General features: G+C 44.8%; 5 protein-coding genes, 2 long non-coding RNA genes and 3 pseudogenes across 19 annotated transcripts; 4 read left to right on the top strand and 6 right to left on the bottom strand.

Moving 5' to 3' along the window:
- The first annotated feature begins 3822 nt into the window (after nucleotides 1-3822).
- Nucleotides 3823-7092, top strand: LOC118720723 (annotated as a pseudogene).
- A 16406-nt stretch (nucleotides 7093-23498) lies between these two features.
- Nucleotides 23499-44876, top strand: LOC123652464. Its single transcript, XR_006741817.1, has 2 exons — nucleotides 23499-23552; nucleotides 44739-44876. It is a non-coding gene; the product is annotated as an uncharacterized LOC123652464 (long non-coding RNA).
- UPK1A (uroplakin 1A) lies at nucleotides 26603-35214 on the bottom strand. 2 transcript variants are annotated; one of them, XM_036440417.2, is made up of 8 exons: nucleotides 35166-35210; nucleotides 34785-34873; nucleotides 32399-32599; nucleotides 30061-30135; nucleotides 29820-29927; nucleotides 28276-28455; nucleotides 27183-27266; nucleotides 26603-27100 (listed from the first exon to the last, which is right to left on the bottom strand). In XM_036440417.2, the coding sequence occupies exons 2-8, from the start codon at nucleotides 34863-34865 to the stop codon at nucleotides 27056-27058; spliced, it is 774 nt and encodes a 257-aa protein (XP_036296310.1). In that variant the 5' UTR covers nucleotides 34866-34873; nucleotides 35166-35210; the 3' UTR covers nucleotides 26603-27055. The 2 variants fall into 2 exon arrangements, with proteins under 2 accessions (XP_036296310.1, XP_036296311.1); XM_036440418.2 differs by lacking the exon at nucleotides 30061-30135 and having other exon boundaries at nucleotides 35166-35214.
- Nucleotides 44877-49513: 4637 nt separating the features above from the next.
- On the bottom strand, nucleotides 49514-56992 carry LOC118720480 (cytochrome c oxidase subunit 6B1). 2 transcript variants are annotated; one of them, XM_036440419.2, is made up of 4 exons: nucleotides 56848-56992; nucleotides 55084-55200; nucleotides 51871-51971; nucleotides 49514-49678 (listed from the first exon to the last, which is right to left on the bottom strand). In XM_036440419.2, the coding sequence occupies exons 2-4, from the start codon at nucleotides 55187-55189 to the stop codon at nucleotides 49625-49627; spliced, it is 261 nt and encodes an 86-aa protein (XP_036296312.1). In that variant the 5' UTR covers nucleotides 55190-55200; nucleotides 56848-56992; the 3' UTR covers nucleotides 49514-49624. The 2 variants fall into 2 exon arrangements, with proteins under 2 accessions (XP_036296312.1, XP_036296313.1); XM_036440420.2 differs by having other exon boundaries at nucleotides 56769-56916.
- Nucleotides 56993-62038: 5046 nt separating this feature from the next.
- ETV2 (ETS variant transcription factor 2) lies at nucleotides 62039-67073 on the bottom strand. Of its 3 annotated transcripts, none has more exons than XR_006741818.1 (7): nucleotides 66912-67073; nucleotides 64268-65347; nucleotides 64079-64156; nucleotides 63599-63799; nucleotides 63041-63563; nucleotides 62500-62612; nucleotides 62039-62264 (listed from the first exon to the last, which is right to left on the bottom strand). XR_006741818.1 is itself a non-coding variant. In XM_036440416.2 (7 exons), exons 2-7 carry the CDS (start codon nucleotides 64335-64337, stop codon nucleotides 62058-62060), a joined length of 984 nt encoding a protein of 327 aa, XP_036296309.1. In that variant the 5' UTR covers nucleotides 64338-65347; nucleotides 66912-67073; the 3' UTR covers nucleotides 62039-62057. The 3 variants fall into 3 exon arrangements, 2 of the variants coding, with proteins under 2 accessions (XP_036296309.1, XP_045438483.1); XM_036440416.2 differs by having other exon boundaries at nucleotides 63041-63496; nucleotides 63740-63799; XM_045582527.1 differs by having other exon boundaries at nucleotides 62039-62612.
- Nucleotides 67074-67209: 136 nt separating this feature from the next.
- Nucleotides 67210-76719, bottom strand: RBM42 (RNA binding motif protein 42). 3 transcript variants are annotated; one of them, XM_036440412.2, is made up of 10 exons: nucleotides 76496-76719; nucleotides 76118-76262; nucleotides 74797-74881; nucleotides 74616-74690; nucleotides 73069-73134; nucleotides 72812-72987; nucleotides 72015-72347; nucleotides 71370-71487; nucleotides 67535-67729; nucleotides 67210-67454 (listed from the first exon to the last, which is right to left on the bottom strand). In XM_036440412.2, exons 1-10 carry the CDS (start codon nucleotides 76621-76623, stop codon nucleotides 67342-67344), a joined length of 1434 nt encoding a protein of 477 aa, XP_036296305.1. In that variant the 5' UTR covers nucleotides 76624-76719; the 3' UTR covers nucleotides 67210-67341. The 3 variants fall into 3 exon arrangements, with proteins under 3 accessions (XP_036296305.1, XP_036296306.1, XP_036296308.1); XM_036440413.2 differs by having other exon boundaries at nucleotides 72812-72966; nucleotides 76496-76713; XM_036440415.2 differs by lacking the exon at nucleotides 73069-73134 and having other exon boundaries at nucleotides 72812-72966.
- A 455-nt stretch (nucleotides 76720-77174) lies between these two features.
- Nucleotides 77175-83279, top strand: LOC118720852 (annotated as a pseudogene).
- A 710-nt stretch (nucleotides 83280-83989) lies between these two features.
- Nucleotides 83990-93093, bottom strand: HAUS5 (HAUS augmin like complex subunit 5). 7 transcript variants are annotated; one of them, XM_036440409.2, is made up of 19 exons: nucleotides 92929-93093; nucleotides 92297-92359; nucleotides 92179-92211; nucleotides 92036-92060; nucleotides 91101-91206; nucleotides 90863-91022; nucleotides 89434-89503; nucleotides 89270-89352; nucleotides 88709-88766; nucleotides 88432-88556; nucleotides 88170-88233; nucleotides 87930-88060; nucleotides 87591-87753; nucleotides 87327-87407; nucleotides 87062-87207; nucleotides 86700-86811; nucleotides 86489-86621; nucleotides 84382-84514; nucleotides 83990-84195 (listed from the first exon to the last, which is right to left on the bottom strand). In XM_036440409.2, the coding sequence occupies exons 1-19, from the start codon at nucleotides 93024-93026 to the stop codon at nucleotides 84078-84080; spliced, it is 1902 nt and encodes a 633-aa protein (XP_036296302.1). In that variant the 5' UTR covers nucleotides 93027-93093; the 3' UTR covers nucleotides 83990-84077. The 7 variants fall into 7 exon arrangements, with proteins under 7 accessions (XP_036296302.1, XP_036296300.1, XP_045438481.1 ...); XM_036440407.2 differs by having other exon boundaries at nucleotides 92297-92386; nucleotides 92929-93074; XM_045582525.1 differs by lacking the exon at nucleotides 92929-93093 and adding an exon at nucleotides 92625-92643.
- Nucleotides 93094-100348: 7255 nt separating this feature from the next.
- LOC118720853 lies at nucleotides 100349-104222 on the bottom strand (annotated as a pseudogene).
- A 126-nt stretch (nucleotides 104223-104348) lies between these two features.
- LOC123652465 lies at nucleotides 104349-106411 on the top strand. The gene is made up of 2 exons (XR_006741819.1): nucleotides 104349-104652; nucleotides 105702-106411. It is a non-coding gene; the product is annotated as an uncharacterized LOC123652465 (long non-coding RNA).
- The last annotated feature ends 34399 nt before the right edge of the window (nucleotides 106412-140810 follow it).

Consider the following 140810-nt stretch of genomic DNA (forward strand, 5'->3'; position numbering starts at 1 on the left):
GGCAAGTTACTTAACTTCTCTTGGCCTCAATTTTCTTATCTGTAAAATGGGGATAATGTAAATACCTACCAAGGCTATTGAGAAGTTTATGAACCAATAGAAGTGTTGCATCTCTGCCCTGAAACTGAGTTGCTTCCTCACAGTCACCATCACCTGATTTGACTCTGGTGAAGACACTGAAAATTAAGGCCATGTATTTGCCATAGAAAAGTCTGGAGGAAGTGTGCTCCTAGAAGAGGTAGCAAGTTCAAAGGCCCTGAGACAGGTGTGAACTAAGTATATTTGAAGTACAGCAAGAAGACTGATTGGAGCCAGGCTCAGGAGTTCAGCTCAACTGCACAAGTATTCCTAACAGACACAAAAATGACCCTGTACTTTTTGAAATATAAGGAAAGCTTTGATTTCCTGATAAACCCACGGTCATAATTACTTTTGAGGCTCATAAAGCTTAGAACTCAAGTCTTCTTACTCCCTACCCAGCAGCGCTCATGTGTAAGGGTCAGCAGACTTGCATTCACTCAAATATTAAACTCTGTCAGCATTTGCCATCTATGCTGAGCCCTGGAGAAGACTAGCCCAGTGGTCGGCAAACTGCAGCTTGCGGGCCGAGCCGTGGTTTGACGCTCTGTTGACTAATGAGTTTGCAGACCACTGATAGGGACTTAATCACAAGGAACAACAGCCTGTAATTATTGGAATTAGAGTCTAAGTCAGTGGTCAGCAAACTCATTAGTCAACAGAGCCACAATTTGCTGACCACTGGATTTGAAATCTTTAAATTCAAAGATATAACCTTTTAAAAAACATATGTTTTTACTGATGAGAGAGAGAGAGAGGGAGAGATTGAGAGTGAGATTGAGGAAAGGAAGGGAAGGAAGAGATAGAAATATCAATGAGAGAAAAACATGGTTGGCTTGGTTGGCTGCCTCCTGCATGCCCTCAACCTGGGCATATGCTCTAGCTGGGAATTGAACTGGTGACCTCCTCATTCATGAGTCAATGCTCAACCACTAAATCACACCAGCTGGGCTACCTAAACTTTTTAAAAATTCTTATTGATTTTAGAGAGAGAGGAAGGGAGAGAGGGAGAGAGTGAAAAAAATCAATTTGTTGTTCCACTTATTTATGCATTCATTGGCTGACTACTGTAATACCCTGACTAGGGATTGAACCTGCAACCTTGGCATATAGGAATGATGCTCTAACCAAATGAGGTACCTGGCCAGGGCCAAAGATTACCTTTTAAAGAGAAATTATCCTTCCAGAACCAAATGAAAAATATGGCACCTGAAACCCAGAAGGGGCACTTAAGCCAGGGAAGGAGTGGGAGAAGGGTGAGGGAAGACTTTTCAGAAAAAGTGGTGACACCGAAGTATATATTTTTGGAGTACTTACTATATGTTAGACATGGTGCTTAGAACAAAATATATAATGGCAAGCAAAAAGAGGCAATGTATTAGTCTGCTATGGCTGACCTAACAAAAATACCACAGACGGTGTGGCTTAAACAATAGAAATTAATTAACAACAGTTCTGGAAGCTGGAAGTCCAAGATCAAGGTGCTGGCAGGGTTGTTTTTTCTTGAGGCTTCTTTCCTTGGCTTGCAGATGGCTGCCTTCTCATTTTGTCCTCACATGGCCTTTCCTCTGTGCATGCACACTCCTGATATCTCTTCCTCTTCCTATAAGGTGCTAGCCCCCCTGCCTACCCCCCCCCCCCAATTATATGTTAAAATCCTCATGCCCAATGTGCTGGTATTAGGAAATGGAACCTTTGGGAGGTGATTAGATCACAAGGGTGGAGTCTTCATGAATGGATTAGTACCCTGATAAAAGAAGACAGCCTTATGCCATGTGTTACAGTGAGAAGACAACTTTGTATGAACCAGAAAGCAGATCCTCATCAGATCCCAAATCTGCTAGAGATTTTATCATGGACTTCTCCGTTTCCAGAACTGTGTGCAATAAAATTCTGTTGTTTATAAGTATTCAGCATGTGGCATTCTATATAGCACCCCAAAAGGGCTAAGATGTAAGGACACCAATTCTATTGGATTAGGGTCTTACCCTTACAACTTCACTTCAATCTTAATTTCCTTCTTAAAGGCTCTATCTCCAAATGCATTCACAGTGAAGGTTAGAACTTCAACATCTGATTTGGTGGTGGAGGGGGTCACAATTCAGTTCATAACAGTAAATATCTGCCATTGAGAGGATCATATCCTGGTAGGGGAAATTCATATTATTACTTCAGAGGTAGGGAGAAGAGAAAGAATGGGTAAGATGTCAGCTCTAATAGGGTTTGGGTCCGACCTGTACCACTTACCAGCTGTGTAACCTTGAGCAACGTTCATTTTCTGTGCCTTGAGAAAAATCAAATGAGTAGACACCCATGAAGTACTTAGAACAGCTCCAGCACAGAGTACGTGCTAATTAAATGTTGGCTATTTTTATTAATTGCAAGTAATTCTGCACTAAGTGCTGCTTGGAAATAAACCACAAGATAGATCTGGTCAGGGATTTTAAGGATGACTTCCTGGAGGAAGCAATGCTGGCATTGAGATCTGAAAGATGAATATTCACTAATTAGACAAGTAATTAGAGTCTTCCAGGCAGTAGAAAAGTAGGTTCTAGAGCTCTGGGGCAGAAGGAAGCATGGCCTGGAAGTTTAATGTTGAGTAAAGCAAGGGGAAGCAGGGGAGAGTGAGGCTGAGGTAGCTGGCAGGATGTGGCCTAGTAGGCCATGCTCAGGATTGTTGGTATTCTTCTAAGAGCCATGCAAAGTCACTGAAGGTGTTTATTTATTCAGAGGATGGTTAAATGAATCCCTGGGTAACTATCACACAGTTGCTACAGTTGCCAACATTTTTTCTTTTTTTATTTCATCAATAGTCCCTCAATTTTAGAAAAAAATTATTTTTCTCCTTGAACACATTCTAGTAATGAAAGCTATTAGGATGAAATTTTCTTGAGAAGAATAAATAATAAATATACATGACTTCATTATTAGGCAGTGATATGATCAATAGATACAACACTTGAACTTGTCATTTGATCTGTTGTATATTAACCTTCTATCCAACCTTGCTATAATTGCTTATTAGTTTCAAAAGGTTTTTTAAAATGATTTTTTGGATTTTCTAAATAAACAATCATGTTACCTATGAGCAAAGAGAGTTTTATTTATTCCTTTTATATCTGTATACCTTTTTTATTTTCTTCTTTTATTGCATAGCTAAGACTTCCAGTATGGTATTGAAAATGAGTGGTGAGATGGAACATCCTTGGCAATTTGATCTTAAGTATTCTTTTTGTACAGCAAGAAGCACTTGAACATTAAGGACCTTCCTTTAACTATGTGTCCAACAATACTAAAGTAGAACTCCAAAGAGACCATTTTATTAACTATTAACCTTTTCTATTTTATTTATTTCCATTCCACTGCCCATGGCATTTGAGAAGGCATCTAAGAGACATATCAGGGATTCTTCACGTCTTTAATGTCTCTTACTTGGGTTTTGAAATATGAATTTAGTTAAAGCACTGTCTCCTTAATTTTCTGTGATTATGAAATTTGGAAAAAGGCACCTATTCATAGGACAACTTTTTAGTTACTGGAGGAACGGCCCAAGGTCTAGAACGCTGTTAGCATTAACTATCTCCAATCTGGCTTCATGCTGGAAACAAAGGCCATTTGAGAAGATCACAACTGTAGAACACTCTCAAATAGAGGCATTTTACTACTTCTCTTGGGGACTGCTGGCATCTTTGTATTATCCTGGATCCCATGTTTGGTAGATTGCTTGTTAAAATGGCCTCCATAGGAGAAGTACCAGCCAAGCCCAGGTTGGAGGAAACACCTGACCATGTGGAATCCCAGTGCCTGGCAGCCAGGGCCAAATCTATATCCCTCTAATGTTGGGTACTCTGGAGGTTCCAATCTTGCCCATACACCGCCTGTCAATCCTGCCTTTCCTCCGGCCCCCTTTCCTCCTCCCCCAGGAGCTCCCCAGGGGAATCCAGCTTCCCCCCCCCCCCCCCAGTTGGGCCTCCTTATCCTGTGCCACCACCAGGCCCTTATCCCCCTCCATATTCACCACCTGACCCTGGCATGCCTCCTATCAATCCCTTGGCTCCTGGCATGGTAGCACCAGGAATGGTGAGTGAGAAGAAGATGCAGCAAAAAAATGAAGAAAGCTCAAAAAAAATCTCAGGTGCACCATGAGCATGGCAAACACTCCTCCTCCTCCTCCTCTTCCAGCAGTGACTCTGAATACAGGGTCTGGACCCTAACATCAAGTCTCTCCAGTTCTGCTCTCCCATCAAGTTTCAATGCAATCTTGCACTGGGAAAAATTAGCCATTGTGTCCCTCGACTCCTGTACCCAAATCTGAGCCTCACTCTTGCTGGTTAGCCTTACTGCTTAGGGGAAATGGGAAAAGAATTGCCATGAGCTGAAACTGGTTTGGCTCAGTGGATAGAGCATCAGCCTGTGGTCAAGGGCATGTACCTTGGTTGTGGACACATCTCCAGTAGGGGGTGTGCAGGAGGCAACTGATCGATGTTTCTCTCTCATCGATGTTTCTAATTCTCTATCCCTCTCCCTTTCTCTCTGTAAAAAAAAAAAAAAATCAATAAAACATATTTTTAAAAAATTAAAAGCTTGAGATCCAAGATGGCTGTGCCCATGTGAACACCTAGCTGCAACCGCACACAACAGTTTCAATAAAATACAACTAAAATATAAAACGGACATTGCCCAGAACTACAGGAAGGTTGACTGACTGGAAATTCTACAGCGAGAAGCAAGGAGAAAACCAGAAGGAGGCGCGGAGGAGCTGGAAAAGCCCAAGGTATGGAGACGCGGCGCGGAGAGGACGGAGCCGGAGAGGAGGGGGAGGCGGAATGCCTGGTGGACGTTCCCTAGCGGAAAGGAGGTAAAACTCCGACTGTGCTGGGCCCCCGACTGCTCTGAACCCCAATTCTAGGCCAGACCCCAAGGACTCAGGCTCAGCCATAGGGAGCCGGGCTGTAAGGCGGAACCCCGGGGAGAGGCGAAAGGAGGTCCCGGAGGCGCGCACACTGCACGCAGAGAAGGGACGGTCGGCTGTGCCGCGGGATTGCCCTGACGGGAAGGAGACTGGGGCTCCAGACTGCTCTGAACGCCACCTCCAACTCCACTTCCAACTGAACTGAACCCCAATACCGGGCTCATTGGGGGAGAGCATAGACTGTTTGGCAGCAGGCGAAAATCAAGGGCACCTTTCTCTCAGAGGCGCAGGCAGAGAGCACTGAAGGACCCGTATAGGGCGGGGCTGATGGAAGCCAAAGCTGCAGGCTCCACCCTGAAACCCCGCCCCATCTGTAACTGCGAAATGCGACAACAAAATAGATCACAAACGAAAGAAATGGAGGACAAAAAGCGACTGGATATAGAGTTCAAATCTACGCTTATAAGGTTTTTCAAGAATTTCCTAGAAAAGATGGCCTATGAGGATATGAAAAGAGATCAACTAGAATTAATAAGGAGTCAACAAGAAATGATAAGGGATCAACAAGAAATAAAGAATACATTGTCAGAAATAAAAAATATTTTACAGAGTCCTAAAAACAGAAGGGAAGATCGCAAGAATCAAGTCAAAGATTTGGAACATAAAGAGCCAGAAGACACTCCTCCACAGAAGCTAGAAGGCATGAGAATCCAGAAAATTGAAGATAATGTAAGAAACCTCTGGGACAACTTCAAGCGAACCAACATCAGAATTATGGGGGTCCCAGAAGATGAGAGAGAGCAAGATATCGAAAACATACTGAAAGAAATAGTGACAGAAAACTTCCCCCACCTGGTGAAAGAATTGGACTTACAAGTCCAGGAAGCGCACAGAACCACAAACAAAAGGAATCCAAAGAGGACCACACCGAGACACATCATTATTAAAATTCCAAGAGCAAAAGACAAAGAGAGAATATTAAAAGAAGCAAGAGCAAAGAAGGTAGTAACCTATAAAGGAGCACCTATACGATTGTCAGCTGACTTCTCAACAGAAACCATGCAGGCCAGAAGGGAATGGCAAGAAATATTCAAGGTGATGAATAGCAAGAACCTACAGCCAAAAATAATCTACCCAGCAAAGCTATCACTCAGAATCGAAGGCCAGATAAAGAGCTTCACTAATAAAAAAAAGCTAAAGGAGTTCATCACCACCAAACCAGAATTATATGAATTGCTGAAGGGGGTTCTTTCAGAAGAAAAAGTAAACAAAGATAAAAATTATGAACAACAAATACATAACTATCAACAAGTGAATCTAAAAACCAAGGAAATTAAAAAAATCTGATGAACAATATTAACTGTTGAATATAATAGAATCAGAGGTATGGAAGGGGAGTGAACTGACGATTCTTGGGGAAAAGGGGAGAGGGGGGCGTGGGAAGAGACTGAACATAAACTGTGCACCTATGGATGAGGACAATGGGGAGAGGGGAAAGGACAGAGAGTGGGGTGGGAACCTGGTGGAGGAGAGCAATGGTGGGGGGGGGGGGAAAGGAACATTTGTAATAATATGAACAATAAAAACTTATTAAAAAAAATTAAAAGCTTTTTTTTTTAAAAAAAGAATTGCCATGGGTTAGCAAAGGCCGTCTTCAGTGCTTGGATAGAGCTTTTAGCTGATGAGTTTTAAGGAGAACTATTTTTTGAAGTCAGTGAAACATTTGAGCTAAATGCTGACGATAAGTCTAAGATCTAGAAAATGTCTAGAAAATGTGGTTTTTAACTTTCTTTTGTAATATTTGTAGTTGGGGAGGTGTTGTGGAAACTTAATTGTGGGAGAAAAACAAACTACCTTTTTTTTTATTTTTTTATTTATTTATTTTTTTTTATTATGGCATGCTTGGCCAATTTAATGGCAAATACATTTCCCCGAAGACCTTTAATTGATTGCACTAACTGCAAGACTGATGGGAAGTGGAGTCCATTTGTTGATGAGTCCTGACGGCCATTTTGGAATCTAATCTTTATTCTTCAGTATGCTATTTCAGATCCTCCCCACATTCTCCAACTCTCAGTCCAAATAAAGCTGCTTGTCCTGGTTTAAAAAAAAAAAAAAAAAAAAGCCTCCATAATCCTCCTCTTGTTTGCTCACCTTACATATTAGTCCTAGCCATTGACTTGTTTTGACAAATTGGACAATAGCAAGTGTGATTAAAAGCAGAGACCTAAAATTGTTTGTTCATTTTGATACTTGTCTTCTCTTATGGGTCTTGAGAACTCCAAGCACCACCATGTGAATAAGCTTGGGCTGGCCTTCTGTCAACATGTGGTCCAATCAAAACCATCATCCCAGCCATCTATACCAATTGCCATCCACCCATAAATGTGAGGTTGGCACCCTTGACCAACCATCCCCCAGGCACCCCACTATGTGACTGCACTTGCATCCTTCATGGGAGTGAGTCCAGATGAGACTAAGAGAAGAACTGCCCGGCTCACCTCAGTCCAAATGATCCCAGAGAATCAGGAGCTTAAAAAAATCAGTATTTTGCCGAAACCGGTTTGGCTCAATGGATAGAGCGTTGGCTTGGGGACTGAAGAGTCCCGGGTTCAATTCCGGTCAAGGGTATGTACCTTGGTTGCGGGCATATCCCCAGTTGGGGGCATGCAAGAGGCAGCTGATCGATGACTCTCTCTCATCGATGTTTCTAACTCTCTATCTCTCTCCCTTCTTCTTTGTACAAAATCAATAAGATATATTATTAAAAAAAAAAAAAAAGAATCAGTATTTTAATGCCCTGGTCAGTGTGGCTCAGTTGGTTGGGTATAGTTTGGTGCACCAAAAGATTGCTGGTTCATGAACAGACAGATGAATTTCAGAGGGAAGGTGGAGGTGAGAGGGGTGTGGGAAAAGATAAATTAGTGAATTTATATGCATACTAGAGGCCTGGTATGATGAATTCATGCACTAGTGGGGTCCCTCAGCCTGGTCTGTGGGATCAGGCCAAAATCAGCTCTCTGACACCCCCTAAGATGTCTCAGATTGCGAGAGGGCGCAGGTCAGACTGAGAGACCCCACCAGTGCATGATTGATTGGGGCTAGGGAGAGACAGGGGAGGTTGGCCATCGAGGAGGAACAGTGGGAGGGTTCCAAGGCATTTCCAGCCCATCTTGCTCAGTCCTGCTCAGCCAGACCCCAGCAGCAAGCTAACCTGCCTGTCAGAGGGCCTGTCCCCTGGTGGTCAGTGCACATGATAGCGAACCTTTGAGTGGCCTTAGCATATCATTAGTGTATTATGCTTTGATTGGTTGAATGGCTGACCAGACAATTGGACACTTAGCATATTAGGCTTCTATTATATAGGATATACATAGCCTGTGGATACAGACAATAGTGTGGCAAAGGCTTGGGAGGGGCAAGAGAGGGGAGGAGGGGGTAAATGGGGAAAATAACATACACAAAAACCCACAAAGGGGACAAGAAACAAAATGGCAGTGTAGGTAAATGTCTGTGCTCGCTGTCTCCCACAAACACATCAAACTTACAACTAAAATTCAGAACAACCATCACTCAGAACTGCCTGAACGCTGGATGAATGGAAGTGCTACACTTAGAGAAGTGAAAAAGAAAGCACACTGAGACTGGTAGGAGGGGTGGAGGTGCAGAATGGTCTGGTCTGACACCCATGTGTGCCATTTTCTTTAATCAGGAGAGAGATGTCTCTTTGGAGGTCACCCATGTGGAGCAAAGGGACCCAGCTCCACACCAGACATCTAGCCCAGGGTTCCAGAGCTGAAAAGAGAAGTCTCCTCAACTAAGGGTTGTAAAAACAAGTGGAAATTGTGGCTGGGCGACACGAGGATGCTGGGGACCCAGATGTTTTATTTAAAGGGCTCGTGCATTATGTGATACCTTAATCAATAAAGAAATTAAAAAAATAAAAAATAAAGGGCTCTTGCTAAAACAAACAAACAAACAAATAAATAAAAATTAAAAAAATAAAATAAAGGGCTCATGCATGAACTTGCTCAGACTTCCAAGGACTGGGCTTTGGGGGACCCAGACACATATGGGGAGGAACTGTCTGGCATTGGGGCAGGAACTTGGGAGCAGCTTTCTCTAAGAGAGAGGTGCTGGCAGGGGTCATTGTTCCTATGCTGGGACCTTCCCTATTGCAGGGCTGACTGGAAGCCATATATGAGTCTCCATCAACCTGGAGCACACTATTCTCTCTGCACTGGGACTCCATCCCATCCAATTTACAGCCCCACCCATGTTATTGGCAGCAGTTTTTCATATGAATGGCCTGTCCTGGCTTAAGCTTCAGACTTTGGTAAATCTCTCAAATAAGCTGCAGTTGGTGACAATGTGTCACAAACCTATCAATAAAAGGCCTAAGACCTGACAATAGCACCAGCCTGCCTTGCTTCACAGCTGGGCCTCACTTGGGCACCTCTAAGCCCAATACAAATAGCAAATAGCTGTCTGCAGTTCCCTCTGTAGCTCCTGCCAGTTGGCCCCAAGCAGTGGCTGACTTTGCACCTCCCAGGAGGTCCTATAGCCAGTGCACCCAATGAATAGCTTCAAGCCATACCAGATTACAACTCTACACATCCACTAGTGACACACTCAAGAGGCACTCATGAACACCAAAGCCCCACTAAAGCAAGTCCTGCTCCATAGGGTGCTTCCTGCTCAGCAGCTCTTCCACTGTAGTTGTAGCTGGTCCTCACAGCCAATTGTCCTGGAGGTCAACTCCTCCTACTGATTCCAATAGCAATCAAGGATAAACTATCAGACTGTGTACATAGTCACACAGGGGCACACCTAGAATGCCTAGCTCAGGTGACCAGGGAGGCTGAGCCACTGGGCCCTATAGGACACCTACTATATTAGGCCACTCTACCAATTCCAAAAGACATAGCAGCTCTATCTAATACATAGAAACAAACACAGGGAAGCAGCCAAAATATGAAGATAAAGAAACATGTCACAAATTAAAGAAATGGAAGCAAGCAAACTACTGGATACAGAGTTCAAACCATGGTTATAAGATTACTCAAAGATCTTGATGAAACTTTCAAGGATCTTAATGAGAATGTCAAAGACCTGAAAAAGGACCAGTCAGAAATTAAGCATATACTAACAACTGAAATAAAGAATAATTTACAGGGATTCAACAGTAGAGTAGAAGATTCTGAGAATCAAGTCAACAATTTGACTTTTTACAAAGAGGAAGGGAGAGGAATAAAGAGTTAGAAACATCGATGAGAGAGAATCATCAATCAGCTTCCTCCTGCACAACCCCTACTGGGCATGTGCCCGCAACCAAGGTACATGCCCTTGACCAGAATCGAACCCAGGGCCCTTCAGTCTGCAGGCTGACGCTCTATCCACCGAGCCAAACAGGTCAAGGCTCAAGTCAACAATTTGAAATATGAGGAAGCAAAAATCAGAAAAGAAAAAAAGAATCCAAAAATATGAAGATAGTGTAAGGAGCCTCTGGGACAACTTCAAGCATACCAGTATTTGCATTATAGGGGTGCCTGAAGGAGGAGAGAGAGAGAGAGAGAGAGAGAGAGAGAGAGAGAGAGAGAGAGAGAGAGAGAGAGAGAGAGATATTGAAAACCTATTTGAAGAAATAATGACAAAAAACTTCCCCTACCTGATGAAAGAAATAGATATACAAATCCAGGAAGCACAGAGAATCCCAAATAAGAGGAACTCAAAGAGGCCCACACAAAGACATATCATGATTAAAATGCCAAGACAAAGAGAATCTTAAAAGCAGCAAGAGAAAAGCAGTTAACTGCCTATAAGGGAGTGCCCATAATACTGTCAGTTGATTTCTCAACAGAAACTTTGCAGGCCAGAAGGGAGTGGCAAGAAATATTCAAAGTGATGAATAGCAAGAACTTACAACCAAGATTATTCTACCCAACAAAGCTATCATTTAGAATTGAAGGTCAAAAAAAGTTTAACAAATGAGAAAAAAACAAAAGGAGTTAATCACCACTGAACCAGTATTACATGGAAGGTTGAACGGTATTCTTTAAGAAGAGGAAGAGGAAGAGGAAGAACAAGAAGAAAAGAAGAAAAAGAGAACATTAAAATGGCAATAAATACATACCTATTAACAATTGAATCTATAAATCAAAATAAATGAATAAGAAATCTAATGAATAAACTAAACTGGTGAATAAAATATAATTAGACAAATGGAAGCAAAGAACAAACTGACTAATCTCAGAGGGAAGCAGGGGAGGGGGAGGTGGGAAGAGATTAACCAAAGATCTTACCTACAGACACAGACAGTAGGGTGATGAAGGTATGGGGCAAGGTAGGAACCATATGGAGACAAGCAATGAGGGGAAAAGGGGGAAATATGTAATACTCCAACAATAAAGATTTAAAAAATAATAAATAATAAAAGGATTTGTTCTCAGGGAAAAAATTACAACAGAAACAAAGGGGACATCTGTAATACTTTCAACAGTAAAGATTAAAAAAAAAAAAAAAAAAAAGAATGTTGGTTTGATTCCGGTCAGGGCACATTCTGGGTTGTGGGCTTGATTCCAGGCCAGGGGCATGCAGGAAGCAGCTTATCAATGTCTGGCTCTCTTATAGATGTTTCTCTTTCTCCCTCTTCCTTTCTCATTAAAAAATACATTAAAAAAATCAGTATTTTTAGCCATTGTGTTTTGGGAATGGTTAGCAAAAGCTAACTAAGATGCCCCAGACCAGAGTAGTTTCTAGGCAACAAATATCACTTGCCTTGACTCTGAGTATAGATCTTTTTAAAAAATATATATATTTTATCAATTTTTTACAGAGAGGAAAGGAGAGGGATAGAGTTAGAAACATCGATGAGAGAGAATCATCAATCAGCTTCCTCCTGCACATCCCCTCCTGGAGATGTGCCCGCAACCAAGGTACATGCCTTTGACCAGAATCGAACCTGAGACCCTTCAGTTCGCAGGCTGATGCTCTACCACGGGGCCAAATCAGTTAGGACTGAGTATAGATCTTGAAAGTTAAAAAATTCCTTCAATTTCTAGATTTGTTTCCTTAATTTTCTTGATGAATTTTTATGAGATGAGCTTTAATAACATGGATCTTTTTTTTTCTTTAAAATTTTTCCCAGCAGGGCTGAAAATGACTATTTGAAAAGATCCTTGTCTTTGTTTTGCATCTTTCTATTTCCATTTGCAGAACATCCAAAAAGACGGTCAGTTCAATGAGAAATCATGATTCTATTGCATGTTTTCAATAGATGTCTTACTTGGGTTAAGTGCTGTGTCCCTAGCTGAGCTAAAAAGGTGATGAACTACAATGTGGAGGAGAATAGCAGCCACCTGGTCACAGCTGAGGAACAAGAACAAAGCATTGGAATCTGGAGAGAAGCCCCTAACTTCCGCAATGTTCTTCTAGCGCCCTCTACTGACAAGGCCTAACCTGTGTCATCTGATAAATTTTTGGAATTATGAGGCAATAAATTGGTAACTGGTACAGGTGAGAGATGGGGCCCCCTGATATTAACAAAAATGACAGTAGTGCCCTGACCAGTTTGGCTCAGTTTTTGCTTTCTCCCTTGCCCCTCCTAACCCCCACTTTGCTCTTAGTAACCAACTCCTCCCTGCTTCCCGCTGGACCATTGGATAAGGCTGATTCCATCCCAAGGCAGGCATACGCTCCAGGAGTGGCCCATCAGAGCTCCCTGCCACATGACAACAGGACAGCACAGCATCCAACTAGAACAATGGGAAACAATCCAGAGGGGGGTGCATGCCACTGCTGGAGGCTCACACATCCAGTTGGGATGAGAATGTGGTGATGAAAATCCCTGCCTTCCTTCCCCACTGGCTTTAAAAATTCTTTTATTTTTACATTTTATTTTTCTCTTTAGCACTTACTACTCTAACATGTACATTTCCCTTACTGGTTTTCTCTATCTCCCACTCCAGAAGGTAAGCTTTATATAAGGAGAGCGGGAGCTTTTGATTTGTTTCCTGCAAGATCCCCAGAACCTAGAACAATGCCGAAGGCACATGATAGGCTACTAATATTAGAATGCATAAATGAGTGATGGTATTCACAATTTTATTGGAAAGATAGTCACAATTTTACCACCTGGGACAGGGGCAGAAGCAACCTATCTCAACAAGACTTCCTGGGCCTCCTGGAACATGGGTATCCTGCATAAGGAACTGGAAAGTTGGTTCTTGTAATACTACAGCCTTTGAATCCCCAGTACTTACATCACCATTCAGAAAACCTTACATAACAATGGAAGCGTTTCCATATAAGGTAGGTTAACCCACCCTGCACTCCTGGTTTTCATCCATAACTCAGGGTCAGCCATGCCACATTGGGAGCCAGCAAAGTCAGTGGCCAGATTTCCTGAAGACTATTTCTATCTTCAGGTTCTCACCCTTCTGAGAAGTCCATTTCCTACTGTCTGCTCTGCCTTTGACCCAGGACACTTTTAGCTCCCTTGCTCTGAGGGGACCTAAGTAAAGAAAATTCCATTTCCCTACAATCTGTTAACCATTTTGGATAACACTGTTAAAGGCATTTTTGTTCAATTCAGTGAGTTGGGCATTTGGTGATATGAACATTTTGTGAGTTGGTTTCTAGTGAATTACCCTGTATCTTTACTTTCACTCCATTCTTCAGCCATGTGTAATTTCTAACTGCTATCCAAAACTAAGACATTGGATTAAAAATAATCCCATCAGATTAAAAATTTCAAAGAATGACATTGGCACTCTGAAAAAATCATGGTGCAAGTGTGTGTGTGTGTAAATTATTTTTAAAATATTCATCAATTATCAAACTGGATAATCATTCCAGAATTAAGAAAAATTAATCATCATAAGAAAGGATGTATTCTGTGAATACACAAACTTATTATTTTTTCCTCCTCTTTAGAGATCTACAAATATAGAAACAGTCAATTTTTTTTCCAAATGAACTTTTATGTTGCAAGAATTTTAGATTTACAAAATAGATGCAAAGATAGTACTTGTATACCCTTCTCCCAGTTCCCCCTATTACATACCTATTGTAATGTCTTGGTCAAAACCAAGAAATTAACATTGTTACATTACCATTAATTAAACTCCAGATTTTTTTTTTCAGATTGTACTAGTTTTTTCACTAATGCCTATGGGTGTTTTTTGTTGTTGTTGTTGTTGTTTTGTTTTGTTTGTTTTGTTTTTTTGTTAATCCTTACCTGAGAATTTTTTTTATTTTTTATTGAATTTTTAGAGAGAGAGGGAGGGAGGGAGAGGGAGAAGGAGGGAAGGAGGGAAGGAAAGAAAGAACGAGAGAAACAGACAGAAAGAAATATTGATGCGAGAGATACATCGATTAATTGCCTCCCATTTGTGCTCAGACTGGGGCCAGGGATCAAACTTGCAACTCAGGTATGTGCCCTCGACTGGGAATTAAACCCAAGACTCTTTGGTGCACAAGCTGACACTCTAACCACAGAGCAATACTGGTCAGAACACTCTAATGTCTTTTTTATTCTCTTCCAGGATCCAATCTAAGGTTGCATTTAGCATAGATTTAGTTGTTTGTTTGCTTTTAATATTTTATTGATTTCAGAGAGAGGAAGGGAGAGGGAGAGAGAGGTAGAAATATCAGTGATGAGATCATTGAATGGCTGCCCCCCTCATGCCGCCCCACACTAGAGATCAAGCCTGCAGCCCGGCATGTGCCCTGACCAGGAATGCCTTTAACCTGAACTGCATGGTAGTACATTATGCGAGCAAATGAATTATATAACTAGTTCACTTTTGACATGATTTAGGATGTTTCTTAGTTATTACTTTTCAGTTACTTCTGTACATAGGTCTTTGTACAAACTTGTACGTGTATATGTAGGATAGAGTCTCAGTGGTAGAATCAGTTGAATCAAAGGAATGTGAGTTTCACATTTTAGTGAGTAAGCCAAATTACCCTTATAGAAGGTACAGTGGTTATAGCTTGATTGCTATATAACATCGTGGTTTATTCTTTCCATTCTATGATCTCAGATGGTGAGAGGAAGATTGGGTCAGTGAGGCAGGAGAAAGAGATCAGACGTGCCATAAGGGACCTTCAGGGCCAGACTGAGGAGTCAGACTCTGTGTTGAGGGCACTGGGAGCCATGGAAGGCTAGAGGCTTGACTGGGTCATGGACAGATGTGACCATGTAGCAACAGTCATTAAATGACTGCTTTTCTCCTAGGTGTCCTGACACTCATGTATTTGCTCCCCTCTCACCCACAGGAGTGGGCCCCTGAGTTGTCAGACCAGAGCAGGCTAACCTGTCCTACCAGCTGAGGCCCACCTTAGACAGGTCACACTGCTGCCACACTGTGACAGTATGGAGCCAGAAAGGTCGTGGCAAACATGTGACAGAGGTGGAATGGTCTGCCTAATTGCTGCACAGAGGTTAATTTGATCCTAAGGCCTGACCTGTCTTGACTGCTCAGTTAAAGTTGGGAAATATTTAGTGGGTAACTTTTCTTAATGCGCATCTCATGTTCAGCAGTGACGTTTTTATAAACATTTATTTCTTGATTTTGTTGGAGGACAAATATTCCAAATAATATTTGGAAAACACCAAATGCTCAAGGAATGAAATAAAAATCCCCTGCAAGTATCTCCTCTTTCTTAAGGATTAATATTAACCTTTGGGAGACTTTGTTAACAATTTTAATGCAAATGTGCACATATATGTTAATTCTCACCCTCCCCCCCTCATTGATTTTTAGAGAGAGTGGAAGGGAGGTGGAGACACACAGAGAAACATCATGTCAGAAAGACATCGACTGGTTGCCTCCTGCATGCACCCTGAGTGTTGGGGGTTGGAGGTGGGTAGGGATCCAGCCTGCAACCAGATAGGTGCCCTTGACTGGAATCAAACCTGAAACTCCTCAGCCTGAGGGCCAACACTCTAACCACTAGGCAAAAATAGCCAGGGCCACATATCTATATTTTTTATCAGAAAAGCAATCATGCCTAGCATGCTATTTTGTAATCTTTTCCCCCCTCATAATTTTATAAGTATTTTCCCATGAAAGTTTAAATATTTCCTCAATAGACAGTTTAAATATTATTTTGCAGTGTGGTTTTTTAAGGCAAAAACTGATTTTATGCATATTAATCTCCATTAATTCCACATTCTTCAAAGACCCTCAGGCAAAGAAAGAAAAACAAAACATTAACTTGAACATATGCTGAGCCCTTCCCTCAGAGAAATCACCAGCCATTTTCAAGTATGACTTCACTTTTATAAGTACAAATATCTGAGTCACTTCAAAGAAACAGCTTCTATATGAACATAGGAGAGCCTCAAACATTTGAAATTGGGGTTTACCAGAGAAAGGCGTAGCCTCAGCAGTCAGGTTATTTCTGCAGGCTAGATTACGCAAGGTTGAGAAAATTCCTGTTTCATAACAAAAAGGTCTACTGGTTCCTGAGCTTTGAGAATGATTGGGCTGTTGCTATGAGGTAGGGACTGTTGGAAGACCCATTTCACAAAAGGGCACATTGAGGCCCAGAGTGTGGTGGGGCTGGTGAGGACACAGTGGTGCCTCTTTTCCTCTCTCAGAATCCGGTCACAGGCTTGGACACTGTAAACGTTCATGAGGACATACCTGAATTTAAAGGTAAATACATTAGGCCGGAACTGACACATTTACAAGTTAGCCAAATATGTACCCAAGATGGAGGAGAAGTCTTATTCCAGGCCCTGAAGAAAAGCCAGTTAGGCAGGTTAACCTGGAGGGGCTCTTGTGTGTTAAAATAGATGCATATCACATCTAAGTGGTGTTTTAAATTCTGGCTTCATAAGTAAAGTGTATATTGTTTAGTATTTTAGAAACCCTCTTACTAGTCTTTTGTTTTTGAAAAGTAACAAATAATCTTTACAAAAGTATTTTTAAACATAAAAATATATATGATGTGAAAATTCTTCCTCTTTAACCTACTCTCCCTCTCAAAGGAGTCTTTCATGGGAAATATGTACACATAATTTAAAAAAATATATATTTTATTGATTTTAGAGAGGAAGGGAGAGAGAGATAGAAACATCAATGATGAGAGAGAATCATTGATTGGCTGTCTCCTGCACACCCCTGTATCAAGCCCACAACCCAGGCATGTGCCCTTGACTGGAATTGAACCTGGGACCCCTCATTTCATAGGCTGATGCTCTGTCCATTGAGCAAAACCATCTAGGGCTGTACACATAATTTTTATATAAATGAAATAATTTATGCATATTATTCTTCTCCTTGTATTAGTTGCTTAACAATAGATCATGATGGCATAGGTAAACACCTGAAATTGCTGCCTTGCACAACCACTTTAAAATTACAACTAAAAGACAAAACAGACATCATCCAGAACCACAGGAAGGCTGTCTGAGTGGAAATTCTACAACTAGAAGGAAAGAAAAAAGCACACTGAGACTCAGAGGAGGTGTGGAAGTAAAGTGCAGAGGTACAGAGGCGCCCACAGAAGAGGCTGGCAACTGAGTACGCAGTTGTCTTTTTTAATTGGGAGGGAGACACAAGCTTCTGACTGCTCTGAACTCCAGTTCCAGGCGAGACTCTGGGGACTCAGACTCACTGGGAGAAACTGGACTGTCTGGCTTCGGGTGGAACTTGACAGTGGCTTTCTCTTAGAGGTGCTTGCAGTGATTACCGAGGGACATTGAGACCCAGGGGCCTCTTAGGGGAGGGCTGAGGATCAGCCATAGCTGTTTGCTCTACCTTGTTGATTCCCTGAAACCCCACCCCACCCAAGCAGTGCACAGAGGCTTTTGCATATGAATGGCCTGGGCCTTTGCAGTCTAAAATCACCTAACAACAACAATAATAATTACCTAACAAACTGCAGCTGGGTCAGAGAATCCCAGAAATTCCAAAAGAAGGCCCAAGGCCCCACAGCAGCTTGCATTGCTTCACGGCTAGGCCTCATTTGGGCACCTCCAAACCTTGAATAAAGAAGAGGAATCTGCATATCTCCCTGTAGCTCCTGCTGGATGTCCTCAGGCAGAGGCTAAATTTGCACCTCCTTGGAGATCCAAGAGCCAGTGTACCCCGTGGTCAGAGTGGGGCCATCTAGATTACAACTCAGATCCATAAGGGACACACTCAGGGGGCAGACTCAGTGAGCACCAAAGCCCCATTGAAGCAAGTCTTGCCCATAAGGGTGTCTCTAGCACAGAAGTTCTCCCATCGTAGACATAGCTGATCCTCACAGCCAATTGGCCTGGAGGTCAATTCCTCACAGTGATACCAACAACAATCAAGGCTTAACTACAACAAGACTGTACACACAGCCCACAAAGAGGTACACCAAGAGTGTCCACCTCAGGTAACTGGGGAGGCTGAGCCACTGGGCCCTATAGGACACAAAGCCACTCTATCAACACAGGGAAGCAGCCAAAATGCAGAGACAAAGAAACAGGTCACAAATGACAGAAATGAAGGAAAGCATACTACTGGATATAGAGTTCAAAACCACGGTTATAAGGTTTTTCAGGAATTTTCTAGAAACCGCCTGGACCAGTTTGGCTCAGTGGATAGAGCATCGGCTTGCAGACTGAAGGGTCCAGGGTTCGATTCCGGGCAAGGGCATGTACCTTGGTTGCGGGCACATCCTCAGTGGGAGGTGTGCAAGAGGCAGCTGATCGATGATTCTCTCTCATCGATGTTTCTAGCTCTCTATCCCTGTCTCTTCCTCTCTGTGAAAAATCAATAAAATACTGTATATTAAAAAAAAAAGAATTTTCTAGAAACCACTGATAAATTTAGTGACACCTTCGAGGATATGAAAAAGGACCAACTAGAAATTAAGTTTACACTGACTGAAATAAAAATAATAAGCAGAGATCCAGCAGCAGACTAGGGGATTGCAAGAATCAAGTCAAAGATTTAAAATACAAAGAAGCAAAAAACACCCAACCAGAAAAGCAAAAAGCAAAAAGAATCCAAAAATATGAAGATAGTGTAAGGAGCTTCTGGGACAACTTCAAGCGTACCAACATCAGAATTATGGGGATGCCAGAAGAAGAGGGAGAGCAAGATATTGAAAACCTATTTGAAGAAATAATGACAGAAAATGTCCCCTACCTGGTGAAAGAAATAGACTTACAAGCCCAGGAAGCACAGAGAACCCTGAACAAAAGGAATCCAAAGAGTCCCACACCAAGACACAGCATAATTAAAATGCCAAGGGCAAAAGACAAAGAGAGTATATTAAAAGCAACAAGAGAAAAACAGTTACCTACAAGGGAGTACCTATACAAATGTCAGCTAATTTCTCAACAGAAATTATGTAGGCCAGAAGGGAGTGGCAAGAAATATTCAAAGTAATGAATAGCAAGAACCTACAACCAAGATTACTCTACCTCAGAAATGGAGGTCAGATAAAGAGCTTCACAGATAAGAAAAAGCTAAAGGAGTTCATCACTGCCAAATCAGCATTATATGAGATGCTGAAAGGTATTCTTTAAGAATAGGAAGAAGAAGAAAAGGGTAAAGATAAAAATTATGAACAACAAATACATATCTATCAATAAGCAAATCTAAAAATCAAGTGAATAAAAAATCTGATGAACAGAATAAACTGGTGAATATAATAGAATCAGGGGCATAGAAAGGGAGTGGACTGACAATTCTCTGGGGGGAAAAGGGTGTGGGGTGTATGGGAAGATCCTGGACAAAAATCGTACACTTATGGACGAGAACAGTGGAGAGGGGGGTATGGGCATGGGGTGGGGTGGGAACCGGGTGGAAGGGAGATATAGGGGTATGGGGGGAGGAACAACTGTAATAATCTGAACAATAAAGTTTTATTTTAAAAAATAGATCATGACGATCTATAACACATATATACTCAGAAATACATTTAATCATAAGAAAAAAAGAAGCGAACTCATATATACTGACAAGAAAAGATGGCTATAATATATATAGGTAAGTGAAGAAACCAAATTGCAAAGCAATATTTAAAGCATGTTCTATTAAACATATGTGTGTACTTTTATAAGTAAATATAGATCTGTCTAAATAAACTTTTGAAAAGTTGAAAAGGAATTTTACTAAGTGTTAATAGCAATTATCTAGGTAGGAAGTTGAACCAGATTTGGGTGGGGGGAATTTACTATGGAGTGAAACATGGGATGCTTCTAAAGCAGGATAGTAAAAAGCTAGGAAAATTCCTGGGCAAGTGGAATGGGGAAACAGACAAAATAATTAAACAAGACCAAACAATTTGAACAACTTACAGCCAGCCAGAGAATCACAGAACCTTCCCTTCCCTAACCAAGAACACTTGAGAGCAAATGGTTTATACCTTCCTCCCTAACCAGAGAATAAACAGCTTAAGTCACCTTTGTTGGGGAGATAGGTAACAGAGACACAATTAGTACCATTTGTGCCAGCAAAACCCAAGGACAGATGAAGTTTGGGGAACAACAAACAAAAAACCTGATTAGCCCTAGTTGGTTTGGCTCAGAGGATAGAGCATCAACCTGTGGACTGAGGAATCCCAAGTTTAATTCCAGCCAAGGGCACATGCCCGGGTTGTGAGCTCGATCGCCAGTCGGGGGCATGCAGGAGGCATCATTGATGTTTCTATCTCTCTATTCTTTTCCCTTCCTCTCTGAAATCAATAAAGATACACACCAGTATATATATCCTGATTAGCACCAGACAAACCCAAGATGAAAGTAAAACAGTGAAGCTGACCAAAGAATAATCCCATACTCCCCTATACGGTCACTTTATTGAATCAGCATATTTTAAATGTACCTGGAAAGCTAATGAATATTCTACTGAAATCCTCACCTAAGATTCTTGTCCACAGAAGGAAGATAAAAAACCCCAAGATTAAGACCTGGTGCAGGCTCATTCTAGAGCGTGCCCGTGCCCCTTCTTAGGGATGAACTTTTTTCTTCCTCCTAAACTCTAAGGGTCCCCACAAGTCTTGCAACCAAGGGAGCAGTAGCCAGAGGCAATCTATCCCAGGATCACTCCCTGATCCTGTCTAAGGCCCTCTTTGACTTCCCAGTGAGCTGAAAGCAGCCCTGCCCTGGTTTGCTTCTTTCCTGGAACATTCTAGGGAGCAAAAGCAGAGCACTGACTAGGCTTTCTCCTGTGGCTTCTTCCACCCTCAGTCCTTCTTTTGTGGCACTGTCCCAGCTTAATAAATGAGCTCTCAAAACCACCTGAACTTGTGTTTGTGAAATCTTTCCTGCATGAAATGAAGAACCCACACACTATAGGCTGTCCCGAGGCAGACCTGCTCTGGGCCCGAGGCCCCGTCCGGTAACACTTCCATTTCTAAATTTTTATATACTTTTAAGTGAAAGGATTACACATGATTTAACTTTTTTTTAAATATGTTTTTATTGACTTCCGAGAGAGAGAGAGAGAGAGAGAGAGAGAGAGAGAGAGAGAGAGAGAGAAATATCAATCATTGACTGGCTTCCTCTTGCATGCCCCACATTGGGGATCAGGCCTGCAACCTGGGCATGTGTCCTGACCAGAAATCGAACAGTGACCTCCTGGTTCATAGGTTGGTGCTCAACCACTGAGCCATGCTGGCCGGGCTGATTTACTTTTTAAAAAGTATTTTCCTCGCCGAAACAGGTTTGGCTCAATGGATAGAGCATCGGCTTGGGGACTGAAAGATCCTGGGTTCGATTCCGGTCAAGGGCATGTACCTTGGTTGTGGGCATATCCCCGGTAGGGGGTGTGCAGGAGGCAGCTGATCAGTGACTCTCATCGATGTTTCTAACTCTCTATCTCTCTCCCTTCCTCTCTGTACAAAATCAATAAAATATATTTAAAAAAAAAAGTATTTTCCTGCCCTACCTGGTTTGGCTCAATGGACAGAGCATCAACCTGGTGGATGAAGGGTCGCAGGTTCCATTCCAGTCAAGGGCACATGCCCGGGTCGTGGGCTTGATCCCCATAGGGGGCATGCAGGAGGCAGCTGATCAATGATGTTTCTCTCTCTCCTCTTCCTTTTTCTCTAAAATCAGTAAAAATATGTTTTGTTTTGTTTTTTAAAAGGGATTTCCCTATTATTTTAAACTTTAAAAAAAATATCTTGACCATTTTTTAAAAATCCAACCCTAATCTACAGAAATAAAAGTACTGTATGCAGTCAGCAAGTTTTTCAACTTTGCATTTCTTAGAAGTTTTCCATGTTAAAAAATTATTTTTTTTATTACTCTGTGGTGTTGTAAAGATATACCCTGTTTCCCTGAAAATAAGACAGTGTCTTATATTAATTTTTACTCCCAAAGATGCGCTATGTCTTATTTTCAGGGGATGTCTTATTTTTCCATGAAGAAGAATACAGTACACATTTATTGTTAAATGAAAATAAAGGAAATTTATTACCTGTATACGGTACGGTAGTATGGTAGTTGTCAACACAAACCAGACAAACTGAATCCTACAGTATCAAGAATTTACTCATTTATTCAATGACAATCATGTCATCATCTTCTGGAACATCATCATAACAATCCAATTCCTGAATTTCCTGGTGAATTTCTTGTGACTCCATTTCTTTCAGAATCAGTGGAGCAAATCTCTCATGTTTAGCCTGGGGGGGGGCTTATTTTCGGGGGATACTTTATATTTCATTCAGAAGGAAACCTGTAGGTAGGTCTTATTTTCGGAGGATATCTTATTTTCAGGGAAACACGGTAGCATAGATTCCCTAGCCAGTGTTGCTTAGTGGATAGAGTGTTCGGCCTGTGGATCAAAGGGTCCCAGGTTTGGTTCTGATCAAGGGTACATACCTTGTTTGGAAGCTCCTACCTGGCCTGGGCTCTGGTCAGAGTACTAATTAGAACTAATCTACGGATGTTCATTTAGGTTACTAAAATGAACATCCTTATACAGCAGGTCCTCGGGTTACATCAGAGATCTGTTCCTACAGTGCTGGCGTTATGTAACGCGATTTTTGCCATAAGCACCTACATCACTCACGTGGAGCACATACACAGCAGTAATGAAGTGGAACAGTAAAAAAAATTAAAAGAACGGTAACAATTTCTGACTTTTACTTGTGGTAAATCCTCTCTAATAAAAGAGAAACATGCTGCCCTAACCGGTTTGGCTCAGTGGTTAGAGCAATTGGCCTGCAGACTGAAGGGTCCCAGGTTTGATTCCAGTCAGGGGCATGTACCTTGGTTGCAGGCACATCCCCAGTAGGAGGTGTGCAGGAGGCAGCTGATTCATGTTTCTCTCCCATCAATGTTTTTAACTCTCTATTCCTCTCCCTTCCTCTCGGTGAAAAATCAATAAAATATATTTAAAAAGAGCCCAGTGATACCAACAACAAGCAAGGCTTAACAACAAGACTGCACACACAGCCCATAAAGGACTACACTAAGTCTGTCCACCTCAGGTAACTGGGAGGCTGAACCATATAGGACACCTTAGCACACAAAGCCACCCTACCAACTCAGGGAAGCTGTGAAAATGCCAAAACAAGGAAACAGTTCACAAACAAAAGAAATGGAGGAAAAGAAGTGACTGGATATAGAGTTCAAAACCATGCTTATAAGGTTCTTCAAGAATTTCCTAGAAAAGGTCAATAAGACCTATGAGGATATGAAAAGGGATCAACTAGAAATAATAAGAGATCAACAAGAAATAATAAGGGATCAACAAGAAATAATGAGGGATCAACAAGAAATAAAGAATACATTGTCTGAAATAAAAAAGATTATACAGAGTCCTAAAAACAGAATGGAAGATCACAAGAATCAAGTCAAAGATTTGGAACATAAAGAGCCAGAAGACACTCCTCCGCAGAAGCAAGAAGACAAGAGAATCCAGAAAGTTGAAGATAATGTAAGAAACCTCTGGGACAACTTCAAACAAACCAACATCAGAATTATGGGGGTGTAAGAAGAGAGAGAGCAAGATATTGAAAATATACTGAAAGAAATAGTGACAGAAAACTTCCCTCACCTGGTGAAAAAATTAGACTTACAAGTCCAGGAAGCACACAGAACTCCAAACAAAAGGAATCCAAAGAAGACCACACCAAGACAAATCATAATTAAAATTCCAAGAGCAAAAGACAAAGAGAGAATATTAAAAGCAGCAAGAGAAAAGCAGGTAGTTACCTATAAAGGAGCACCCATACGATTGTCAGCTGATTTCTCAACAGAAACCATGCAGGCCAGACTGGAATGGCAAAAAATATTCAAGGTGATGAATAGCAAGAACCTACAGCCCAAAATAATCTGCCCAGCAAAGCTATCACTCAGAATTGAAGGCCAGATAAAGAGCTTCACAAATAAAAAAAAGCTAAAGGAGTTCATCACCGCCAAACTAGAATTATATGAATTGTTGAAGGGGGTTCTTTTGGAAGAGAAAGTAAATAAAGATAAAAACTATGAACAACAAATACATAACTATCAACAAGTGAATCTAAAAACCAAGGGAATTAAAAAAAAATCTGATGAACAATATTAACTGTTGAATATAATAGAATCAGAGGTATGCAAGGGGAGTGAACTGACGATTCTCGGGGAAAACGGGAGAGGGGGGTGTGGAAAGAGACTGAACATAAACTGTGCACCTATGGATGAGGACAATGGGAGGTGGGGAAAGGGCAGAAGGTGGGGTGGGAACCTGGTGGAGGGGAGTAATGGAGAAGGGGGGGAAATGAGGAACATTTGTAATAATATGAACAATAAAGATTTTTTAAAATATATTTTATTGATTTTGTACAGAGAGGAAGGGAGAGAGATAGAGAGTTAGAAACATCGATGAGAGAGAGTCATCGATCAGCTGCCTCTTGCACACCCCCTACTGGGGATATGCCCGCAACCAAGGTACATGCCCTTGACCAGAATCGAACCTGGGACCCTTCAGTCCCCAAACCGACGCTCTATCCATTGAGCCAAACTGGTCTCAGCTGAACAATAAAGATTTATTAAAAAAAAAAAAAGACATTTGCCTTTGAAATAAAATATAAATATTATATATATATATATATATATATATATATATATATATATATATATATTTTTTTTTTTTTTAAAGAAAAAAAGAGAGAAACATGCAAATTGTCTGTACCTTTGCTACACCTACAAGCCACACCCACCAGCCAATCAGGGCAAGCATGCAAATTAACCCAACAAATATGGCGGTTAATTTGCATATCCAGGCCAGAGTGAAGATTGAAGATAGCATAGAAAGAAGCCAAGCCCTCCTTAAGGGAGCAAAGCTGTGGTGCAGCAAGCAAGTGGGACAGCGGAGAAGGCAGGGAAGCAGGCGGGGCTGGGAGAAGGGAGAGAAGCAGGTGGGGCAGCGGAGACTGCAGCAGGAAGCCCTATTGCAGGAATCTTCTTGCGAGGGGCAACTAGTAAATTATAAAAAAGCATAAAGCACATATGTACACACATCAAAACAATGGTACTTTTTTTTATATAAATAAATGAAAGATGGCAACATAACCACAAAACAACATACATCAAGTCTGATGTAACCGGAATACTGCCTGTAAATGCTTTCTGGTTATTTATATCATTGTGACACCTTTTGATATAAGCTCACATAGATCTATCTTATTTTTAAAAAGCCCATACAGATTTTTATTCATTTTAGAGATGGGAGGGAGAGGGAAACATCGACTTGCTGTTCCACTTATCCATGCATTCATTGTATGTGCCCTGACCCAGAATCAAACCTGCAACCCTCGCATATAGGGACAATGCTCCATCCAACTGAGCTACCCAGCCAAGGCAGGTCTATCTTCTTTTTAACAGCCACTGAGAATTCCAGTCCAAGGATATAATATGCGCTGTGCAACCTATCCCTTGCTGATGGATATGAGGTTGTTTCCAATTTTTCATCCTAGTGGACTTCTTTGACCAATACAGATTTTTTAAAGCTAATATCTGAATTTAGCACCTGCAGACCATCAGTAGACCAATGGACCCCAAAAAACTCCATTTGATGGGCTTTCCTGGCAGGGCCCAATTGCTGTAAAATGGCCAGAGGATGAGCTTGCATCAAAGAGGACAAAAAAGCAGTGAGGAGAGTCTTAAAGTTTGCTGTCTGTCACGTTAAAATATTGTTTTTATTACTTAGAGAACTTGCTGGAAGCTCTAGTTCCTAATAGGAGGGTGTCTATCACCTCTACTGGTGCCTCAGCCCTGGGCTCTGGTTTTCCTTTGATAACCCCTTCTCAACACCATCCCTGGATGCATTCTTAGCAGGGTCATTAGTTCCATGTTTTCCTTTCCCTAACCAAAAGGTGGGCCTAGAACCTAAACCAAGATAGTGAGATTTAATCCTTGACCTTGGGATAGAGGCCCTTCCTCAGTGCTGTGTTGCTTAGCTATCCAGATGTGCATCTAGTGTTGCAGAGAAATTCTGCCTCAGAGAGAAGCCGGTTTTCTAGAAACCTAGTCTGAACTCTTGGATCCAGCCCTATTGAGTCGGTTATATGAGCCAGTAAATTTCATTTTATATTTCAGTCAGTGCCAGTTGGGTTTCTGCCATTTCCATTGGAAGAGCCCTTGTTCATTCACCTTTGTCTCAGAAGAAAACAAATTGACTCATGCAAACAGTGTTTATTGAATATCTATGCTTAACCCAGTGCTGGGCGATGCTGGGGATAATAAATGGCTATGACAGAACATGTCCCTCCCCTCAGAGCAATCCTAGTCTACCAGAGCTTCAATAGTCTATCACAACCCACTCAGTAATAAAGGCCATATCCCCCATGAAGGGGTGGTGAGATCTAAGGATAGGAATTTAAGTTGCCACTGATAGATGGCCAGGAATCAACCAAATGAAATGAGGTTAAGGACTAAGGGCCCATGCATGCATGCCCAGGGGTGTTCAGAATCCTAGCAGAACTCAGAAACCTGGTAAAAGATCTTGGGAGGAGGAGGGAAGGTGAAGAGCTGGAAAGGGAAAGGTGAGGCAGCCAGCCAAGCTTCAGCTGAAGGAAGCAGGAGCAGGTGGAGAAGGTGGCCAAGATGTGCACATGGCCATCCCTTCTCGTTCCTCACAATGTGGTATAGAAATACATGGCTATCAGCATCACAGGGAGCTGGAGGAGAAGGCAGTCGAGTTAGGGGTGCTCCAGCCCCACACCCACATCCCACCCAACCAATAGGCTCCCTGCCTCTCACCGTCCACATCAGGATGGCAAACCCAAACCACGAGATTCCCCACGTGTAGCTGTCGATGGCATGGCCAATGTGTTCGAAGCAGCCCTGGGCAGGGGGAAAATGAGGGTTTGAGTAAATTCTCTCAGGAGGTTGGCTGCTGAAAGCAAGGGTCACTGTATGTCCTCAGGAAAGTCACTTCCTTCCTTGAGCCTTGGTTTTTTACTTGTGCAATGGGGATTATGGCAGTGTCTACCTCCCAGCGTGGATTCAGGGCGCAGGAATGTGACCTTGAGTCCGGGACCTGTAAAAGTAGGTGCTAAAATTATGGCATCTGAGGGCGATGTTATTTAGAGCAGGATTTCCCTGCTGCCCACAGGTGCCAAGGGTTGGAAATGTGCCTTTAGGATCAGCCCACTTTTGACATCTCCTCATGGGGATGCATGTAAGCACTCTGCCCAGAGTCTGGGCTGGAAGCATGGCTGTCTGATTCTGCGAGTGGTGATGGTTTGCACATCTGCTCTAAGATATGCTGCTGAAGGGCCCCAGGCAGCCAAGAGCAACCAAAGGAACACTGGGTCCAGTTCTCCTAATCTAATCTCTTCTGGTTTCTTTTTCTGACTCTGCACTCCCCTCACAATAGTTAAAGCATCTGGTTGGGGCCTAACTGCCTGAAATCAAACCCCAGCTCCATCCTTCACTAGCGAGTGACCCCTCAGTTTCATCATCTGTAAAGTGAGATAATTATAATTTTAACCTCAGGCTGTGGTGAGAAATAAGATAAAAACTTAGAAGGATGCCTCATACAAAATATAAGCTCAATAAATGTGGGTTGATATTGGTGTTGTGCTCCTGCTATTATTATTGTTGCTCATATTCCCAGCAACCTGAGAAAAATTGCAGGTGCCAGGTCTAAACCAGATAGATCTTGTGTGCATCCCGATAACTTTGAGAGAGAAAGAGAGAGAGAGAGAGAGAGAGAGAGAGAGAGAGAGAGAGAGAGAGAGAGAGAGAGAAAGCCAGAGAGGGGAGAAGGAAATAATAGACAGTAAAAAGGGGGAAGAGATAGAAGAATCAGAGAGGCCAGAGAGACTACAGCAGGAGGGAGGGGACATACCTTGGTGAACAGGTAGTCCATGTGGCCCAGGCGGCAGCCTTCTTCATTGAGGGGAATGAAGTTACCAGTCCGCCGACAGCACAGTGGGGGCCAGGGAAACACCACCTCTGGGGTGGCCTCCCGGAAGGTTGATGTAAAATTCACCCAGTCCATGGGACCAGATGTGCCACAGCACTCTTGCTGGAGAGAAAAGCAAGGAGTCTGGCTCCAGCTCAGAGCAGACCACTGCTTACCTGAGATCAGACAGTGAGAAAGGGCAAGGTTGTTCTGTGCCCCTGCTGGGCCCAACTTACCCATGTCCTGGGCCTCAAGGAGGAGGGCAGTGTCTGTGTATGTGAGCGATAACCAGAAGACATTTGTTCCAGAACCAATAGGCTGATGGGGGATTTGGATCAAGCCCACAGTCATGATTTATTTAAAAACTAGAGGCCCAGTGCATGAAATTTGTGCACTGGAGGGAGGGGGGTCCTCAGCCCAACCTGTGCCTTCTCACAGTCTGGACCCCTTCGGGGATGTCCGCCTGCTGGCTTAGGCCCAACCCCTAAGCCGGCAGTCAGACATCCCTCTTGCAGTATGGGGCTCTCGCAGTCCAGGACCCCTTGCTTCTTACCTCTGGCCTGCAGCAGAGGTGGGAGAAGCTTCTGCCACCACCACTGCACTCACCAGCCATGAGCCTGGCTTCTGACTGAGTGCACTGACCACCAGGGGGCAGCTCCTGTGTTGAGCATCTGCCCCCTGGTGGTCAGTGGGTGTCATAGTGACTGGTCTGTCTGCTGTTCAGTCGATTTGCATATTAGGGTTTTATTGTATAGGATTCTTTTGAGTTCACAGTCAACAAAACCTGAGCTAAATGACAACAAAGTTGGATTCTGTGTTGTTTTTTTCTAGTCCCTATGGGTGTTTATCTTGTGGTCCCTGAAAGATGAAAATATAGGCCCTTTCATACATGGTTCCAATCCTGGCTAGCTATATGACTTAAGCTAAGCTGGGATCTCAATTTTTCTTGAATACTTAGTATTCTTCAATGTGCTGCCATGTCAGGTTGGGTTTAGCTAAGAATGTGGCTTCTGGAATGCAGCAACCTTGGTTTGAATCCTTCTGGTTCTGTGACCTACCAGTTGTGTGACCTTGTTCAAGCTCCTCAACCTCTTGCCTCGGTTTCCTCATCACTAAAAAGCTGATCTTCCTTTGCAGGTATGAGAATTAAATAAACTTTCAAAGTGCATTGAACAGTGCTAAATAGAAGTTAGTGCTCATTAAATGTTTGCTGTTAATATAATATATGCCATGATTAAGAGCAGGGATTCTGGATTTAGGCTGCCGGGTTTGGATTCCAGCTCAGTCACTTACACTGGGCAAGTGACTTTCCCTGTTTTGGGGCCAGTTTAGTCAACTGAAAAGTGACAATAACTGAATGCTTCCCTCCTAAGAACCAAATAAGTGTATATTATATACCCTGGGCATAATGGGAGCCCTATTTGCCTCTGTAGTCAGAGCTTCAGGTCCTCCAGGCCTCCCTGCCATCATTGCCCATCCTCGCTCACCTCAATCATGATACGGTCCCAGAGGCGAGTCAGTTCTTGGCCCTGGTCTGTGTCTGCACTGTAGAATGTCAGCATCTGCTTGGTAATCAGGGATGGATTGGACACCATCTGTGGAGGGCCAGGAAGAGTAGGGTCCAGTGGGATTGAGTGGGAAGAAAAGTCTACCTCCACCCTTAGCCTGAGACCCTCAACACACTCCCCCTGGAAGTCATGCCCCTCCCCTGGCCTCTGCCCGGCTCACATAGTCTCGGTGGGTGTAGGATGTGATACAGGAGGCGCACTCGAAGATGTAGACGATGAGCATGAGCACCAGGTACTGGGGAGAGATAGAGACAGGAACAAACAAACAGCCCAGTCAGAGCAAAACCTGTGGAATGACACCTCAAGGAAAATGAAAAATTCTTAAAAATGTATAGAACAATGTGAATGGTAGCATCTATGTGATAGATATACAGGTGATCGCTGTACAAGTCTTTCTCCTTTTTTGTACGTTTGAAATTTTCCATAATAGAAATCCAACTTTGATGTCAAGTATGTTAACAAATATGCTTGGATACCATAAAATAAATGTCTACTCTAGAAAGGAAAGAGAGAGAGAGAGTAAGGAGTAGGAGGAGAGAGAGAGAGAGAGAGAGAGAGAGAGAGAGAGAGAGAGAGACTTTCTTGAGGTAACCAGGGACATTTGAACACAGACTGAGTATTGGAAGATAGATTTGAAGGAACTAGGGTGAATTTTGCAGGTGTGCCAGCAGAATGAAGGTTGCACACAAAAAAATTATTTACTGGTATATAATGTAAATGGTATTCCTTTCCTCACCTCTTCCCTTCACCCTTAAATCAACAGGGTGTGGGGCGTGGATTTGCTAACTCTACTGCTGAGAGATGAGATGCTGTGGCATTAACTTGCCTGACTGCTTTAAAACAATGTCCTTATCACTCAGAGAAATGTGCACTCAAGTATTTGTAATGACTTGGTGTCTGGAATGTGCTTCAAAATACCCCAGGAAATAAAAATGTGGGCAGGCAGAAAGTGGAGCAGAGGAGACAAACTTGGCCGTCTGTGACTGACTGTGTTGAAATCAGGTGACAGGTACACAGGGTTCATCAGGCCATTCTCTCTACTCTCCTCTATGTTTCAAATTTCCCATAATGTATGTGTTTTGTTTTTTAACTTCTATGTCTTATTTAATGACAAACTAATAGACAGACACAAACTTTTTTTCACTAGTTGGGTGAACTTTCAGGGCTTTGGTTAAATTGTATGCCAGAGAATTAAATGCAGGAAAGAGATTTTAAAAGAAGGGAAACAGGAAAGAAAAGAAAAAGAGCCTTTCAGTGGCCCCATTTCATGGTGAAGCCGAAGTCTTTACCAAGGCCCATAAGGCCCACCTTCCCTTTCTTCCCTCATCCTCCATGCCATCGCCCACTATTCTCTCCCCCACCTCATCTGCCCTCACCTCGGCTCCTCTCTCAACCCACCCCCACTTGGCTCCAGCCACGCTGGCCTCTGGCCTTCTCTGGCTTCAGAGCCTTTGCTTTTGATGTTCCTTCAACCTGGAATGTTCTTCCTGCAGATACACACACAGCTCATTCTTCCCTCCCCAGGCCTTTACTTCCTCAGGCTGCCTTCTGCAGTTTCAGCTCACCCTTCCCTAGTCACTGTCTTCTTCTCGGAGCGTTCTCTCTATGACACAGGCTTTAGGTTCTGCTCACTAGATAGCTCCAATGCCTAACATAGGGTTTGGCACATGGTTCTTGCTCAATTAGCATTTGTTGATAGAATAAGTAGGTGCTCCTAAGAATTTAAAGGGCCTTAACTGTAAAGGAAGCACGGTGTTGGAAACTGAGCCTCAGTTTCCTTATCTAGTAACTTCAAAGGGTGACTGGGAGTATTGAGAGAGTTCATTTTTTAAGTTGCTTAGCCTAGCATCAGGCACATGAGAGGCCCTTGGGGAGTGTGGAGACTGTTGATGTAATTATTATTATTATTTTTTTATGTAATTATTATTGGCAGAGACTGAGAGTACAGGCTCAAGTTTAAATCCTGGCTCTGTCACTCACTTGCTGTGTGACTTTGGATAAGTGACTTCACTTCTCTGAGCCTCAATTTCAACTGTCAAGTGGGCTTATGATGATGATGATGATGATGGTGATGGTGATGATGGTATCTCATATGGAGTTGTGAGGAATAAATGAATGAATCCATGTAAAGCATTTAGAAAGTAAAGAGCACTCATTAAATGCTGGTTGTGCTATTATTATTGTCATTATCAACAGCACCACTTATGAGCACAAACTATGGATATCAATTTACTGAGGTTCAAATCCCAGTCCTGCTACTCAAGAGTTGTCCTCCTGTGTAGAGAGCTTTATGCCCTTTCTCCCCTGTGTCCAAGTTTTCTTTTTGAAATCACGGTGACAGCCAAGCCTACGTTTTTGGGTTATGGGAAGGTGAAACAAAATGATTACCATGGCAAAGATGGACACACAATAGTGGCTGCAGTGGTGGTTGTTATTATGAATTTATGAGGATGATCTTTGTGCCTACATGTCCCCATTCCCTCCTCCTGGGGCCTCACCGTGAGGATCATGGACCGCCGGCGGCAGAGCGCTGCACCCACACCAAAGCTGGCCACAACGAAGAAGGAGAAGCCACAGAAGATGGCGATCCAGGCACCAGCGAAGACATCATCCTTGCCTGAGACACCCATTAGTGGGTACACACGGTACTGGTCAGCTGTCACCCATACTGTCTCAGCAAACAGGGCCAGGCCTGACAGCTAGAAAGAGGATAGAAAGACCAACTCAAGGACAACAGCCCCAGCTGTCTGAGTCTCCATGAGCAAGTCCTTTCCTCATTCTGAACCTCTACTGCCTGCTCAGTAAAGTGTGCATGTGATAAGAGAGGCAAAGACATAACCTTTCATGGATAGGGATGGGGCTAGGCTGAGGCCAGAAAGGAAGGAGGCCCAGTCAGAAGTGTCCCTCTCCCCTTACTGCCTGTTGCTTTAAGGGCAAAAAAAGATGCCACATGCAGGCCTAGAGGAGATGCTTGGCCAACCTGCACTTCCTTACTAGTATTATTCTCTGAATAGGGGAATCTGACCATTCCCAGAACAATTACAAATATACCAACTCTTAGGTTCAGCAATTCCACCTGCAGAAATCAACCCCCCACACATGTGCCCATGCAGGAAAATCACAAACCACCTGCAGGTAAAGGAACCAGGATGCCACACAATGGAGTATTATGCAGTTCTGGAAAAGGACAGAGGGGCTCTCTTGAGGACTCCTGTGGAGTGGCCTATAGGCTATGTGAGCAAGAGAAGATGGGAGGCATGAAAAAGGATATGGATTGAGTGACATTTGGGGCAAAAGGAGGAAATAGGTGCATACACTGAGTGGCCAGATTATTATGATCTCTGAACACATAATAATCTGGCCACTTACCCTAATCGGTTTGGCTCAGTGGATAGAGTGCTGGCCTGCAGACTGAACGGTCCCAGGTTCAATTCTGGTCAAGGACATGTACCTTGGTTGTGGGCACATCGCCAGTAGGGAGTGTGCAGAAGGCAGCTGATTGATGTTTCTAACTCTCTATCCCTCTCTCTTCTTCCCTGTAAAAAGTCAATAAAATATAGTTTTAAAAAATAATCTGGCTATTCAGTGTATATCCTATATAATAAAAGGCTAATATGCAAATTGTCCCCTCGACCAGGAGTTCGACCAACAGGTAGGGCAGCCAACCACCCATTACCCCTCCCCCTGGCCAGGCTGGCCGGGCCACACCTATGCATGAATTCATGCACCAGGCCTCTAATATATACATACTGAGTAACCAGATTATTATGCATTCAGAGGTCATAATAATCTGGCCACTCAGTGTATGCTCCTATGCTTGCATTTTTTACATGTTGGAAAAACTAAACATCTAGTTACCTGCAGAATAAGGAATGGGGAACAAAAGAGAGGAAATTTCTTGGTGGATTTGTTTGATGATAATCAAACTAACACTCCTAGAGCACTTCCTGTGTGCCAGGCATTGGACCTCGTAATTGGTTTCTGTGTGATGATTATTATTGTTACTAACTGTAATGTACATTGTTGTTATGACTAATACAAAGAGTAACGACATGGCCCAAACTGGTCTAAGTACATTAATCCATTTTATCCTCTCAGCATTACTATTTTATCTCCATCTTACAGCTAAGAAAATTGAGGCTCAGAGAGGTGACCCCTGGCCCCACAATAGAAAATGGCAGTGCTGGGATTTGAACCCAGGCTGCTTGGTCCAGAGCCATGTACAGGCATCACATATTTTTCAAAAAAACATTAAATGCTAAGGAAAAGACATTGTTATTATTTTATCATGGGCTTCCTGTGTGCCAATCAGGCACTTTATATCTGTAATCATATTAATGTTGATAGCGAGCATTTCTTTTTTAAATATATATTTTTATTGATTTCAGAGAGAAAGGGAGAGGGAGGAAGAGGGAGAAACATCAATGATGAGAGAATCATTTATCTGCTGCCTCCTACACGTCCCCCACTGGAGATCAAGCCTGCAACTCGGTGATGTGTCCTTGACTGGAATTGAACCTGGGACCCTTTAGTCCACAGGCCAATGCTCTATCCACTGAGCAAAACTGGCTAGGGCGATAGTTAGTACTTCTTAATCACTTTTTCTGAGCTGAAGGTCATACATGGATTATTCCACACAAATAACCCCATAATGAGGACATAATCTATAGTTGGGGAAACAGGCACAAAGAATTAAAGTCACTTGCTCAAGATCACACAGATGGAAGAGGCAGAGCTGATATTCGAATGCAGCCTGCTCTGACTTGAGAGCCTGCAGCACTGGCCTGCTGGGGAGTCTTGGGCCCTCAGCCTCCACCCTCAGGCTCAGGACTGCCCCTTTCTCCCCACCTCCCACTCAGCTCCCAGCTCTGGGGGATGTCTCACCAGAATAATGATGTTGCCCAGGACCAGCAGTCCCACCACAATCGGAGATCCCTTCTCCGCCTCTGCTCCTGCAGAAGCCATAGTTGTGCCTGGGACACATGAGCAGGGATGAGGCCAGGCAAAGGTCAAGAGAGGAGAGAAGGTCCAGCTGGAACTACTGCCCCCCAACTGCCATGGGCTGCTCCTTGATATCTGCTGGGCCTAGGCTGGTAATGAGTGTGCGCAGCTTCCCAGAACCCTGGTTGATGGGCCATTTTACAAAAGAGGATAGTGAGGACCAAGCAGGGCACTCCCTGTCCAGAGCTCTCAGCACTGGCCCTCCTTGCGCCTCAGACCACCCGTTTCCTCTACCCGTCCAGACCCCCAGAGTCTCCTCCTCACCTTCTCTGCCTGCAGTTCCTCTGGCCAGCCCCTCCCACAGTGGCTCCCTATATATGCCCAGGCCCCTCCTTAGGAAAGGAGGAGAGTGTCTGAAAAAAGGGACGAGAGGTCAAGCAGGCAGACCAGCATGAGAGAACAGCTTTATGGGCCCCACCCGAGTGATTTATAGACCTGATATTCCAGATTGTGCTAGTATCTGGCCACATGGGCAGGGTGATGTGGTCCTGATAAGGCTGCTGTAGAAGGGGAGGGGGGAGTGAGTGAAACACCTGATATCTCTCCTTAAAACATAGGCCTTCCTGGGGCAGAAGAGAGATCCAAGTTGGACCAGTGTGTGAATCCTGAATCCCAGAACTGTCTCTTTTGCTGATGGTTATACCTTTCCAAGTTTAGGAACCCAGGGGGTACACCCAGCAGAGACTTGGCAGGTGAGGACAGGGCTAGACCAAGACAGGGAGGTGGGGAGGAGAGTAGGGGGCAGGTGGCTCAGAGGCTGATTGCATGGGCTGTGGGCTGAGGGGAGAAGATGGCAGGAGATGGGTGTGTAAGAGGAGTTTGAGATGAGCGTACAACAAGGGCAGAATAGAGGTATGCTAAAAAGGGGAGGGGCACACTGAGTGGGCTTGGTGGGAGCAGAATTGCTGGATCATGAATATGTATATGCCAGGTTGCTTTTCACAATGGCTGTCCCTAGTGCCCTCCATCCAAAAATTCATGAGGGTTCCTGTATCCTTCAATCACCTCCTACATTTGGCTTTTTGACAGAGTAATTCAGTGTAAAGTGATACCTGCCATTATTTCAATTCTCACTTATTACTAATGATTTTAAGCACCTTTTCATGCTTGTTAGCATTTTGAGTTTTTACTCCCATACACATTTTCATTTTTAACATATATGTATATATCCATCAACGAAGTATAGAATGGTTTTAGATGTTTTAATAAACTTTATGCATATAATTTGTACATATCCTCATGAAATGGATTTTTTTCACTTCAACATTATGCTTTTGAGATTTATTCATCACATCTGTGGCTCTAGCTCAGCTGTTTTTCTTTGCAAGAATACTTCATAGGTTAAACTTTCCTTTCCAAATGAATTCATTTTAGCAAAGATGTCATCAATGGCAGCACAGAGGTATGCAAACATAGCAACACTCTGAAACCCCACGTTTGAGCCAGCAGGTAAAAGGCAAGAAAGAACATTTCTGACTGAGGGCATGAGGAATATGTAAAGGCTGGAATCTCAGATGCTCCTTTGGGTCAGCTGAGCAAAGGAGGGTCTGAAATTCATGGGTAGGCATGGGAAATTCATGGGTAGGCTGAGTATTGTGCCCAAGAAAGGGAAACTTTGGAGCTAAGTACCCGTGTGAAGTGTGAGATGAGTAGGGAAGAGGAAAAAGGGGAAGGGAAAGAATGATCTGGGGAGACAAGTATGTGGTGTGTGGTGGTGAAGCAAAGAGGAAAGCACTGCCTGACTGGCATGGCTCAGTGGTTAAGCATTGACCCAGGATTCCTCCTCCAGCCGACCACAGGCACCAGGGATACGGGCTTCCCTCCCTCTGGTCAGCCATAGGCGCCCAGGCTGGCTGCAGACTCAGAGGATGGTGGGCAGATGGCTTTGCCTATGCTGCAGCTGCAAGTGCTGGCACCTGAGACTGCAGGGTGGGCAGCTTCTCTGACTCCCAGGCCACGGCCAGCCGCAGGTGCTGGTGCCCAGGACTGCGGGGTGGGTGGCTTCTCTGTGTACCAGCTGTAGCCACCTGCAGGTGCTGGTGCCTGACTTCTCCGACTCCCACAGGTCCATAACGGCTGGGGTGTGTTGCTGCTGCCATGTTTTCAGTTTAATTTGCATACTCACTCTGATTAGCTGTTGGGCATAGTGGAGTGATGGTAATTTGCATGTTTCTCTTTTATTAGTGTAGACTAGAGGCCCGATGCATGAAATTAGTGCAAGAATAGGCCTAGCAGCTGTGGCTGCCTGGATTCCTCCCTCGTACCCTCTATACTGCAGCAGCTCTGGCTTCATCCTAAAAGGGCATTGGTCTAATTAGCATATTATGCTTTTATTATTGTATTATAGATAAAGACAAGGTTCAGAACACCAGGAACAGCAGGCTACTATGGGGGGCAGGTAGGTAGGAGGAAAGCTCTGCTTGCAAATGTAGAAACTATCTTTGAAAGGACACACAAGAAACCAGTAATGTAGTCATCTCCTTGTGGCTAGAGGAGAAGGTGAGGGAGGACTGGTTTTCCTGATTTTTTTTTTTTTTGTGTGTGTGTGTGTGTGTGTGTGTGTGTGTGTGCCTTTGAAAGGGTTGAGGTGCGCTCTCTCAGGAGTGCACCCTCACTTTTCTTTCCCCACAGGCACACATCTCCTAAACTCTTAGAGTCCCCACAAGATCTACAACCAGGGGAACAATGAACAGTGGTGTCTTGTACTGGACTAAACCCCTGGACCTGTCTCCAAGGCCCCTTTTTTAAAAATTTAAATTTAATTATGATTCTCTGACATATTACATGTGTCTCCTCTTTCCCCCATTGGCCTCTCCCCAGCTGCTATCCAAGGCCCCTTTTTTCAGGCTTCTCAGTGAGCCAAGCAGCCTCGCCCAGCCTCTCCTGGTGCTTCTCCCATCCTAAGCCTTCCTGGTTCCACTGACCCCAGCTTTAATAAATGTATTCTCAGTTTTAAAAAGGGGTTGAGAAATTGATGTTATCAAAATGGCTAAATGGGAACTTTTCTACCATATTCCCCTTAAAGAACATTGATTTTAAAAATCACCCATGGATGAGAAATCCAGGAGTCCAGCAGAGAAGTTCCAGCATACCACTGAAGGAAAAACATTGAGATTAAATGCATTGATGAGGAATACTGAGAGTTCTGTACACTTCGGGGAGCTGTGGGAATAGCAGCCAGGGATCTCAGAAACCATTAGAGAGACTCAGATCCTACTAACCATATCACACACATCAGGAAGATAGTGCATGCACCACTGGGAATGGAATGCCTTGCCTGTGGACTGGTCCATAGACACCCCCAGCACTGTGCATCTCACCGCACCTGCCCCCACCCCATGGCTGGCTCCCTGTGCACATTGCTGAGGGTGTGAGAGTGCGCCTTTGGAGATGGTTAATGAGCAGGTACAGAAAGTCAGCCAACTTTGCAGGATTGGGAGGAAGCATACAAACTTGAGCATTCAGCACAACACTAGGGAAAGCAAATGGGAGGCTGTCAGCATTTGCTCTGGCTTTGCAGAATTGAGAGAAGGCATTCAATCTTAAGAATTCCCCCTCCCTAAGAGGGAACTAGATATGTGGAGCAAGTATACATAGAAGGGTTCTGAGAAAGCCTTAGAATCCCTACTAGTGCTGATGAAAAGTATTTCTCACCCAAAGGCAGTCAGTAAGACTGGAGGAGACTGACTCTTCAAATGTGAAGGCAGCATTGCTAGAATCAAGTAATATGAAAAATAAGGAAACATACCACCACCAAAGGAACACAATACTTTTCTAATAACCAACCCCAAAGAAATGGAAATCTGTGATTTTTTTGAGGAAGAGATGTCATATGGGAAGTGACTTGGTTGTAAATGTTGGCTACTTTGTGCAGTTTGGCCATTTAGTTCCTGTTTCTTTGTACATTGTTTTTTGTTAAATAAAACAGGTGTGTTTTTCAAAAAAAAAAAAAAAAAAAAAAAGTTGCCGAAACCGGTTTGGCTCAGTGGATAGAGCATCCGCCTGTGGACTGAAAGGTCCCAGGTTGATTCTGGTCAAGGGCATGTACCTTGGTTGTGGGCACATCCCTACTAGGAGGTATGCAAGAGGCAGCTGATCGATGATTCTCTCATCGATGTTTCTAACTCTCTATCCCTTTCTCTTCCTCTCTATAAAAAAATCAATAATATATATATATATATTTAAAAAGAATACTACACTGCTATAAAAAAGAGAAAACTTAAAAAAAAAAAAAGTAAATTAAGCCTGTTTAAATAAATTATGACATCAAAAATATAAAATAGTCCTGGCTGGTTTGGCTCAGTGGATGATTCTCTCTCATCATTGATGTTTCTATCTCTCTCTCCCTCTCCCTTTCTCTCTGAAATCAATAAAAATATATTATATATAAATATAAATATAAATATAAATAAATATATATATATATATATATATATATATATATATATATATATATATATATAATAGGGAGAGTAAAATGGTAGAGTTTTTGTATGTAAAGTTAAGTTGTTAAGGCAACTTTACTGAATTTGTGAATTAGTTCTAACACTTTTTTAGCGGAGTCCTTAGGACTTCTTATACTCAAGATCATCATCTTCAAACAGAGACCATTTTACTTCTCCCAAAGACATAATCAGTCTTTGAATATAACTTCGCTGCTTCTGCAAAACAAAATAATTGACCAGGACAGGCATCAAACTATGAACCAGGAGGTTCACGATTCAATTCCCAGTCAGGATACATGCCTGGGTTGAGGGCTTGATATCCAGTAGGGGGCATGCAGGTGACAGCCGATAAATGATTCTCTGCCATCACTAATGTTTCTAAATCTCTCTCTCTCTCCCCCTTCCTCTCTCTGAAATCAATAAAAATAAGACATTCTTAAAAAAAAAAAAAGTATAAGCCACTGTGCAGAACAGTATAGAGTTTCCTCAAAAAACTAAAAATGGCCAGCACCGGTTTGGCTCAGTGGATAGAGCATTGGCCTGCAGACTGAAGGGTCCCAGGTTCGATTCCGGTCAAGGGCATGTATCTTGGTTGTGGGCACATCTCCAATAGGGGGTGTGCAAGAGGCAGCTGGTCGAAGATTCTCTCTCATCGACGTTTCTCACTCTCTATCCCTCTCTCTTCCTCTCTGTGAAAAATCAATAAAATATATTTTAAAAAAACAAAACAAAATAACACCTAAAAATGGAACTCGCATTTGACCCAGTGATTCCACTTCTAGAAATACTAGCGTATCCCAAGAAACTAGAAACACTAATCAGAAAGTATGTATGCACCCCTATGTTCATAACAGCTCAATTTACAAGGAGGACAAGGAGTGGATCCCTGTCACTAAGCTCAGCTGCCTGTGGTCAGTGTGCTCCCATAGGGGAGTGCCACTCAGCCAGAAGCCGGCTCACGACTGGCAAGCACGTGATTTGAAAACAGCCTAAGTGCCCATCAGCAGATGAGTGGATTAAAAAACTGTGGTACATCTACACAGGGAATACTGTGCTGAGGTAAAAAGGAAGGAACTCCTACCATTCACAATAGCATGGATGGGCCTAGAGAGCATTATGCTAAGTGAAATAAGCCAGTCAGAGAAAGAAAAGCACCACATGATCTCACTCATTTGTGTAATATAATGAACAACACAAACTGATGAACAAAAACAGATCCAGCCGGGACCGGTTTGGCTCAGCGGATAGAGCGTCGGCCTACAGACTGAGGGGTCCCAGGTTCGATTCCGGTCAGGGGCATGTACCTTGGTTGCGGGCACATCCCCAATGGGGGGCGTGCAGGAGGCAGCTGATCAATGTTTCTCTCTCATTGACGTTTCTGACTCTCTGTCCCTCTCAATTCCTTTGTGTAAAATCAATAAAATATATTAAATAAAAATAAAACAACAACAACAACAAAAAACAGATCCAGCGACAGAGAAGCATCAATCAGACCATCAAATCTCAGAGGAAAGGTAGGGAAGGTTGGGGGTAAGAGGGAGAGATCAAACAAAGGACTTGTATGCATGCATGTAAGCATAACCAATGGACACAGACACCAGGGGGGTGAGGGGATGGGTGTGGGGGAAGGGGTGTGGAGGGGAAGCAAAGGGAGGATAAGGACACACATGTAATCAATTAAGAAAAAAAAAATACAGGCAAGTGAGTCCTGGCCAGTCTGGAGCAGAAGCTGAACGAGTGTAGGGTGGAGGAGAGCAGGTATGTGGACCTCAAACTCACTGTGGAGATGAAGGATAACTTGAAAAGGCTAAGGTCACGCCATAGCACTGGGTGCCACTTGGAGAACATGGACACTGTTCCAAACTGTATCCCAGTCAACTCTGCAACACTCAAGAACAGCACTCAAGAACAGACCTCTTTGGCTCAGCTGCTTGGTTGGGCATTGTCCTGTGCACCATAAGGATGCTGGTTTAATTCCTAGTGAGGGCACATGCCTGGGGTAGGTTGTGTGCTCGATCCCTGATAGGGGGTATGCAGGAGGCAGGTGATTGATTTTTTTTTTTTAAGATAGACTCTATTTAATATATTTTATTGATTTTCTTTACAAAGAAGAAGGGAGAGGGACAGAGAGTTAGAAATATCGATCAGCTGCCTCTTGCACCACCCCACCCACTGGGGATGTGCCCGCAACCAAGGTACATGCCTTTTTTAAAATTTTTATTTATTTATTTATTTATTTATTTATTTTTTATAAGCCAGTTAAGTTTAGCAGTGGGGGGTTAGTGACACTAACTTTAGTTAAGTTCTGATAACCTACTACTGTCGGACCAGCCCAAGGTACATGCCTTTGACTAGAATCGAACCTGGGACCCTTCAGTCTGCAGGCTGACGTTCTATCCACTGAGTCAAACTGGTCAGGGCAGGTGATTGATGCTTTGCTTTCACACTGATGTTTCCCCCTTTCTCCCTCTCCTTCTCAATAAAAATAAATCTTCAAAAAAGAAAAATAACAAACCACTTTCTGTCACAGTCACAGGCAAAGGCACTGTCCTCCAGAAAGCCAAGGAATAGGAGAAGGAAGGAAAAGTTGGGAAACAAGTTTCATCTAAAGACTAAGAGTCTCCTGCCAACATGGGCCTGGAGACAGTCCTGTTTTGTTCAAGTCTTTGTTAAAGCAGCAACTCTGTGAGAGGGAAGGAAGGTCTCATCTCTGGTGAAAATAACACCTGGAGCTGAAGACATGCATTTCCTATGCAGCTTCCCACCTCCCACGTCTCCAGAGAAGAAATCAGGCAACTCAGTAAGGATGTTTCAGTTACATGTACCGGTAAGCTGGAGAGGGGGCTAAAGTGGGAGTGGGTGGAGACGGAACAATGTTCTCCAGCTCCCCACAGTGGTGTGTCACAAAATCAACTTCATGGGTGTGAAACAATGAAAAACACCAGGACATATTTCCTTAGAAAAGGCAACCATTGCTTCATGCAAGTTTGGTTCAGTTATGTGCTGTGCATGCGTGTAATGGAATGTGTGTTTCTGTGGGCTGCCATCAGAGAGTGGAAAGCTGCTCTTCTAGAGCATGCTTAGATTACAAGCTCCTTGTTAACAATAACAATAGATAATGATTAATAATAAATACCAACACTTACAAAATGTATTTATAAACACTTTTAGATGAGCCATCTCTAAAGCAGTGATCCTCAACCTTTCTAATGTGACCCACAGGTTGAGAACCGCTAGCAGGGTGGCCTAAGACCATTGGAAAACACAGATATTTACATTACGTTTCATAACAATAGCAAAATTAGTTATGAAGTAGCAACGAAAATAATTTTATGGTTGAGGGTCACCACAACATGAGGAACTGTATTAAAGGGTCAGGGCATTAGAGAGGTTGAGAACCACTGCTCTAGAGGAATGCATGGGAAACTGCTATTGGTGGCAGCATCTGGACAGAATTAGGCGATTGGGATCAGGGAAATCCTACATCTTGACTTTTCATTGGATGTCATATTTCATTTGAAATTTTCACCATGTTTCTATTATTTATTTTTTAATAATATGTTTTTTATTTCAGAGAGAGAGAGAAACATTGATGAGAATCATTTATCTGCTGCCTCCTGCACACCCCCTACTGGGGGTCAAGCCTGCAACCCAGACATATGCCCTGACTGGGAATTAAACCATGTCCTCCTGGTTCATAGATTGATACTCAACCACTGAGCCACACCAGCCAGGCTATCACCACCATGTTCCTTTTAAGTTCTTTGTTCTTTCCAAGGCATGTCAAAGCTCTACAGCAAGCATGTCCAACTCTTGGCCCACGGGCTGCATGCAGCCCACAATGAATATTTTTGTAGCCCAGCCAATATGTAAGAATCATTTTAATAAGAATTGCATAATTTTTACAAGATCCTGTTATACATAATGCATAATCTCTCTCTAGATATAAAGAGGTAATATGCAAATTAGCCAGGACACCATAACAGTCACAACCACTCAGAAGGAGGCTGTGTGCGCATTTGGACAGGAGGGGACTGCTGTGCAGTGAGCCAAGCCACAAATGGTGCAGACCTGCAGAGAGCAGAGTGGGGAGCAGGGCGGAGCAGGCACAGAGAAAGCGGGGAGCAGAGCCTGCCAGCTGGGGCATGCCAGCAGTCCCGCTTCTGTGCATGAGCTGCAGAGGAAACACCTTTTCTGACCGTTCATTGGTTAAGCTCCCCATACGCCACTCAGTGTTCTTGGTAACTTAAGTAATAAGAATCCAAGAAGGTTATCTGGGGTTTTTCCACCTCACTCCTGGAGGAAAAAACGAAGGTCCACTGCTGGAGGGCTAAGAAATGTCATATCCTACCCTAGCTGGTTTGGTTCAGTGGATAAAGCCGTGGCCTTCTGATAACAGGGGCCGGGTTTGATTCTAATCAAGTGTATGTACCTAGGTTGCAGGCTCCTCCCTGGCCGGGGCCCATTTCAGGGCTCATGCAGGAGGCAACCAATTGAAGTGTTCCTCTCACATTGATGTTTCTCTCTGTCTTTCCCTCTTCCACACTCTAAAAATCAATGGAAAAATATCCTCAGGTGAGGATGAAAAAAAGGAAAGAAAGGTCATATCCTATGAAAGAGACATCTTGGAGAAACCAAGATGGTGGCATAAGGTAAACACCTAAATGTAGCCTACCACAACAATTTTAAAATTACAACTGGGAAACAGAGTGGATATCATCCAGAACCACCAGAAAGCTGGCTGAGTGGAAGCTCTACCAACTAGAAAAAAAGAGAAAAGGACGCCAAGCCTCAGGAGCTGTGGAGGTGCGGAGATCTGTGAGAGCGGAAAGGAGAGACGGCTGAATACACTGCTGGCTTACTCGTGGCACGCAGAGAGGGTAGGCAGCTAACGTGCGGCTAGCTTTCTTGTTAAGGAGGAAAACAAAACCTCCTGATTGCACTGATATCCAGAAACTGGATTGTCAGGCAGCAGGCAAAACTCGAGAGCAACTTTCTCTCTGAGGTACACAAGGCCAGCAGTCATTGCCTCAGGACTCTGAGAACAAGGCCCTCTTAGGGCAAGGCTGATGGGAAACCAAAGCTTGTCTGCGCCATTCTGAGACTCTGCTCCATCCAAGCTGAGCACAGAAGCCCTCCTAGCGGAGACACTGCTGATCATCACAGCCATTTGGCTTGGCGATCAGCTCTCTCCAGTGATACCAACAACAAGCAAGGCTTAACTACAGCCCACAAAGGACTGCACCCAGAGGGTCCACCACAGGTAACTGGGGAGGCTGAGCTACTGAGCCCTGTTAGGACACCTAGCATACAAAGCCACTCCATCAACTCAGGGAAGCAGCTAAAATGCAGAGACAAAGAGGCAGGCCTCAATTGAGGACATGGGGGAAAGTAAAAGACTGGATATAGAGTTCAAAACCACAGTTATAAGGTTTTTCAATAATTTCCTATAAAAGGCCGATAAATTAAACGAGATCCTTGAGGATATGAAAAGGGATCAACTAGAAATTACGTACACACTGACTGAAATAAGAAATATTATACAGAGACCTAAAAGCAGACTAAAGGATCGCAAGAATCAAGTCAAAGATTTGGAATACCAAGAAGCAAAAAAACACTCCTCAGGAAAAGCAAAAAGCAAATAGAATACAAAAAGTTGAAGATAGTGTAAGAAGCCTTTGGAACAACTTCAAGCGAACCAACATCAGAATTATGGGGGTCCCAGAAGAAGAGAGTGTGCAAGATACTGAAAACCTATTTAAAGAAAGTGACAGAAAACTTCCCCCACCTGGTGAAAGAAATAGACTTACAAGTCCAGGAAGCGCACAGAACCCCAAACAAAAGGAATCCAAAGAGGACCACACCAAGACACACCATAATTAAAATGCCAAGAGCAAAAGACAAAGAGAGAATATTAAAAGCAGCAAGAGAAAAGCAGTTAGTTACCTATAAGGGAGCACCTGTATGATTGACAGCTGATTTCTCAACAAAAACTAGGGAGGCCAGATGGGAATAGCAAGAAATATTTAAAGTGATGAATAGCAAAAACCTACAACAAGATTACTCTACCCAGCAAAGCTATCATTCAGAATTGAAGGTCAGATAAAGAGCTTCACAAATAAAAAAAAGCTAAAGGAGTTCATCACCACCAAACCAGAATTATATGAAATGCTGAAAGGTATACTTTAAGAAGAGGAAGAAGAATATAAAGATAAAAATTATGAACAACAAATACTTAACTATCAACAAGTGAATCTAAAAACCAAGGGAATAAAAATCTGATGTACATTAATGGTGAATATAATAGAATCAGGGGTATAGAAAGGGAGTGGACTGACAATTCTCGGGGAAAAGGGGAGTGGGGGATATGGGAAGAGACTGAACAAAAATTGTACACATATGTGCCGAAACCAGTTTGGCTCAGTGGTAGAGCATTGGTCTGCGGACTGAAAGGTCCCAGGTTCGATTCCGGCCAAGGGCATGTACATTGGTTGCGGGCACATCCCTGGTGGGGGGTGTGCAGGAGGCAGTTGATCAATGTTTCTCATCAACGTTTCTAGCTCTCTATCTCTCTCCCTTCCTCTCTGTAATAAATAAATAAATAAATAAATAAATAAATAAATAAATAAATAAAATTGTACACATATGGATGAGGACAGTGGGGGAGGGGGGGTAAAGGCAGAGGGTGGGGTGGGAACCTGGTGGAGGGGAGCTATGGAGGGAAAAAAGAGGAACAATTGTAATAATCTGAACAATATTTATTAAATTTTTTTAAAAAAGGAAACATCTTGAAAATGCTTAAAAAAAAAAAAAGTAATTTTTAGCCCTATCTGGTTTGGCTCAGTGGATAGAGCATCGGCCTGCAAACTGAAAGGTCTCAGGTTTGATTCTGGTCAAGGGCACATGCCCAGTTTGTGGGCTGGATCCCCAGTGGGGGACTTGTAGGAGGTAGTCAATCGATGATTCATCATGGATTTTTTTTTTTTCTTCTTTTAAATATATTTCATTGATTTTTTACAGAGAGGGAGAGGGAGAGTTGAAAACATCGATGAGAGAGAAACATTAATTAGCTGCCTCTCCTGCACACTCCCTACTGGGGATGTGCCCGCAACCAAGGTCCCTTGGCCAGAATCGAACCTGGGACCCATGAGTCCACAGGCTGATGCTCTATCCACTGAGCCAATTTGGTTAGGGTTTATCATGGATATTTCTCTCTCTCTCTCCCCCTTCCTCTCTGAAATCAATAAAAACATATTTTTTTTAAAAAGTTGTCATTTTTTTGTGAAGAGACTAGAGTCCATGTTGATGAAAACACCTTGGTGGCTGTGATGGCCAGCAGTAGCAGAAGCTGTGCGATGATGGGGGTGACGCCTTCCCCTGATCAGCCTGGTCGCCTCCTGCCGAGGGAGGCCAGACTGTGGCTTAGGTCCGCTCTCTGAGGTCTTAAGCTATCAGTAGGACATCCCCCGAGGGCTCCCAGATTGGAGAGGGTGCAGGTGGGCCCCCCACCCCGTGCACAAATTTTATGCACCGGACCTCTACTTATTAATAAAGAACTACAACATTCGCTAATGACTGATTACTATAATTGTGTTGCATTCATTTCCCTTATGTGCCTTACGTGTAGGTTAGGGGTGTCAAACTCAATCAGAGAAGGGACCAAAATCTAAAATCCAGCCTAAATCGCAGGCCGAATGGTTTACTGAACAGTCATAAACTGTCATTGTGATGGTAACGCAGCGGAGTGCAGTGATGACAGCGCGGTGCGGGCCACATTGCAAGGCCTGGTGGGATGGATTTGGCCCGCGGGCCTTGTGTTTGACACATGTGGTGTAGGTGTACCATTTCTCTCCATTAATCCTAGCAGCGAAGATTTTAGCAGCCAAGATTGTCACATCATTAGTCGTGGACTGACTTATTTGGTGTGTGGAACAGAAAATATTTCACTTTCAGAGCACAAGGAAAACAGGTTTAGGGAGAGATCAACCAAAGGACTTGTATGCATGCATATAGGCCTAACCAATAGACAAAGACAACAGGGGGGTGAGGACATGAGTGGGGTAATAGTGGGATAAGGACACATATGTAACACCTTAATCAATAAATTTAAAAGAAGGTAACGTGAAATAAAAGAAAAAAGGTTTATTACACTTTTTAATTTGTGCAGTTATTCAGTGTCTGGGAAGTTAATTTTATTAAAATGTTCTATTATTTTATGTTGGTTACTCATTTATTTCAGCCCTTTGTATTCAACATACCTCTATTGAAATAAACCTACATTTCTATGAAAATTGGAGCTTGTTTTTTTGCAGCCCCCGTAAACTTAACCTTGTTTATTTGGCCCATGTTAGCCTTTGAGTTTGACATGCTTGCTCTACAGCCTCTAGAAGTCCCTATTCATGGGTAAGTGTCCTGTTTAAAGGAATCTCCTCCTCCTCATAGGAAGCCATTGCAGATCCCGCCCTAAGGCCATTTTTCTCAATACAAGAATCATCTGCCCTAACTGGTTTGGCTCAGTGAATAGAGTGTCAGCCTGCGGATTCAAGGGTCCCAGGTTCAATTCCAGTCAAGGGCACTGTATTTTCGTTTTGGGCACATATCCAGTAGGGAGAGTGCAAGAGGCAACTGATTGATGTTTCTCACTCTCTCTCCTTCTACTTTCCTCTCTCTCTAAAAAAAAAATCATCTTTCTGCATATCTGAATACCCTTCAGGTAAGTCTATTGCACAACCATTTGAGTGGCCTTAAAAAACACACACAACATAGTGTTTTTGTCCACAACATAGTGTGCTAGCTAATAATACTCTCTTAGGAGTTCCCTGTTGACAAGTTTAATGGATGGTATTTTGGGCTGTTTTTGTATGGCAATTCTTTTGAGGGCATTGAGAAATAACATTTCTTAATTCAGACCAATTAAATGACATTTAATCACCACAATCAACATGAAAGAGGAGGCCCAGAGCACAGAAATTTCACATTGTATAGAAGACTACTTATCAGATGACATTAAGTATTATGATTTTCTTAGCTGTAATAATAGTGTGATTATGTTAGATATATATACTTATTTCTAAATAAACTATGACCTCTAAGATTTACTTTAAAATTACCTAGTAGCTGAAACCGGTTTGGCTCAGTGGATAGAATGTCTGCCTGAGGACTGAAAGGTCCCAGGTTCGATTCCAGTCAAGGGCATGTACCTTGGTTGAGGGCACATCCCCAGCAGGGGGTGTGCAAGAGGCAGTTGATCAATGTTTCTCTCTAACTCTCTCTCTTCCTTTCTGTAAAAAAACCCCAATAAAATATATTAAAAATAACAATAATAAAATTATCTAGTAAAAAAAATAAAATTACCTATTAATTAAAGATGAAGCTGGTCATTTGTTTTTAACTGTTGAAGCTAGGTGAGGTACATATGTGTGTGTGTGTGTGTGTTTTAATACTTTTTATTTTTTTATTGATTTCAGAAAGAAAGAAACATCAATGCTTAAAGAGAATCATTGATCAGCTGTCTCCTGCAGGACCCACACTAGGGATCAAACCCACAAACTGGGCATATGCCCCGACTGGGAGTTGTCTGTGACCTACTGGTTCACTGGTCAACGCTCAACCACTGAGCCACACCAGCTGGGCACATAATAAAAACATACTATTTTCATTACCTAAGAAAAGTTTAAAAAATTATCTGACAATTAAGGGAACATACTAGTATACATAAACTTCAGCATATACATTGTGTAAGGCTATTTCATATAATCATTCATTCTATTGTCTGGCACAGAGAAGGTGGTCAAATTTTGATAAAACAAAAATTAAGCCGATAAAACAAAAATTAGCTCAGTGGATAGAGCGTTGTCCTGTAGACTGAAAGGTCCCAGGTTCGATTCCGGTCAAGGGCATGTACCTTGATTTCAGGCGCACCCCCAGTAGGGGGTGTGTAGGAGGCAGCCGATTGATGTTTCTTTCTCATCGATGTTTCTAACTCTCTATCCCTCTCCCTTCCTCTCTGTAAAAAATTAATTATATATATATATATATATATTTAAAATTAAAAACAAAACAAAATTAAAAAATACTCACTCTGAAGCCCCTCTTACTGGTCCAGGTACTATTTCCAACCAAGGGTCTTGCCCAGTAATCCAGCTCTTTACACATACACAGTCGAACATTTTTCCAACAAGTATTTATTATTAGTTTAGCCATGATTTAGGATTCTAGGGTGGGGTGTACCCAGGCCCCCCTTTCACCTCCCGGGGAGAAGGATAGAGAATGCCCAGTTCAGATCTTCCCAGGAAACGTGCCTTCTGCCCGGCGGTCATCCCAGGCCGAAACCTGTGGAAAGAAAGCCAGTGTTAGTTACTCCCTTCCTCTATGGGGAAACCACATGAGTGGATTTAATTTTTCTCACTTTGTCTACCTGTTCATTTCTTCAGTCAATCAACAATCCAATACCTACAGGAGCTGGAGAACCAGCAGTGACCAGAAAGATAAAAATTACTGGGCTGTTTGGCTGGCATGGCTCAGTGGTTGAGCACCAGGAGGTCACAGTTTGATTTCCGTTCAGAGCACATGCCCAGGCTGCACCACGAACCAGGAGGTCACAGTTTGATTTCCGTTCAGAGCACATGCCCAGGCTGCACCACGAACCAGGAGGTCACAGTTTGATTTCCGTTCAGAGCACATGCCCAGGCTGCAGCCTCCATCCCCAGAGTGAGGCATGCAGGAGGCAGCCAGGTAGTAATTCTATCTCATCACTGATGTTTCTCTCTCTCTCTTCGTTTCTGAAATCAATAAAAATATATTTAAAAAACAAAACAAAACAAAGAATCACAGTCTTGAACTGATAAAAGCTGAACCACTAAAGGAGTGGGGGGAGAAAAAATAACACAGGAAAATCCCCAACTTCCTGCAGGGCTGTTCATGAGGAGATATGTGAGGTTCGGAGCTTCAAGAGAGTGGCTATGCCCGCTTCAGGAAACCTAGTCAACACTCAGTGATGTGTGTCAGAATAGAGGAGAATACTAGGCAGCTGTGAAAACAGTAAGGCTGATCTATGCTCCAGCACAAATAGATCTCCAAGACATAGTCAAGTGCAAAAAGATGCCAAATGGAATAAAGAGTAAGAAATTACTGTTAATCACATATGTAGGCAAACAATTCAGTTCTCAACCAAGTTGTTCATAGATATAATTTTGAACAAAAACTTCAGTCCATGCTGATACGTCACCATGAAAAAGGCGTCTCTCAGGCCATAAACAAAGGAGAGAATGTGAATTAGTTTATCCCTAAAACTCACTGCTTGTTAACATCTCAGGAAATATACTGTGAATATATAATATTTTGCTTTTTAAATTTTTAAAATTTTTATTGATTTCAGAGAGGGAGAGGGAAAGATAGAAACATCAATGATGAGAATCATTGACTGGGGATGGAGCTCACAACCCAGGCATGTGCCCTAGACTGGAATCAAACCCGGGACCCTTCACTCAAAAGGCTGAAGCTCTATCCACTGAACCAAACTGGCTAGAGTGTGCTGTGAATATTTCTGTTTTTGCTTTTGTTGCTGCCAAAATGGACAATTAGCACCATTTAAAAACATAAAGATGCCATCAAGTGCTAATATTGTTCAATCTCCAGATAGGGCACATACAACAAGCAACCAATGAATGCATAAATAAGTGGAACAACAAATTGATCCCCCCCCCCCCATTCCCATATCTCTCTCCCACCCTCAAATCAATCAATAAAATTAGCTCTGGCCAGTGTGGCTCAGTTGGTTGAGTATAGACCCATGCATCAAAAGTTCACCAGTTCCATTCAATCAGGGCACATGACTGGGTTGCAGGCTCAATCTCTTGTAGGAGGCATGCAGGAGGCAGACAATCAATGTTTCTCTCTCTCTCTCTTACTCTAAAATCAATAAAAACATATGAAAACAAATTAATTAAAATAAAGAATTTTAGTTATCAGAGATAAAAGGACTGACTGCCTTAGTGTCCATATTTTTTAGATACACATTGAAGTAAGGAGGAGTGAAAGGACATGCTGGGATTCATTTCAAAATACTTCAGCAACAGGAAAAACGAAAAAGAAAAGGGATAGATGAAGAAAATGTGGGAAAATTGACATTATTCAATTTGGGTGATGGGTATATTTTGTGGTCACTGAATTATCCTACTTTTATGTATATTTGAAAATATTCACAATAAAAAAGGATAGGATGGCACAAATGGTGAGGCTCCACAGGGACAGGAAAACAGCACTGAGTATATATCTATAGAGTGAGTGAGCAAGATGGGTTTAGCAAGAAGACAGCTCTGGTCACCTTGGCTGAGAGCCCTGACTTATTGAATGTATCAGTGAAAGAAGAAAAAGAAGGCAATTATAGGAAGAAAAGGACAAATCCCATGACAGTGCGATGCCATGTCTTCCCTCCACCTCTTGCAGCTTACCTTCCACCAAGTCACCAAACTCCCCTCTCCTAAGACCCCTGTAACCCAAGGGCCCCAGCAGGAGTCACTTACCCAGGATACGGGGCACAGGGACTTGTACACACGCCGGTACCATTCACACACAGAGACATCACCCCCTTTCGCAGTCATTGCCTTCTCACAGCGGTGGAAGTCTGAAAAAAGGGGTTCGGGTTCAGCTCAGACAAAGGGCGAGGACACATTTTAAAAAAAATATATATTTTATTGATTTCTTACAGAGAGGAAGGGAGAGAGATAGAGAGCTAGAAACGATGGGAGAGAAACATTGACCAGCTGCCTCTTGCACACCCCCTACCGGGGATGTGCCCGCAACCAACGTACATGCCCTTGACCGGAATTGAACCTGGGACTTTTCAGTCCGCAGATCGATGCTCTACCGCTGAGCCAAACCGGTTTCGGCGAGGACACATTTTTAAAAAAATACTTTTATTGATTTCAGAGAGGGAGAGAGAAAGAGAGAGATAGAAACATCAATGATGAGAGAGAATCGTTGATCAGCTGCCTCCTGCACGTCCCCTACTAGGGATCAAGCCTCAATGTGGGCATATGCCTTTGTTGGAATTGAATCTGGGACCCTTCAGTCCGAAGGCCAATGTTCTATCCACTGAGCCAGACCAGCCAGAACTAGAACACATTTTTTAACAAAACTCTCAGAAATACCCTTTTACCAGTTACACACACACACACACACACACACACACAATTTTAGAAAGAATGTATAGCCTTACAAGTGGATTAAAAAGGGTTAGATATAACTCATTAAATTGACTCTGCAACCTTTAGAGAACTGCTATTTAACTGGAAATGTCTGAGGTCAGGCCCCATCAAGTTTCCCTCAGTAGGTAAGAGCATTGGCCCATGGACTGAAGGGTGCCAGGTTTGATTCCAGTCAAAGGCAGGCTCCCTAGCCTTGGTTGGGGCACATACAGGAGGCAACCAATCGACGTTTCTCCCTCTCTTGTCTTTCCCCCTCCCTTCCACTCTATAATTATCAATGGAAAAATATCCTTGGGTGAGGATCAACAATAAATGAATAAATGAATAAATAGGTTATTTGTTAAAAAAACAAAACCTAAAACTCTGAGGTCAGGCCTGATGGGCAATGAGGGGCATGTGTAGGGATAATGGAAACCCAGAACCAGGGCAAAGGAAGGGGAAGACAGTCTTGATACTAAAATGCTGGAGTCTGAGAACTGAGAGAGGAGGACAGGCATGGGATAATTTGGTTTTTAAAAGTAAGCAATTAGCCGAAACCGGTTTGGCTCAGTGGATAGAGCATCGGCCTGCGGACTGAAGGGTCCTGGGTTCGATTCTGGTCAGGGGCATGTACCTTGGTTATGGGCACATCCCCAGTAGGGGGTGTGCAAAAGGCAGTTGTTCGATGATTCTCATCGGTGTTTCTAGCTCTCTATCCCTCTCTTCCTCTCTGTAAAATATCAATAAAATATTTAAAAAATAAATAAAAATAAGCAATTAAGCCTGGCTGATATGGCTCAGTGGTTGAGCATCAACTCAATAACAAAGTGGTCACTGGTTTGATTCCCAATCAGAGCACATATCCAGGTTTTGGACTTGATCCCCAATGAGGGCATACAGGAGGCAGTCAATCAATGATTTTCTCTCATCAATGTTTCTATCTCTCTAAAAATCAATAAAAAGACTTTTTTTTTTTTTTAAGTAAGCAGTTAATTAGCCTAGGCCAGGTAACTGAGTTGGTTATTACAGTGTTCCGATATGCAAAGGTTGCAGGTTCGATCCCTGGTCAGAGCACATACAAGAATCAACCAATGAATGCTTAAATAAGTGGAACAATGAATTGATATATCTCTCTCTCTAATCAATGAAAAATAAATAAATAAATAAATAAATAAATAAATAAATAAATGTATGTAAGTAATTAATTAAAAAAAAAAACCCACAATCAATCCAGGTATTCCACTTCTGGGCACATTCCTTAAGAGAGAAAAGCATTTACATGGATATCAGATTACACCTCTAAGAATGTATATAGTAAAATTATTCCTAAGTGCTCCAACCTGGAAACCACACAAGTGACCATGAACAAAGTGTGGAAAACTTTATAGCAATGAAAATGAATAAACTACATGTCATAAGGCAGCCGAATCTTCAGAACTGTTGATTTAAAAAAATCCAACACATGCCCTAACCGGTTTGGCTCAGTAGATAGTGTTGACCTTTGAACTCAAGGGTCCCAGATTCGATTCAGGTCAAGGGCATGTACCTTGGTTGCGGGCACATACCCAGTGGGTAGTGTGCAGGAGGCAGCTGATCAATGTTACTCTCATCAATGTTTCTAACTCTATCCTTCTCCCTTCCTCTCTGTAAAAAGTCAATAAAATATATTTTAAAAAATCCAACACAAAAGAATGCAAACAGTATTTATAAAGTTCACAAAGAGGCAAACCTAAATGTGATGAGAAAACCAAAATATGATTGCCTTAAGTCAGTAGGGTTACATCTCTACTGGGGAGAACAGGGTGTTGTGCTCAATACAGGATGTGCAATAGGCAGGAGAGTTCAGAGTTCAGGCAACATCTACTTTTTTTTATCCAGGTTATAGTTATACAGGGGGTTCACTTTAGAATTATTCATTTAGCTGTCCATTATGTTTTCTGTACTTCCTGTATGTATGTTTGAAAATAGTGCATCCATTGGGTATTCCCCCAGGCCCACTCATTGTAGTAAAAATATTTTGTGCTATCTGCTACCATTTGATTGCTGACAAAGTCACTGATGCTAACATTCCTGAGGTTGTTGCCTCCATGCCTAACTGAAGCAAGTGCTACATAACACACACACACACACACACACACACACACACACACACACCTTATTTTTAAAATTGATTTGAAAGAGAGAGGGAGAGAGAGAAACATCAATTTGTTCCATTCGTTCATGCATTCATTTGTTGCTCCTTGTACGTGCCTGACCAAGGATCAAACCCACAACCTTGGCATATCAGGAAGATGCTCTAACCAATAGAGCAATCCAAGCCATGGACTTAAATAAATCTTTAAAAGAAGAAATCATAATAGGAACCATTGCACTGGCCCAGAACTTGAACACAGCTGATAAGGAGCCTCAGTCCTGTGAGGTAGGATGTCCATAAATAAAAAAAGGCCTGAGATTTGTGGGTCCCCAAGGAGTCAAGAGGTGAGCAACTTCAGGTGTGGGAACAGGGAACAGGGGAAGATCTGCATTCCCCAACCATCATGTCCTGCTTACCCAGGTAGTTCTGCCAACAGTTCCTGGTCTGGTTCTGGTTGGGAAAGCGGCTGTCAAAAGGAGCAGTCCGGTAGTTCTTGATTTTTGTCTTGATGTCTTCTGCCATGTTGCTGATTCTTAGAGGCAAAGAGAATGGATGATAGCAGGGGTTGTATGGGACCTGAACCTGACCATGTCAGCCCACCCAGGCCCAATGGGGCCCCAGATACAGAAGACGGGCTGGGTGTGAATAAGCCACTACCTCCTCCCTGTCAACATACACACACACAGATATAAGGGACAGAGCAAATCCATACTTTCTAAATGTATGAGACAGCAAGGTTTGGAGGGAGGGTCACTCCTTGGTAAAATTAGGCCTTATCTGTCACAAAATAACACTAGTGAACATGTTTTGAGCGCTTACTACAGGCCACGTGCTGTCCTACACGCCTACAGCTTTACTCCTGCAGCCAGCCTAATAAAAGGTAAGAACTATTACTTTCACTGTTTCTCAGATAAGTGTCTAAATGACTTCTCAAGGTCACACAGTATACAAATGGTGGAGCTGCACTCAATCATTAATATAATGTACAATGCAGAGATTTTTAATGTCTTTGGTGCCATGAATTCTTCAGAGGGGTCTAGTGATCCCTTTCTTAGCATGTGTTTAAGTGGATTAAAAAATTGCACACCCCTGACTGGTTTGGCTCAGTGGATAGAGCATCGATCTCCAGACTGAAGGGTCCCAGGTTCAATTCCAGTCAAGGGCACATGCCTGGGTTGTGGGCTTGATCCCCAGTAGGGGGCGTGCAGTTGACAGATGTTTCTCTCTCGTTGATGTTTCTAACTCTCTATCCCTCTCCCTTCCTCTCTGTAAAAAAAAAAAAAAAAAAAAAAAAAAATCAATAAAAAATATATATATATTTAAAAAGTACTACAGTTTTGAAGTAACCATGAGTAAAAGTATTTTATGCTATCTGCAACCATTTGATTGCTGACAAAATCACAGATGCTAATATTCCTGAGGTTGTTGCCTCCATGCCTAAGTGAAGAAAATGCTACATTTCAATTAAAGGTCAGTAAAAATGCAGATGTAACCCCCCCCATTGGAGTACTAGAATTCCTTGAATTCTATAGATTCTGTAGACACAGGGTTAAAAAAACCTCTGGTACAATGTCTCTTATGAGGTGACACAGTTTTCACCAGGGAACCTGAGTGAAACTGACTCTATTCAGAGATTTCGAGGAGTCCTGGGTTTACGCCGAGGTGAACAAGCCAGTATTAAATTGAAGCGATCCAAGATAGTGAGAGTGATCTGGGACAGTAAATTGGGAGGCCATCTTGACCCGCTATTTGGGTGAGGGTGGGTCCGGATGACACTGTGACCCCTCCAACACCCAAGGGGAGAGGAGGGGCCAGACACCAGGACTAGGCTGCGGCCCTGGCAAACTGCGGGGACCCACGCCTATGGCCCAAGGATTACGGGCACCGCAGTCCAAACCAAGATCCATATCATGGTCGCTGAGCCAAAAGAGACAATTACAGGCTTGGGGTGGGGGGTGGGGGTGAGAGAGACTAAATGAATTACTATGTCACTTGGAATGTCGCCCGGCATTAAGGGAGAACTAAATGTTAGCCATGACTACTAACACAGCAGAACCCCAGGCCCCGCAGGAGGCCGAACACCGCCGTCCGGAAACCTCACCTCGTTCTCGGGGAAGCTAGCGTCCGGTTCCTCAGTCCCCCAGGACGGGATGCCGGGCACCCGAACCCTCGGCACTCACCTAAAGACGCCCCTGAAGCTGCTCGCAGCTCAATGTGACCTCAGCAGAGACTCCTCCGCCTGACCGGAAGCGGAATTGAAACGGGCCGGAAGCCGGGCGGGATAAGTGATTCCCTCCCCCGGCTAGAGCGCCCTCGGAAAGACGGTCCCTGAGGCTAGTAAGACGACGCCCATTCATGAGAGCCCCAATCTTCTATTGGACTGATAGCTGTCCATCAACTCTGCAGGTCCAATCATGAACTTGCACCGACTGGTACAGGCTCTCCTCGCTTCCTTGGCTTTCCCCGGGGGAAGCAATTCTGTTTGGGTCCCGCTGCTGGCTGGAGAGTGGGCCTAGGGAAAAACCCAAGTGGAAGTACTCCTTTCGTGCAAGATTGTTTGTTGAGTGTCAGGTATTTTTGTAAGGGTTGGGGATGCATCCTTGAACAAAAGATGACCCATACCCTCTTTATGATTATTATAAGGTGACCAGATTTTAACAATGGTAAAGCGGGACACCATTGGCGGGGGGGAGGGGGGGGCGTTCTTGATTAAAAATTTGGTCTAGCGGAGATGGTTTGGCTCAATGGATAGAGCGTTGGCTTGGGGACTGAAGGGTCCCGGGTTCGATTCCGGTCAAGGGCATGTACCTTGGTTGCGGGCATATCCCCAGTAGGGAGTGTGCAAGAGGCAGCTGATCGATGACTTTCTCTCATGGATGTTTCTAACTCTAGCTCTCTCCCTTCTTCTGTACAAAATCAATAAAATATATATATTTTTTAATAAATAAAATTAAAAAAATAAAAATTTGGTCTATATGGAGCAACAAAAATTTTCATAGAATGCAAAAATAGTATTGTAATATAGTTTTAAAATTTCAACATAAGTACAATTTATAAATATAATAAATAAAAATTATGTATAGTATTTTATTCTTTGGCATATTTCTCATTTGAGTGAATTTTTTTCTGGAGATTGCTGTCGTTTAAAAGATGATATTTTTCACAAGAATTTGTTAAATTATATTTCACACATAAAATGGCTTTCAAAGTCTCAACACTTAATTGTGATTTTTCTGATGTTCACACTTTACTTACCGTAGAAAACGCATTCAGTCGCAGCATTAGTTCCTGGTAAGGACAGCGCGTATTCCACAATTCTAACAACTGATCAAAAATGCGAACTTTGATAAGCAGTTCTCGATAATCAGTTCTCAACAATTATTTGTTATTATTAAAGTTTAACATTATAAAATTAACAAAAATAATATAAAACTCATATCCTGGCTAAATAGCCACATGGCCGCTGAAAACCATATGTTCCCTTTCTGTTATCCCATAGTTTCCTAACTTATTGTGCATTCTTCCCAAAAATCGGGAGTTTTTAAAAATGTCTCGGGATGCAGGACAAATTGTTAAAAATTGGGGCTGTCCCACCAATAGCGGGACGATTGGCCACCTTATATTATTATTATAGGAGGTCAAATCGTTCGGGTATTGAAAAAGAACCAGCCTTTCTCGCAGGGTCATTTGTCATGTTAAGAGGAATGCTGGGACTCCACTTCCAAACACAGAAAGATTTGGGTGGCTGAGGATTCAGAAATCAGTCCTCATCACAGAGAGGAGGGGTTAAGAATTAAAACTTGGTTCTGTAAAGGACCTGGCAGAAACTGGTCCATCTTGGGAAATTGACAACTCTATTCTTCTGGACAGTTGTCCTTGACGCCTTTCTCTCACACCTTATAACTGATCTATTTAGAAATCTGGTTGGCTCTTCCTTTAAAAAATATACTCAGAGCTGAAACCGATTTGGCTCAGTGGATAGAGTGTCGGCCTGTGGACTGAAAGGTCCTGGGTTTGATTCCGGTCAAGGGCCTGTACCTTGGTTGCGGGCACATCCCCAGTGGGGGGTGTGCAAGAGGCAGCTGATCGATGATTCTCTCTCATCGATGTTTCTAACTCTCTATCCCTCTCTCTTCCTCTCTGTAAAAAAATCAATAAAATAAAATAAAATAAAATAAAATAAAAATATATTCAGAATCTTCTGCCATCTGGTTCAAGTCACCAGCACCTCCAGCCTGGACTATTACAGTAACCCACTCCCTGGCTTCTTGGTTTCCCTACTGCCCTCCACAATCAAGTCCACTCAGTCAGAGGGACCCTGCTAACACCTGCCAGATTATTCCCCTTCCTTAACTTAGAGCCCTACCCTGGTGTCTGGTCTGACTTTTAGTCTAACCTGAAAGTCCTTACAAATGACCTACACAATTGCCCTCCCCCTTTTTTTTACCCTCATCTCTGTAAAAACTGATAAAACCTTATTCAAAATGGAGTTGGAAAATCCTGAAGGGAGAGTTCTCATCACACATAATGAAAAAAACATAAGATATTTTTATTAATATCAGAGAGGAAGGGAGAAGGAAAGAAAGGAACATCAATGGTGAGAGAGAATCATAGAGAGAGGCTGCCTCCTGCATGCCCTCCACTGGGGATCAAGACCTAAACCTGGGCATGTGCCCTCACCTGGAATCAGAATGTGACCTGGTTCATAGGTCGACTCTCAACACAGCCCTGCACGCCACCCAGGCAAGAATTATTTTAACAAGGTCTGTTTCTCAACTTCTTGTCTGTGTTACTTTTCATCTAGTTCAAAAGAGATATTTTTCTTTTCGTTTTTATTTTTTTTTTATTTTTTTTATTTATTTTTTTTTAAATATATTTTATTGATTTTGTACAGAGAGGAAGGGAGAGAGATAGAAAGCTAGAAACATCGATGACAGAGAGTCATCGATCAGCTGCCTCTTGCACGTCCCCTACTGGGGATATGCCCGCAACCAAGGCACATGCCCTTGACCGGAATCGAACCTGGGTCCCTTCAGTCCCCAAGCCAACGCTCTATCCATTGAGCCAAACCGGTCTCGGCATTGAGCCAAACCGGTCTCGGCTTCTTTTCGTTTTTAAAATATATTTTTTTATTGATTTTTATTTTTTTTATTTTTATTTATTTATTTATTTATTTATTTTACAGGGAGGACGGGAGAGGGATAGAGAGTTAGAAACGTCAATGAGAGAGAAACATCTATCAGCTGCCTTCTGCACACCCCCTACTGGGGATGTGCCCGCAACCAAAGTGCATGCCCTTGACTGGAATTGAACCTGGGACCCTTGAATCCGCAGGCTGATGCTCTATCCACTGAGCCAAACTGGTTAGGACAAAGGAGACATTTTTCACATGGGAATTTTATGTCCTGCTAAAGAGAGAAGGGAAAAAAAGATTCCTTGCTGCCCAACAATAACACACTAGCCACCGTTTGCAGCCAGTGAAAAACCACTGCAACCTCAAACTCTTGTCCTCCTTTAGTGGACTTTTGCTCAAAACCACCCTCCCCAATTTCCTCCTAAAACCTAATAAAAGCTGACCTTCCCTTTGTCTCTTTGGACTTGCCTATAGTTTGCTACATTTGCCTGTCCTATTCCTGAATAAACTAATTTTTTGAGCTTGCTTCAGTTTACCTTTTAAAATCAACATCTCCTACCCTTCTTCTCACTGTCACTGCATCAGCCTGGGAGCTGGCCGCCTCAAAGGCCTTTACATATGTGGACTGGCTCCCTCCAAAGAGCCTTTGTGCTTGTTGCCCCTTAGCCTGGACTGCTCTTCCACAGCTGGCTCCCGCCTCACCTCCTTCAGTTTTTTGCTCAGATGCCACCTTCTTGGTGAGCCCTTCTCAGACTAAGTATTTGAAGTTGCCATCTTGTCAGCCTCCATCTCCCTTCTCTACTTTATTTCTCTATAACACGTATCCTCTCAGACATGACATCCTTTCTTTTATTGTGTTTACCTTCTTTTGTTTTCCTCAATATAATAAAAGATTGCAAGTATCTTTTTGTCTTACCATTGTATCTCCAGCATCTGAAATATCACCTGGCATATAGGAAGTACACTATAAATATTTGTTGAAGGAGTGAATTTCTTGTGTGAATGAAGCGCCTAATGTGGACTGGACAAAGGAATTGTGGGAAAGAACTGCTTTCATCCTCCTCTTGGTCTAGCCTCCAACCCTCCCATATACTGTGTTGGGTGCAGTGCCCAGACTTTATTAGGTCAGGGGCTTCTTATACATTCTGTGTCCATCAACATTGTAATTATTTGTGGAACTACCTGTTTATATGCCTTTATTCACTCCTTTCAACAAGATCTTCCTAAGCCCAAGTCCTTCCCATGCTTAACCCCACTATGGCTCCCCTGTGACCTCGGGACAAAACCCAGGCTCCTTAGCATGGCCCCACAGATTCTTTGTGAACTGACCCAGGGTCTCCTCTCCAACCACAGTGCTATTTCAGTTTATTGAACAGTGCTATGAGATCTCCTACCTTCAGGCTTCTGCCCATGCTGCTGCTTCTGCCTGGAACATTCTTTGCCTGATTTCTAAAATCAGGGGTGTGTGTGTGTGTGTGTGTGTGTTTCCTCCAGGAAGCCTTTCCTGACCTCCTCTTCCCCAGGCAAGATAAAGTTTCTCCTTTTGGTCCCTCCTTACCCTGAAGTTTTCCTATCCCAGCCCTGACCACTCTGGGCTGTCCCTGTCCGGTGATGAGTCTGTCTCCCATAAGGGCAGGGTCCAGAGTTGCCTTAGTCACTGCTGTATCACCAGCATTGTCCACAGGACCACTCAGCAAGCTCTCTTTAGGGGCTCTGTCGTTCCCAGAATGGGCAGGCTCTTCTTAGAGAGTCTAGGTCTGAGTTCTACGTTCCCCAGCTTGGGTGGGAAAAGAGTAGGTGGCTTTGGGGTGGGGGAGGGGAGTGGGAGGTAGTGGTAAGCAGTAGGTCTAATTCCTTGCCAGTCCCTAGCATTGTGAGAGCACACAGTAAGCCCATTTTGGAGCCCCAGTCCTTTTTTCAAGAAGGACAGAGTAGGTAAAGTCACAAGTTAGTGATTGGGTCTGATTGATTGATTGATTGATTTTTTTTTAACAAGTTCCAGCACAGGGCATGCACACACAGTAGAGCCTATGGGGGTACTGAGTTAGAATCCTTTGCATGTCTCATCACACAATGAGCACACAGTAAGTCCTTGGGTCTGGGTCTATTTTGGTCATGGTATGTCTTAGGATCACACAGGTGGGGAGGGGTTGGGTGGGTGAGGGTGCACACAGGCTCCCCAGCGGGTCTAGGTGTCTAGTCAGTATCATTGAGAAGGATGCAGACAGCACACGAAGGAAGTTTGACTGGATATTTTTATTCGGTTGCTGCTCCCTGTCGGCCCCTGACCCCAGCGTTATCTGGGTAAGCTAGGCCGGGCACGCGGCCCCCAAAGCGGTACGTGTACTTGCGCCCACCGCTCTTTCGCACGATATCGCGGCGGTAGTAGTAACGCAGGCCTCTGCTCAGCTTCTCGTAATTCATGCCAGGTTTTCTCTTGCGCTCGCCCCACAGTCGGGCCACCTAGGGCGAAGGCCAGGCTTAGTCAGAGAAGGTGGGAGCCAGAGGGTAGGGGGTGGGGGCTTAGCAATAGATGGGCCGGTTCCGGTGAGGTCCGGGCACAGGCGAGGTGGGGCAGAGTGCGGCTGAGCTGAGGGCATGCTGGGGCGGGACCAAGGGCTCGGCAAAATGAATGGTGGTGCCAAGTTGAACCAGAGGAGACCAGGGCGGACTGGGCGGGTCTGGGAGACTGCCCCACCTCTTTGGGGTCGCACAGTTGGAACTCGAGGCTGTTGCCTGTCCAGCGGATGCAGCTGCTACGCGCCTGGTCCTGGAGCAGCTCCAGGAGGAACTGCCACAGCTGAATGGGACCTGCGGGGGCGGCAGGTGGATACTCAGGTGTTCGGGCCCCGGTCCAGGTCATTTCGATGGCCCAGGAGCCTAGGGTCCCTCGCCTCGAAGGTCCAAGGGTCAGGTTTCCCAAATCGGGACCTAGGAGTCCGGATCCCCTCCTCCGCGGTCCTTCCATAGAAGGGACCCAAAAGTCAGCCTCAGGCCCCATCTCGGAAATTTAGGAGTTTGGGTGCCCACCTCAGAGACCTGTCATCTAACTCAGTGGCTTAGGTCTTCGTCCCTCGCTCCTTAGAAGACGGCCAGCGCCTGACTCCTCCCTTCCCTGCGGACTCCGGAGGGAGGTCTTAGCACTAAGTCCCGCCCCTCTCCGCCCATCTCTCGGGTGCCCCCCCCCCCCCCTTCGGCGTCCAGGCCCGTCTCCCACCCCTCCAGCCTCGCTCCCTCACCTCGGTGGTTCGTTTTGGGATAACAAGCCAGCGTTGCGCGGTCCACCTGCTGCTGCGTTTCTGGTTCGGAGGAGGTGGTGAGACCTGAACCCTGGCACTCCTCTGGAGAGGCGGTGCGGGCCGCGTGCGGCCCCCAGTCCCAGGAGGCGGGGCAGCCCGCGCCCCCAGGGCCCCTCCCGGAAAAGTGGTCGGCGCCGAGGCCCTGGCACCAGAACGTGGCGCCGTCCGAGCCGACCGGACCGTCCGGGCCGGGGGAGCGGGCGGGGGCGGGGGCCCGCGACCACGAGCGGGTCCCTCCGGCGCAGGCGGCGGAGGCGGCGGAGCGCGGGCCCGCGAGCCCGGGAGACCCGGCGCAGGGGGCGGGGCCCGGCGCCGGCGACACTCGGCTCCACGCGTCCCAACCGGTGCGCCCCCGCTGTGGCCCGTCTGACCACCACAGAGCCTGCGAGGCGTGCTCTGCGAGGAGGAACGGACCGAAATGAGGGGAGGCCAGGCGTGCGGCTCCCCGGCTCCCTCGGGAGTTCTGGAAGTCAGAGCTCCGGGCCCTCACGCCCGAGCCCCTGGCTCCCGGATCTGGGCCGGGCCACGAGAAGGAAGCGTCCCCAGTCCTATCTCCATTCTCCCTCAAAAAACCAGGGAAGCTAAACTTCAGCCATGGTGGAAGACCCCAATCCTTCCCTGTCCCTCCCGTACACTCACCCGCCCCCCATGGAGTTTCTGGGTGAGGCGACGCGGAGCTCCAGTCCTGCTGTGGGAGTCCTGCGAGGGGGAGAGATGTAGCTGAGTTTAGGGAAGAGTGTGAGGTGACTAGAGAGCCCCCTCAACCACTCACCCAGTAGTCCGTATTTGTCAGGGACTGAGCATCCTTATCACCCCTACTCATTCAGACCTAGGACTCAGGACCCAGCCCCCTCCTCTTTCGACCTCAGGAGCTCAAGCCTGCAGCCCTCTCCCCACTAAACCCCAGGAGTCCAGGAACGCCCCTTCCTCCTCAGACCTAACCTTCCCCAGCGCCCAGGGGACTCAGCTCACAAACACCTTTCCAGCATGTCTCTTCTGTCAGTGTGTCCTCTTGGAGTGCCACTTCAGGGAAGCAGAAGCCAAGCTCAGCTCCTTCTGCAGGCAATCAGATTAGAGCTGGTCAGGGTCAGTGGAGGCCCTCCATCTGCCCCCTCCCCTCTCTCCTCTCCTCCCCTCCACACACACAATTCAGCCCCACAAACCTACCCAGCCTTGATAGTCTGTTTCCCAGGGACACTCCCTGTGGCGATGCTTCATCCCACTTCCACAAGTCCATGGGTGCTTGTGAATGCTGGGCAGAGGGACGAAAGGCACAGGGTGAGCTGGTGACTCTGAGGGACCCTGCAGTCTGGGCCCCGGCCTGCTTCTCTCAGACACAGTAGTTCAGGCCTCTGCTCCCTTCTTCCCAGGTTCCTGGAATCTTGGCCTCTTGTCCTTTTTGCTCATACCAGTTATGAGGGACCTAAGCCCTCTTTTTCCTCAGACCCAGCAGTCCAGACCTCCAGTCCCCAGTTCACGATGGCTCACCTCTCTTGGGTTCCTCTGCCCCCACCTGGGGTCTCAGTCTTATTTCATACCATGCATCCCCTCCCCTGGGGGCCTGGGCAGGGGGGAATTTTCCGAGACGTCAGAGCTGGGGGTTGAAGCTAAGGTCGAGTTGCAGGGGGCTGGGGCGGGGCTGAGCCACACACCCCTCGCCTCCCCCTCACCCCCTCAGGGATGTCCGCCTGCCTTGTAGCTGGGGCTGTTTTGCTGCAGGGATGGCTAGGACTTGGACAGATGCTTGGGGAACAGCAGGCTGGGCAATGGGGGGTGCAGGGGGTGATGGGAGTGGGACAGGGGGCTTGGTGGACAGGTTATCCATCTTGGGGACTTGATCCTGTGAAATGAGTGGTGGCGATGGGGAGGAGGGTTTGGGTACAGCTGGGCTGTTCCAAGCTTATCTACAACCGGAAGGGGGATTTCCGGCCAGACCCTTGGTCTGCCTACGTCAGAATCCATAGGGGGATTGAGGGGGATGGGAATGGGGGGAGGCTGGACCAGGGTTTGAGTTCTCCCCTTCCAGGGCTTTGAGGACATTCTGGGCTGCTCTGGAGGAGCATTATCATAACAATAGCATTAGGAAAATAAACAATAACAACGGAAATAGCCGTCCCAGTCGGGCTGCCGGTTTAATTCCCGATTTAAGGGCACATACCTGGGTTGCAGGTTTCATCCCTGACCCTGGTTCGGGTGCTTGCAGGAGGCAACTAATCAACGTGTGTCTCTCCCTCCCTCCCTTCCACTCTAAAAAAATAAAATTCAATGGAAAAAATAACATTGGATGAGGATTAACAACAAAAATAAATAACAGTAATACTGATAGCTAACATTTTATTGAGGGCTCATTGCATGTCACCAATAGTGCCATGGGCCTTCATTAAACTTTCTTATGAGGCAGGTACAAGTCTGATCTCTATTTGATGGAAAGAGGAAATTGAAGACTTTCTTCATCTCCAGAGACCATGCCCTTCTATGCTATAATAGTTTGGGACAAATTTGAAATTTGAGTATAAACTGAATATGACATATAGAATTACTAATTTTCTTAGATGTGAGTGATATGATCTCTATAATGAAATGAACAGATATTTAGGGGTGATTATGATGTCTGTAAATTGCTTCAAATGATTCAGTAACCCTCCCCAAGTCTGTGAGCCTCTCTCTCTTCTGCCCATTTCCAGTCCCATTGTACTGCCTCACAGTACTCATACTTTTATTTTTCTGCTTCCCTCCCGATCCTTCCATTTTTGTCCATCTCTCAACTCACAATCTCTCTGTTCTCACTTCAAAACCCTATTTTCTGGCAATATTCTCCTTCCTTATCGCCTCCTTTGCCCCTGTGGTTAGTCAATAAAGGCAGGAGTAGGGAGGGCTAGTGATATGGGGGTGGGGTGGTGTTTCAGGGTGGTCAAGCCCAAATGACAGGGGACTGAAGGGCACTTCCTGCTGGGGAAGGAGGCCCTCACGCTCCTACCAGACTGGAAAATGTGACATCAGAGAGGGGGCAGTAAAGGAGGAAGAGGGAATTTGACACCTCTCCTGGGTGGCTAGCTTCCCCGAGATTGGCATTGTTTCCCACTTCCCTTCTTACCTCCTTGCAATCCAGGGTCCTGACTACTATGCTCCTGGGAGAACCTCATCCCTTCCTCATGCTGGAACCATGCAATCTCCCTCTGCCTCATCCCTGCCCCAGCCTCTTTCTAGACCTCAGGACTTTCTAGTCTCAGGACTTTCTAAAATGCAGATCTGTGAACTGTCTCAACTGCTGCCTTTGTGGTAAAGTTTAAGCTTTTAGTTTGGTGTTCAAGGTCCTGCATGGACACTTCTTCAAACAGCAGAGACAAGCTTGGAGCTGGGAAGAGATGGGAGGAGAGACTCACAGATGCAGAGCTAACTGATCTAGAGAGATCCAGATGCATAGCAAGGGATAAACAGGGCACTCACAGAGAAACCCTCAGAGGATTTACAGAATGAAGAAATTGGGATACAGACTCAGAGATCCAGAAGGTGAGAACTGAAGACTGGGAGAGAATGACGAAAGAGAATGAGACCATCTCAGAAGTGACCAGTTCCTTCAGGAAGCTCTCCTTGATTCCCAGGCTGCACCAAGCTCCCCCATTCCAACCCTGACCCATCTGAGCCATCACTGGTACTGGGCCTATCTTCTGACACTGGACCAGGAGCTTTGAGGGAATGACCTGGGACTGCTTGTCACCAGTGTGTCTCTTGCAGTGCGGAAGCTCTGGGTAAGTTTGCTGAAAGCCTAGAAGGTGATGAGCTCCAGAAGAGTGAGGCCCAGAACCCTTACCTTGGTGCTGAGAACACAGGCTGGTGTCAGAAGAGCATGGGTCTGAGCCTCAGCTTGGTGGGTCTGAGCCTCAGCTTGGCTTCAGCCCTGCCATAGCCCAGCTTCCTCTTCTGTGGAATGGGCTGCACTCAGCGTGTACTTAAGAGGTTTCCAGAAGATGTTATGGGAACTCAGGAGGGACTGAAAAATGCCCATCTGCATTTCTGTCTGTGTTAACTCTTAAAGTTCCCCACTATTCCCAAGTGGTGTTTGTGCTAAGCCTTGTACCCCAAAGAGTGCTTCCAAGCCCAGCCAGCAATGGAAATGAACAAAAATTTATTGACACTCGTTTGGGGGAGGATGGATGGGAGAATATTGGAGGTTTTCCAAAGGTAACTATGGGGAGGAGCCAGCGCCCGGCCAAGTGGGCGCGGGTGCCCGGCCACAGACCCTATCTCAGGCCCAACTTCTTCTTCTCTTTCTGCTTCTTGCGCACCACATCCAGGTTCCGGTCCTTCCACATGCTCTTGCGCAGCTTGATGGGGCGTGAGCCCACATACTTCCCTGTGGGAATGGAGGTTTCCAGGTCAGGTTTAGGCCAGATCTCCACCACACCCACTGTCCCTAGGGTAAGCCTCACTCACCATTCATCTCACGCATGGCTCGAACATAGTCGCTGGGGTCCTTAAAGCTAACGAAGCCATAGCCCTTGGTCTTGCCTGTGCGCTTGTCACGGATCACTTTAGCCTTAAGGAAGGATGGGAAGCGGCTGAAGGCGCGTGCCAAGATGTCATCATTCACTTCATTGCCCAGATCCCCACAGAAGATCCGGAAATCATCTGGAGTTGGGAGAAGAGAGGTCAGAGGATGCAGATGCCTAGTCCAGTGTCTGCCTTATTTAAAGAACCCCACCTTTTTTGGAGGCACCCCCCCTCCCCCGCCCCCAGCCAACACTTGTACAGTATTTACCTATACTAGGCTGCCCACTAAGCACTAATGAGGTTTGTAACCACCTGGAACTCCCAACAATCCTTTTACACTGAGGCACAGAGATGTCAAGTGGCTCAAACAGGAAATGGTAGAACTGGGAAAAGAACTCAGGCACCTGGCTCCATAGTTCTTTTAATTGTACTATCCTTCCCCACCCTAGGGACATCTTACTCATTCCCATGATGAAGCCCCTAACTTATCCCATCCCTGGCTTCTTCTCTGAGCCTTTGGCATCCCTTGGTCTCCTGGCTATCTCCCACGGACATTCCCTGGGTCCCTGACACTGCTGGCTCCCATAATGGTCCCCTCCTACCACAGACTTCATCTTTCCTCAGCTCTGAATTCTCTGCAAAGCCTACTTTTAATTCCCACTTGAGTCCCTGGAACCTGAACACACTGCCTGATCCTTCCCCAAGGCTGACCACAATTGCCTTTTCCAGACATATCCTCTGGGCTGAGCCTCAACTGAACATGCTCATGCTCACATATCCCCACAAAGCACATACTATTATTATCCCATTGTTAGAGAGGAGGAAAATGAGACTGGAAGGGCTAAATGACTTGCCCAATTGTCACAAATCTAAGATCTACAGCAGTGGTTCCCAAAGTGAGGCGTGTGCCTCATAGGGAGGCAATTAGAGAATGAATTATTATCTGAATTTTTTGCATTTCTTATGGTTCTAGAGACCTCATATACATATATAAACATATTGTGACATATTTTTGCATTTTCTCTATTATATGTTTTGAAACTGCTATTTTTTCATATCACCTCATATTATTATTATTTTTTAATAATTCTTAGTGATTTGTTCCTCAGTACTTCAATTGTCCTTTCTTTTATTTTTCTCTTCCATGAATGCCATGTTCTTTGGAAGCCTGTTTAGACCAAGTTAATGGCCTTTTAGGCTTCCTCCACATGAATAGGAGTTTACTTTTGAATAATCAGAACTATTATGTCACAGGGGGGCATGAGGATTTTAGAGATGCTTAGGTGGGGCATGGCAAAAAAAAAAAAAAAAAAAAAAAAGGTTGGGAACCATTGGTCTATATCCTGTACTGGCCACATCTGGGCCCATGCTGCCATGGCCATGGCCTGGAATGGTAAACTATCCAAGGAGAACAGTTAGAAGTCAAGGCCTGGGTGGGAGGTAGGTATCTTTCTTCACCTACAACTGGGGCTGCCCCATTGTTTCTGTGGTAATTAAGGACACTGGGAACAAGTTAGGCCAACCCACAAAAAAATAATCTAACAAACTCAAGAGGGTGAGATTTTCTATAAGACAACAGGTCTGACACTTCATATAACTATGTTTTGTATGTTTACACACAAAACAAGGCAGTGGGAGGGAAACCATTCTCATTAAAAGATAATATAGAGCCCTATATTATCAGTGGATAGAGAATTGGCTTGTGGACTGAATGTTGAAGTCTTTTTTTTTTTTTTTTTTTAATATTTTATTGATTTTTTTATAGAGTGGAAGAGAGAGGGATAGAGAAGAAGAGAGGATAGAGAGTATCGATCAGCTGCCCTTGACCGGAATTAAACCTGGGACCTTTCAGTCCGCAGGCCGATGCTTTATCCACTAAGCCAAACTGGTTTCGGCCAGGTTGCAGTCTTGATCCCCGTAGGAGGTATGAGACAACTGATCAGTGATTCTCATCACTGATGTGTTTCTCTCTCTCTCTCTCTCTCTCTCTCTCTCCCTCTCCCTTCCTCTCTGGAATCAATAAAAATATTTATATTAAAAGTATCTCAAGGCATAAACTGCATGTACCCTGATTTGGGGGGAAAATGGCTATAACATATAGTTTGAGAGAGAAATGAATTAATCTTATTGAATAAAAAATATGCAAATTGACCATACCTCTGCTACACCTACCAGCCACGCCCCACAGTCAATCAGAGCAAGTATGCAAATGAACCCCAACCAAGATGGCTACAGCCACAGAGAGCAGGAGGGAGGCTTGGGTTTCCCAGGCAATGGAAGAAGCCAAGTTTTCCACCTGCTCTTGCCGGCCTAGGCCTCCACTCAAGGCTACAAAGTTTCAATTATAGAAGATAAACAAATCCAAACAGAAATGGTGGTAGCCATGGAGCAAGCAGAGGCCTTGGCTCTGCTCTAGGCTACAAAGTTTCAATTGTAGAAGGTAAATAAATTTCAGAAACCAAGGCCTCCACTTATATTTATGTAAGCACACATACATACAGAGAGATAAAATAAATATGGGGGGGGGGGAAGGAGGGGCATGGTTGGCCTGCAAACCACATAGGCCCCTTGCTCAGGCTGTCTCACGCCCCAAGAGGACCCTCACCCTGATCTGGGACACCCTTCAGGGCAAACCAGCTTGCCCCCAGGCCTCTATCCTATCTAATAAAAGAGTAATATGCAGATTGACCTTCATTTCAACACACAAGCTGGCTGCTCCCATATGGTCAAAGATCCTGCCCCCAGGTGGACACAAGATGGCCACCACAAGATGGCAAACAGGGGAGGGCAGTTAGGAGGGACCAGGCCTGCAAAGGAGAGCAGTTGTGGGTGATCAGGCAAGCAAGGGAGGGCAGTTGGGAGGCACCAGGCCTGCATGGGAGGGCAGTTGGAGGCGATCAACCCTGCAGGGGAGGGCTAGGGGTGACCAGGCTGGCAGAGGAGAGAAGTTGGGAGCAAACAGGCTGGCAGGGGAGCAGTTAGACATCAGGCTGGCAAGGGAGTGGTTAGGGGGTGATCAGGCTGGCAGGCAGAAGCGGTTAGGGGCAATCAGGAAGGCAGGCAGGTGATCAGTTTGAGCCAGCAGTCCTGGATTGTGAGAGGGATGTCCAACTGCCCTTTTAGGCCTGATCCCACGGGGTCCCAGATTGGAGAGGGTGCAGGCTGGGCTGAAGGACACCCCCGCCCCCCCCCGCCCCCCCCGCCCGGCCTCGTGCACAAATATCGTGCACTGGGCCTCTAGTTTGAATATAAATGGAACATGAGATACCATAGAATTTTTGTGAATTTTTTTTAGATGTGTTAATGGTATTATGACATGAAAGAGAATGTCACTTTTCTTAGGTGAATACTGAGGTATTTAGGAGTGAAGTGATAACTTAAATTTATAATTTGCTTCAATAATTGAGCAATAACCCAAAAAGCACACATACATACAGAGAGATAAAATAAATATAATAAAATAGTTGCTTAATATATGTCGCTGTTCACTGTGCAACTCAGTATTTAATATTTTTCATAAGAAGTTGGGAGAAAAAAAATGTTTTCAAGCCAAGGTCCCTCATGAATAAAACAGGCCAGAAGGTCCTAAGAGCCAATCACCTCTATCAAGTTCTGCTCAGTGGCTGGATGAGGGCCTGCCTAGTCCTCCATGCCTGCCCTACAAAGAGGAGGCAGTTCTGAAGTTACCTGGTTCATCTTCCCTCTTTCTGTCTTAAGGAAGAGAGCTTGGTCTAACTTTGGCTCAGCAATGCCTGACCCTGAACTTTGGCCCACTTACCTGCATCCCACTCCAGCAAGCTGGGGTCTTCCCAGCTGCTTCCAGCTGCTGTGCGAATGCATCGTTTTAATTTCTCTGGCTTTCCTTTCTTCTTGTCCTCACCCAGTGGCTCTGGGACCTGCAGAAGAAAGGGGAGCAAAGGCTTGGTGTTGGGAGTCTTTTGGACCCATTTTCCCCCACTTCCCTCTTTCTTTGCTCTGCTCCGACTTTTCTTTGCCCTTCTGCCTCCACAGTTAAAGGATATGGACCTGGGTGTGGGGTATGTGTTTGTCACCCTCTCCCCATTTTTCCAGTCCCTTCAATGTCTAGACCAGTGGTCGGCAAACTCATTCATCAACAGAGCCAAATATCAACAGTACAACAATTGAAATTTCTTTTGAGAGCCAAATTTTTTAAATTTAAACTTCTTCTAATGCCACTTCTTCAAAACAGACTTGCCCAGGCGGTGTATTTTGTGGAAGAGCCACACTCGAGGGGCCAAAGAGCCACATGTGGCTCGCGAGCCGCAGTTTGCCGACTACAGTCATAGGCTCTTCCTACTTTCATCAATAGAAGACTACATGTGTTTCTGTGTATGGAAGCCCATGGGCTCATATCTGCCCCCCCAGTCCTTTCTATCCCCCCTCTGTGGTGCTCCTTACTTACCTCAAGAGCCATGAGGCCAGGGGGTGGCTCAGGCCTCGGGGGCCGGGGCCGTGGACGCAAGGACAGGAGCTCAGGAATGCGTAGTGGGGGCAGCAGGCCTCGCACAACTTCCAGAGGGAGGGGCAAGGGCTCAGGCTCAGGCAAAGGCATGGCCAGAGCCAGTGGTAGGGTGGGTCCAATGACGGCAGGGCCAGTTGGGGTGCCTCCTGCTCCCACAGCTACTGCTGCACCAGCATCCTCCAGCCCAGCTGCTGCTGCCACCACTGACTCCTCCTTCTCTTTAAGGCCCAACCCCAGGCCTAGGCCCAGCTCTCGGGGTGTTGCTGGCTCTTCCTGTGGGCAAGTGAAGTGAATGAGAGGGTCAGCTCAAGGCTCAGACTTTACTCCCATTCTAATCCTGTATAACAAAGCAAGAGCCTGGGGGTCAGGGAGCAGACAAGAAATATGGAGACAGAGAAAGGAGTCTAGTCAGAAACAGACACAGAGACAGAGAAACACAGAGATACACACATACAAACAGACCCAAGGACAAAGAAAGATACCAAGACAGAAAAACAGAGAGGGCCAATCAGAGGAAAAATTGAGATATAGAAATATACCACAGCAGATGTTTCTCTCTACAGTTTTCTCAAAGAAAAACAGAGGTTTGACCACAGAAATACAAGGAAAGGCAGAGAATGAGAAGGCAGAGATGAAAAGCCAGGGAAAATGCAGACTTAGACACAGTCCATCAAGCCAGGATCAAGGATCTCTCCATTCACCGCACTTCTGACCATCAGCAACCTGTCCACACTTACCAGGGGAGGCCTCAGAGCAGCCATGGAGCCCAGGGGAGGGCCCGGGGCCCGAGCCATTGGTGGTAGCATCATAGGTGGTCCTGGGGGCCCGGGCAGAGGGGGGCCCACGAGGGCCTGGTGAGGGGGCCGCAGTGCCATAGGGCGAGGGCCACCTGCTGCAGAAGAAAGAGCAGAATCTGTCAGGGTGTTAGTGGGAGAGTTAGAGGGTTTGGGGCGGGGGGGTTTATGTGGCATGGATGATGACCCTTGCCCCTCACCTGCTCTCTGAAGCACATGGGGGACGAAGGCCGGACGCAGGATAGGGGCCCTCTGGGGGGCCACAGCTGCGGGAAAGAGAGATGGGGGTGTGTGTCATGGGGGACCAGGGCACTTGGGGCAAGGTGTGTGTGTGGGTGGTGGTACTCTCACCATCCAAAAATTTCCTGAAGAAGAGTGTGGGGAGATGCAGGTCTTTTCATTTGTTCATTCAGCAGAAATTTACCATTGAGGATCTCCTCTGTGCCTCCTCCTTCTCTTTAAGGGCAATACCAGGGACACACCAAAAGACCAAGACTCTTAGGGAACTCCTGGTCTAGAGTAGGAGGGAATTAACCCATTACCAGAAGGTGACAGCCTAGAGTGATTAGGGATGGGGTTGGGGAAAGTCCAGGCACAATGATTGGGGCTAGGAGGGGGAGGCCAGGGAGTAGTGGGAGCTCTCTGACTTATGTAGGGGGGCTAGAGAAGGTTTCCTAAAGAATGGGTTCTGGGAGATGAAACCCAAAAGAGAATGAAGCATTAGGCAGAAGACAAATGGAAAAAGTACTGGCAAAGGAGAACATTTATAAACAAAATCCTTTCCCCCTTTCAGTTTAGTATAATTATAAAAGAGGAAGTCAGGGTTGGAGAACATCATAAGAAAATGGTCAGGAGGTCAGTAGGCATCCAAGCATAGCCATATTGGCTGAGCCATGAATATCCTCCTGAGAGTACCAAGGAGTCACAGCAGGGTTGGAAGCTGGGCAGAGTGACTAGATCTGATTTGCATTTTGATCAAAACCATACTAAGAGTAAGAGATGCTAAAACTTCTCAATACCAGAATCTTAAAAAGTACCATAGGATTTAACATGTTTGATCTAATAGAGATTGTACCATATCCTTTTCACAAGGAAGTAATATCACAAAAATTGCCTAAGTGTATAAAATTCACCTCTACAACAAAAAGTAAGATGGCCTGTGGAGAGGATAGATGTTAGTTGCCTTTGGTTAGTTTGATTTTGGTTTAGTTCATAGGTTTTAGAAGGTTACAGTTGGTGACAGTGGGTAGGGGAGAGAACTTCAACATGAGCATTGCTGGCACATACCAGCAAAGTTTAAGAACGTGGGGAATCTCTCTCTGCTAGGAGCCAGCTGATGTAGGGTCTTGACTGGCAGGTGAACAGCTTGGTGCTTGTTCATCTCATTAACAACTATTAGCATGTAATGCTTACTACTTGGCAAACACCAAGACTTCTGCCCCTCATGGAGCTTAAATTTAGAGAAAGCAAAAAGTAATAAATTGTATAGCTTGTTATAAGGTGTTAAATGCTATGAAGAAAGAGTAGAGGGCAGGGATTAGGAATGACAAAGGAGGTTGGTTTACAATGACCAAATTAAGCCTTATTAAGGCCAAAATAACCTGAAATACATAATCATAGAAAGATGACAACATCAGGGTGAGGATGAAATGAACAGGGTAAGTTAGGGCAATGAATCAAGCAGGAGGATGAAGTAGTTGAAATAAGACTGCTTAGTTAAATGTGGGTTTCCTGGTCCCAGATCTACCTGCTCGTCTCAAAAACATTGCTTCTCGAGCCTCTGGACTTTCCAGGTGACTCCGATCACCAGGGCCAAAGCCAACTGTGGAGAGAGAAGAGACAAGAATGGTGGGAAGAGAGTTCTGAGCATCCCTTCTTACCACTCTACTCAAACCCCTAGCTCCCTCACGCCACTACTCCTTACTTACCTGGACCCACAAAAGGAGAGCCACCCACCATGGGAGAAACCACGGTGGCTGCAGCAGCTGCCCGGGCCTCCAGAGTTTGTTGGACCTGTTGGGAAGGAGATTGAGGTAAGGGACCTGACTCAGTGCTTCCAAACTGCCCTGGCTGGTGCACCTTGGGAGGCCAAGAGTTCCCAATCTTTGCATTGTGTGTGGGCCTGGCTATTAGTCAACCATTAGGGCTTAAAATGGAATTTTTCGGAGAGGCTTTTGGGATCACACTAGCTAAAGTTGTCCTTAGCCCATCCTTAGCAGCAACTTCTCTCACTATCAGGCTACTTCATCTGCCCCATAGCACTCAGCACTATCTGAAATTATGTCCATCCTGTCCTCCCTATCTCTCTTGCCTTCGTCATTATAATAGAAAGAGTGTAGGGGGGCAAGGGCAGAATCAATCTCCTTGATTCTGCCCTTGCCCCCCTACACTCTTTCTTGATTCTGCCCTTGCCCCCCTACACTCTTTCTCTAAACATAGCCAGAACTACCCTATTAACCTTTAAGTTGGATCATATTACTCCTCTGCTCAAAATCCCTCAGTGCTTTCCCACAAAGCCCTGACAGACCTGGTGTCTCTGTCCTCATCTCTTCCCACTCTCCATTGCTCACTCCACTCCAGCCACACTCTTCTCCCGGCTGTTCCTTGAACATGTCAGGTACACACCTGCTTCATGGCTCAGATATCTGCATGGTTCCCTCCCTCATGCCTTTTATATATTTGCTTAAATGTCACATCCTCAAAAAGGCCTTCCCTGCCTGTGCTGATAAACCTGTCCGACTATACTTTGACCTGTCTCTCCCAAGTAAAATTTAAACTCCAAAAAGTAGTGATTATTGTTCTATGATTTTTTCTATACATGCCTAATTCATAGAATAGTGCCTGGTGCAAATAAGGCATCCAATAGTTATTTGTTGACAGAATGAACAAGTTTCATTTAATTATTTTCTGTTTAGTTTCTCTTTCCACTAGTCATACATAGCTAGCTATTGAGCACTGGAATATGACTAATCAGATTCAGACACTATTTGACTGAAATATATATTTTAAGTAGATACGAACATTTCCATCATTGCATAAAGTTCTACTAAACAACATGCTCTAGAATATAAACTCTCAAAGGGCAAAAATATTGTTTGCCATAGTCATTACTGTGTCCTCAGTGCCTGGCACATAAACTATTTGTCATGCAAATCAATCAACAAATCAACATGTCATTAGTGCTCTGTACACAAACACCGTGTTCCAGGCATTGTGCTCTCTAACTTAGATGCCTTAGTTCAGACGTACCTGCTGGTATGTGTTGGTCGCGATAATCGGGCGGATCACAGGAGCTGTTGGGACCTGCATTGCTTCTACTGTGGGGACCGTAGGCACTGCAGGCATGGCAGTTGGGATTCCGGTTATCGGAGCTCCCAGAACTTCCTGCTCAAACCTGGGGGAACAGGACATCAAAGCTCAGGGCCTTGCACCAATTCTGGAACTTTAGCTCTATCGAGTCAGCGCCTTCATCCCTACCAACATCTCCTTACTCCCGCCCCCACAATCTCAAGGTTCCATTTCTCCATGATAAAGCCATATGTCGGCCCTATCGCGGCCTGGAAGCTCCAGGGTTCGGCGGCCCTGGCTCTGGGACGTTTTTTTATCCCGTCCTGTCGCGGGCCTTACAGGGCCATCTCCGCCTCCATCTCCTTCAGACGTTCTTCGCCGCTCTTGCCCGGAATGCTGGCGCCAGGGCCCGGGACCACGGGTCCTCCTACACCCGGGAGTCCCGGGAGCGGCCCCGCTCCAGCCATCGCTCCTGACTTCGCTGTCGCCGCTCCCACCCGGGCCTCCTCCGGTTCCGCTGTCTACTCTCGGGGTTGGTTCGCGTAGGGCGGCCGCTGATGACCTATAAGTGAAAGCGACGGGCGATGGTGCGTGACATCATACGCCTGTCAGAGCGGAGGCCAATGAGAATCTGGCCACACCCGGAGGGCCCACCCAAGGAAGAATATAGGCCAATCGGAATGCTGGAAAATCGAACCAATGGAAGGGCCAGAGTTTGGGAGTGTGCAGTTTGGAGAAGCGGAGCGGCCTTCGCGGAGACCAAAGGAGAGCGCTCTGAAGTGGTTGGCCCGTCCCGAAAGTGGAAAGAGAACCTTTGAGAGCTTGGGCAAGTGCGGAGGCCCGTTCCGGAAGTTGTAAAATCCATCCAAGTGCGCGTCAGCCCAGGGCTGGGCGAGGCTGGAGACCGCTGGGACTGTGGGCTCCCCATCTGGGGCAGACGGACAAGGTACCAGACAGTACGCCCTGAAACACTAGGGACGTGCTGTGGGAAGCTCAGAGGAGGCGCTTGCCGGAGGACATGACAGCTGGAGGCTTTTACCTGCGGAAATGGGACGAAAGTACAGTCATCCAGAGCGTCCACTCAGAAGGTCACGTGTGTAGGTTAGGTCTGTGTCCTTTCTTGAGACAGCTGACCGCTCCGATTTTGGTAATCCTCAAAATGCTTTATTATGAATGTTTTAAACAATATGCAACAATAGAGGAATATTATACCTCTCCACAATTATTAACATTCTACCCTCTTATTTCATCTATACTTCTCTTATTTATTTTTTTGCTGGAATATATTAAATTCCAGCCATTTGTCGATTCCTGCTTCATGATGTTTCTCTAACAGGTAAGGGCTATTAAACATTTTCAAACCAAAGAAAACTAATTTCTAAGTATCATCTAACACCCGACTGTGTTCAAAGTTCTCTGCCTCAAAATGTCTTTATAAAATCGGGATCCAGATAAGACCCATATACCGCACTTGGTCTTTCTTTTTTTCTCTCTCTTTTTTTTTTTTTTTCAGAATAATTTTATTGGCTACATTGGATTCTTGAAGTTTCAGTCCGAGTCAGCACAAATGAATGTTTTGTTAAAATTCTGGCTCTTGTTTCTGTGTTAGAGATGTCATAAGAATAGGTAGCCTTTTAAAAACATTATTAACTAGAGTTCATATTTTATTCACGTTACCTTAGTGTTTACTTAATCTCTTTTCTTTTTGAGCATTCTAACCAGGATACCAGCTTACATTTAGTAATGTTTCCTTCAGCTTCTCTGTTTGAGAATTTCTCACATTTTCTTTGTTTTTCATGACTTCAGTAGTTTTGATGGGCAGGTATTTTTGTAGAATCTTCCTCATTTGAGATTTATCTGATTTTTTTTCTTATCATTAGATTGGGTTTATGTTTTTTGTTTATTTGTTAGAAAAGACCACAGAAGTAAAGTGCAATTCTCATTATATGATAAACACTATCAACATGACTGTGACCACTGTACATGTTAGCTTTGATCTCCTGGCTAATGTAGTGTTTGTCCACTATAAAGTTACTTCAAACAAAAACCCATCTCTTTCCATGCTCTTTGAAAGGAAGTCATTATTCATTCTCAGTTCACACTTCAAGGTGGGAGTTAAGCTCCATCTCAAGAGTGGAATATCTGCATAAGTTGTTTGGAATTCTTACGCATATGGGATCTGCCTACTATCTGCCCTTTCATTTTTAAATAATATCATTATGGACTCATGAACCTGTTATACTTTGGATTGGAGTACAATAATACTTTATTTTGTTGCTATAATTATTCCAGCTTTAAAACCCTCTTTTTAAAGCTATATATTTACTTCTCCCTGCTTCTTTCTTCCTCCTTCCCCTTTTTCTCTTCCCTGCTCACTTTTGGCCTTCTATTTGTTGAAGAAACTGGATCAGTTGTCCTACAGAATGTGCCACCTTTTGGATTTAACTAATCACAGTACATTTTTGCACTTGTTCCTCACACCCCTCTTCTCCTTTTCTTACATACTAGAGGCCCAGTGCACAAAATTTGTTCCTGTGTGTGTGTGTGTGTGTGTGTGTGTATATGCATGTGCGCGCCCCTCAGCCTGCACCCTCTCCAATCTGGTACATCACAATCTGGGTCTGCTGGCTCCCAACTGCTCACCTGCCTGCCTTCCTGATTGCCCTTAACTGCTTCTGCCTGCCAGCCTGATCACCCCCTAACCACTTCTCTGCCAGCCTGATTGATGCCTAACTGCTCCCCTGCCAGCCTTTTTGTCCCTAAGTGCCTTCCACTGTAGGCCTGGTCACCCCTAATTGCCCCCCCCTGCAGGCCAGGTCCCCCCTCAACTGCTCTCCCTTCCAGGACTGGTTGCCCCCAATTTTCCTTCTCTGCTGGCTTGGTCACCCCTAACTGCCCTCCCCTGCAGGCTTGATTGCCCTCAACTGCCCTCCCTTGCAGGCCTGGTCCCTCCTAACTGCCCTCCCCTGCTGGCCATCTTGTGTCCACTTGGGGGCAACCATCTTTTACCACATGGGAGCAGTCATTTTTGTGTGTTGAAGTGATGGTAAATCTGCATATTACTCTTTTATTAGATAGGATAGAGGCCTGGTACATGGGTGGGGCCAGCCGGTTTGCCCTGAAGGGTGTCCCAGATTAGAGTGGGGGTTTCCTTGGTGCGTGGGGCAACCTGGGGTTTGCAGGTCAGCCACGCCCCTTGGCGACCCAAGCAGAGGCCCTGGTATCTTCTACAATTGAAACTTTGTAGCCTGGAGCAGAGCCAAGCCTTCTGCTTGCTCTGTGGTGGCAGCCATTTCTGTTGGGATTTGTTTACCTTTTATAATTGAAATTTTATAGCCTTAAGCAGAGGCCTGGGCTGGCCAAGGTATGTGGAAATCTTGGCTTCCTCCATTGCTGGGGGCAACCCTAGCCTCCTGCTCTTTCCAGTTCCATGGCTGTCGCCGTTTCTGTTTAGATTTATGTCTTCTATAATTGAAACTTTGTAGCCTTGAGCAGAGGCCTAGACTGGTAAGGGCAGGTAGAAAGCTTGGCTTCCTCCATTGCCTGGGAAACCCAAGCCTCCCTCCTGCTCTCTGTGACTGTAGCCATCTTGGTTGGGTTTATTTGTATATTTGCTCTTGATTGGCTAGTGGGTGTTGCTCATGGTGTAGCAGAGTGATGGTTAATTTGCATATTACTCTTTTATTAGATAGGATTGTAGTAACAGCTCGAAGCTTGACTTGATTTAGGTTTAATTGGGTGAAAGAATACTTTATAGGTAATGCTGTTGCAATGTATCTCATCAGCATATCTGGTTGTCCTCTTTGTGATGCCAAGGTGTCATTCTGTCACATCTGTTTTATGAAGTCCAATCAACCTTACTCTATCTGGACGATGCTCTAACCAACTGAGCTACCCAGCCAGGGTTATTTATTTCACACTAAGATAATGTAGGGTCTCAAAACTTTAAATCATGTATTTTTTCAAAGTAAAAATGCCAATATAATGAACAATAAAAGCTATTGAATTGTTTAAAATTTCATTGCTGCTCTTTTTCTGTTAGAATCTATGTATCACTGGAGGCATCATCTAAAACTGTTTTAATATCACCTGAAATATTTATTGGAAACAATTGTGCCACCAACTTGATACATAATTAGTTTGTTTTGAAATTTTAGGGATTTTTTTTTCCCCCCATTAAAAAAATTATCAGATATTTCCACAGTGAAAAGTATGAAACAGGAGCATTTGAGATCTTGTTTCCTGGGAATTATGTTTTGGCTCAAATAAACTCATAAAAATTCAAAAGAAAAAAGTATGCAACCAGGTACGGTACATTTAGAAATGTCTAGCTTCCATCCCTCTCCTTTTTACCTTATTGTCTCCTGGTGATTTAAAAGCAAGTGGCAGCCATGACTGGTTTGGCTCAGTGGAGAGAGTGGCTGCCTCCTACATCCCCTCTCCATCCTGGGGACGGAGCCTACAACCCAGGCATGTGCCCTTGATGGGAATTGAATCTGGGACCCTTCAGTCCACAGGCAGACACTATCCACTGAGCCAAACCAGCTAGGGCTACTTTGGTCATTTTTTATTTTGCTATGCAAAAATTTGTTTTCCTTTACTGCATCTGAATTTTAAGTCATTTCAGAAAGTTTGTCCAATGAAAGATAAAGTAAAACAGTTTGTTAGATGTGGAGAAAAATTAAGCAGAGTGGGGAAGGACCCCACGATCAGTAGGGAGGTGTGGGTTTGGGAACTGCGATGAAGAAAGGGAGGAGGGGACACATAGGAAAGCAAATGTTTGGGGAAGAGTAGCCAGAGATAGAATTGAGAGTGAGGACATTCTGGAGGCCAAGAGAGGAATTGTGAGAAGGGAGATGAAAAGCCACGTTCAAGTTCACAAAGATGTCAAATCTGCCTAATTTGTAAACTTACTGCAACCCCAATAAACCTCCCATTTGTGTTTGTATTTCTTCTGGAGCCAAACAAGTTGGGTCTAAAGTTCATTTCATTGGGAGAAAAAATTGGCAAGAGACAAGAAAACCTTGAAAAATAAGATGGCAACTAGCCATTCCAGATACTAAAAGGTATATACAAGGCTTGTATAAACAAAACATGGAATGGCACACACAAACCAGACAATGGGCTTGGAGAGAACCCAGATACAGCCCAATTACTCATGGACATTTAGTATATGAAAAGGTGGCATATCAAGTCACCTAAAGTTTTACTTTATCAAGTTTAGGTGGGTAATTTTACTTTATAAATTCAATTCACAGTGAAATGCAGAGACCTAAAAATGTATAGCTCAATGAGTTCTGACAAATTTATACATCTATGTAACGCTACCTCTCTCATCATATACAATTGACCCTAATACAATACAGGTTTGAACAGCGTGGATTTGTTTCAATTAATACATACAGTACTATAAATGTATTTTCCTTACAATTTTCTTAACATTTTTTTTCTGGCATATTTTGTTAAAATATAGTATATAACATATAAAACATACAAAATCTTAATTGCCTTTAAGGCTTTAGTCACGAGCAGGCTATTTTTGGGGAATCCAAGTGGAAGTTATATGTGGGGTTGGCACCACTAATCCCAGCATTGTTCAAGGGTTAACTGTAATACATTTCTAACTCTAGAAAGCTTTCTTCGTTGAATTTTTTGTTGTTGTTAATCTTCACCAGAGGATATTTTCCCCCTTGGTTTTTTTTATAATGAAAAATTTTAAAAATATATATTTTATTGATTTTTTACAAGAGAGGTAGAGGGATAGAGTCAGAAACATCGATCAGCTGCCTCCTGCACACCCCTCACTGGGGATATGCCCGCAACCAAGGTACATGCCCTTGACTGGAATCGAACCCGGGACCCTTCAGTCTGGCAGATGGTCTACCACTGAGCCAAAACAATTTTGGCCCCCATTGAATTTTAGAGTGGAAAACCTGTTGGAGGGGAAAAGATGAGAAACATGTTGATTGGTTGTCTCTAGCAAGTGCCCCCACTGGAATCCCCACTCTGCGCCCCCCACCCCCACCCCCGTCCCCCCAGGGTTACCAAACTGCGGGTACTGAGACCAGTGCTCCTACAGGTGGTTTGGGGACTTCTTTCCCTGCCCTCCTAGAGCGGTGGCGGGAGGACCATATCCTGTTAGGCTGCGGGAACAGCGCCTGACTTACAAGCAGTATCCTGGGACTCCTGTGACCAGTGTGGACTGCTCATTAGTGGTGGCTGCCATGCTGGCTCGTTATACCCACATGCCCAAGCTGCACTGGGAGACCATGGATGTGTGGGCAGTGGGTTTAGATTTATGTATCTTCTAATATAATGATCAAGGGAGAAGGAAATGTAATTCTGGATGCCCTGTTGGTTGGAGAATGGAACCCTGGACTGAGTCCTCTGGGGGACTCCATACTGTGGGCCAGATGCTGAGTAAGGTGAGCTGAGTGCTGGTTTTGGGGGGCCAGTTCATTTCACTGACTTTTGCTTTCCACTTTCAGACTAGACACTGCCCAAGTCTGTTATAGCTGGTTCCTGAGGCATGCAACCCATGGCAGCGTTTTCCACTTCCATCTCTACCTCATGCACAAGGGCAAAGAGCCGAGTGTGGCCCTTGGGACCCAGATCCTCTCACCCCCCCAGACCTTCCACCTCACTCTGCTTTCTCCAGGATTCAGATCATTAGGACTTATTTAGTGCCATTCAGCTGTGAGGCCAGAAGCATGAACTCAAGCCCCCCTTTCTACCCTGGATTCTTCAAGTTGTCATTCCTGACTCAGGGCTTAATGCTGGGTCCAAGGTGCTCACATCCCAGGGGCCTGATGTTTAAGACAGAACTGATGAGAGCAACTCTACATGAAAAAATATAGCCCAGAATAAATTATACCCCCCCACCCCGAAAACACACACACACACACACACACACACACACACACACACACACACACCTGCAACCCAGGGATGTGCCCTTGTCTGGAGAATCAAACCCACAACCCTTCAGTGCTCAGACCAACACTCTAAACACTGAGCACACGGGTTAGGGCCTATTTTAATAAGTGCTATTGGGATATATGTAAAGTAAGATGAAAATGGATCCATTTGCATAAGTTTCAAATGGCTCAGATATTTAAATGTACAAAAAGAAACTATACAAACTAGAAGGCAATCTCATCTTAAACCCCTCTATCCCACCCTAAACTGCACGCCTCTGGCTGTCACACAGGCCAGAGATGCACTCAGGGCCTTTGCATGCCTCTCACCTTTACTGAGTATGACATTTGCTGTGTAGTCCTCTTTAAAATTTCATCTTCGCCGAAACCAGTTTGGCTCAGTGGATAGAGCTTTGGTCTGAGGTCCCAGGTTCTATTCCGGTCAAGGGCATGTACCTTGGTTGCGGGCACATCCCCAGTGGGGTGTGTGCAAGAGGCAGCTGATCGATGATTCTCTCATCGATGTTTCTAACTCTCTATCCCTCTCTCTTCCTCTCTGCAAAAAAATCAATAAAATATATATTTTTTAAAATTTCATCTTCAACAGCCTGTTTTATTTTCTCCATGGCAGTTATATTACAACATACTAGATATTTGGTTTACTTATCTTGTCAGTGGTCAGCTTCCTTATCCTAGAATGTCAATTTCCTGAAAGCAGGGCCTTTTAGTGTTTGGAGCAGGTGCTAAATTATGCTTTGCTGAAGGTAAAAGTGATGAGAAGAGTTTCAGTGGAACCTGGGGTGGGATCTAGAGCACCCCATTCTCTTGGCTTTGGTGGGATAAAAGAAGTTGAAAGGAACAGCAGAACAGCCTATGAGGAAAAGGGCAGGTGTGAGTAGAGACAATGAGCGATACATCCAGGTGATGGTTTCTTTAATATTGAGGAAGGCGAGGTGTTGGGGTGAACAAACGTGAGGTTCTTGACTCCTGTTTGTGTCCCCTTTTCATCTGCACAGCTGCTGCAAGATGCCTTGGGCCTGGGCCCAGCGTAACCGCCACTGGGGCAGGGTCAGGCCTTGGCAGAGCTCTCCCGAGAGGGTGACTTGGCCTGGCTGATCCCACCTGGGGAAGGGGATGGTGTCAGAGGGAGGCCTGAGCCTCCAGACCCTCACTGGCTTCCCCACATCATGGCCTGCTTGTCACCAGTCTCCCTTCCATCCCCTCAAGTCTTTTCCCCAGCCATGAGTTTGGCCTATTCCACCCAGCTCAGCCCTACCCCCCATCACCAGTCCCTCACAATCCCCTCACCAGTCCTCCACAATCCCCTGTAGCTTGGGGATTCGTTCCAGGGTTTGTTCCAGCAGGTTCTCCAGCTGCTTTAGAGCCTGCCCGAGATTCTCTTTCTGTTCCTTTTCCTGGGATGCATGGATTTGCAGCAACTCTGCAGGTTAGAAGCCCAGAAAGTAGCACTGAGTCCTCTAGTTCCCTGGTACCTTGCAGCCAATGAGTCACCAAGTAAATCTCAGAGGCAAGCCCACTCCCCTCCCCCACTTCATCCTGGATACCTCCTGTTCTTCAGCTACCTCCTCCCCTACTCATGCCCCATCCCCAGCCTCCCTTAGGCTCCAGGCCTCAGTTTCCTACTCTGCTCCATCCTTTACATGGCAGCCAAAGTGATCTTCCTGCAGCCTAACCTGATCCTTTCTAGCTTAGAACCCTCTAAGGCACATGTGTCAAACACAAGGCCCGTGGGCCAAATCCGTCCCGCCAGGCCTTGCAATGTGGCCCGCACCGCGCTGTCATCACTGCACTCCGCTGCGTTTCCATCACAATGACAGTTTATGACTGTTCAGTAAACCATTCGGCCCGCAATTTAGGCTGGATTTTAGATTTTGGCCCCTTCTCTGATTGAGTTCGACACCCCTACTCTAAGGCTTCTCAGTGCCCCCAAGACATAGTACTTGGGGGCTTGCATTATATGGCTGCTGCTGCTCACTATTCCTGAGCAAAACCTTACCTACCCCCCAGGGACCACTTGAGACACCATTTTTCTTCCTGGTAGTCCTTTTCAGCATTCCTCATCCTAAAGTTTCCCCCTCAGACTGCTGCAGCCCTTCACTCTACCAGGTCTACTCCCCCTCCACAGGTCCAAAAGAGGCTCACATCAGACTTGCAGTGTGATCAGACTCCTTGGGTCTAAATCCTGACTCCAATCTTGCCTTGTGACACTGGGCATGTCCCTTACCCTTTATTTAGCTATTCTATGATCAATTGTCATTATCTGAGCCACAGGCTAGTGGGGTTGGGGCAGATTGAAGCATTCTGGAGATGGGACTCAGGGCTTGCTGACAGGTTGAAGGTGGATGTGTGGGTGGGGTTAGGGACCTGGGGAGAAATTAAGGATGATTCCTGGGTTTCTTGCTCAGGCACCTGGATGAGGAGGGTAGGATCATTTATCGAGGGAAGGAAATCAGGCTGAAGAAAAACAAAACTGCTTTTGGAGCAGGGGGAACTAAGTCCCATTTACTCGTGTTAAAGTTCATAGCGCCCATGAGATGAGATGCAGCTGTGCTGGCTCTTGGGCTGCTCCTGCACACTGCTCCGTGTCCCTTGGAGAGGGGGAAGGCATAGAGCCTGAAACTCAAAAACAGTTTCTTCCTATTTTGTTGACAGTACCCTGATTCATGTCTCATCAATTCACCTCTTCTATCTATTTACCCTTTGATTCTACAACGGGGACATCACCCGAGGCTGGACTGCTCTTGCCTCTCTCCCCATTGAGCTCTTGGGTCCAGCACTTGGCAGGTACCCACTGAGTGCTTGCTGAGTGAATCCAGGAATGAACAACTCTTCTTAGAAATTTCTATTAAACTCTTTCTGTCCCTCATGGTAAGCACTGGAAGAGACTGCTCATGAGCAGACAAAAAAAAATGTAATCTCATACCTGACTATGTCTTCCCTGCAACTCTGTAAGGTATGCTTACTCCACTGAGGAGGAAACTGAGGCATAGGAAGATTATACAAGAGGCAGTCCTGAGAAGAGATTCCAGGTAGTTTAACTCTACATTCCAGCTTTTAACTATTGGAGCATAATACTGCATGGTGACAAATGAGTATTTAGCAATTAGATAGGCAGTGTCACCTAGTGGTTAGGAGCACAGACCCATTGGAAGCCAGAGTTAAATCTCAGCTCTGTCATCTTGGCATCTAAGCAGGCCTCTATCCGACCCTGTAAAAAAGAGAATGGCAGCACTAACCCCTGGGGCTGCGACGCAGATGAAAGTAGTGAACGTGCTTAAAGCACTCGGAGCTCGGAAGGCTCTGTGTCAGCCACTGGTGGTTTGTGATTGGTTCTAGAGGTTGATGGTCCTGGGAATGGGCAAGGATGCTAGATATAGAAGCGGGGCAGGCCTACCCTGGGTGGATGGTCCTGGCAGTAGGCTGTTCTTCATATGAAGCAGATCCCAGCACTGGAGTCTATACTGGTCCTGGGAGAACAGAAGGTCCTGGCGAAGAGAGGCAGCCTTTGGGAGGAGCAGCTCTGGAGCCTAGAGGAAGGGGAAAAGGACAATCAACTTGGGGTGGGGTAGGGATGGAAAGATAGGTCCTAGGGGTAGAGCACTCACCTTTCCCGTGGGTAGCCCCAGAATGTGGCTAAGCGCTATCAGGCTGGAGCCCCTTGAGGATGCAGGATGTAGCTGGTGGATGGATGGCAAGACTGTAGGCAGGGGCTGCAATCTGAGGGGAAAGTCCAGGTTAGGTGGGACATTAAGAGCAGAGGCTCTGGGGCTGAGGGATAATTTTGGGAGGTATAGGAACTTGGATGTGAGTCTTGGGGCTAGAATTCCAGAGTGGGACTGAGGACCTGAGTGAGGTCTGGCAGCCTGGGAACACTGAGGTCTGGAATTATCATTTTGGAGTAGGTGGATTATTTTTGGAGTGGGACAGTCAACCAAGGGAAGGGACACAGGGGATGCCCTCGTCTCACCCTCCAGGACTGTGCCGCAGCAGGGTGCCCAGCAGAAGGTGGGGCAGATGCTGGGCCTCCTCCTCTAGACAGCGAAGCAGCTCTTGGCTCTGTGGTGCCACTGCCTCAGACGTGGGGACCACCTTTCGCTGAACCAGAGCAAGCACCTGTGGGGAAGGAAAGGGAAGAAAAGGGGAAGAAAAGGAAGGGAGGGGAAACCTGAGATCACCCATCCCCATCCCTTAGACCTGGCCCTAACCAGACCTCATTCCAAATCCCAACTCACCTCCCCAGGGCTCCGACACAGGTGTGTCTTGCTGGCTGAGTTGCTCTTGATGAGTAATCGGACCTGTTCCTGTTTCTCTCCCTGGATAACCAGGAGGCCACCAAATCAGGCTGCTTTTCCTTCCCAGCTCCCAGCTTCCAGCCCTGCCCTCCCCTTTCCATAGGCCCTACTTCCTCTTGGAAGACTCATCCTAGACTCTTCCCCCACCAGGAGGCCCAGTTCTGTATCATAAAGCTCCCAGCCTCGCTCTGACCCTCTTCTCACCACCAGCTGGCGCCAGTGCAGGATCCGTTGCTGTTTGGCTTGTAGCTCCTGCAGCAGAAGCTGCTGCTGTCCAACTGCCTCCTCCAGCTCCTGGCTATGGGCACACAGGGCCTTGAGCTCTGCCCACAGGCCATGACTCTGGAGTCCCAGCACCAATGCCAGCCTGGAGAACAAGCAGAAGAGAACAATGGAGAGGAAGGTGACTAAGACTCACAGTGGAGGAGGGGATGCCTGAGCAGGGAGGCAGGGACAAGAGCCACAGAGGCAGAAAAAGCCCAATATTCTGAGACCCCAGGGAGAGAAACGGCCTAGAGGCCTCTGCCCTGGGAGCCCCCTCACCTCTCACTGGATCCCAGGGCACACCTCTCCACCTCCTCCAACAGGCTCTGGAGGCGTTGGGTCAGGATATGATGCTCCTTCAGGAGAGGGCCCCGCCGGGTGACCAGCACACTCACAGTTTGCCAGCCCTCCTGGGACAGGGGGACAAAGTCAAGGTGGGCATCATCCCTGGTGGTGAGGGGATCGAGTGGGCCTTGGGATAGGAAAGAGGTAAGAGTCTGGAAGGGTGCCTGGGGTCACCTGGATGAGATGCATCACGGACGGCAGGGCCTGGCTGGAGGCTGAATGATCTGGTACCTGGGACCTGGGGATGGAGTGAAACTGGTGAGGGAGGAGCCCCATCCCTTGCTTGGACTCTTGAGGGTAGCCAATGTCAACTCCTCCTGGGTTTGGCCCCTGGGTTTCAGTTCTCCTATCAGTAATCACTGTGCCTGATCTTGGCCCTGTCCCAGCTCCCACAGCCACCTGCCCTGCCCGACCATGGAAGTACTCGACTACACACCTGGCTATCCTTGTATCTTGGAGTCTGTCTTGACTGCATTGGGACCGAATCTCTGCTTCCCGTTCTGTAGCCAGGTGTTCCAAGGCAGCCAAGACGTGGCTGGGAGGGTAGTTTGTCAGCAGTGTCTGGTGTGGGGAGGGGTGAAGTAATGGCAGGATGGGGGTTGGGCTGAGAGCTGGGACCAAAAGGGGACTGGGCAAGGATGAATATTTAGGTCCTGGCACCCTGAGACTTGATAATGGGCAATGGGTATAGTCTCTCCTGAAAGCCCCCTCACCTCCACTGAGCTAAGCCATTGCTGGTAGGAAGTTCCAAAGTGGTCATCTTGAGGGGTTCTGTTGGGTTGGGGGAGAGGACAGAAAATGTTACAAGACATACCAATTCTCCCTCTAATGATCACCACCACCCTATAAAGTAGGATCTGTCCCTGTGCCCAGTTTATAGATGAGGAAACCTAATTCATCTATGTTTATTAGACTTGATTCCCCCTCTTATACCAACTTGCTACCATGGGCCCTTTCAGATGTGCTGCTTACTTGGAACACCTTTCCTAAGCCTCCTCACCAGAGACCCATCCTCCCTGCTTCCTTAGCTGGGTAGGGTGTCTCCTCTCAGTACCCAGAGCTTCCTAGACTTCCCCATCCCCCCAACAGTCCTAACTGCCTGGGTTTTTACTGTCTGTGATGGGTCTGTCTTCACCTCCTCCCAGCCTGGGAGCCCTGTCAGGGCAGGCCTGGATCTGACACAGCTCACTCAGTGTCTGATGAATTAACAGACAAGTAACTCCTTCCAAAGCCCAGGTTCTTTGTAGGGTTTCTGGGGGCTCAGTGACACTCACGGGATGTTGCCTCCTTTGGCCTGAGGAATCAAAAGATTCTGCAGGAACTGGGTTCGGAGGGTGCAGGCCCTTCGGACATCACCCTGGGAACAAGAGGATGGGACATAAAGGAGACCCAGGGGCCCACCTGATCCCAGACTCCCTCCATGGCCCAGGACTCTTACCAGGACTAAAGGCTCCAGGCCCAGGGCTGCCGATGTCAAGGGGCCAAAGGTTATATCCATTTTAGTCTTCCTGAAAAGAGGAGTGCAATTGGGGCTGGGTCCCTGGTAGGAGGGAGCTGGGAGAACAGATGTTTGTGTCCCCTCCTGCTGCCAGCAAAGCTAGTCACAGGAATCCTTGAGTCTGAATCTTAGGACCTACTCCAACATTAGGCCACTGTCATCTCCTGGCGGGGTGACTCCATTAGCCTCCTCATTGGTCTTTTACTTTTGTTCTCTGCAGTCTGTTCTCCACCCAGCAGTTAAATGATCCTGTTAAAACCTCAGAAAGAGCATGCCACTGTTCTGCTCAAAACCCTTGTATATAATATATGGCCTCATCATTAGAATAACAATGGTTAATAGAAACTCTTCTAAGCACTTTGCATGATTTAACTCAATTATCATACCTGCCAGTAAAGTAGGTAATATTATTCCCATTCTATAGATCGTCAAAACTGAGGCACAAACTTTGCCTAAGGTCACACTGTAAGTGGCCAAGTCAGGACATGAACTCAGCATGAGAATTCCAGTGACTCCATGGTGCTATGTCTACCTCTCTAACCTCACCTTCTCAGGTTCCCCCTGCCTGTGACACTTCGGCTGAACTGCACTCCTGGCTGTTCTTCCCATATGCCAAGTTCAGGGCTTCTGCTCTTGCTGTCCCTCTTTGTGGAAGTTCCCTCCCCAACTCAAATGTTACCTCATCAGAGAGGCTTCTCTGACCATCCTACCTAGAGTAGCATCTTCGTCTCCCTTTATATAACTTTTCTTCACAGCACTCATCTCTTACTGTAGGGTTTCTGGGGGCTCAGTGACACTGGGTTTGTTTCCTTTCTAGTTGTCTCCTCTGCATCACAATGTAAGGTCCACGAAGGCAGGGTTGTCCCTTGTTTACTGCGCTTTCCCAGCAGTGTTCTAGATATACACTGGGTGGCCAGATTATTATGGTCTCTGAACAAATAATCTGGCCACTCAGTGTATATCTGATATAATAAAAGGCTAATTTGCAAATTGTCCCCTTGACCAGGAGTTTGACGAGCAGGCAGGCTGGCCAACCGCCCATGTCCCCTCCCCCTGGCCAAGCTAGCCAGATCCCATCCATGCACGAGTTCATGCACCGGGCCTCTAAAACACACACACACACACACACTGAATGGCCAGATTATTATGCGTTTAGACATCATCATAATCTGGCCATTCAGTGTATAGGTGGCATCATTCTAGGCACAAATTCTGGTGGGTGAGATGACAAAACTTCTTGGCTTCATCAACTTTAAGTCCTAAAGAGCAGAGCTTCAAATTCTAGAACTCATGAAGGGGTCAGGGCAGAATACTGGGGTCTCTAAGGAAAATGTCTCTCCACCCAGCCTGGTGGGCATCTGAAGCCCACCTTTCTATGTCCTGCAGACGCCTGAGCTGATTCTGTAACCACTGTATGGGATGTTGGAGTCCATGTTGCTGTCTTTTCATGGCCCCAGCTTGGGCACGAAGGAGGAGAGCATGCCGCTGGGTGTCTTGCATGCTCTGCAATACCTGCTCCATGGCCATGTCTGTGGGAGGAGCAGAGTGGTCATCAGTACCTTCCCAATACCCTTTCTGCTGCCCATCTGTCCAGCCACATGAGTTACCCTGAGCCTCGGTCTCTTGATCCATCAGCTCCAAGCTCTGGTCTAACTCCTGGATCTCTGCCCGTAGGTGGGCAATAGCAGCTTCCAGCTCCAACTTCCGACAGGCCTGGTGAGATCAGGTACAAGGTCAGACACATGGCCTAGCCTTGGCTCAACCTGGCCTGACAATCCTTTGTGGAACACGAGCCTCTTCATCTGCCCGGGGGTGTAGCAGATTTTTTTCCTAGGTAGTTACTGTGTCTGAACCTCTAGGCACAGAGGAACATTAGGTACTATCCTGAGTCCCTTCCTCTGGAATTATATCAACCTCCCAACCTGATTCCTGACTCTGCATTGATGACACATCTCTGCCCCAGTCCTCATCTCTTCATGAGACCCTCATCTAAGAGTCTCAAGGTCTCTTGGAAGTGTCCCCCCAGATGTCACCTGGCCCGCTTGCACATACTGAGTCCTACCCTGGCCTCAGTATCTCTCCCAAACTAATGCATTCTCCTATCTTCCCTCACTAGCTCTGATGCCTCATATCTATGTTCTTCCCTTTCCCCTAGCTCATGCCTGTCTCCCCTTGCCTGTAAACCCTATGAAAGCATGGAGCAAGGCTGTTTTGTGACCCAGAATCCCCATTATCACTCAATGCAAGGCTGGGCCCAGGGCAAATGATCCTCTCTTTTGATGAAAGAGAATCTTTTTTAAAAAAATATATTTTTATTGATTTTTTACAGAGAGGAAGGGAGATAAAGAGCTAGAAACGTCGATGAGAGAGAAACATCGACCAGCTGCCTCTTGCACACCCCCTACTGGGGATGTGCCCGCAACCAATGTACATGCCCTTGACTGGAATCGAACCTGGGACCTTTCAGTCCGCAGACTGACGCTCTACCACTGAGCCAAACCAACTTCGGCTGAAAGAGAATCTTGTAGCACATGCTTCTTACCTCTGAACTGTATTCGTGGCCATACCTGAGGAAATGAGGACAGAGTTAGGGAATACAAGGATTTCCAGGAGGTGTGAGGCTGTGGGTGAGAACAGGGTTGGATGGGACTGTGGGAAATACGGATAGCTTTGAGGACAAGTTACCAGAGCAGGTTTCCCCGGATCTTCTTGACATTCCTACAGTGAGAAGTAGGAAAAGTTACTGTGGGACTTGCCTGTGTTCCTCCCCCTGCCAAAGCCACCCCTATGTAGCCAGGCTCACCTCTGGCTGTGCACATGCTGTAAGACATAGGCCCAGATGTCAGCCCCCTGGCCCAGACACAGCCTGTGGGGACAGTATGCAAAGGTATGCCTGGGATATCACCCAGTATGGAAGATCCTAATCCCAGGATGGAGTTGGGGGTGGAGGTGTTTACCAGGGAATTCTCACTTCTCCCAGGGAGGGAGGATTCATATTTTGGGGGTTAAGATATTCCTTCTTGGATGGGTCACTGAGAGGGTGTGCTTCTCATTAGGTGTGGGGCAGTCTTATTCCCGCCCTGGTAGGGTGCTTCCTCTGGGTGGTGGGTGGTGCAGACAGCCTTCCTTACCCAGGAGTTCCTATTTACACACGGGAAGAAGGGCTTCATTAACTCATGGAGGATCCTCACTGGTGCCCAGACCGCCGGGCGGCCTCGCGGGGTGGGGGAGGAGTGTGAGGGTTCCCGCCAGGACGTCCTCACTGAGATCCAGGATCCGCTTCCTCAATGTACGGTACCACTGGGGCCGGGGGCAGGGAGCGCCCTTAGGGGTTACTCTCACCGGCGCGGAGGAAGGCGCGTCCTCGGTAGAGACGCGGCTCTCACTCCCGGACACTCCCCATGGGGGTGGTCCTCACTCCCGAGCCGCCCTCACCTGCGCAGCGTCGGCTCTGGGGCCCGGGCTGCCCCGAGCGCCTCCATCTCTTCCGCCGCCCAGCAAACCAGCTCCCGCGCTCCCCGCACAGACTCCATGGCCCGCCGCCGCCGCCGCCACCGCCACCGCCCGCGCGCCCTCCGGTGGCGCCGCGCTGACGTCACGCGCGCGCGGGCGGTGGGCGGCCCGGCCGGAGCCTCCGGGCGTCGCGGACCTTCAGGGGGAGGATCCCGGTGAATGAAGAGGGGAGGAGCGTGGGAAAACGCTGGAGCCCGCTTGCTCTCTGCGTCCTCCCTCTCACTTCCAGCTGTTCCCTAAAAGTCAAAAAGTCCCCAATGGCTCACTTGATTTTCTTGACAAATGGGACTTCCCTCCTAGGCAAGGAGATGCCAAACTACTGCTCGTTGAGTTCAGAAACAGGGTATCTCGGGTCTGAGTGAGGAACAGAGGGCAGTTGGCTAGCATGACCCTAATATGGTCCCCGCATGCTTTCTTCCAGATTCGTCGGTCCCTACCACTCCACAACATCCCCGAGCCTACCCTGTGCTGGGGTCACCGTGGTGGCCCACAGCCTCAGACTCCATGCGACGGAGCTCACAGTTCAGTGCAGAAATAGTTGCTTCACCAGGTAGGGATCGTAGAAAATAAGCAGCAGGGTGGGTCAGCTTGGGATACTGGGAGTGTGAGAGGTCTTTGGGGTGCCCCAGACTGGACACCAGGGCTGGAGTTCTGGAGAGCCCACGCAGCCTCAAGAGGGCCCTGAAAAAATGGCAACATTTAGGGACCTTTCATTCAACATGATTGCCTAGGTCACCACGCTGTCCTCTGTCCAGTACAGAGCCTGACTGGTAGATATTTGTTGGGCGGGGTGTGGGGTGTGGGGTGTGTGTGAAGTGACACTAAAGTTGGGAACTCGGAGGAGAGTGGAGCAGAATGAGGAGCAAGGAAAGTGCTGGTCTACAGTAGGGCTTTGGAGCAGAAAGGAGACAGTGTGGATGGGGTTGATTGGCTGTTGGTGTGTGTGTGTGTGTGTGTGTGTGTGTGTGTGTGTGTATGACCATCTGTCCAAGCATGAGATCCAGGACTCTGGGCTCGGGATTAGGTGGAGCATACCTAGAAATTCGGAAGTGAAAGAAGGGGAAGTGCTGACAACAGTGTGGGACATTATCCCTATGAGGAACTAAGGAGAGACATCCAAGGGCTGTTGAGTCTCTGGCCCAGGGAGAAGGGGACCATGGGATCTCCACTGAGAAGGCAGATTTGGGAAAGAAGTTGAGTTAAGCTTCAAATGTTTCGTTAGGGCTGAGAAGCAGAAGAGGGTGCCAGGGGCTGATGTAATCCAGGTGGGCTTCCTGGAAGAAAGATTATCAGTTGCTGCGCCATGATGCTTGATTTCTCAACAGCTGTCATTTCTCTAAAATATCTCCACTCTTCCACTTTGTGGGCTGTTTTTCTATTTTAAAAAATATCAATAGCTAGCATATTTGCCAAAAATTACTGGCGGTAAAAGAATTAAAAATAAGTCACAGATTGGGATAAAATATTTGCAAAACACATCTGATCTTGAACTTGGATCTAAAACATAAAAAAACTCTCCAAACTCAACCATAAAATAACAAATAATCCAATTAAAAATGGACAAAAGTTATGAACAGATGTCTCACCAAAAAAGATATACAGAAGCATATGAAAAGTTGCTCAACATCAGATGTTATCAAGATTTGCAGATTAAGACAATGGGATTCATCTATTAAGATGTCTAAAATCCAGCCACAGCTGGTTTGACTCAGTGGATAGAGCGTCAGCTTGTGGACTAAAGGGTCCCAAGTTCCATTCCTTTCCAGGGCACATGCCCTGGTTGTGGGCTCAGTTCCCAGTAGGGGGTGTGCAGTAGGCAGCCAGTCAATGATTCTCTTTCATCATTGATATTTCTACATCTCCCTCTCCTTTCCTTTCTGAAATCAATAAAGAATTATTTTTTAAAAGTCTAAAATCCAAAACAACAACACTAACGTTGTTGAGGATGTGGAATAACAGAACTCTCAATTGCCAATGGAAATGCCAAATGATACAGCCAACCTGAACAGGTAATGTACTGTGTGATTACAATTATGTGACATTCTGGAAAAAGGCAGAACTATAGAGATCAGTGAAAAGATCAGTGGTTGCAAGGGGAATCATGGGATGGGGTAGAGATGAAGAGGTGAAGCACAGCCGTTTTGGATGGGTGAAAGTAATTTGTTTGATATTGTAATGGTGGAGGCATCACGTTACACATTTGTAAAAAGCCATAGTACAACACAGAGTGAGTCCTAATGTAAGGTATGGATTTAATTAGTAGTAATGTTTCACTGTTGGTCATCAATTGTAACCAAGGTATATTCCTGTAAGATAGGGGAAACTGTCTGTAGAGGGAAAGGAGGTATATGGGAACTTCCTTTTTGTGGAATTTTCTGTACACATAAAACTCACACACACAAAAATGTCTATTAAAAAAATATTGGCTGAGCCGAAACCGGTTTGGCTCAGTGGATAGTAGGGGTGTCAAACTCAATCAGAGAAGGGGCCAAAATCTAAAATCCAGCCTAAATCGCGGGCCGAATGGTTTACTGAACAGTCATAAACTGTCATTGTGATGGAAACGCAGCGGAGTGCGGTGATGACAGCACGGTGCGGGTCACATTGCAAGGCCTGGTGGGACGGATTTGGCCCGCGGGCCTTGTGTTTGACACATGTGGGATAGAGTGTCAGCCTGTGGACTGAAGGGTCCCAAGTTCGATTTTGGTCAAGGGCATGTACATTAGTTGTGGGCACGTCCCCAGTGGCGGGTGTGCAGGAGGCAGCTGGTTGATGTTTCTCTCTCATCGATATTTCTAACTATTTATCTCTCTCACTTCCTCTCTGTGAAAAATCAATAAAAACATATTTAAAAAATATTGGCTAAAAGATGGAATATTGTTTAATGAAATACCTATAACCATAACTTAATGACAACTAATCTGATGAACCTTGATTCAAGTTACATAATTATATTTAAACTAGAGGCTTGGTGCATGAAATTGGTGCATGGGTATGTGTGGGGGTGTGCCTCAGCCTGGCCTGCACCCTCCGGGGATGTCTGACTGCCTCTTACAATCCAGGACCGCTGGCTCCTAACTGCTCACCTGCCTGCCTGTCTGATTGCCCCTAACCACCTCTGCCTTGCCCCACACCTGGGACCTAGGATTCCCTCCTCTGGCTGGTTGCAGGCACATGGGACCTGGGCCAACTTCACCCAGGCTGGCTGCAGCCAGAGGGAACCATGGATGGGCAGCTTTGCTCAGGCCACAGCCACAGGCATCCGGGGCTGGTGGTTTGTCTTTTTCCTGGGCTGCAGGCACAGGCGCAGCCACTAGTGTCCAGGACTGTAAGGTGTGTGGCTTGTCCCTCTTCTGGGTGGCCACCTAGCTGATCCCCATTCCTCTCTCGTGAGCTCATTTGTGCCTGACTGGTACCCATTCCTCTCTTCCCAGAGTTGAGTGTCTGAGCAGTTCCAGGGCAAGGGCAGACGGCGTGACAACCATTTGCATATTAGCTCTTTATAATCTACACTAATAAAAGAGAAACATGCAAATTGACCATCCCTCTGCTATGTCAACCACCCAATCAGGAGTGAGTATGCAGATTAACCCAACAAAGATGGTGGCAGCCACAGAGCTGGAGGGAGCAGGAGGCTTGGGTTTCCCTTGGTGACGGAGGAAGCCAAGCTTCCTGCCCGCCCTGGCCTCTGCTCAACGAGGCACTGGGGGGGAAAAAAAGAGGGGCTGGGAGTCTGGGTCACCAGGGGGCTTGGCCAGCCTGCAAACAGCCATCAGCCCCTCACCCAGGCTGGCCAGGCATCCCAGCAGTGACCCCCCCCCCACCCTGCCTAAAGGGGCTGTGGCCAGCCTGAAAATGGCCTTCATCCCCTCACCCATGCTGGCCACACCCCCTCAGCAGGAACCCTCACTGCATGGGGGCATGGCTGGTCTGAAAATCACCACAGGCCCCTTGCCAGGCTGCCCCACACTCTAAGGGAACCCCCACTCTAATCCGGGACACACTTCAGGGCAAACCAACCAGCCCCACCCATCCACCAGACCTCTATCTATACTAATAAAAGGGTAATATGCTAATTAGACTGAGAGACTTTCCAGGAGACCTTCCAGACATTTTCTAGACAAAGCCATGGTGGCGGGCTGAGGTAAAGGTGGTTAGAGGCCAAGCGGGGCGGGCAGTTGTGGGTGATCAGGCCAGGATGGGATGGCAGTTGTGGGTAATCAGGCCAATGGGGGTGAGCAGACCAGCAGGGGGGCCAGTTGGGGATGAGCAAGCTGTCAGTGGGAATCCGTTGGAGGTGATCAAGACAGTGGGGGGGAGGCAGTTTGGAGTGAGCAGACCAGCAGAGGGGCAGTTGGGAGTAAGCAGGCCAGTGGAGGGGAGGCAGTTGGGGGTGAGCACACTGGCATGGTGGGGGAGGGGGAGCAGGCAGTTGGGCATGATCAGGCTGGTGGGCAGGCATTTGGGGGCGAGCAGACTGGCCATGGGGGTCAGTTGAGGACGAGCAGGCTGGCAGGCAGAGTGGTTAGGGGCAATCAGGCAGGCAGGCAGGTGAGCAGTTAGGAGCCAGCAGTCCCAGATTGCAAGACGGATGTCCGATTGCCGGTTTAGACCCGATCCCTGTAAACTGGCAGTAGGACAATCCTTCGAGGGCTCTCAGATTGGAGAGGGTACAGACTGGGCTGAGGGACACCAGGCCACTAATATAATACATAAAATGTTTCCGTATGTTTTAGAGGAAAAGTTACAGCCAAATAAGAGGTAAGTACCCCATCCCCCAACTCTAAAAAAAATAAAAGCCACCCAGGGGTTTTTAGACACATCATGTAACATACCTAAGAGAGAGAGAGAGAGAGAGAGAGAGAGAGAGAGAGAGAGAGAGAGAGAGAGAGAGAGAGAGAGCAGAGCTGGTCATGTGACCATCTCCCCAGCAACCACTTACCATTTCACCACTCTCCTGCAGTCTCTGTGTTGGCTTGGTCAGCTTGACTAGGCTGAATGAACTATATCATGGAATTACCTTCTCTGTATGTAATTCCATTAGGATGGGCCAAAAGATTCTTGGACCAGATTTGTAGGTCAGAATAAAGCAGCTTCTATTTTGTAGATTGCACAGGTTGTGATCTACGAATTGTGTGATCTGTATTTTTGCATAGAGCAGCAGCCAGGCCAGCAATTATTCCACCTTCTCCTGGATCTTCCTTCAACTTCAGCTCCTTGGCTATGTGTGTGTTTAGCTCCATGATGAAGGATGCCAGCTTCTCCTGTAAATGCTCATACCACCAAGGGTAGAGGCAAGTTTGTTCCAGCGTGTTCTTGCTTTTTAAAAAATTATTATTAATATATTTTATTGATTTTTCACAGAGAGGAAGAGAGAGGGATAGAGAGTTAGAAACATCTATGAGAGAGAAACATTGATCAGCTGCCTCCTGCACACCCCCACTGGGGATGTGCCTGCAACCAAGGTACATGCTCTTGACTGGAATTGAACCTGGGACCTTTCAGTCTGCGGGCTGACACTCTATCCACTGAGCCAAACTGGTTTTGGCAGCGTGTCCTAGCTTTACCCCACTTTACATCTGTCCTCTCTTCCTAACTGCCTGCCCTGTGCACTTTGAGTGTGAGTATTAGACACTGAGATAATCTTAGGGACTGCTTAACAACCACTAATTGCACAAAGTTAAATCCCTGATCGATCTATCTATCATCTATTTACCTATCTATCACCTATCTTTCATCTATTTGTCATCCTATATAATAAAGAGGTAATATGCAAATTGATTGTAAGGCCCTTGCACAAGATGGCTGCCCCCATGTGGTCACAAGATGGCCAGCAGGGGAGGGCAATTGTGGGAATCAGGCCAGCAGGGGAGAGCAGTTAGGTATCAATCAGGCTGGCAGGGAGTGTTTAGGGGGTGATTAGGCTGGCAGGCAGAAGTGGTTAGGGGCAATTGGGCAGGCAGGCAGGCGAGCAGTTGGGAGCCAGCAGTCCCGGATTGTGAGACGGATATCTGATTGCCTATGGGGGATAGGGCCTAAACCGGCAGTCAGACATCCCCTGAGGGGTTCCAGATTGGAAAGGGTGCAGGCTGGGTCGAGGGATGCCCCCCTCCCCTGTGCATGAATTTTGTGCACTGGGCCTCTAGTCTAATATATCTCTTCTAGTGGTTCAGCCTCTCTGATTGAAACCTAATACATTCTGTAAGCAGAGACTCCTTTTTTTTTAGAGACTCTTTATGTCTGAGAAATCACTGTTATATCAAGCTGTTGTTGTTGGACAAGTTGCAGTGGCTTATCTCCTCTCCTCTGAGAGGAGGGGTCTTCTCTATCCCCAAAAAGTCTGATGCAAAAAGTGAGATTGACATTTTACTCACAGGACAAAAAACGTAAGTCATGTTTGTACCCCATTGTATTCAGTTTGTACAATATATTTTGAAAATTTATTTTTGTCTCTAAACTGAGCAGATGTTCAAGGTCAACATTCCCAGCTAGAAATTTAGAATCCCTTGTCCCTTAACCCCAGGATTTACTGAATCAAAACCTGAATTTTGACAAAATCTGTCAGTGATTTGTTACATATTGAAGTTTAAGAAGTGCAGTCTATAGAACACTACTTTTGGGGGATGAAACCTTTTTTTAAAAATTACCATAAATTGTTTAAATGAATTCTTATTGGATCCACTTGCCTCTTGGATATACAGTTTTAAATTATGTGATCAGTATCTGGCAAACCTAGATCATCCTGTCTTAAGTTCCTTATAACAATTGCCATTTTTATAACCATGTCTACTGACATTTTTATAACTGAGCCACACCCATAAGGTGTGGCCTGGAAGGTAAAGAGCTGGAAAGATTTGATAGAAGTCACTGAGGACTATTACACACCTAAACCAAAAATTCTGCCCAGCTGGTGTGGCTCAGTGATTGAGAGCTGACCTAAGAACCTGGAGGTCAGGTTTCGATTCCTGGTCAGGGCATATGCCTGGATTCAGGCTCGATCTCCAGTGTGGAGTGTGGAGTGTGCAAGATCAATGATTCTCTCTCATCATTGATATTTCTATCGCTCTCTCCCTCTCCCTTCCTCTCTGAGATCAATAAAAATATTTTTAAAAATATATTTTATTGATTTTTTACAGAGACGAAGGGAGAGGGATAGAGAGTTAGGAACATCGATGAGAGAGAATCATCGATCAGCTGCCTCCTGCACACTCCCTACCGGGGATGTGCCCGCATCCAAGGTACATGCCCTTGACCGGAATCGAACCCGGGACCTTTCAGTCCGCAGGCTGACGCTCTATCCACTGAGCCAAACTGGGTTTGACAATAAAAATATTTTTTAAAATTATGTGGTGGCCAAGAAGGTGTGGGTCTTTACAAGAGGGTTGGTGAATTCCTGATACACAGTTTCTTTTCAGGAGTCTGGGTGAGATAGCTGTAGGTCTTAGAGATGGCAGCAAAGGTGGCTTTGGCAAAGTAGTCCGGGATAGCAGTGTAGCCCCTGGCCGAGGTATAGCAGTTGTCAATACTGGCCATCAGTTGCAGCTTCTTGGGCACAGGGGCTGAGATGATGCCAATACAGGTAGTTCTGGGGCAGAGATGAGGCACACTAGCATAGACCTATAGCAGCTGGTCATCTTGTAAGCGGGATGGTGTGGGGCTTGCCGATCTTGTTCCTCCAGTAGCCTCACTGCACAGGGACAATGGAGAGCTTGATCAGGATGATGACTCCACAGATACAGTGGCTACTTCCTTGGACCACTGGAACCAGGTCCTCTGGCTAGTGTGTTTGCTTTTGCAGGGGCATATATTTCAAAACCTCATCCTTGAGTGATGCCCCCAGGAGAAAAGTCAATAATCTCAGATTCTTGGGCGCACAGGGAGAAGATACAGATATTCTCCAGGGATTTGATCATGTTCTTAACCAGGTGACCCAGCTTGGTGACAGGGATCCACTCCTAGTTCTTGTTCATGCCTCTGCTAGCTGCATGGCCTCAGCCCAGTCCTGACCCCCACCATGACCTTGGCCTTGGATGCTGCTGCCAAATCCTCCATGGAAGTTACTGCAGTCTCCCATTCCAAGGCCCCTGGAATTCCAGGCCTTCTTGTAGCACTGGTGTCATCTGCATTTGGTGTTTTCTTGGAGAAGAAGCTCTATCCACTAAGCCAAACCAATTAGGGCGAAAGCAAAGTTATTATTATTAGAATAAGAGGCCATCTAAAAAATAGCAGAAAATTCCAAACAGTAGTTTTACATAGGGGTAAGCCTTCTCAACTTAGATTACATATATGAGTGAGATCATGTGATACTTGTCTTTCTCTAACTGGCTTATTGCACTTAGCATGATACTCCCCACATCCTTCCATGCTGTCTCAAGGGGTAAGAGATTTTTCTTTTTTACTGCTGCATATCATTCCATGGCATAAATGTACCACAACTTTTTTTATCCACTCATCTACTGATGGGCACTTGGGCTCTTTCCAGATCTTAGCTATTGCACATTGAATTGCTATGATCATAGTGGTGCATACATTCTTTCTGATTGGTGTTTTGGGATTCTTGGGATATATTCCTAGAAGTGGGATCATTGGGTCAAATGTCAGTTTCATATTTAAATTAAAAAATATATTTTTATTGATTTTAGAGAGGAAAGGAGAGGGAGGGAGAGATAAAAACATCAATGATGAGAGAGAATCATTGATCAGCTGCCTCCTGCATGCCCCACAACATGGGCATGTGCCCTGACCAGGAATCGAACCATGACCTCTTGGTTCATAGGTCGACATTCAACCACTGAGCCATATTTATGGTGAGCCTTGAGGCTTGGGGTTTGGGTCCTGGTGGCGCCACTACAGGTATAGATCTTGGTGAAGAATTCGCAGATATTGCAGGCAGGCCTGACGGCAGCTGGATGGCTTGGCTTTTCTGCCCTGAGGGGCACAATGAGACTCAATCATGAAATTCCAGCAAAGGTGGTCAATTGCTAATCTTCTTGTGTTTTGCAGATAAGGCCAAATTGAAACTAGACTTAATACAATAGATAAATTAATCTTAATTTGATTCTTTAATAAAAATAAGGGTGATTTTAGGGAGAAAAATTATATTTTAATAGGGAATTATTAAAATTGAAATGCTTGTTTTTTTTTTTAAAGAGAGATTTACAGTATCTATTAATGTAATGCATTGGGGACGTTTTTTTTTCTTTCTTTTTCTAATCTTTATTCCTTTTTTATTTAAAAAATTTTTATTTTAAAAAATATATATTTTATTGATTTCTATTTTTATTTATTTATTTATTTATTTTTTAAATAAATTTTTATTGTTCATATTATTACAAATGTTCCTTTCCCCCCCTTCTCACCCCACCCTCTGCCCTTTCCCCACCCCCCATTGTCCTCATCCATAGGTGCGCAGTTTATGTTCAGTCTCTTCCCACATCCCCCTCTCCCCTTTTCCCCAAGAATAAACAGTTCACTCCCCTTCCATACCTCTGATTCTATTATATTCAACAGTTAATATTGTTCCTCAGATTTTTTTTTTTTTTAGTTTCCTTGGTTTTTAGATTCACTTGTTGATAGTTCGTATTCGTGGTTCATAATTTTTATCTTTATTTACTTTCTCTTCTGAAAGAACCCCCTTCAGCAATTCATATAATTCTGGTTTGGTGGTGATGAACTCCTTTAGCTTTTTTTTATTAGTGAAGCTCTTTATCTGACCTTCGAATCTGAGTGATAGCTTTGCTGGATAGATTATCTTTGGCTGTAGGTTCTTGCTATTCATCACCTTGAATATTTCTTGCCATTCCCGTCTGGCCTGCATGGTTTCTGTTGAAAAATCAGCTGACAATAGTATAGGTGCTCCTTTATAGGTAACTACCTTCTTTGATCTTGCTTCTTTTAATATTCTCTCTTTGTTTTTTGCTCTTGGAATCTTAATTATGATTTGTCTTGGTGTGGTCCTCTTTGGATTCCTTTTGTTTGGAGTTCTGTGCGCTTCCTGGACTTGTAAGTCTAATTCTTTCACCAGGTGGGGAAAGTTTTCTGTCACTATTTCTTTCAGTATGTTTTCGATATCTTGCTCTCTCTCATCTTCTGGGACCCCCATAATTCTGATGTTGGTTCGCTTGAAGTTGTCCCAGAGTTTTCTTACACTATCTTCAACTTTCTGGATTCTCTGGCCTTCTTGTGTCTGCGGAGGAGTGTCTTCTGGCTCTTTATGTTCCAAATCTTTGACTTGATTCTTGCGATCTTCCATTCTGTTTTTAGGACTCCATAAAATATTTTTTATTTCAGACAATGTATTCTTTATTTCTTGTTGATCCCTTATTATTTCTAGTTGATCCCTTTTCATATCCTCATAGATCTTGTTTATTTTATTGGCCTTTTCTAAGAGATTCTTGAACAACCTTATAAGTGTGGTTTTGAACTCTATATCCAGTCGCTTTTTGTCCTTCATTTCTTTCGTTTGTGATCTATTTGGTTTAGGCATTTTCGCAGGCAGCTTTCCTGATGGGGCGGGGTTTCAGGGTGGAGCCTACAGCCTTGGCTTCCGTCAGCCCCGCCCTATGCGACTCCTGAGACTCAGGGTCCTTCAGTACTTGTTGTGAGCGCCTCTGAGAGAAAGGTGCCCTCGATTTTCGCCTGCTGCCAAACTGTCTATGCTCTCCCCTAATGAGTCCGGTATTGGGTTTCAGTTAAGTTGGTAGTGGGATTGGAGGTGGCGTTCAGAGCAATCTGGAGCCCCTGTCTTCTTCCTGTCAGGGCAATCCCGTGGCACAGCCGGCTGGCCCTTCTCTGCGCGCAGTGTGTGCGCCTCCGTGACCTCCTTTCGCCGCTTCCCCGGAGTCTCGCCTTACAGCCCAGCTCCCTATGGATGAGCCTGGGTCCCCGGGGTCTGGCCTAGAATTGGGGTTCAGAGCAGTTGGTGCTGGGTCCAGCACAGTTGGACCTTTTCTCTCCTTCCCGCTTGGGACCGCCAGCCAGGCACTCGGCCTCCCTCCTCTCCGGCTTTGTCCTCTCTGCGCGCCCCGCGTGTCTCTGTACCTTGGGCTTTTACAGCTCCTCCGCGCTTCCTTCTGGTTTTCTCCTTGCTTCTTGTTGTAGAATTTCCAGTCAGTCGACTTTCCTGTAGTTCTGAGTAATGTCCATTTTATATTTTAGTTGTATTTTGTTGAAATTGTTGTGTGCGGCTGCAGCTAGTTGCCTACCCGAGCAGCCATCTTGGGATTCTCTCGAAATGCTTGTTGTTTTGTTTTTTGTATGTTTTGTTCCTTCCACCGGACTATTTGTTGTAATTCTTGCTGTTCTAACTGTTGAAATTTTATGTTTATCTTCATCAGGTTATAAACCCTACTCACACTCAGGGAAGACCACCTCCTTCCATGTCCAGGCATTGTCCCTCTGACAGAGAGCAAGATCTCTTGGCTCTGAAAGAGAACATCCGCCTCCTCCTCAGCATGGAAGTAGCCTCAGAAGTGATGTGACGACCCTTTCCCCTAAAAGAATTTAGAGCCAAGCTCCTTGAGGGGATGTGGTGATGTGGTAGGCAGTTAGACAGACATGATCAGAGCAAGGATGATGGACCAACTGGAGGAGAAATGGATGGGATTCTGTGATGTGCTTCTCACCACTCCAATTGCTCTGAAGCTGGTAATGGAGGAACCTGTCTAGATTCGCCCTCTTCCTTCCTCTTAAGAAAGCCAACAGGTTTTAACACAGCTAATGGAGATAGGATCAATTAGTGTAAGAAAAAGTGGGAATTTGTAAAAAATGGATCTTTGTGACTATCTCCAGCATGGCTGGCTTTTGATGGAATTTACTGAATTTCCCCAGGGCAAACAGAATGTAGGGAGGAGGGAAGAGAAACAAAGAACGGTGCACAGGGGCCAACCTCATGGTGGAAATCCTGGAGGTGCCTGCCTCAGCTAGACCGGGGAGTGGAGGCAGCTAGAAAGGCCTCAGCCCACTATTTTAAATGGTCCAATGGGAGACAGCAAGGCCGGACAAATGAGGAAACAGGTGACCCCATAGTACTCAGCCAATGAGGAACCAGAGGAGGGACTAAATAAGTAGGCTGTGATCACTACTCCATGTGTGCCTGTACAATGGGATGGACCCTGGCTCTCAGGAGTTCCAGTTTTGGAAGCTGAAAAGCTCAAGATCAAGGTTCTACAGGTTTTGATTTTTGGTGATGGTTCTCTTCCTGGCTTGCATTTGACCACTTTATTTCTGTGCCTTCTAGTGGCCTTTCCTCTATGTGCCTTTGCGGTCAATGGCCCCTTTTCTTGAAGAATATTGTTTGTTTGTGCATTGGTAACTCTATTGTCTCATCCCGTAGAATCCCAGAAGTCTTAACAGCCTTCTTGTATTCTGTCTCATTTTTTTTTAATTTAAAGTTTTTAAAAAGTAGGAAAGAACAATCTGGTTGTTCTGTGGAGGATGGATAAGAGAAGGAGACTGAGGCTGGGGCAGGAAGCCAGAGAAGGTGATGACAATGTTGAAGCATAGCAGGGGCAGGTGGGGAAGATACTGAGGAAGAGTGGAGGAAACTTATCCACAGGTTAAAATCTTTCCAGAGAGGAAAGCAGTGTTCTCATTGGGGCAGTACTGATAGGGGCAGAAATGTAATATTGGGGACCAGCTATAATTGTAAGAATCCTTAATCATGCTGTACCATAATTGTTTGATTCTGATTAAAGAAGACACATCTAACCTGGCTGTCATTGTAGGCGGCACCTGGGAGCTCACCTGGAAATGCGGCCCATCCTCCATATCCAGGAGCTGCCTAGTATGGAAAGATGAACAACCTTGTTGCTGAAAGCAGAGCCTCCAGCCCTTTGCATATTGCCAGTCTGCATTATCTGTAAACTGTCCACTTGGCATACCCTTTTGGCTACTTCCCCATGCAGTCTTTGTCCTTCTACCCCATATGAGTGTTATGGGGCAACCTGCAAGAGACAACCACCAGAGACATAGATCAACATTTATGAGCCTTTATTAAACTGGCCAGTGACTACAGTTGATGCATTCTACTGTGGTAAAGGCCGCACTGCAGTGCAGACCTTAGGTGTTACAGCAAATTTATACTCAGAATCCACAAGAGGGAGTTAGGACATTTACAATGACAACCCAAAGGTTACAAAGGTTATTTCAGCAACTCAGGGCACAGGTGCAACGCATGGGCATGCTTGGCCAGAGCTTGAACCCCCACCTCCCTCTAAACTCCAACCCACTGTTCAGTGACCTACTCTACCTCCCTCTGTCCCAAGGCATCCTGCCTGCAGGCAGCAGAGCTGTGCAATGTTTACAGCCCAGAACATAAGCAGCAGGTGTATGGTGGGGGGCAAAGCAGATTTCCGTGGCTGACCTGCTGCTCCCCCAGGCAGGATAGGAATAAACGCTCATACATGATCCAACCCTGTCTCTGCTAAGTGGCTCAAGTAGTGACGGCAGACCCCTTGATTCTCAGGTTACAGTACTTCCCTTCTACTTCTGGATTTTATTCCTGCTGTGCCCATCCCTCAGTAACACTTATTCCTTATCTTCAATACTACCTCCTCCTCAGATTTCCCCTCCCAGGAAAGCCTGCTCTGCCCTTCCCAGGTTTGCTGGGTTACCTCCTCTGGACTCAGAGCTAAATCTCTTTGGATTATGAATGTCTGAAAACCCAATTCCAAGTAGTTTCCTCCCTCCCAAATAAGAAACATCTTGGCGTTCACATTGTTTAAAAAACAAACAAACTGGTGCAGGTGAGGTATGATTCAGCAGCTCAAACATGGGAAGGCATTCAGAATGAGCAAAACCCTCTGTAGTTTGATTGACTAGGTTTGAATCCTGATTCTACCATTCACGGGCAGATGAGTTTGGGCAAGTCTCTCAATCACTCTGGCTTCAGTTTCTCATTTATGAGTTGGGGACAATAAACAATACCTACTTTTCAGTATTGTGGCATTTAAACAAGATAATATGCTTAAGCTCTATGAACAGTGCTTGAACACAAGTGACTGTTCAGTGACTCTCATGGTGATGGTAATAGCGACGTTGAGGAACCAACCTCCTGTTCATCCACATCCTATTGTTTTCTTGGCTCTTCCTAAAAGAATAGGACATGGATGAACCCCAGGCTCTTCCACTTGGCTGAGAACTGGCTTACCCTGCAGCCTTCAAGGTGATGGAGAAAGATGTGGTTTTAGAGGCTAACATGGAAGAGTAGTGTGCTTCTCTTTAGTATAAATATCTGGAGACCATTTATTTAAGTTTCATTGGCTCAGGAAGGTTCACATGCCTACTGTTGAACCAATCTCTGGACCAGAATATGGTTCCCAAACCATATAATGACTGCTATGCTGCACCTCCCCAGACTTCTTTCTTACCTCCTTCCCCAGATCACATACAAAGGGAGCTCTGCCCTTCCAGCTCCTAATGCCATGAGACAATTGTAACAATCCCTACATGCTTTACCATGGTGTAACTGTCAAATGAAATTGTAATATATTTAAAATGTATAACAGGGTGATTTGATATATGTATATGTTGTGAAATTATTAGCATAATCAAGTTAATTAACACATCTGTCTTCTCACATAGTTACTTCTTTTTATTTTGTTACTTTTTATTTTGGTGAGAATGCTTAAGGTCTACTCTCAGCATATTTTAGTATACAGTACAGTATTGTTAATCATATTCACCATGTTATACATTAGAATCTCAAACCTTATTCATTTTATAACTATAAGGTTATACCTTTTTACCAGCTTGTCCCCATTAATCCCACCCTTTAGCCCTTGGCAACCATCATTCTACATTCTGTTTCTATGATTCCACAATTAAGTGATAACACACAGTATTTGTCCTTCTCTGACTTATTTCATTTAGTATAACACCCTTAAGATCCATCTATGTTGCCAAAATGGCAGGATTTCATATTTCTCATGGCTGAATCATATTCCTTTGTGTATATATTCCATATTTTTTACCCATTTATTTTTAAAATATATTTTTATTGATTTCAGAGTAGAAGAAAGAGGGAGAGGGAAATAGAAATATCAATGATGAGACAGAGTCATTGATCGGCTGCCTCCTGCACGACCCACACTGGGGATTGTGCCCACAACCCAGGCATATGCTCTGGCCAAGAATTGAACCCTGACCTCCTGGGTTCATAGGTTAATGCTGAACCACTGACCTACACTGGCTGGGCTATCCATATAGTAATTGTGAGGCACTTAGGTTTTAATTTCCCATATCTTGGCTATTGTGAATAATGCTGTAATGATAACAGGAGTATAGGTACCTCTTTGAGACAGTGATTTTTGTTTTTGTTTTTTGTTTTTTTAATCAATCTTTATTGTTCATATTATTACTAAGGTTCCTCATTTCTTCCCCCCTCCACCAGGTTCCCACCCCAACCTCCGCCCCCTCCCCATCCCCCATTGTCCTCATCCATAGGTGCACAGTTTATGTTCAGTCTCATCCTCCCTCCCTTTCCCCGATAGTAAATCCCTTTTGAGATAGTAAATCAGTTACTTAGCATTTTCTCATATCAATAATACCTCCACATGCCCAATGATACACTTCACACAAAAGACATTTCCAAATAGGTCAACCAGCCTCATCCAGGCCCCACCCAAGGCACTCACAGATCAACACCCCAGCGCTATACTAACTCAGCACATCCAGATCTAAGCCTTCATCACTTGATTCAGCAGACCCTCAAGTTCCCACAAAAGTTTCCAGCCATGTCTGAGAGGCAGCTGTGGAGCAGGGGCAGGCGAGGAGCGAGCTGTTTCGGGTCTGGCTGCTTCGGGCCTGGCCTCTGTTGCTCTGGTTCGTTCCACAGCCAGCTGCTCCGGGTCTGGTCACTGCCGCTCCCGACCTAGTTGCTCTGGACTTGGCTGCTGGTGCTCCTGGCCTGGCCACACCTGACCCGGCTGATCTGGGCCCGGCTGCTCCGGGCCCAGCCACTCCAGGCCTGCCCACTCCTAGCCTGGCAGCTGCTGCTCCGGGCCTGGCCGTACCTGACCCGGCTGCTCCGTGCCTGGCTGCTCCCATCCTGGCAGCCGCTGCTCCGGGCCTGGCTGCTCCCAGCCTGGCAGCTGCTGCTCTGGGCCTGGCCGCACCGGACCCGGCTGCTCCGGGCCTGGTCGCTCCCAGCCTGGCAGCCGCTGCTCCAGGCCTGGCCACTCCCAGCCTGGCAGCTGCTGTTCTGGGCCTGGCCGCACCCGACCCGGCTGCTCTGGGCCCGGCTTCTCCGGGCCCAGCCACTCCGGGTCTGGGTGTTCCTGGACTGGTCACTCTGGGCTTGGCCGCCTCCGCCTCAGGCCTGGCTGCCACTGCCCCAGGTCTGGCTGCTCCAGTGCTGGCTGTTGATGCTCTGGTTCTGGCTGCTGCTTCTCTGGGGCCTGGCTGTTGCTGCTCCGGTCCCAGCTGCCACTGCCTTGTGCCTGGCCACTCTAGGCCTGGCCGCCGCTGTTCCAACATTCTGTTCTTTTTTTTTTTTTTAAAAACGCATTTATGTTGCAATGTTGGCTGGTGAGTTGAGTTCTGACTTAGTCTTTGATTTTTCAAGATCTTCTTTGTATTCTTTCTTAAGTAATTTTACTATCTTTTGCTCTCACTTGATTTCTTCACATTGAGAACTTCTTTGGTTTCTTCCTCCTTATCCTGGGAGCTCAGCAGGTTGGCCTGTGGCACCCCTTTGTTCTCCGCGGGCTCCTGCGCTGCTTCAGCCTGTTGCCTGGGTCGGCGCCGCCCAGGAAGCAGCCCCCGGCCTTGGCTCCATTGCCCGCGCTCAGCGGTCGAAGGCTCAGGGGCACCCCCTCCCCGGGGACCCCGTCGCCCGGCTCCTTGCTGGTGCCCTGCTGGCCGGTGTCCGGCAGGGGCTCCTGCTCCTTGTCGCGTTCCTCCAGTCTGGAGCTTTTTTTTCTCCTTCCCGCTAGGGGAGTCTAGGATCAGAGTCAACAGACTGTCCTCTGCGCGCAGTGTGCGGGACTCGGGGGGCTCCGCTTTTCGCCACTCCCCTGGGATTCCGCCTCACAGCCCCGTCTCCCCCTGCCTGAGCCTGGGTCCCCAGGGTCTGGCCTCGAACTGGGGTTTAGAGCAGTCCAGACTGAGGCTCAGCACCGCCAGAGGCTTTGTTTCTTCCCGCTAGGGTAATCCAGCATCAGAGTCAACATTCAGTCCTCTGCACACAATGTGCGTGACTCCGGGGTCCCTGCTTTTCGCTGCTCCCCTGGGATTCCGCCTCACAGCCCCGTCTCCCCCTGCCGGAGCCTGGGTCCTCAGGGTCTGGCCCATAACTGGGGCTCAGCACTGCCCGTTCGGGGGTTCAGCCCAGGCTGGGGGTTTTATTTCTTTCCTGCTAGGGAACACCAGGCAGCACCCAGCCCTCTCCTCCTCTCCGGCTGCGACCTCTCCTCGCGCGCTTGCTTGCGGGCATGCAGCATGTCTCCGTACCTTAGGCTTTTTTCAGCTCCTCTGATTTTCCTTCTGGTTTTCTCTTTCCTTCTTGTTGTAGAATTTTCAGTCAGTCGACTACCTGTAGCTCTGGGCGATGTCCACTCTACATTTTAGTTGTATTCCATTGAAATTGTTGTGTGCTGCTGCGGTTAGATGTCTACCCGAGCAGCCATCTTGGATCCTCCCCTGAGACAGTGATTTTATTTTCCATGGATATATGCCCAGAAGTGGGGTTGCTGGATCATATGATACTACTACTTTTCATTTTTTGAGGAACCTCCATACTGTTTTTGATAGTAGGAACCTCCATACTGTTTTTGACATCCCACCACAGTGCATAAGGGTTCACTTTTGGGACAGTCATTTTAAGAAGCAAGTGTGCTTTCTTCACTCTCTGCTTGGGCTCTGAGCCCTTAGGAGATGGTGTAATTATTAACTAAGTGGAAGGAGTCTGGATCCCTGCTTTTATATGTGGATTGCCAGAAATGTCCACAGTGGTAGGTTCTGTGAGTGAGAAATAAACTATTTTGAGAGTTACTGATTTGAAATTTTTAAAAATATATTTTTATTTTTATTGATTTCAGAGAGGAAGAGAGAGATGGAAACATCAATGATGATGGCCACCTCCTGCATGCCCCCTACTAGGTATCAAGCCTGAAATCCAGGCATGAGCCTATATTTTGACTAGAATTGAACCTGCGACCCTTCAGTCCGCAGGCTGTTGCTCTATCCATTGAACCAAACTGGCTAGGGCTGATTTCAAGTTTGTGATAGCTGCTAGTGAGACCCCAGACAATAAACCCGGTAGGTTTCATTGCTCCCTCCCAATCATCTCAAACTGTTTGTGGTTATGGTGTAGGACTCATTTTATTTTATTTTTTATATCTCCAACATTTCAGGAACTGATCCTTTGGTCTATACCCTATTTGACAAGATAAGTCTCTTGATCATATACTTGGATGTAATGACAATGTCAAGTTGTTTGTAAGTTTTAAAGCACTTATTGGCAATTTCTGCACTTACTTGTTGCAGACCATAAGAGTGGTGGGCAGTACTGGCACTGCTTTAATTTATGACCTTATTTTTTCTCTATAGCATTTTTCATGCTCTGTAATCCTCTCACTTATTTAGAGTATAGTTATTTATGATTTTTCTCCCCACTAAAATGTAGGCTCCTTCAGAAATGTGTCTTATTTTTTTTCTTCTCTGTTGTGGTTCTAGTCCCTAGTGCAGTGCCTGGTACATTGTAGGTGCACAGAAAGTATTTGTTGGATGATAACTAAATTACGAATTTCATGGTTTCGGAGAGGCATGGGGAGAAGGCAGTCCCTCCATGTTATAGAAGCTGTCTACAATCAGAGTGGGAATCACTTTTTAATCAGTTCACTGGCAGCTGCTTGACTTCCTGGTTTGCTGCTTTGCAGACCAGATTAGTTTACCCACCTCCCTTAGTTTCCCCCATTAGCGATTAGACTGCTGGAACTGTCACTATCTGGTGATAAGTCTCTCTTCCACCCTCACTTATAAGTTTTGTGGGGGTGATAATGGAACATAGTAGTAACTGCTATGTCTCCAGAGTCAGGCAGCACAGTCAAGGCCCTTGGTCAACATGAATAAATTTTGGCATGAACGCATGAATGTTGGCAGGAGGGGATGCTGCCCTGGGGAAACAATTCCCTACCCTGTCTCCCAGGGCCCCCTTCCCTTGGTAGGGTCACAGGGTTGGTTTTGAGCTCTGGTCCACTGGGCTTCTTGAACTACTGAGAGGGTTAACTTGAAACCCCTGCAGGCAGATAGGGCAGGGGTCCAGTGGGAAACAAAGGCAGGTGGAACACAGGCAGGGGCAGACATGGCAGTTTGAGTAGCCTAACCACGAACCAACCAAGGAGAAATAACAAAATGTTTCTGGACTCAAAGCGGGAGGCATGGGAAACCAATGGAGGGCCTGCATAAACAAGGTGTACTAGCACAGAGAAACAGAGAAAGTTCAGCATAGGGACAGAGAAAGTACACAGAGAAACAGGGAAAGTGTGGGTCTATTGCTGGGCAAGAACAACTGAGAGAGTCAATCAGGTGACATAGAGAGGCTGTGGCAAAAAGCCTGGACTACAAGGCTTTAACAGGCAGCCCGTTACTCGGTCCCCCTCCTCTTGTGGGGAGTCTGAATCTGCTTGTAATAAATTTTCCACACTTTTGCTTAAATCTTCTGGTCCATGGAGCTCATTCTTCGGTGTGATGAGACATGACCCCGGATAAACACCTGGGCTCACCATTCGGGTCATCACTACCACTTCCTTCCCTAACAAGCACCTCACATTGCAGGCTCAGATTGACAGCATTTGGCTCTTCAGATATGGAAGAGTAAGAATCTCATTTGGCACAATTGGATACTTAATAGTCAAGGTCAGTAACAGAGTAGTATATATTTGTTGATTTGTTCATGAATTGAAGAGGAAGTTACCGAGAAAATAAGTCCGTCATGTACAAAATCAAGATGATGAGCATGACGAGGCATCCCTTAACGATCCCCAAGACTGCAATGTAGAAGACTTGGTGGGACGTCTCAGCTGCCAAGGCTCGTTCATTCCATTTGTTGCTGTGCCTTGTCTGATTTGAAGGGAGAAATAGAATAGGAATAGATGGGCTTATGAGGATTATTGTATAAAGGTAAACCGTAGAACTATATGGACATAGGGTGAGGACCTGAACCCACAGAGAGAAACAAGGAAGAATTTGAGTCAGGATTCTGGCCAGGAGGAAGAGGGAGGGGAGGATTCAGGGAGGGAGGGCATGACTCAGATTCTCACCTGGATAGAGAAGATCAAGGCTATCACGCCTATGGGAAAACACAATAAGCAGGCCAAAATTGACAGGCACATGTAATCTTTGGGGGGCTTGCCAGGCAAAATTTCAAATGCCTGGGTGAAGAGAGTGGGTTATGGCTTAATATGGTTTCTGGACTCTACCATCCCCTATGATCTCATCCCTTTTCACACTAATATCTCTCCTTTGCTCCAGTAAATTCTTCATTTAAAACTCTTACCGACTCTATCTAACTCCCATCACATCTCTCTAACCTCTTCCTATCCCCTTTAATATCTCCATTCTCCTAGAATTCCCAGGCCCAACATTCCCCATGCCCTAATTCCTCTCGGTTCCTTGAAACCCTTTTCACATCTCCCATAACCTCCTCCCTGTTTTCTATACCTGTAACTGCCTTGCAGATCCCTATAGCATGTCTTTCTTGGCCCTATCCTGTCCACCCAAATCTCTCTGACTCTGATGACTCTCACTTGTCCTCCCTGAAACCTCTTGGCCTGCTTATAAAGCCCTCCTTGGCCCCTTATTCCTCCTCTAACTCCTTCCCACCTGTCCCCCCATAAATTCCCTCCCAAACCCCTCAAACACCCCCATATGGGCATCTGGATCTGGCATACAGCCTCTCCCTCACTCCAATCTTCTGGGATTGCCATGGAGACCACTCAAGCCCCTCCTCCTATCCTGGCTTTCTATTTCTATTGGCTGATTGGAAGTTGTCTATAATTGGGGAAGATGGTAGTACTGGCCTGACTGTTGATTGGTCTGATGGAGTATTGGTCCTTCCTACTTTCTTGTGTAATTGATCAATCCAGGAAGTTGTTTTTATGACAACTTAGTTTTTGAAAGTCATATATTTTGGATAATCCTTTTGTCAGATTTTTTTTTTAAATTTGTACCTTTTTATTTTCTAACAGTGTTATTTGCAGAGCAAAAGTTTTAATATTTATGGAATCTAAATTAAATTTATTTTCCTTAGGGATGTGCTTTAGGTGTCATGTCTAATAACTCTTTGCTTAACCCAGGGTCAGGAAGACTTTTTTCTATATTTCCCCCCCCGCCCTAATTTTTCATAGTTTATATATTTAGATCTACGATTCACATTGAGTTAATATTTGTATAAGTTGTAAGATTTTAGTGGAGATAAATTTTTTTCATATGGCTTTTCACTGAATTTAAACCATAACTGAAAGTATTTTTTCTCTCTCCAATAAATTGCCTTTGAACTTCTTTTTAAAATAAATTGGCCATATATTTGTGTGCGTTTCTTTATGCAGTCCTTATTATTCTGTTCTACTGATATAGGTGCATATCAGTTTGACAATAAACACTCTCTTATTAATATAGCTTTATAGCGATTCTTAAAATTAGGTAGTGTGAGTACTCTAATTTCATTTAAAAAAATATATATATATTTTTATTGATTTTTTTACAAAGAGGAAGGAAGAGAGATAGAGAGCTAGAAAAGTCGATGAGAGAGAAACATCGACCAGCTGCCTCTTGCACACCCCCTACCAGGAATGTTCCCACAACCTATGTACATGCCCTTGACCGGAATCAAACCTGGGACCTTTCAGTCCACAGACCGATGCTCTACCACTAAGCCAAACCGGTTTCGGCTCTAATTTCATTTTTAAACAGTGTTTTGATTATGCTTATCTAAATCAACAAATCTTGTTCCTCTTTTTTATTGTTGTTGTTGTTAATCCTCACCCAAGGATATTTTTCCATTGTTTTTTTTTTTTTAGAGAGAATGGAAGGGAGAGGATGAGACATAGAGACAGAAACATCAGTATGAGAGAGACACCTCAATTGATTGCTCTCCTCACTCCCTGGCTGGCAAGCAAGGTATATGCCCTTGACCGGAATCCAGGACCCTTCAGTTCATGGGCCATTACTATTCACAACCAAACAAGCTAGGGCCTTGTTGGTCTTTTAATAGGAGTTGTGTTAGAATTACATATCAGTTTAGGAGAGATGTTACAATTCATGACGGTTGGAAGGTTCTTCATTTTTTTTTTATTTGTCCATTCCTATTTATTTATTTTTAAATTTCTTTATTGATTAAGGTATCACATATTTGTTCTCATCCCCCCAATCCCATCCCTCACCCCTCCCCACTCCTGCCCCCACCCCTCTATTGTTCTTGACTACTGGTTAGGCTCATATGTATGCACACAAGTCCTTTGGTTGATCTCTCCCTTTTATCCCCACCCTCCCTCTGAGGTCCAACAGTCTGATCCATGCCTCCTTGTCTCGGTCTGTTCTTGTTCATCACTCTATGTTGTTCATTATTTCCCCTAGATGAGTGAGATTATGTCCTACTGGAAATAAACTTATAAGTTCCAAAAATGAGACAAGCGATAATGGTTATGCTGAAAGGCAAATGAATCAGTCTGTAGTGAGTTTCTTTCTGGGCTAACAGTTCTTTTGAGACCCAATTTCAATGTCAAACAGTTCCTTATGTGTACATGTCAGCAATGATATTTCAGTTCTGGATGGTGGACAAATGGTGATAATGCAGGTCTGACCCTCTCTGGTTTGGTCCTGGGCAACCTGAAGTGATGCACAGCTACTAACTGCTATTATGGCAAGGTGACATCAGTGTCTTCCATCTCTGGACTGCTTCTCTTCTGTCTTTGTGGCTGTAGTAGTCCTATCAATTCCTCTCTGTTGCTGGAATCCACATGGTCTCGGAGTTGTTTTCTGAAAATATACAAACATATTCTTGATCAAAAGTTAGTAGAGGAATATTTTCTATAAATTTGACTTGGGATCCTTTTTCATTTTTTGCCCAAATGGTTTTCCTGGCTTGTTTTGACATCATGTGTGTTTTTCATGGGTGTCTTGCTGTTAACATTACAATTCATTTTCTAAAGTACAAATTTTCTAGATGTAATTTACTTACAGGATATTTTTCCTTACATGATAGTCTTCTACTTTCTCCCCTTTTTTGATTTAAATATTAGGAAGTTTTTGAAAAAACTTTAATGTAGTATTGATAGCTCTTACATTTTAATTTTTTGCACTATAATATGAATGCTTTAGGTTCATTACATGTTATGCAATTTTATCATGGGATGAACTACCAATAAAAATTTTAGTTAACACTTTAGGAACAGCTTTTTGTCCAGTACAATTAATTTTTCTAGGGGATTTGCTTATTTTAATTAGCCAATTTAAATTAGCCTGAAAACTTGTCTATTTTACTGTCAAGTTTATTACTCTAACAACAATTTTATTTTACCCTGTAAATATTAGTGGAAAAGATTATTTGCCTTCTTTGTAGGCCCTGAGCATTCCTGGTGGTAGGCTGGATTTAGATATCAAAAACCCACTTCCCCACACCATGGGTACTAGACAACTCAGACAAGTCTTGTTGTAGTGAGAGGGCAGCTGCTGTTGGCCAAATCTCTGTCTGTTACCCAGGTCCTGATTTGAAGTTGGCATGGGAAGTTAAGCAGCCATGAGGGCAGGTGACTTCCCTCAGCAGAGTTGAGGGTTCAGACCCCTGCATAGTTGGGGGGGGGGAGGTGAGGGTCTGTGCCCCACCTCAATTGACCCCCAAGTTCTTTCCTGATGGCCCCTCTGCGACTGTGCCTGTCTTATGTTGTTTCTTCCCTGAGGAATCTTACCCATCTCTGGCTAACCAGCCATCCTCCGGGGCCAAGCAGGGTGATATGAGGTTGAGTTCTGTCTCTTTGGTAGCTTATTCCACCGTGGCCTCCACACCCAGCTACTGCCTTGGGATCCCCTTGCCTGCTGGTGTGGCCCCAGCACTGATCACGTATCTTGAGGAACCCGGGTTTCTTCTCCAGGGAAAGCCCAGCTTGCCCACTGGGCGAGAGACAGATCCATGGTACCAGTCATCACGAGGCTTCAACCTCAACATGAGCAGAAAGCTCAGGCAACAGCTGTGGGCAATTGGATTGTGAGAAGAGGGTTCCTCTTCCAGGGGTCTTCAAACTACGGCCCATGGGCCACATGCGGCCTGCAGAGGAGTCTGATCTGGCCCGCCAGGTTTTTGGGGCAGTGAGCGCAGCCGAGGTGTTACAGTAGGAATTAGTAGTTCATATAGTCCGGCCCTCCAGCTCTCTGAGGGACCGTGATCTGGCCCCCACTTTAAAAAGTTTGAGGACCCCTGCGTCTTGGCCAAAAGAGCAAGAGGGGCCAATATAGAATGCTCGGGTGCCTTCCCCAGGAGGCCCTCTACACAATGGAAAGGATTAGGTCCTTTCATGTCCTTTTTAAATTGGGGTTCCCCATTTTTTAGGGCTTCTTTTATTTCTATAACCAGCAGCTGTAGTTTAAATATAATGGTTTATACACAAGATATTTTAAATTTATACCCACCTACCTGATTTTTTGGGAGCTATTCAAATGGTATTACAAAAAATTTTTGGTTCTTGATTGTTCATTGCTTGTATATAAAAATGTAATATTTGTGTGTGTGTGTGTGTGTGTGTGTGTGTGTTGATATTCAACCTGAGATTTTGCTAAAGTCATTTTATTAATTCTAGGAGTTTTTTTGAGGGGGTAGATTTCTTGTGATTTTCTACATAGACAATCATGTCATATGCAATTAAGGCTAATTTTATTTCTTTCTTTATAATTTGTACGTTCTTTCTTTTTCTGACTTCTTTTGCTGATTAGGACTTCCAGTATGATATGGAATTGGAGTGATGAGAATGGACATCCTTATCTTGTTACAAATTTTAGGGAGAACCCTTCCCCTTTTTCTTGGTAGAAAACCCAGTTGATTATAGTGAATTCTATTTATATACTTCTGTTTTTTTTATTTTCTGATATTTCATTAAGAAATTTTCTGTCTATTTTTATGAGAGATGTTGGTCTGTAGTGTTCTGTACAGAATCTCTATCTAGTTTTAGTATTAAGGTAATGATGGCCTGCAACAAGTTGGGAAATATTCCCTCCTCATTTATTTTCTGGAAAAGATTTTGTAGAGATGATGGTATTTGTTTGGTATAATTTACCAATAAAATCATCTAGTTCTGGAAAGTTTTTAGTTACAGAATCAATTTCTTTAATATAATAGATATAAAATTGTTATTCAGATAATCTCTTCATTGTTCATCAGTTTTTGGACTTAAAAAAAGGTTCAATTCTTATCTAAGTTGTAAAATTTATGTGTGAAGAGTTGTTTGTCATGGTCCTTTGTTTTTCCATTAATGTCTCAGGGTTCTGAAGTGATAGTCTCTTCATTTTAAATATTGGTCATATGTGTCTTTCCTCTTGTTTTGTCAGTCTTATGAGATGTTTATTAATTTAATTGGTCTTTTCAAAAACACAAGTTTTGGCTTCATTAATTTTCTTTATTGTTTTTCCCCTTTCAATTTTATCTCTTATTTATTCTCTTTGCTTTGGGTTTGTTTTGCTCTTATGTTGCTAGTTTCATAAGTTATAAGCTTAGATTGCTAATTGGAGACATTTCTTTTTCTAAATAAAATTTATTGAGGTGACATTTGTTAATAACTATGTGAGTTTCACGTATACAATTATATAATACATTATTTGTATATTGCATTTTGTGCTCACCAGCCAAAAGTCTACTCTCCTTCCATCACAATATATTTGACCCTCTTTGCTCCCTTCATTCTCCACCACCTGTCTTTCATTCTGATAACCACCATACTGCTATCTATATCTTTGAGGTTGTTTTGCTTATTTGTAGTTTCTTTCTGTTTTATTTCATACCTATGAGTGAAATGATATGATTCTTACCCTTTTCTATCTGACTTATTTTACTTAGCATGATACTCTCAAGATCCACACTTGTTGCTGCAAATGGCAGTATTTCCCCCTTTCTTATGGCTGAGTAGTAGTCCATGGTCATTGAAGGACAGACACAGACCTTCAGCTGTTTCCTTGTCTTGGCTACCATGAGCAATGCTGCAACGAACATAGGGGTACATATATCTTTATAAATGCACATTTTTTAATTTTTTTAGATAGATACAAAGAAGAGGGATGGCTGGATCATATGGTGACTTTATTCTTGATTTTTTTGAGGAGATTCCATACTGTTTTCCGTAGTGGCTGTACCAGTTTACATTCCCATCAACAGTGTGTGAGAGTTCCTTTTTTTTTTTCTTTCATTTTTAAATTAAGGTATTATCTGTGTCTTACCATCGCCCCCAAGGGTTCCTTTTTCTCCACATCCTCTCCAACACTTGTTACTTCTCATCTTGTTGATAATAGCCATTCTAACATGTGTAAGTTGGTATCTCATTGTGGTTTTGATTTGCATTTTTCTAATAGCTAGGGCCATAGTCCAACTGCGGCTCACGAGCCACACTCTTTGGCCCCTTGAGTGTGGCTCTTCCACAAAATACCATGGCCTGGGCTAGTCTATTTTGAAAAGTGGGTTAGAAAAAGTTGAAGTTTAAAAATTGGGCTCTCAAAAGAAATTTCAATCATTGTACTGTTGATATTTGGCTCTGTTGACTAATGAGTTTGGCGACCACTGAACTAGGGAAGTTGAACTTCTTTTCATATATCTGTTGGCTATTTTTATGTCTTTTTGGGAGACATGTCTGTTCAGATCCATTTCTTTTTTTTCTTTTTTTTAATATATATTTTATTGATTTTCCACAGAGAGGAAGGGAGAGGAATAGAGAGCTAGAAATGTTGATGAGAGAGAAATATCGACCGGGGATGTGCCCGCAACCAATGTACATGCCCTTGACCGGAATTGAACCTGGGACCTTTCAGTCTGCAGACCGACGCTCTATCCATTAAACCAAACCGGTTTCGGCTCTATCCATTTCTTAATTGGAGTGTTTGTTTTGTTGTTGAGTTGTATGAGTTCTTTACATGTTTAGAATAATAGCCATTTATTGAATGTACTTACAAATATTTTCTCCCATTTAGTTAGCTGCCTTTTTGTTTTGTTGATGGTTTCTTTTGTGAAGAATCTTTTTATTTATTTATTTATTTTTAAAATATTTTATTGATTACAGAGAGAAAGGGAGAAGGAGAAAGAGATAGAACATCAATGATGAGAGAGAATCATTGAATGGCTGCCTCCTGCATACCCCCACTGGGGATTGAACCTGCTACCTGGGCATGTGCTCTGATCAGGAATTGAACCATGACCTCCTGGTTCATAGGTCTGACACTCAAACCTTGAGCCATGCTATCCAGACTTGCTGTGCAGAAGCTTTTCAGTTTGATATTAGAGGTCCAGTGCATGAAGTTTCTGCACTGCGGGGGAGAGTCCCTCAGCTCAGCCTGCCCCCTCTCACAGTCTGGGAGCCCTCAAAGGATGTCCTACTGACAACTTAGGCCTGCTCCCCCTGTGAGGGAGGTGACAGGGCTAATAAGGGGAAAACACCACTGGATCACTCCACTGCTGCTGCCACTGCCGGCTGCCACAGCTGTCAAAGTGTTTTTATGAACACAGACTCCAGTCCCTTCACCACAAAAAAATGTCTGTGTCTGCTCCAGGCATGTTCCAGCCGTGCTGCGGCAGCTTGGGCATGCCTCCCACACACCAGCTCCTGCCTGCATGCGCCTCCTTCAGGAGTGGCTTCTGCCTCCAAGGCAGCATGACATTAGCACTGGGCAGGCCTGTATGCACCTCTGCTGGGGGTGGAAGTCCCTGCCCACCAGCTCCTGTGCACACGCAGCCTGTTGACCAGTCGTGACTGTGATATCATTAGGAACATATTACCTCTCTCTCTCTCTCTATCTATCTATCTATCTATCTATATATATAGATATAGATATAGATATAGATATAGATATAGATAGATATAGATAGATATAGATAGATATATAGATATATAGATATAGATATATAGATATATATATAGATATATATAGATATAGATATATGTCAGTGGTGGTTGAGAACCACTACTGTAGAGCCTAAAACCATTGGAAAACACAGATATTTACATTACGATTCATAGCAGTAGCAAATTAAAGTTATGAAGTAGCAATGAAAATAATTTTATGGTTGGGGGTCACCACAACATGAGGAACTGTATTAAAGATTTGCGGCATTAGAAAGTTTGAGAACTACTGATATAGATAGTCCTATTTATTTATTTTTATTTATTTATTTATTTATGTATTTAATATGTTTTTATTGATTTCAGAGAGGAAGGGAGAGGGAGAGAAATATGGAAACATCAAGGATGAGAGAGAACCATTAATTGGCTGCTTCTTGCATGCCTCTTACAGGGGATCAAGCTCGAAACCCAGGCATGTGCCCCTGATTGGAATTGAACCCAGGACCCTTTAGTCTGCAGGCTGACACTCTATCTACTGACCCAAACAAGCTAGGGCTAGTTCCATTTATTTATTTTTACTTTTACTTCCCTTGACTTTGGGGTCAAATTTGTAAAATTTTCTCTAAGACCAAGGTCCACAAGTTTAGTGCCTATGTTTTTTTCTATGTATTTTGTTTCAGATCTCATATTTAAGTTTTTAATCCATTTTAAATTAATTTTTGAGTATTTTGTTTCATTCTTTTCCATGTGACTATCCAAGTTTCCTAACACCATTATTGAAGAGGCTTTCATTTCTCCGTTGTATGTTCTTAGCTTCATTGTTGGAAATTAGTTGCTCATACATGTGGGTTTATTTCTGGGTACTTGATTAAAAATTTTTTTAAATTGCTTTTAGAGAGAAAGGGGGAGAGAGGGAGAGAGATAGAAATGTCAATGATCAGAGAGAATAACTGATCTGCTGCCTCCTGCGTACCCCACATTGGGGATCCACCCCATAACTTGGGCATATACCTTGACCGGGAATCGAACTATGAACTCCTGGTTCATAGATTGATGCTCAACCACTGAGCCATGCCTGCTGGACTGGGGACTTGGTTTTGCCCCTTTGTTCTGTGTAGCTTGTTATCTGTCAATATTATACTGCTTTGATTATTGTACTTTTGTTTTTGTTTAATTTTTTTTAAAATTGATTTTAGAGAGTAAGGGAGAGGGAGAGAGAGAAAAACATCAATAATGGGAGAGAATCAGTGTTCAGCTGCCTCCTGCACACCCACACTGGGGATTGAGCCCACAAACTGGGCCTGTGCCAGTCTTCAGCCCCGTAGCCTACCTGTCCAGACAGCTTGATCCCACAGTTTGGGGATGGCAGCCCTGCCTCTGGGCTCTGGCTGCAGCTTCTGTTCTCATCAAGGAGGGCCAGAATATCTCCCTCCAGCAACCCTTGCAGGTCTTCTCAACCCATAGGCTACGTATCTTCTGTCACACCGATCTTCATCTCTCCTTGCCCCCATCGCACAGGAACTCCATCTCCTGTTCCTCAAAAGTCTTGACATCTCCTTAACCCAGTCCCCAGCCCTGAACCCAGCCACTCCTTCCTGCTGCCTTCACCCAAACTGCAGCAAAGCACTCCTACCCTGAGGTCATCAGAGGCCCTCACTCAACCTTGGGTGGGACTCCCAGATATTTCTCTCTCTAATCCTGACTTAACTCTGTTAGGAAGTGTGCAGGAGGCAGTGTCTAGGCCCCCAGGGACATCGGAAAGCCTCCTATGAGATAGTAATACTCTAGCGGACCCTGGGGATGGCCTTCATCCATCTTCACCTCACCCACACCGTGAGAGGCAGTCACGAGTGCCTGCTCTTCCTACTCCACGTGTGCAGCTGCCCCAACCCAGGGAGGAATACACCCCAACTTTTCTACCCATCAAATGAGGGGACACCTCCCAGGGCAGGACTGGCAGGTAGCCCCCCCACAAGAAAACCAAATATCTGCTTACCATGGTAGACACTCTGACAGGGTGGGCAGAGACCTTCCTTACCTGCAAGGAAACTGCTGAGGTTGTGGCTGAGACCTTGATAACACACATAATCTTCGGCATCTCCTGGAAACTGCACACACCCTACCATCCACATTCGTCGGGTAAGATCCAGAAGAGCAACGGCTTCCTTAAAAACCATCTAACTAAACTCTCTTTAGAAATTTGCAGCTCCTGGCCGGACCTTCTGCCCATGGTCCTGATTGGAATCCGGGTTACACCAAGGAACCCCACCTTTTTACTTCCCAAGAATCTTACCCCACAGGTTGTATTTCAGCTCCAGGCCCAGAAAAACAGCAAAACCAGACAAGTGATGCTGTGATAGTCTCAGGACCAGCCTTTACCTCCCAAGTGACTCAACAGGATTGCTCTTGAGACCTTCACCAACCAGTCCCTTTGGGAAATTAGGCTGCTGCACTCCTCGTCCAGCCTCCCATCATTAGGACAACTGGTTCTATTTCTTTAAGTTTTCTCTTTACCTACTCCTTTTCTCATGTGTTGTGTCACTAGTATTTTGCAGAACAGATTGCAGGCATTCACCAACCAGAAAGCGGGAGAGAACCTAGCATCAGAATCCTTGAGACTCTGGGTAGACGCCCCTAACTAGGCCCCCTCAGCTGGAAGCAGCTACGGAAAATGGACCTCCAGCCCTTGCCCCTGCCCGGTCTCTCAGTTTTTAAAATATAATATATCAAAGAGTCTGGAATGTGAGATCCTCTCTCTCCCCAACTGGTGGGCGGAGTTATGATATTACTGGCATCTGCCACAGAGACATCCCCAAGACATTGAACCACCAATCAGTGCATGCCGAAGTGTCCTGGAGCCTACCTCTTCCTGATCCTCCCTAGGTCCAACCCTTTCCTGTTCCTCTCCTCAAAAGGCTCCCCCACCCCTCCATGTGCTGCTGTTCTCCCTTTTTTTTTTTTTTTTTTTTTTTTTTTTTTTTTTTTTTTTTTTTTTTTTAATAACTCTTTATTGTTCATATTATTACAAATGTTCCTCTCCCCCCACCCCCTTATTGCTTCCCTCCACCAGGTTCCCACCCTCTGCCCTTTCCCCATCCCCCATTGTCCTCATCCATAGGTGCAGTTTTTGATCAGTCTCTTCCCGCACCCCCCAATTCCCTTCTCCCTGAGAATCGTCAGTCCACTCCTCTTCCATACCTCTGATTCTATTATATTCACCAGTTAATTTTGTTCATTAGATTTTTTAATTCCCTTGGTTTGTAGATTTGCTTGTTGATAGTTACATATTTGTAGTTCATAATTTTTATCTTTATCTTCCTCTTCCTAAAGAACCCCCTTCAGCAATTCATATAATTCTGGTTTGGTGGTGATGAACTCTTTTAGCTTTTTTTTATTTGTGAAGCTATCACTGGCCTTTGATTCTGAATGATAGCTTTTCTGGGTAGAGTATTTTTGTCTGTAGGTTCATCACCTTGAATATTTCTTGCCATTCCTGTCTGGCTTGCATGGTTTCTGTTGAGAAATCAGCTGACAATCGTATGAGTGCTCCTTTATAGGTAACTACCCTGTTTCCCCGAAAATAAGACAGTGTCTTATATTAATTTTTTCTCCCAAAGTTGCGCTAGGTCTTATTTTCAGGGGATATCTTATTTTCGGGGAAACACGGTACTTGCTTTTCTCTTGCTGCTTTTAATATTCTCTCTCTGTCTTTTGCTCTTGGAATTTTAATTATGATGTGTCTTGGTGTGGTCCTCTTTGGATTCCTTTTGTTTGGGGTTCTGTGCACTTCCTGGACTTGTAAGTCTATTTTTTTCACCAGGTGGGAGAAGTTTTCTATTTCTATTTCTTCCAATAGGCTTTCAGTATCTTGCTCTCTCTCTTCTTCTGGGACCCCCATAATTCTGATGTTGGTTCGCTTGAAGTTGTCCAGAGGTTTCTTACATTATTTTCAATTTTCTGGATTCTCTTGTCTTCTTGCTTCTGTGGAGGAGTGTCTTCTGGCTCTTTATGTCCCAAATCTTTGACTTGATTCTTGGGACCTTCCATTCTGTTTTTAGGACTCAGTATAATATTTTTTAATTTCAGATAATGTATTCTTTATTTCTAGTTGATCCCTTTTCATATCCTCATAGGTCTCATTTATTTTATCGGCCTTTTATAGGAAATTCTTGAAAAACCTCATAACTGTAGTTTTGAACTCAATGTCCATTCTTTTACTTTCCTCCATTTTCTTCCTTTGTGTCCTGCCTCTTCTCTGCATTTTAGCTGCTTCCCTGATTTAATGGATTAGTTTTGTGTGCTAGGTGTCCTGGTAGAGGCCAGTAGCACAGCCTTCCCAGTTATCTAGGTGGGCAGTATTGGTGCATCCCTTTGTGGATTGTGTGTGCAGTCTTGTTGTTAAGCCTTGCTTGTTGTGGGTATCACTGGGAAGCATTGATCTCCAAGCCAATTGGCTGTGAGGATCAGCAGTGTCTCAGCTAGGAGGGCTTCTGTGCTTAGCTTGGATGGAGCGGAGTCTCGGGTGGTACAGACAAGCTTTGGTTCCCTGTCAGTCCCACAAGATTGGTTGTAGGTGTGTGGACCTCTGGGGTAAAGGCTGTTCTTGAGTTTTGTCTGCTCCCTGACAGCCAGTTTTTTCCCAGCTCAGAGTTGTCTCTCAGTGCAGTTGGGAGTTTTTTTTTTCTCCCGAGTGAGAAAGCTAGCCACTGGAAGGGCTTCTGTGTTCCGCTTGGATGGGACGGAGTCTCGGGGTGGTGCAGACAAGCTTTGGTTTCCCATCAGTCCCTCCCTAAGAGGGTCGGGTTCCTGAGTCCCTCAGTAATGGCTGCTGGCTTCACGCACCTCCGAGAGAGCTTTGCCCACTGCCTGACAGTCCGGCCTCTCCTTGACTGGGGCTGTCTATCAGAGCAATAGGGTAGTTCTGTTTTCTTCCCGAAACAAGAAAGCAAGCCTGTGCTGCTTTTCTCTTTCCATCTGTGAAGTCAGCCAGGTTGGGCTCCTCCTTTCTCCTCTCCTCTCCTTTAATTCTGATTTCTCTGCCTCTGTAATGAGTCCTGCTCGTTACTGGGGAATAAACTTCCCTTTAATGTCTTGGTGGTCTTTGACTCATTTCTTGTGCCTCAAACCTTACAGAAACACTTAGAAAATAGTGATTCAAATTTCTAAATATCACCCCACATTGACAATTATTATGTCTATTTTACAAATGAATCAGGCTCAAGAAAATTATCTTGTTCAAGGATGTACAGTTTTTAAATGTTAAAAATGAGATGTAAACCTACAATCTGTCTGACTTCTGTTAACATAAAGAAAACATTGAAATCTGTAAAGAATTTTTGTGAGTTTATTTGAGCCAAACATATGCCAGGAAGCAGAACCTCCACGAGTTGAGATAATGCTCTAGAGCACATGTGTCAAACACAAGGCCCGTGGGCCAAATCCGTCCCGCCAGGCCTTGCAATGTGGCCTGCACCGCGCTGTCATCACTGCACTCCGCTGCGTTTCCATCACAATGACAGTTTATGACTGTTCAGTAAACCATTCGGCCCGTGATTTAGGCTGGATTTTAGATTTTGGCCCCTTCTCTGATTGAGTTCGACACCCCTACTCTAGAGAATGTCAGGTTACATCTATATTTATACATTGCCATCAAAGGAGCGACATAGATGGGTTACATGAAATTCACTGGTGATAGATTAAGGAGGTGGGATAAAGCAAATCTGGGAATACCCCTGGGGTTGGATAAAAAAGGTGAAATGATGGACACATACTTAGGGGGGTGCAGAAACAATTAACATGATAATAAAGGAATTTGTGGTATCTGTCCTAGTGCCCACCACATCAGGTTGTGCCCCAGGGGGTCCAGAAAAAGTGAAGTTACCAGTTACCCAGGCATTTCAAGGATATGTTATCATAGATGCAAAAAGACAGTTAAGGTAAAGGTTGACCTTGTCAGTGAAGATACTGGCCCTGATGTAACTGCCCATCATAACTGCGTTTAAAGTTTAATTTCAGGCCCCATCCTTTGTGGTGACTTTAGGTCTCTGAGTTTGCAAGACCACCAGGCAGGCCTCCCCTGAGCCTGTCAGGTCAACATGTGGCCCCTTTTGTCCACACTTCTCTATTCCCAAGCTTCACCATTAGGGCATTCTGATTATCACATGGTCTGGTAAACAGGTAGCCCTAGCAAAACACAGACACTGACTCAGAAACATAGACACATGAAAAGCTGGGACATTCCCTTCAATTTTATTGGTTTAAAAAAATTTTTTTTTTCTGAAAGAGCAGCCCAGTATCAAGGAGCTAAGAGCATAAAGGGCATGAAATTGAGGACCCCCAAGATGAAAGAAGTCAGCTCTGGAGGCCACGCGGATGTAGTAGTATGGTTTTCCTGAGCTAGCGCATTGCTTGGAGGTTGAGTTCCTTGGCTGGTGGCTTTCCAGGTTAGGGATGTCTCAGTTGTTGGTTTCTTGCATGGTGGCTGATTTGGCTTGTTAGTGCCTTGGGGGCAGGTCCTGTTGGGGGTGGACCCGAAGGACACTAGGCCTGGTCTTCATACATACAGAACAAGGAAATAAAGGAGGCCTAAACCGATGAGTATGGCAAATACATCCAGCCAACCAGTTCGTCCTGAGTTGATGTAAGCTTCTTCCCACTTGCTTTTCTTGTTAGCCTTCGTGGTCTGTAGGGATGGGAGCTTTAGATGTGGGTTTCTGGATTCAGCTTTGTGAAACCATTGGGAAATGGCTGGAGACATACTGCCATTGAGGGAAAACCCCAACCCAGGTCCCAGGAAGGAAGCATATGCAAGGGGCAGTTAGAGGACAGGATGGGTCATAGCTTAGGCATTATTTTACCTTGTGACTGAAGTACATAGCTAGACATCCCAGGGGAAAGAAACAAATTATGGCCAGGATGGTCAGACATATGTAATTCGGGGCATAAAATGCTACTTCTTCAGCTGTTTGTGTAGGCTTTGGCAGCTTTTGACCCTCCCCATGTGGGATAGTTGCGGCGCCTGGGGCGGCTGGGGCGTCTGGGGCATCTGGGGCGGCTGGGGCATCTGCGGCATCACCCGGTTTCGGATGGTGCATGATCTTCCACCCAGACAAAGAAAGACCCCAAATGTCTTGAAATCACAGAGCCACTCCTCCTAGATCTCCCCCTGCTCTGGCCAGAATCCCAAGACCCAAACCGTCACAATCAGGTTCTTCACAAAGGGAGAAACCAGCACCTAAAATCCTGATTGGCTGTCCCTATAGGGGGGTGTGGTCTTGGGGTTCTAAGCTCCTCCCAGACTCAAAGGATAAAGCCAGGCTCCACCTTCTAGCCGAACATTGACTCCACCCATAGGAATTGGTTGGAAGTCATAGGTTGGGTCCTGCCTCCTTCTTCTCCTTGAGACCCCCTAGCTGCAGATGGGGTGGGAAGCTAGCTCCTAGAACTGCGGGAGAGAGACAGTAAACAAGCCCAGTAAGAAAACTAGATTTAGCTGAAACTGGTTTGGCGCAGTGGATAGAGCGTCCGCCTGCAGACTGAAAGGTCCCAGGTTTGATTCCTGTCAGGAGCATGTACCTTGGTTGCTGCAGCTGATTGATGTTTCTAACTCTCTATCCCTCTCTCAGTCTCTCTTCCTTTCTGTAAAAAGTCAATAAAATATATTTATTTAAAAAAAAGAAAACTAGATTTACAAACAGAGAGAAGGAAAATGAATTTTGCCAGATTATGAAATATTACATTAAAAGTATTCTTTAGTCTGTACTGCCAGAAAGAACAGAGAAAGGTAAAAAAGGGGAAGGTCTTTCTTAAAGTAGAATGCCATCTAATAAATGTGGATGGAATGGTGCATACGGGTGCCGCATTTGGTAGGCAGAATTCTAAGATAGCCCTAAGATTTCTTCTCCCTGCTATACATACCTTCTCCCAGTTATTCTAATTTAAGTACTAATTTATGTGTTGCAATGAAGGGATTTTGGAGATATAGGTGTTAGGGGCAGAAATAGAATATTGAAAAGTACTTACTAGTTATAAGAAATAAAATAAATTGTTTTATGTTCTGTTTACTGTGGTTGTTTTATACTGATTAAGGAAAGCCTCCCATTCTAACCTGTCTGGGAGTTGTATGTCCCCAGGACCTGGGAGTCAACCTTGGACCTGGGAGTCCACCTTGGAATGTGGTCTATCCCAAAGCATGGAAATATTAACAACCTTGTTGCTCAAACAATGGAGCTCCCCCACCTCAGAGTCCACCTTGCCTACTTCCCAGGCCTTTGATTTCTGCTTCCTCATGTAATCTTTGTTCTACCCAGTATAAGCAACTGGCTTGTGGGGGCTGCAGAGCAGATTTTTGTGGGTGACTTGTTCTCCCATACTGTGGCAGTATTAGAATAAATGCTCATGTATAATTCAACCATGTCTCTGCTTAATTGGCTCAAGTAGTGACAGGTAGCCTGGACCCATTGTTTGTCTGGTTTCATAGGTAAGGATTGTGAGAATAAACAACTAATCTGTCAAAAGAAGGAAGTTTTAAGCAGCCACCATGTTTACTCACATGACTTGGCAGCCACCATTTTGAAACAAGCAAAGGTCAACTCCTCCCTGTCCTTGAATTAGCCAATCATGCAAGAATGTGAACCTAAGCTTTGGCCAATCAAGAGTGAGGGACAGATGGTTTATGTCACATGTGTCAAACACAAGGCCGGCGGGCCAAATCCGTCCCGCCAGGCCTTGCAATGTGGCCCGCACCGCGCTGTCATCACTGCACTCCGCTGCGTTTCCATCACAATGACAGTTTATGACTGTTCAGTAAACCATTCGGCCTGCGATTTAGGCTGGATTTTAGATTTTGGCCCCTTCTCTGATTGAGTTCGACACCCCTAGTTTATGTCAAGGATAAAACCCAAGCAGATTGTTTGGGTGTGTGTGCTGCCAGACCTTGTGTTGGCTGCACACCCTCCTGCAGGAGTAAAGATGTTTACCTCGCTGTCTGGTTCCTGAGTGTCCTTTGTGTTCTACCAGAACCCCAGGATTGGGAGCTTGCCTTATTTCTAATAGGTTCTCAATCAGTTAATTTTAAGAATGGGAGAATATCCCTTTAGGCCAGTGATTCTCAGCCTTTCTAATGGCACGACCCTTTAATGCAGTTCTTTTTTTTTTTTTTTTCCATGTGATCTTTTTTTTTTTAATTGATTTTTTTTGCCCCCCTCCCTCCCTCCCACACATCCCCTCCCTCCCCAGAGTTTTGTGTCCATTGGTTGTATTTATATGCATGTATAAAAGTCCTTCGGTTGATCTATTATCTCCCCCAGATCTTCCTCCCCTCCCCGCTGTAATTTGACAGTCTACTTGTTGATATACTGTCTCTATATCTATCTTTTGGTTCATCAGTTTATAATGCTCTTTATTATCCACAAATGAGTGAGGTCATGTGGTGTTTCTCTTTCATTGATTGGCTTATTTCATTCAGCATGATGTTCTCCAATTCCATCCAGGTTGCTGCAAATGATGAGAATTCCTTCTTTTTTATGGCAGCATAGTATTCCATTGTGTAGATGTACCATAGTTTTTGGATCCAATCATCTGCTGACGGACACTTAGGCTGTTTCCAAATTCTGGCTATTGTAGATTGTGCTGCTATGAACATAGGGGTGCATACATCCTTTCTGATTGGTGTTTCTAGTTTCTTGGGATATATTCCTAGAAGTGGGATTACTGGGTCAAATGGGAGTTCCATCTTCAGTTTTTTGAGGAAACTCCACACTGTTCTGCACAGTGGTTGCACCAGTCTGCATTCCCACCAGCAGTGCACGAGGGTTCCTTTTTCTCCGCAACCTCGCCAACACTTGTCGTTTGTTTGTTTGTTGATGTTGGCCATTCTGACAGGTGTGAGATGGTACCACATTGTTGTTTTGATTTGCATCTCTCGGACAATTAGTGACTTTGAGCATGTTTTCATGTGCCTTTTGGCCTTCCTTCTGTCTTCTTTTGAAAATGTTCTATTTAGGTCCATTGCCCATTTTTTAATTGGATTATTTATCTTCCTTTTATTTAGTTGTATAAGCTGTTTGTAGATGTTGGAGATTAAACCTTTATCAGTGGTATCATTTGCAAATATGCTGTGGGCTTTCTTGTTTTGTTGATGGTTTCTTTTGCTGTAAAAAAGCTTTTTATTTTGATGTAGTCCCATTTGTTTATTTTCTCTTTAGCTTCCATTGCCCTAGGGGTAGTATCAGTGAAGAAGTTCTTTTGGCATACGTCTGAGATTTTGCTGCCTGTGGATGCTTCTAGTATTTTTATGGTTTCCCGTCTGATGTTTAAGTCCTGTATCCATTTTGAGTTTATTTTTGTGTATGGTGTAAGTTGGTGATCTAGTTTCATTCTTTTGCATGTGTGTGTCCAATTTTCCCAACACCATTTATTGAAGAAACTGTCTTGACTCCTTTGTCAAATATTAATTGAGCATAGTGATTTGGGTTGATATCTGGGTTCTCAATTCGATTCCATTGATCTATATGTCTGTTCTTGTGCCAGTACCAGGCTGTTTTGAGAACAGTGGCTTTGTAATATAGTTTGAAGTCTGGTATTGAGATCCCTCCTACTTTACTCTTCTTTCTCAGGATTGCTGTGGCTATTCGGGGTCTTTTATTGTTCCAAATGAACTTTTGGAGAGTTCTTTCTAGGTCGGTGAAATGTCGTTGGTATTTTAATGGGGACTGCATTGAACCTATAGATTGCTTTACGAAGTATGGATATTTTGATGATGTTGATCCTACCAATCCATGAACATGGTATGTTCTTCCATCTCCTTACATCTTCCTCTATCTCTTTTTTCAGTGTCGTGTAGTTTTCCGCATATAGGTCCTTTACTTCCTTAGCTAAATTTATTCCTAGGTATCTTAATTTTTTTGGTGCGATGGTAAATGGAATTGCTTTTTTAGTCTCTGTTTCTGCAGTTTCTCTGTTGGTGTATAGAAAAGCCATGGATTTCTTGGCATTAATTTTGTATCCTGCTACATTGCCAAATTCATTTATTAAGTCAATTAGTTTTTTAATGGAGTCTTTTGGTTTTTTTATGTACAATATCATGTTATCTGCAAATAAGGATAACTTTACTTCTTCTTTTCCAATTTGTCTTGTTCCTGTTCTTAGAGGGAATGGTTTTAGTTTTTGCCCATTGAGTATAATGTTGGCTGTGGGTTTATCATATATAGCTTTTATTATGTTGAGGTATGATCCTTGTACTCCCACCTTGTTAAGAGTTTTTATCAGAAAAGGGTGTTGGATTTTATCAAATGCTTTTTCTGCATCAATTGATATGACTATATGATTTTTATCTTTCAGTTTGTTTATGTGATGTATCACGTTTATTGATTTGCGGATATTGTACCATCCTTGCATTCCTGGAATAAATCCTACTTGGTTGGGGTGTATGATCTTTGTGATGTTCTTCTGGAGTTGATTTGCTAGAATTTTGTTGAAGATTTTGGCATCTATGTTCATGAGGGATATTGGCCTGTAATTCTCTTTCATTGAGTTGTCTTTATCTGGTTTTGGTATTAGGGTGATGCTGGCTTCATAGAAGGAATTTGGAAGTGTTCCTTCCTCTTGGATTTTTTGGAATAGTCTGAGGAGGATAGTTTTTAGTTCTTCCTTGAATGTTTGGTAAAACTCTCCTGTGAAGCCATCTTGCCCTGAGCTTTTGTTTGCTGGAAGCTTTTTGATGACTGTTTCAATTTCTTCCCAAGTCACTGGTTTATTGAGATTTTTAGATTCTTCCTGATTGAGTTTTGGAAGATTATATTTTTCTAGGAATATGTCCATTTCCTCCAGGTTGTTCAGTTTGTTGGAGTAGAGTTGTTCATAGTATTTTGTAACAATCTGTTGTATTTCGGTGGGGTCTGTTGTTATTTCACCTCTTTCATTTCTGATTTTGTTTATTTGGGTCCTCTCTCTTTGTTTCTTGGTTAGTCTGGCTAGAGGTCCATCTATCTTGTTTGTCCTTTCAAAGAACCAGCTCTTGGTTTTGTTGATCTTATGTATTGTTTCTTTGGTCTCTATGTCGTTTATCTGTGCTCTGATTTTTGTTATTTCCTTCCTTCTACTTACACTGGGCTTTTCTTGTTGCTCTTTTTCTAACTCTTTGAGTTGTAGAGTTAGATCATTTGTTACACTTTTTTCTAGTTTTTTGCAATAGGCTTGTAAGGATATGAACTTTCCTCTCAAACCTGCTTTTGCTGTGTCCCATAGATTTTGGATTGTTGTGTTTTCATTGTCATTTTTTTCCAGGATGTTTTTAATTTCTTCCTTGATTTCTCTGGTAACCCAGTCCTTGTTTAATAGTATGCTGTTTAGTCTCCATGTGTTTGATTTCTTTGGATTATTTTTATTGTAGTTAATTTCCAGTTTTATGCCATTATGTTCTGAGAAGATGCTTGATATGATTTCTATCTTCTTGAATTTGAAGAGACTTTGCCTATGTCCCAAAATGTGGTCTATCTTTGAGAATGTCCCATGTGCATTTGAGAAGAATGTATATTCTGTGGCTTTGGGGTGGAATGTTCTGAAGATGTCAATTAATTCCATCTGGTCTAGTGAGTCATTTAGGATTGATATTTCTTTGCTGATTTTTTGTTTAGATGATTTGTCGAAGGGTGACAGTGGGGTATTAGAATCTCCTACTATGATTGTATTGCTGTTAATCTCTCCCTTAATGTCCTCCAGCAGTTTTTTTTATGTATTTGGGTGCTCCCGTATTGGGTGCATATATATTTACCAGGGTTATTTCTTCTTGTTTGATTGCTCCCTTTAGTATTATGAAGTGGCCTTCATTGTCTCTTGTTATGTCCTTCACTCTGAGATCTAATTTGTCAGATATAAGTATTGCTACCCCAGCTTTCTTTTCATTTCCATTTGCCTGGAAAACCTTTTTCCATCCCTTCACCCTCAGTCTGTGTGCATTTCTTTTTCTGAGGTGGGTTTCTTGTAGACAACAGATGTATGGGTCTTGTTTTCTTATCCAATCTGTTACCCTATGTCTTTTGATTGGAGCATTTAAACCATTTACATTTAATGTTATTAATGATAGGTACTCATTTGATGCCATTTTTATTCTATACCCCTGTGTTCCTTCTTCGCTTCCTATTTCTTTATTTTTACAGTAGACCCTTTAGCATTTCTTGCATTGCTGGTTTGTTGGAGATAAATTCCTTTAGTCTTTTTTTGTCTGTGAAGCTCCTGATTTCCCCTTCAATTTTGATTGATAGTCTTGCTGGGTACAGTATTCTTGGATTCAGACCCTTTCTTTGCATGACTTTGTATATTTCATCCCATTCCCTTCTGGCCTGATAAGTTTCTGTTGGAAATCAGTTGTTAGTCTGATGGGGGTTCCTTTATATGTAACTTTCTGTCTCTCTCTGGCTGCTTTTAAGATTCTAACTTTGTCATTGGTGTTTGCCAATTTAATTATAATATGTCTTGGCGTCGGTCTTCTGGGATCCATTTTGCTTGGGACTCTGCGAGCATCTTGGATTTGTGTGGGTTTTTTCTTCTCTATCTCAGGAAAATTTTCTGTCATTATTTCTTAAAATACGTTTTCCATATCTACCTCAGTTTTCTTTCCTTCCGGAACCCCTATTATTCGAATATTGTTTTGTTTTGCATTGTCCCAAAGCTTCCATAGGCTCTCCTCCTGCTTTTTAATTTTTTTTTTTTCTAGAAGCTGCTCTAATTGGGTATTTTTTTCCATCTTGTCTTCTAGCTCACTGATGAGATCCTCTGCTTCTTCTAGTCTGCTCTTGATGCTTTCTAGTGAGTTCTTCATAGTAGCGATGTCATTTTTCATTTCATCTTGAGTCATCTTCATTTCCTCTTGGGTTTTTTTCATTTCCTCTTGGGTCTTACTCATATTGTCAAATTTGTCTTCCATTCTTTTTAGCCATCTTAAGATCGTTACACTGAATTCTTGCTCTGGTAGGTTGCTTGCCTCTATATCGTTTACTTCCTTTTCTGGTGAAGCCTGCTTTTCTTTCGTATGCGGGCTGTTTTTTGGTCTCCCCATGATCTAGGATAGGGGTGTCGAACTCAATCAGAGAAGGGGCCAAAATCTAAAATCCAGCCTAAATCGCGGGCCGAATGGTTTACTGAACAGTCATAAACTGTCATTGTGATGGAAACGCAGCGGAGTGCAGTGATGACAGCTCGGTGCGGGCCACATTGCAAGGCCTGGCGGGATGGATTTGGCCCCCGGGCCTTGTGTTTGACACATGTGATCTAGGATGTCTGGTTGTGTAGTTCTCTCTCTCCTGCTTTGATTTAAAGGCACAAAATACAACACAACCAGGTACAACACACAAGGCACTGAATAGAAATGTATTTGCGATATTAATAACCACCAATAAGGGTGACTAGAACCCAGCTAACAAAAACATACAATCAAACAAAAAGCATAGGCAAATCAATCTTATAAAAGAAAAGCATACAACTTCAATAAAGTTAACATTCAACATACAACTTCAAAGAGTTAGAGAGAAAGACTGTTTTGTTTTTTTTGTTTTGTTTTGTTTTTAGGACAACTGCGAGGGAGGTGTGAATGGGTTTGGAGCAGGTAGTTGGAAATTAGATATATACAAGTAGGGTGAAATTTTAGGAGGGGGTAGACAGAAGGAATGGGGGAAATCTAGAGCAGGAAAGGGTTAAGATAAACAGGGTATCAAAGGAAAAGATTGGAAAGAGGGTGAAGGCATAAAGGTAGGGTTGAGATAGAATAAAGCGTTGGAGAAAGAAGGATAGATAAAGACTGTAGAACAGTAATCCTGAAATTAAAAAATATATATATATGTATATATAATCAAATGAAATAAAAATAATAAAAATAAACAAAAGAAAATAAGATGAAAAAGGTAAATTAGTAGTAGTAATAATGTTGATTACATATACAATGTAATAATTATCAAGATAAAATCAAGTGAGGAAAAAGAAAAAAATAGTTTCATGAGTAAACGTGGCAAATAATGAAAACAAAAATAAAAAACAAAAATTTAAAAATTAAAAAAATAATAATAAAATTTAAAAAATTTAATTAAAATTTGCAGTAATGAAGGTAATTCGCTTCCTCTATTGTTCTGATCCAGTCCTGATTTTTAGGCAGGTTTTGCTTTGTTTTTATTACACTAGAGTCAATTTGTGAATTAGCCTCTGGGGGCAGTGTTTCTAGGTTGACTTCCAGACTCTCTAGAGCACATGTGTCAAACCTCTCCAGCCCCCCCCCCCCCTCCTCTCTGAAGCTGGAACTACGGATCGGGGAAGGGGGCAGGTCCGAGCAACTGGAATCTCCCGCAACTCTCCGATATCCCTCCGAGCCGGATCCAAATGTGTTGCTCTTTAGATATCTCCCCTGTTAGGAGCCCCGTCCACTTTCAAGGGTGACCACAGCCCAACAGCGGGGGCTTCTACTTGTAATCACCGCCCTTGTCCTCCAGCTTCTGCGAGCTTGCTCTGTGCGCACAGGCTTTTTGTTTTCGCCGCGAGCACTCTCCACTCTCTCCCTGCGAAATCTGACCTTTTCGCTGAGCAGTGGGGCAATCCTGTGAGGGCAGGTGTTCCCGCCGCCTGGGATCCGCGTTCTGGGGGTCACAGATGCTTGGTGGTCGCTGCGGCTGTGGATATTCAGGCCTCTGACACGATCCTATCTTCCTCTCAAGATGGCGAGGTTTCCCCGTCCAAGCCGGTAGGTAGCTCCGGGAAGGGACACAGCCCTCGTGGGTGCTTTCCTGTGAGGGGCACCTCTGTCAGCAGCCCTCCAGCAGTTTCTTCTGGTGTTCACTGTCTCCCAGCTTGCCGATAAACACTCACAGCACAAGACCCTCAGTTGCTCTCTCTTTCTGCTTCGGGAAAGGGCTCAGAATCAGCCCATCTATTCTTCAGCCATCTTACCTCCTCCTGCAGTTCTTTATGTTGTGGTGAACCCCAACCATAAAATTATTTTTGTTGTTACTTCATAACTGTAATTTTGCTACTGTTAATGAATCATAATGTAAATATCTGTGTTTTCACTGAGGCCCCAGCACTAGGACTACCAGGTGTGACACGGGACTTTAATCTCTTCATCCATGAGAACAACGGGTAGCCCTAGGAGTTCTAAACCAGGAGTCTGGGCCTTGGCAAAGACTAGTAGCCTATCTCTCTAAGCAGATTGACCCAGTTGCCTCTGGGCGACCCCTGTGCCTCAAGGCCCTTGCAGCCATGGCATTATTAGTCAAAGAAGAAGATAAGCTTACCTTAGAACTGTGAAAGAAAAAAGCCTCATGCTAACCTGACAAGCTCAGGGAAGGCCTGTGTGGCAGTCTTGCAAACCCAGAGACCTAAGATAACCACAAAAGATGGTTTGAAAATTAAATATCTAACAGGTTATAATAGGTAGTCATGTCCCAGATATTTTCCCAGACAAAGATCAACTTTGATCTTTTTACTGAGCCCATTTGCCTTTTTGCCTCTAAGATAACATATCTGTGAGATATCTGGGTAACTTGTAACTTCCCTTTTTCCAGAGCCCCTGGGGAACAACCAAATGTGGTGGGCACCAGGACAAATGCCTCAAATTCCTTCTTTATCATGTTAATTGTTCCTGCACTCACCTAAGTACACCTCTATCATTTTACTTTTTATCCAATCCCAGGAGTTTCCCACCGCTTTGCTTTCTCCCGCCTCCTTACTCCATCACCAATGAATTTCATGTAACTCACCTATGTCCCTCCTTTGATTTCAGTGTATAAATAGAGAAATGTAACCCGCCATTCTTCGGAGCATTATCTCAATCCGTTGAGGTTTTGCTTCCCGGCAATTGTGGACAGTTTTAAGGCTCAAATAAACTCTTTAAAAAATTCATTACAGGTTTCAATGGTTTTTTTCATTAACATAAATTGGCGACCCAGATGGGACTCCAAAGAAAACTCACAGCGATCATCCTTTGGACTTGGACTCGGAGCTAGGCCAGCCAAGGGCCTGTTGAGCCCGCCGTTTCTCCGTCCATTGAGTGAACGTGGGTGAGTTATCTCTTGGATTCAGAACCTTCCCTCGGTTTGGTAGAAGGTCTGACTTTATTTGAGTTGTTTTAAAATCCTCGAGGTGGAACCAGGGTTGACAGAACCCCAGGTTAAGGGTTGGCAGAACCCAGGCTAAGGCGTAACTGGAGGAAAGAAAGGGGTGGCTGGTTTTATTTTGGCTTTTCAATTGGAATTGCTGAGTGTCTGAGCAAAAATAACCTTCGTCGTATAAATGAGCTGAACACATTCAGCTTCTAAGATAAAGGGGCAATTTTTTTTTTTTTAAAGTCCAATTCTGAGGTGTTCTTAGGTGACTAAGAATTTTGTGGAGATGTCAGAAATGCAGAAGCCCCATCTGGAAGTTACGATGCAACTGTTAACTAAATGGCTCCATAAGGCTTGATCTGCCCGGGCCCCAAACCTTTCCTGTGGTTTTAGACAGCCTGGAGAGAAAACTGAGGCCACATTTGACCCACTACATAACATATCCAAAGTTTGCTCAGACTACAGATATCCAAAAATAAAAATTAAATTAAAATGGGAAATTTGTCTCCAAGGCAAGAAGCTCCTAAGACCCCAGCCCTCATTTAAGACTCCTGATAAGAAGCCTTTACTTGCAAGTACTTTACAGAAATGAGAAGATTTAACTAGAAAATATTAACTGAGAAATGAATGGCCAAAAATGCAATTTGTTTGTGGTACCTATTTAATATCTTGCATGCAGAAATTAGGAAATGCCGGCTCTAAAATTAAACTGAATAGAGTATATGGGAAGTGCCTCTTGATTTGGAAACTAGAAGCTTCTAAGGAAAAGCATAGAAAAAAATGTTTCTTCCAATAAGATGGAAATCAGTAAAATAAAAATTTAGAGAGGGACAATTCCCGAACTGGGGACAAAAGACACTGCTTTGGAAACTTTAATGCTGGAAATTCTCTGGTGTAAACTGTTAGTGTGTTCTGTGCGCTTGTATAAGAGTTGATGTTTTGTGTCTCTTTGTTGTTTAATTTGTTGAAAGAAGAGGAAAGTCCCTCTCTGGGGAAGCCTAGTTGTGTGTAGAGTGGTTGAAAGCTTAAGAGAGGTTGCAAGAATGTCCCAGCAGCTGCCAAGAGTTCTTTATCTTGGGGACTCTTCTTGCTCTCCCTCTCAGGGTTCAGCCTCCAGAAATAGATAGTGAGATTTCTGTCTGTTTGTCTGTAGTATAATTGTTGTTGTCTATCTTTTAGGGATTTCAGTTTGCTCTTTCCTTATTTATTGTGAAAATAAACAAAATCACCTTTTCTGTCAAAGAACAGTTTAGACAGCCTCCGTTTTGGACTGTGACTTGGCAGCTGCCATGACCACATGGCCATGACTGCATGGCTGCTCCCATTGAAAGAACAAGGGCCAACCTCTCCCTTTGAATTAGCCAGTTGGGAAAGACTGTGTGGCTGTGCTCCAATCAAGAGCAGGGACAGGTCATGTGCATTGTTAAAGCACTCTGCTTCAGAAAGTAACTTGCAAAGATTCTCAGAGTCAAGTTTAAACAGGAGACTTTAGGAGGATGCATGTGTACAGCAGGGACACTGGAAAGCCAAGTGTCATGATTCCCTGAGGGGGCGTCTGCCAGTGATACTCTGAGTATTTGATTTTTCACATGTTGGGAGTTTATTAATTATTTTAAATGCTCAAAATACTGCTTGCAATAAGTCATGTGCCTGATTTTAAAATCTTTTTTTTTCTATTTTTTTTTTTAAATCAATCTTTATTGTTCATATTATTACAAAGGTTCCTCATTTCTTCCCACATCTACCAGGTTCCCACCCCACCCTCCGCCCCCTCCCCATCCCCCATTGTCCTCATCCATAGGTGCACAGTTTATGTTCAGTCTCTTCCTCCCTCCCTTTCCCTGATAGTAAATCCCTTTTGAGATAGTAAATCAGTTACTTAGCATTTTCTCATATCAATAATACCTCCACATGCCCAATGATACACTTCACACAAAAGACATTTCCAAATAGGTCAACCAGCCTCATCCAGGCCCCACCCAAGGCACTCACAGATCAACACCCCAGCGCTATACTAACTCAGCACATCCAGATCTAAGCCTTCATCACTTGATTCAGCAGACCCTCAAGTTCCCACAAAAGTTTCCAGCTTGTCTGGCAGGCAGTTGTTCTGGGCCTGGGTGCTCCGGGCCTGGCCTCTGTTGCTCTGGTTTATTCCACAACCAGCCGCTCTGGGTCTGGTCACTGCCGCTCCCGACCTAGTTGCTCTGGACTTGGCTGCTGCTGCTCTGGGCCTGGCCGCACCCGACCCGGCTGCTCTGGGCCCAGCTGCTCCGGGCCCGGCCACTCCGGACCTGGTCACTCCCAGCCCGGCAGCTGCTGCTCCGGGCCTGGCCACACTCGACCCTGCTGCTCCGGGTCTGGCCGCTCCCAGCCTGGCAGCCGATGTTCCGGGCCTGGCTGCATCCGACCTGGCTGCTCTGGATCTGGCCGCTCCCAGCCTGGCAGCTGCTGCTCCGGGCCTGGCCGCTCCCAGCATGGCAGCTGCTGCTCCGGGCCTGGCTGCACCTGACCTGGCTGCTCCAGATCTGGCAGTTCCCAGCCTGGCAGCCGCTGCTCCAGGCCTGGCCACTCCCAGCCTGGCAGGTGCTGCTCCGGGCCTGGCAGCACCCGACCCGGCCGCTCCGGGCCTGGATGCTCCTAGCCTGGCAGCTGCTGCTCCGGGCCTGGCCGCTCCCAGCCTGGCAGCTGC

Source organism: Pipistrellus kuhlii, unplaced genomic scaffold (assembly GCF_014108245.1).
Source record: "Pipistrellus kuhlii isolate mPipKuh1 unplaced genomic scaffold, mPipKuh1.p scaffold_m20_p_17, whole genome shotgun sequence".
NCBI lineage: Eukaryota > Metazoa > Chordata > Mammalia > Chiroptera > Vespertilionidae > Pipistrellus > Pipistrellus kuhlii.

What these genes read in the sequence shown, in the direction of transcription:
- RBM42 (XM_036440412.2), bottom strand. Translation starts at nt 76,623, where the DNA reads ATGGCTGGAGCGGGGCCGCTCCCGGGACTCCCGGGTGTAGGAGGACCC. An exon ending in CCATGTGCTTCAGAGAGCAG is followed by an intron (nt 72,988 to 73,068) that starts GTGAGGGGCAAG and finishes ACACCCTGACAG; the next exon opens with ATTCTGCTCTTTCTTCTGCA. An exon ending in CTGGCCTCATGGCTCTTGAG is followed by an intron (nt 71,488 to 72,014) that starts GTAAGTAAGGAG and finishes TTTCTTCTGCAG; the next exon opens with GTCCCAGAGCCACTGGGTGA.
- UPK1A (XM_036440417.2), bottom strand. Translation starts at nt 34,865, where the DNA reads ATGGCTTCTGCAGGAGCAGAGGCGGAGAAGGGATCTCCGATTGTGGTG. An exon ending in GGCGGTCCATGATCCTCACG is followed by an intron (nt 30,136 to 32,398) that starts GTGAGGCCCCAG and finishes ATCTCTCCCCAG; the next exon opens with TACCTGGTGCTCATGCTCAT. An exon ending in CCTACACCCACCGAGACTAT is followed by an intron (nt 29,928 to 30,060) that starts GTGAGCCGGGCA and finishes GGCCCTCCACAG; the next exon opens with ATGGTGTCCAATCCATCCCT.
- ETV2 (XM_036440416.2), bottom strand. Translation starts at nt 64,337, where the DNA reads ATGGACTTGTGGAAGTGGGATGAAGCATCGCCACAGGGAGTGTCCCTG. An exon ending in TCCCAAAACGAACCACCGAG is followed by an intron (nt 62,613 to 63,040) that starts GTGAGGGAGCGA and finishes CCGCCCCCGCAG; the next exon opens with GTCCCATTCAGCTGTGGCAG. An exon ending in AACTGTGCGACCCCAAAGAG is followed by an intron (nt 62,265 to 62,499) that starts GTGGGGCAGTCT and finishes CCTTCGCCCTAG; the next exon opens with GTGGCCCGACTGTGGGGCGA.
- LOC118720480 (XM_036440419.2), bottom strand. Translation starts at nt 55,189, where the DNA reads ATGGCAGAAGACATCAAGACAAAAATCAAGAACTACCGGACTGCTCCT. An exon ending in CTGTTGGCAGAACTACCTGG is followed by an intron (nt 51,972 to 55,083) that starts GTAAGCAGGACA and finishes CCCTTTTTTCAG; the next exon opens with ACTTCCACCGCTGTGAGAAG. An exon ending in CCCTGTGCCCCGTATCCTGG is followed by an intron (nt 49,679 to 51,870) that starts GTAAGTGACTCC and finishes TTCTTTCCACAG; the next exon opens with GTTTCGGCCTGGGATGACCG.
- HAUS5 (XM_036440407.2), bottom strand. Translation starts at nt 93,026, where the DNA reads ATGGAGTCTGTGCGGGGAGCGCGGGAGCTGGTTTGCTGGGCGGCGGAA. An exon ending in CAAGATACAAGGATAGCCAG is followed by an intron (nt 88,234 to 88,431) that starts GTGTGTAGTCGA and finishes CTCCATCCCCAG; the next exon opens with GTCCCAGGTACCAGATCATT. An exon ending in TGTGTCGGAGCCCTGGGGAG is followed by an intron (nt 87,208 to 87,326) that starts GTGAGTTGGGAT and finishes CCTTCCCCACAG; the next exon opens with GTGCTTGCTCTGGTTCAGCG.